The sequence below is a fragment of the Antedon mediterranea genome, chromosome 4, assembly GCF_964355755.1.
Source record: "Antedon mediterranea chromosome 4, ecAntMedi1.1, whole genome shotgun sequence".
NCBI lineage: Eukaryota > Metazoa > Echinodermata > Crinoidea > Comatulida > Antedonidae > Antedon > Antedon mediterranea.
In genome coordinates, this window is record NC_092673.1 from 11,188,010 (window position 1) to 11,309,905 (window position 121,896).

Below are 121,896 nucleotides of genomic sequence, written 5' to 3' on the forward strand. Positions count from 1 at the left end.
AACGAAAAAACGATTGGCACATCACAGTTTAGCAAACAAGTTGGCATAGATGAGCTCAGTGATCTGTCATACTTTATGCCGTATCCTATCACATCAAAAGTTAAAAATTCAGAATAATAATTCCGTGTCATTTATTTCGGTAAAACAATTAGGTGCATTTATACCAATTAAACCACATACAGTATGTTCACATAATTATATATATGTCAAAGGTTATAAATTGTATTTCCAGTCATTTTATGTGAAAATGTTTCATTACTACAAATATAAATGTCTCTATTCTGAACAAAATGACACCAAAATCGATTGAAAATGATCAGTAGTTACTGAGATATACAGATAAGAGGTCAAAGGTCAAACTGGAAGAAACATCATTTCCGGTCATTTTTGGACGAAACTTTTCATTAGAACAAATAGAAATATGTGGTTTGTGAACAATTTAACACCAGAATCAAGTCTCTACTGTTTGTAGTTGCCAAGATATGAACACTTTTTGTTTTTATGGTGGCCATTTTGAAATCAAGATGGCCGCCATACCGGACGTGGGACACTTGGCACCCCCCGATATTTTGAATCTATATACATCAAAGAAACTTTGTGGAAAGTTTCATGCTTTGGTAATAAAGTGCACAACTTGGCTATTTTTATGGCGTTAACTGCTCTACTATAATGCGTACTGTAATTTAATACAGTCGAGGATGACAATTTACCTTAACTAAAAATTCAATAAACTTGTTACCACACTGTGGTTAGACAGGAGTGAGTAACTAGCTAGGCCTACATTGCAGAGTAGTAGGCCTACACTATTTTTAATTAATTTAAGTATTAGTAGGTAATTAAATTAATTAGGGTTACATTTAGAGGTCAAATTTGCGTGTCAAAAGTGCGTCTTATACACCGAAATATACGGTAGGCCTACGTACACGTACCAATTTAACTCAGCACCATTTTTATTCAAGTTTAAACAGTGAAATTCTTTGGTTTAATGAAAAATATTTCCAGGAAAAAAATAAAAATCCCCAAAAAGATTGAACTGAACTGAACGTGATCTTGTGCGTTCCGAAAAGCCCGGCCGAAGCACGCGATTGGTCAGTCCATTTTTCTGTCATATTTAGTAACCATCATCTCTCAACAATCTCTCGATATCACGCTCAGCAGTGACTTTGACATCGGACAATCTGTATATTCGATCGATTTAAACATAGTCAATAGAAGTAAAATGACCAAAAAATCTGCTATAATTGATAATTAATTGCACGATTTTGGAAGTGGGGCCTTTGTTTTTCAAGGGGGGTTCGCTGGTAAAAGGGGGGTTCGCGCAAAAGGGGGGGTTCGCCCGAACCCCAAAAAAACCCCCTGGCTACGGGCCTGTAAGGCACCAGTAATAAAGGAGTAATGCGCAGAATTTTGGGTTTGTAACTGCTTTTTTGTGTGTTAAGACATAGAGATGTTTTGGCTATTTTGGTGCTATGACCATGCTAGTTAATGCCATGCTAGTTAATGCTAGTTGTTCCATTATTGGTCAAAATAGACAGTGGGACTGTTATGCTATTGAAGTCCAAGGGTTAAGTGTTACAGCTATAGCAGCTATAGCTCGGAAAGCAGTTGTGGTTGCTACTGATATGCTATTGAAGTGTTACTGCTATTAGAAAGCAGTGTGGTCGCTACTGATATCTCAAAGAATTCGATCCAACTCGGCCCTAAACCGTCTCGGCCAAAGTCAAGTCGGCCCCACGTCAATTAGTCGGCCCAAGTCAAGTCGGCCCCAAGTCAACACTGCCCCACGTCAACTCGGCCTCAAGTCAACTCGGCCTCAAGTCAACTCGGCCTCACGTCAACTCGGCCAGAAACTAATCCGTCAACTCGGCCTCTACAAACTATGGAACGCAAAAAGTGCTAATATAGTGGTTAATATTATAATGGCAAGATAAATAAAACATCACAGTACGGTTAGGACTAGGGCCTACATAATAGACGAAATAAAACGAAAAATTCAATATAAATTACACACACACACTGGGCCTGATCGTTTTTCGTTTTTGATAGGTAGTATTTATTTATATTGTTTGAAATAAATAAATAAATATTTCTTCACATTTTGTATACAGAAATAACTGTCGAAGAAGACATTTTAATGAATAGGCCTAAATATAGGCCGAATAAAATAACATTAAAATCATAACAAATCAAAAGGCAAGAATACAAATTGTATAAGCATTATGGGTATAGGTTAGATGCACACACACCCAAACATGAATGTGCATTATTTTCAATTAGGCGCGCCTTACGGGTTTTTTTTGTATGACATTTTTATTTTCATTTCGTTTCTACTTCATAATTAATACGGTACACCATGGGAAGAGAGAAATTTGCTTCTATGACAGTCCATGTTGTTATTTCTCTTAATTTTAAGGTACTGTTATTTCAAACATGATACTGACGTTTGTATATAACTGTTATTTGGCTAAATAACTGTATATTCTCATGACTAAAAGGCCTTTCACACCTGCTCCGGCACGGTTCCGGTCCGGCGACGGCAAATCCAATCGAACGTCAATGTTTCGTTTTTACGCGGCTACGCGCATATCGATTGGTGCTTGGCCGCGTGGAGCGTCGTGAAAACGAAACATTGGCGTTCGATTCGCCGGACCGGAACCGTGCCGGAACAGGTGTGAAAGGCCCTTTAAGGGGCATTCACACCTGTTCCGTTTCACGGAACGGAGAACGGCATCGTTTTGTTAGAAAATCGAAAAGCGTTAAAACAATAGCAGCGTTTACACCAAATCTGTTCCGTGAAAAATGAACGGCCGGTGAAAAACAACGGAATTGACAGATCTCTCATAACTTGTAGTTTATTATGTCAAGGGTCATGAAGTTAAAAAAGTGCGGCGGGAATTGGAGAGACATCTGATCACGAGGGGATGTGATTGTGATTTTAATGTATTAAATTATGGATTCATTGAATTTGTCATGGTGTGTGTTGTTACTATCATCGGGAATCTTGTGCCCCGTTTTGTAATATCATCTTTAATTAAACTGACAAGATGACCGTATTGGTGAAGCGTCATTCTAAAATAATTGAAGAATTCGTCTTCATTGGTCGCTAGTTACGTTTTACCAATGTTTCAAATTGACCAAACTTCTTTCTTTCGGAACAGACCTCGTTTACCCATTTTCTTTTCCTTCTTTTGGTTAAAATTATAGCGGAAAGAATAATTTCTTCCTCACTATCATCCGATGACCATCCAGAAACGGCTGCCATTTTAACCTTTGCCCGTTGTCAAGGAATACGTCACAAAACGGAACAGGTGTGAATGTTTGCAACGCAACGGCGAGCGGCGCGCGTCACGTTGAAAAAAACGGCGCCGTCTTCCGTTCCGCGAAACGGAACAGGACTGTGGGAATGCCCCTTATAGACAAGTTCTATTTCCTCTGAAATATGGTGCAAGAAGCATTTTTGGGTAGAAGCTGGGATCCACTTGATTTAGGATATTTCGACCACGAATATGGCGGATCCCAAGCGGAATTCGGCCATCTAAGCCCTTAATTTGCATAATTAAAAATGGCGGCCATTTTTTATAATTACCCTATATCTCGAGAACCACTAGTCACAGATAATTAATTTTGGTTTCAAAATGTTTTAAATATATGTTTTTATATTCACTTTAATGACACACTTTCTAAAAAAATGGATGCAAGTCTTATTTCTGACATTTTGACCTTTGACCTTTATTTATCGTATCTCAGTAACCAATAATCGGAGAGACACGAAATAGGGCTCAAATTGTTCAGAAACTATACATTCATATTTATTATAATGAAATGTTTTTACAAAAAATGGCCGATTCTACAACTATTGACCTTTGAACTATTAGTCAAATATAATAATATAATAATAATAATATAACTTTGAAAATTGTGGTCTTATGAATTTTTTTTCTTTTTAAATTGTTTAAAACATGTGTGTTTCTATCCAGTCTAATGGCACATTTTGTACAAGAATGGCCGATAGTATGGTTATTGACCTTTAAACTACAGCATAGGCCTACTGTATACTAAATATAATATAATTGCATAACTATGAAATTATTTATACACAATAATAATTAGTAAAATTATAAAATTCACTGCCATCAAATATGATGTGTTATGATTTATATAGATTTAAAAAAAAATTGAACACGCAAGTTACATTTGTTGAAATTTGAAATTTGAAATTACCTGCCATCAATATGATGGTGTATGATTATAGATTTTTTTAAATGTGAACATGTCAGCTACATTTGGAAATTACCTGCCATCAATATGATGGATTATGATTATAGATTTAAAAAAGAATTTAATCACGTAAGCTACATTTGAAAATTACCTGCCATCTCAATATGATGGATTATGATTATAGATTTAAAAAAGAATTTGAACACATAAGCTACATTTGGAAATTTGGAAATTACCTGCCATCAATATGATGGATTATGATTGTATAGTACCTGCCATCAATATGATGGATTATGATTATAGATTTAAAAAAGAATTTGAACACGTAAGCTACATTTGAAAATTACCTGCCATCAATATGATGGATTATGATTGTATAGATTTAAAAGAAAATGTAAACACGTAAGCTACATTTGGAATGAACATGTTAAGGGCATCAGTTTAAGATCATTCATGCAAAGGTTTCCGTCATCTTTAGCGTTGTTTACAGCGGCATAAAGCTGTACATGGTAGTTTTGACTTCTTGCACCTACATCTATTGGTTATGCATCGTGTCTTGCATCCACAATAAATCATCTCTAACGAAGCAGTAGGAATAGCTTCATTTTTCAGAAGCACTGGTTGAAGTTTACCATTAGATAGCTCCCAACCAAAATCTGTTGGTGATGGCAAATGCTGGATTGGCGATACAGCTTTTTTCCATACGAGTGCTTGGAAGTGTGCTCTTTTTATATGTTGGTGCACTGCATCGCTTGTTGGAGGTAATGCCTCTGTTTTTTTTGGTTTTTTTTAAAGCCTAACTCCATTGGTAATTTTAACTTGACCAACACCGTAAACGTAGCAAATGAATCCTTCCGATTTCATAATAACTTGGTCACTGATAGGTTTTCTCCCAGGTCTTTAATTAGTTCATAATTTTGTTTTAATACTTCCCATGCCGATGCCTTTGAGTGACCACTTAGATATGAACAGGGAAGAGTTAAATTACTGTATGTATGTATTAATGTAATTTAACTCTTCCCTGGATATGAGGTAGTATTGCTTCCACTAATAGTGTGGAATGGAATCAGTGCTTTTGCATAACCCCCGGGCAAGGCTTGAAAAATGTCTTTTATATTATAGATACTTTCTTTTTTTGGATGTCGCTGTCATCATCCATTTGGATACCATGCTTTGGTAGTGAGACACTAGAATCACTAGTACGCCTGTATCCCTAGAAGCAACTACAACTGTGTCGTATCGGACATTGGCAGCATGACAAGTCTCGTGTCCGATTCTTCATGATCTGCGACCAGAGACAACGTATTCGTGTAGACTTTTGATGATTTAACAACTGATTCTTTCATAAATCCACCAGCTGTGACAATTTCTTTGTCTATAGGAGCTTGACAAATCAACTCCTCTGATAGAAATCGTGCCAGATCTGCTTTATTATCTTGTAATGCCAAAAAGTTTGACCAGCAATTTGGCAGCGGTATTTCACCACTTTCTATAATTCGACGAATTGGTCTCTGTGTTTTGGTTCATCTTTGTCTAGTGGTGTCCTTTATCGACAGTTTTAAGTTAGGCATGCCATGTTAAAAAAAAAAAAAAAACCAGAGGCATTACCTCCAACAAGCGATGCAGTGCACCAGCATATAAAAAGAGCACACTTCCAAGCACTCGTATTGAAAAAAGCTGTATCGCCAATCCAGCATTTGCCATCACCAACAGATTTTGGTTGGGAGCTATCTAATGGTAAACTTCAACCAGTGCTTCTGAAAAATGAAGCTATTCCTACTGCTTCGTTAGAGATGATTTATTGTGGCTGCAAGACACGATGCATAACCATATAGATGTAGGTACAAGAAGTCAAAACTACCATGTACAGCTTTATGCTGCTGTAACAACGCTAACAAAGATGACGGAAACCTTTGCATGATGAATGATCTTAAACTGATGCCCTTAACATGTTCATTCCAAATGTAGCTTACGTGTTCACATTTTCTTTCAAACCTATACAATCATAATCCATCATATTGATGGCAGGTAATTTCCAAATTTCCAAATGTAGCTGACGTGTTCAAATTCTTTTTTAAATCTATAATCATAATCCATCATATTGATGGCAGGTAATTTTCAAATGTAGCTTACATGTTCAAATTCTTTTTTAAATCTATAATCATAATCCATCAAATTGTTAGCAGGTAATTTCCAAATGTAGCTGACATGTTCACATTTTTAAAAATCTATAATCATACTCCATCATATTGATGGCAGGTAATTTCAAATTTCAAATTTCAACAAATGTAACTTGCGTGTTCAAATTTTTTTTTAAATCTATATAAATCATAACACATCATATTTGATGGCAGTGAATTTGATAATTTTACTAATTATTATTGTGTATAAATAATTTCATAGTTATGCAATTATATTATATTTAGTATACAGTAGGCCTATGCTGTAAAGGTCAATAACCATACTATCGGCCATTCTTGTACAAAATGTGCCATTAGACTGGATAGAAACACACATGTTTTAAACAATTTAAAAAGAAAAAAAAATTCATAAGACCACAATTTTCAAAGTTATATTATTATTATATTATTATATTTGACTAATAGTTCAAAGGTCAATAGTTGTAGAATCGGCCATTTTTTGTAAAAACATTTCATTATAATAAATATGAATGTATAGTTTCTGAACAATTTGAGCCCTATTTCGTGTCTCTCCGATTATTGGTTACTGAGATACGATAAATAAAGGTCAAAGGTCAAAATGTCAGAAATAAGACTTGCATCCATTTTTTGAGAAAGTGTGTCATTAAAGTGAATATAAAAACATATATTTAAAACATTTTGAGACCAAAATTAATTATCTGTGACTAGTGGTTCTCGAGATATAGGGTAATTATAAAAAATGGCCGCCATTTTTAATTATGCAAATTAAGGGCTTAGATGGCCGAATTCCGCTTGGGATCCGCCATATTCGTAATCAGCGAGGTCGAAATATCCTAAATCAAGTGGATCCCAGCTTCTACCCAAAAATGCTTCTTGCACCATATTTCAGAGGAAATAGAACTTGTCTATACTGGTTGTATCACTATTTGAGACATAGTGAGCCGGAGGTTGCACCTACTGTACTAGACAGGTTCCATTTCTCAAAAAACGGCCTAGAAAACGAATCAAGAAGCATTTTTGGGTAGAAGCTGGGATCCACTTGATTTAGGATATTTCGACCTCGCTGATTACGAATATGGCGGATCCCAAGCGAAATTCGGCCATCTAAGCCCTTAATTTGCATAAATAAAAATGGCGGCCATTTTTAATAATTACCTTATATCTCGAGAACCACTAGTCACAGATAATTAATTTTGGTCTCAAAATGTTTTAAATATATGTTTTTATATTCACTTTAATGACACATTTTCTAAAAAAATGGATGCAAGTCTTATTTCTGACATTTTGACCTTTGACCTTGATTTATCGTATCTCAGTAACCAATAATCGGAGAGACACGAAATAGGGCTCAAATTGTTCAGAAACTATACATTCATATTTATTATAATGAAATGTTTTTACAAAAAATGGCCGATTCTACAACTATTGACCTTTGAACTATTAGTCAAATATAATAATATAACTTTGAAAATTGTGGTCTTATGAATTTTTTTTTCTTTTTAAATTGTTTAAAACATGTGTGTTTCTATCCTGTCTAATGGCACATTTTGTACAAGAATGGCCGATAGTATGGTTATTGACCTTTAAACTATAGCATAGGCCTACTGTATACTAAATAATATAATTGCATAACTATGAAATTATTTATACACAATAATAATTAGTAAAATTATAAAATTCATTGCCATCAAATATTATGTGTTATGATTTATATAGATTTAAAAAAAAATTGAACGCGCAAGTTACATTTGTTGAAATTTGAAATTTGAAATTACCTGCCATCAATATGATGGAGTATGATTATAGATTTTTTTAAATGTGAACATGTCAGCTACATTTGGAAATTAACTGCCATCAATATGATGGATTATGATTATAGATTTAAAAAAGAATTTGAACACATCAGCTACATTTGGAAATTTGGAAATTACCTGCCATCAATATGATGGATTATGATTGTATAGAGGCCTACCTGCCATCAATATGATGGATTATGATTATAGATTTAAAAAAGAATTTGAACACGTACTAAGCTACATTTGAAAATTACCTGCCATCAATATGATGGATTATGATTGTATAGATTTAAAAGAAAATGTGAACACGTAAGCTACATTTGGAATGAACATGTTAAGGGAATCAGTTTAAGATCATTCATGCAAAGGTTTCCGTCATCTTTAGCGTTGTTACAGCGGCATAAAGCTGTACATGGTAGTTTTGACTTCTTGCACCTACATCTATTGGTTATGCATCGTGTCTTGCATCCACAATAAATCATCTCTAACGAAGCAGTAGGAATAGTTTCATTTTTCAGAAGCACTGGTTGAAGTTTACCATTAGATAGCTCCCACCCAAAATCTGTTGGTGATGGCAAATGCTGGATTGGCGATACAGCTTTTTTCCATACGAGTGCTTGGAAGTGTGCTCTTTTTATATGTTGGTGCACTGCATCGCTTGTTGGAGGTAATGCCTCCGGTTTTGTTTTTTTTTTTAAAAGCCTAACTTCATTGGTACTTTTAACTTGACAAACACCGTAAACGTAGCAAATGAATCTTTCCGATTTCATAATAACTTGGTCACTGATAGGTTTTCTCCCAGGTCTTTAATTAGTTCATAATTTTTTGTAATACTTCCCATGCCGATGCCTTTGAGTGACCACTTAGATATGAACAGGGAAGAGTTAAATTACTGTATGTATGTATTAATGTAATTTAACTCTTCCCTGGATATGAGGTAGTATCGCATCCACTAATAGTGTGGAATGGAATCAGTGCTTTTGCATAACCCTCGGGCAAGGCTTGAAAAATGTCTTTTATAGATACTTTCTTTTTTTTGGATGTCCCTGTCATCATCCATTTGGATACCATTCTTTGGTAGTGAGACACTAGAATCACTAGTACGTCTGTATCCCTAGAAGCAACTACAACTGTGTCGTATCGGACATTGGCAGCATGACAAGTCTCGTGTCGATTCTTCATGATCTGCGACCAGAGACAACGTATTCGTGTAGACTTTTGATGATTTAAAAACTGATTCTTTCATAAATCCACCAGCTGTGACAATTTCTTTGTCTATAGGAGCTTGACGAATCAACTCCTCTGATAGAAATCGTGCCAGATCTGCTTTATTATCTTGTAATGCCAAAAAGTTTGACCAGCAATTTGGCAGCGGTATTTCACCACTTTCTATAATTCGACGAATTGGTCTCTGTGTTTTGGTTCATCTTTGTCTAGTGGTGCCCTTTATCGACAGTTTTAAGTTAGGCATGCCATGTTAAAAAAAAACAAAACCAGAGGCATTACCTCCAACAAGCGATGCAGTGCACCAACATATAAAAAGAGCACACTTCCAAGCACTCGTATGGAAAAAAGCTGTATCGCCAATCCAGCATTTGCCATCACCAACAGATTTTGGGTGGGAGCTATCTAATGGTAAACTTCAACCAGTGCTTATGAAAAATGAAGCTATTCCTGCTGCTTCGTTAGAGATGATTTACTGTGGATGCAAGACACGATGCATAACCAATAGATGTAGGTGCAAGAAGTCAAAACTACCATGTACAGCTTTATGCCGCTGTAACAACGCTAAAGATAACGGAAACCTTTGCATGAATGATCTTAAACTGATGCCCTTAACATGTTCATTCCAAATGTAGCTTACGTGTTCACATTTTCTTTTAAATCTATACAATCATAATCCATCATATTGATGGTAGGTAATTTTCAAATGTAGCTTAGTACGTGTTCAAATTCTTTTTTAAATCTATAATCATAATCCATCATATTGATGGCAGGTAGGCCTACTATACAATCATAATCCATCATATTGATGGCAGGTAATTTCCAAATTTCCAAATGTAGCTGATGTGTTCAAATTCTTTTTTAAATCTATAATCATAATCCATCATATTGATGGCAGGTAATTTTCAAATGTAGATTACGTGTTCAAATTCTTTTTTAAATCTATAATCATAATTCATCATATTGATGGCAGGTAATTTCCAAATGTAGCTGACATGTTCACATTTTAAAAAATCTATAATCATACTCCATCATATTGATGGCAGGTAATTTCAAATTTCAAATTTCAACAAATGTAACTTGCGTGTTCAAATTTTTTTTAAATCTATATAAATCATAACACATAATATTTGATGGCAGTGAATTTTATAATTTTACTAATTATTATTGTGTATAAATAATTTCATAGTTATGCAATTATATTATATTTAGTATACAGTAGGCCTATGCTATAGTTTAAAGGTCAATAACCATACTATCGGCCATTCTTGTACAAAATGTGCCATTAGACTGGATAGAAACACAAATGTTTTAAACAATTTAAAAAGAAAAAAAATTCATAAGACCACAATTTTCAAAGTTATATTATTATATTTGACTAATAGTTCAAAGGTCAATAGTTGTAGAATTGGCCATTTTTTGTAAAAACATTTCATTATAATAAATATGAATGTATAGTTTCTGAAAAATTTGAGCCCTATTTCGTGTCTCTCCGATTATTGGTTACTGAGATACGATAAATCAAGGTCAAAGGTCAAAATGTCAGAAATAAGACTTGCATCCATTTTTTGAGAAAATTTGTCATTAAAGTGAATATAAAAACATATATTTAAAACATTTTGAGACAAAAATTTATTATCTGTGACTAGTGGTTCTCGAGATATAGGGTAATTATAAAAAATGGCCGCCATTTTCAATTATGCAAATTAAGGGCTTAGATGGCCGAATTTCGCTTGGGATCCGCCATATTCGTAATCAGCGAGGTCAAAATATCCTAAATCAAGTGAATCCCAGCTTCTACCCAAAAATGCTTCTTACACCATATTTCAGAGGAAATAGAACTTGTCTATACTGGTTGTATCACTATTTGAGATAGCTGAGCCGGAGGTTGCACCTACTGGTTGTGTTACTGCTTGAGATACAGTTAGCCTGTGGTACACCCTGTGGTTGTGATACTGCTTTGCTGGTGGGTACACCTATTAGCCAGTGCAGTGGTTAAGACTACTGGTGGTTACCCTGTTAGAGGTTACACCTTAGTTGGTGGTTACGTGCAGTTGGAGGTTACACCATTGTGTTGGTGGTTACGTGCTGTGGAGGTTACACCATTGTTGGTGGTTACGTGCAGTTGGAGGTTACACCTTAGTTGGTGGTTACGTGCAGTTGGAGGTTACACCATAGTTGTTGGTTACGTGCAGTTGGAGGTTACACCATTGTGTTGGTGTACGTTGCTGTGGAGGTTACACCATTGTGTTGGTGGTTACGTGCTGTGGAGGTTACACCATTGTGTTGGTGGTTACGCGCTGTGGAGGTTACACCATTGTTGGTGGTTACGTGCAGTTGGAGGTTACACCATTGTGTTGGTGTGCGTTGCTGTGGAGGTTACGTGCGGGTGGTGGTTACGCTACTATTTCAAGTCCGGCGTAATAACAGAACTAATCAGATTAATTATTATAATAATCACTTGTACCAATAAATTAGAAATCATAGAAGAATAAAGGAGGCCACTCCAAAGATTGTAATTGATTTGTGTGTTTCGTTCATTCGTGGTACCGCAGACCTTTCCCCAAAAGGGAACGAACCCGAGGACGGATTTTCGTTACACTATTTATGGCTATATCAAGTATAGCAATTGCACAGCTATTTGTTTGCTATTTATGGCTATATCAAGTATAGTAATTACACAGCTATTTGTTTGCTATTTATGGCTATATCAAGTATATCAATCACACAGCTATTTGTTTGCTATTTATGGCTGTATGAAGTATAGCAATTACACAGCTATTTGTTTGCTAACTATGGCTATATGAAGTATAGAAATTAACAGCTATTTGTTTGCTATTTATGGCTATATCAAGTACAGTAATTGCAAGGTATTGGTAGGAACTATAGCACTTGGCTTGGCTTCATTCCTATCTTACTGGTCACTCCCAACAAATCCTCTTTGGTCAGACTCTATCTTCTTTTGAATGTTGCTCTACCAGTGTTCCTCATAGATCTACCCTAGGACCCCTTCTCTTCTCTATCTACATTAATTATGACCTCCCTTCTGTCCTTACTTCTTTTGATCAACGTATTAATGTTGATATGTATGCCGATCATACCATCATCTATTACACTAACTCCTTCTCTCAACTTATTGAACAGAAACTAAACTCTGCTCTTAAACTTCTCTCTAACTGGCTTAAGTCTAACTAGCTTACTCTTTATGTTAGCAAAACTAAATCTATGCTTCTAGGCTCTCCTTCTAAGCTGAGAGCTAACAACTCTATATACGGTAACCTCAGCCTTGATAACTCTTCTATCCAATCCGTTATTGCCTTGGCATTATGATTGATAATTCTCTTACCTGGAAATCCCATATCATCTCTCTGCAAAAACTAAATCCAATTACCTACTTACTTGCTCGTACCTCCAACTTTACTAATAGTTCCTCACTTCACCTCTTGTACAATTCTCTATTTCTCTCCAGGCTTGACTACTGTTGCTCTGTCTGGGGCTCCTACTTCTACAATTAAACTTTAAAAAATCCAAAAACAAGCTATTCGTATCCTTCTCCATCTTCCTCCTACTAATCATTTAACTTCTTTTCACTTCACCATTGCTAATACCCTTCCTCTTTATAACAGATTTCGATATCAACTTGGCTGTCTTACCTTTAAATCGCTCCATAATCTTGCTCCTCAATCTATCTCTCAATTACTTGCTAATGGCCACATGGCAAATCACTAACAGTGATCTCCTTATACCCAGACCATACTTGGAACTTTTCAAACAGTCTTTTAGCTTCTATGCTCCTACTTAATTCTCTTCCTTTAGATATCCGACTTGCTTCATCTTACTCTTCCTTCAAATTTCTGCTCAGAACCATCTTCTTGTTTAGTTCTTCCTTTTTCCTATCTTTTCTTCTGATGAGGGGGCCAATTTAATTTAATTTTGATTCTAAATTGGTTGTGCTTTATTTTATTTTTATAAATTATATTTATTTTAATTAAATTTTTATTGTTACATGTTTATGTCTTGTCATGATATGTTTCTGTGAGGGTCCCTAATGATCAGCTTCAGCTGGATCAGCTTCAGCTGGATGGACTAACCTCGTAAAATATTGTTGAATTAAAATAATTAAAAATAAATATAGTATAGCAATTTCAAGCTATTTATGCAATATTAAGTATAGCAATTGCACAGCTTTTCTACAGTATCTATTTGCTATTTATTGCTATTACCAATCCTGTGCCTTAGTGTAATAAAGGAACTGCCAAGCCCACACAGTATTAAACCTACTGTACCGTGCACCGTGGTCTCAATAACTAGACCCCGATAAAATCAAAGCCCAACAGACTTCCAGTGGCAAGGCTACACAAGCCTAAAACAACAACACAGTGTACTAGCTCGGCTACCGCCAAACCTCACTATAAAAACGCCTCTAAACCTAAAACCAGAGCATAGAATAAGCAACAAAAATTACCATCAGTTCGATCTGATATTGCGTATTATGTTTTATGTAGAGAAGGCTGTCTAATGAATGGGAAGACAATACAATTGTTTGTTATGTAACCTACAGTACAAACTCCAAGGAACAATACAGAACAAAAACTAGCAGCATATACTGTTTATAAGGCATGTTATTATTAGGTACTGTACTGTATTTAATGTCAAGATTTTGTAACAATATTACTATCTAATATACCTGATACATTTACATTTAATGTTAAATGTAACTAAATGAAACGATTGTAGATACAGAAACTAAATGGTAACACTAAACAGATTCATTGACGACATAATTATATGTAGACTCGGCTATAGTTGAACTTACAGTATAACAACAATTTGCTCTGTACCTTTCTGAGATTATTAGATTTACCAATTCTTGCTATGGCAACAATTTTCTTGAACTAAACATAAATAAAACGAAAGAAATAAGGATTGATTTTCAAAAACGTAATTGGTCTGACCATGGAAAAATAACTAATTTCTCCATGGCTGACAGTATGAACTCAGTATACATTAATTAAAGGAAAGGAAGTAGAGCTTGTTAACAACTAAAAGTATCGGGGAGTAGTGTTTATGTTGACCATATAGAAGTTAAATACAAACTCGGTTAGGATATGTGTTTGTTCAGTACTATAGAATGTTTTACTAATCAGTGATGTTCTATTTGGGAATATTGTATGTTGGGCTGGGAATATCAGTAAGGGGGATAAAGACCGAATTGAAAAGGTGCTGGGTAGAGCGGGGAAAGCATGGTTTGTCTATGCAAATGCTTGACTCGTTCTACAGCGAACGTCTTGCCGATGTCTTCCATGATGCTATAAGACACCAATTATCCTCTTCATGGCGACATTATCAGCTCCGTTTTGCATTCGTTATTCTAACGTTTTGATGCAAACATTGTTCAATTAGAATATGTATTTCTACACAAAAACGTTTTAAAACTTTTTTTAAACGAAAAAAAAACCAACTAAAAACACGCAATTTCAAATGTTTCAATTACGTTTAACACACGTTCTGTGTTTGTTTATGTGATAGATCTTATTAAAACTAATTTCTTTATATATACTTTCTGTATCTATAAATCTGTTAAAAATTATTCAATATCCACCTTCCACCTAATATCCATATTAGGGATAAAGAGCCATAATCACTGTATTAACTTAAAAACTGCAATTATTTCTGCAGCGGTCATGGCGTAATTGTTTCTGAAACAATGCACTAAACAAAAGCAGCAGTATTTTAACACATTAGCACACTAAATCAATAAATGGGACACCCGTATTTAAAAAAAATTAATGTCAGTAAAATTATAAAATGATCACCTATAATTCGTCAAAAGTGACAAATTCAATTCTAGTTTTCGATTTATTTTGGTACTTTTAAAAGTTCAATATGTTTGATTTTTCTTACACATATGAAATTCTAATAGATCTCCAATTTTAAAAATTGAAACAATAAATCATATTTAACATTAATTTTAAATTAATGATATTTTATGTCTAAATTTAATTTTGCGTCTTGATAAACTTCATGTTGACAATTAAATCTTGGCATCAATTTGCTCAATTACCAATTATTGTGTAGACTAATTTTAATGTTTTGTCTAATAACTTCTCATGTGTTACCGCAAATTACCTCATTGATTAATTTACAATTGAAAGTGGGTTGTATGTTATGAATAATTACAAAATATACTGTTTATAAGGCATGTTATTATTAGGTACTGTGTTTAATGTCAAGATTTTGTAACAATATTACTATCTAATATACCTGATACATTTACATTTAATGTTAAATGTAACTAAATGAAACGATTGTAGATACAGAAACTAAATGGTAACAGATTCATTGACGACATAATAATCCCTGGTGCAGTGTCTGTTAACCAAACATTTGAGGAAGCCAATTGGAGTGAACTGATCGTGCCGCAACCGCAGCATCCTCTTGTTAGATTGCCTTGTTCACAGTGGCTGTGTTACTGTAAAACAAATAATGAATGTTTTTTGTTTGTTTTTTTATTCGTGCAGTGTGGGAAAAAAATTACATTGCACGTATGAACATTAATTATTTGTATGCCTTGCTATTGACTTATGAAGGGTGGATTGAGATTGCGTGTTATGCGATAATAATAGGAGTTAGGTTGTAATTGATATACTGAATTGATACGTTTGAACATTGTGTTCTGCTAGTGGTACGCTCCTACCCAATTGTTACCCTGGAGCCTTAGTATGTCAGCACTGTGTAATGAGTAACCAACAAATAATGATGCCATTACATTTTTAAATGGTGCAAAAAATAGGTAAAGAAACACAATTTCGGTGTAAATTTAACACTGAATCCCATCCAATTCCGAGTTCCAGGTGACGTGTCAGACAAACATGTACAAGGTATTTTCATAAATAATTTAAAGTTCCGAATTTGACTTTGATTGAAAAAAATACTCACAATGTGTTGGTTCAGTAATCATTTTTAATATATATTTTAGTACTACTATGCGGAAAATTTCTTTCCAACAATAGGTTTGACGTTCACTACAACATATTACAGCAAAATCACATCCATTATTTACAAAAAGGTATATCTTATAAAGGTTATATTATAACAGTTGTCAATTATAATATTCCAAAGTATAGAAGAACTTAAACCTCTATTACGGTAATAGCACAAATAAATAGAATTTTGATAAAATCAGTCAATATTATACCACATACAAAATTCCTAGATCATAGAGCTTTACTTCAATTGTTTTCTGAAACTACTAAAGCCTCTACTTGTATCATTGGCATGCTGGTGGATATGCTTAATTGTATGCAGACAAAAATACCCATGCAAAATGCTCCTATTAATATTGTGCATTTTAAAAGAAAACTGTTACTTTCCAACAAGCCATGGTTGGAACAATAGTACAGCATTGTTAATTTTAATACTAGTAACGTTTTAGTAATTTGAACATAAGTATTATTATTATAATTATTGAATGGTGATGAATGATTAACACCATGTACAATGACTATAAATGAAATGAGAGCTTAATATAAATAGGTTTGTGATGGCAGTACTTGTGTGTTAACTGTATACAGCTATATTTATTTTTTGAAAATTAGTACACTATTACAATTTAACATACATATAAATACATTACAACATTGATGGATGAAGATAGAAAAGAGGGTAACACAAATATAAATGTATACAAAAAATATAAACACAGTACCAGGAGGCTATCAAGAAGCTGGTTAAAACCTGTTTTTCTAATTGTGAACCACTCTTGACCAATAAGGGAAAGATATTAGCCTAAATAAATAATGATAATAAACTTCCGATAAAGAAAGAACAAACGAAGAAAGCTAAGAATAAACAGTGGATATAAATTCTAACCAATTTAACACCTCCAATACCAATTCTAAAACTTTTTTGTTCATTAAAAAAATTTAAATCATTCACACATTCATGAACAAAACTACATTAGTAGATAAAATGGATAAATACTGGATAGAATAACATTCATGTAAATAAAAAATATATGCAAACCAAATCTCAGGTTTGTACATACTGTACAGTATATGATTTTTAAATACATCTTACTATAAGTGTCAATTATGCAAACAATCAGTACAGTGATGTGTGTTACTAGGTATCATTTGTCAATGTTACATATAACACAAGTTTTCTAAATTACTATAACTACTTTACAGAACTTTACAGTACAAATGAACACTATCAATTTGAAAACGATTTCAGTTTGCAGAGACTTTATGAGTAAAAATATGCAGTTATTTGATTATTATAAAATAATCAAGGCGCTTTTTTGACCTCATTAAATTTAAGCCCCGTCAATATATATACAGACACACAAAGTGTTACCTATCCCTTTGATCAAGTTAAGAAGTTTCTTCATAAAGAGCCCATTTATCAAATTTTAACCGACTGTATTATTGGTTTTTGTCACCTTAAATTTAACAATAAATTTTAAACCTGACTTGATTAAACACTAAGTTATGATTATTGGAAGTAAGTAATATTAGTAAGTCTTGAAACACTAAAATTTAATTATAAACCATTAGTTGTGGTTTTTAATACACGCTTACGCATATTGTATGGATGACTGTATTCCGTGGAGCCATTAGTTCTTTCTTGTAGCCACGATTCTACACCATTCATAGGTGATTTTAAAAAGGTAGATGTTTTTCTTGAGTTTTCAGGCTTTTTATCCTTAAAAAATAAAATAATAAAATTAAGCAAATATGAAGATACAATAACGATGATACCTGGCAGGCTCAAAACTACTCATGTTCATTGATTTGTTGTCAAGACAAAACTTATAAAAAATATTTACATGATATAAAAACAGCATAAATATATATGGTTCCACATAAGATACTGGCCATAGTTAATGACAGAAGACCTTCTTTCAATGTGGAAGAAGATGACTGAAATAATGGAAAAACTACAATTAATAATAATTTCATGACAAAAACAATTATTAGGGTCATTGGGAAAATATTTTTCCAAGCAATAAGAAAATTTATTTTCAAATATATATTCGGATGTTATATATTTCGGATCTTAGGTCTTTGGGGGTCTTAGTTTTCATGATCTTAGGTTTCGTGACACTTCCTCACTATGTCAGCCAAAATGTTAGTTTTTACTTGTAATGGCGGCAACTTTAAAACAACGATATTTATATATTGTTGTTGGTTTGTTGTTTGTTTGTTTGTTGGTTGTTGGTTTGTTGTTGGTGGTTGGTTGGTTGGTTGGTTGGTTTATTGGTTATTGGTTGGTTTGTTTGTTTTACAAAAGTGACCAGAACATGCATTTTTTGTGTATTAGCATTTGACCCGCTTTTCTCATCTAAATAACGAGATAGCGTAGAGAGTTGAAAATAGGCGCAAATTATTTATAATAATAGATCTTATATACTTATATGACATAGCCTATGTAACTACGCGAACGTGATTGGTTGAAACTGCATCACATGACTACCGCTGCGAGGATCGTAAATCATATATATCCTCGAGAACGATGATATTGACTGTGTAATTTTCGCGTAATTATCGTGTCCCCTGTCATTAAACATAAACATTCTCGAGTTCGATGATATTGACTGTGTAATTTTCGTGTGGAAACACTCGCGTTTGCCGATAAATAAACAAAAGTCATCTACTCAATCTTGAACTCGGGTGGAATTGTCACTCCATCGCAAGACAACGCTTCAACCGCTGCGCCACGGAAGTTGCTTGAAGAAATTAATCTTCTAAACTATTTAAACTATGCATACATAGCGCCCTCATTTGTTATTAGTCCACCCTAAATGTGATGAAACACAGTTTGTGATTGGTCAAGACTCACGGTAGTAACCTAGTAACTAGTACGCGCTGAACATCCGGTGATTCGGGTCCTCGAAGAGAGAAGGCGAATTGTTTATTCGGCCTACCTGATTATAATATTATTATTAATAGGCTTATTGATGGAAATTCTCCTGTTAATTTAAACGACCTAGGCCTAAGTAAATATTTTATTGCCAAGGAATCATTAATTAGTAATTATCTGTATATTATTCTTCGCAAGGTAAGATGTCTAGGCAGGCTTGTTTAAATACAATACAAATACTAGGCTAGTATAGGAGGCCTAGCCTAGCTTCACCCAACCCAGCAGACTTGTTCTTGGCTATATAATATAACAGATATTGCCTTTTATATCGGTAAAATATAAGATTTGACATCCCCAAGGGAATATTAAGTTCTCGGGGAATATATATTTCCCTCAGCTGGCGCTTCGGGAAATATATATTCCCTCGAACTTAATATCATTCCCTTGGGGATGTCAAATCTTATATTTAACCTCTAAACAGTCAATATCTGTATAATATTCACTCTAATGGATTATAATGTTTATAATCTCACATGCCATATGGGATACTAGCTCTGTATTGGAAATGGGTAAAACATTTGGTTCCAATAGGCTGGCCCATACAGAAAAAAGTTGCCTGTAAACACAGGATTCTAAAATAAACCATAAGGATTTGCTTGAATGAACCCTCTAAGGACCCTTTTGGATCTCTATTTAGTGTGCTACAAAAAGGCCCTCTATTAGAAATTAATTAATAAATATGCACCCTTGATCTTTAAAATGGACTTGAAATGGATTTTCGATTTTTTAGGTGATCATTTAGAATAAAATGATCACCTATTGTTATTGTATGAAATCTTTATTATTATTTTCTTTCTTTTTATTGTTTCTGTACACTATTTTGTGTAACAATTATCTCAATGAGCTTTCCAGCGTAATCACTCATCCGTGACGTCATTTATACGCCATTTTGTGAAATCACATTATCAATCATATCTCCATAATTCATTATGACATATTAATGAAGTTCACTACAGGTAAACTTCAGGTCAAGGGTAAAAATATTAGCAAATAAAAAGTTGCGCGTTTCAAGGTCATGCACGTGAAATCAGGTTTTGATCAATTTAGAGCATGAATTAGGCCATTTGCGCGTTTCAAAAAATTACTGCGCAAAAATGAGTTTTTGTGCGCACGATTCTTAAAATGCGTAAAAAATAAAATTTGATGTATAAATCACATTCTACTCACAATCCTTAGTACATTCACCAATTTTGAGTCCATTCCGACTTAAAATAACGCTATACGGGCACGTTAAAAAGGACAAAATGCGCACACTAATTGTACAAAAGTGCTAAAAATGGTAAAAAATAAGGACTTTTTAAAATGAATATAACTCTTCAGAATGGCAGATGACCCCAAATTTTTTTAACTTATTATGGAAGCCAATAAGATGTAGATACAAATGTATATAAACATTAGACGTACAAAATGGTATGACGTCATCAAATGGCCACTTGAATTTAAAAATTAGAAATTTTTTTCTTTTTGTGTGGGTTATCACATTCAATAGAGCGCATCTCCGTTATTTGAGCCCGATTTTTGCACAACTTTTAGTATGTTCTTGCTCAATTAATTATTCTTCTAATGAGTTGTCAACATTTTTATTTTGATGACGTCATCACGCGTAAAAACTTGAATAACCTAGGTCGTGTAATTTCAGCTACACCATACATTTGAATATCTTATAGCTCTTCAGAATTAAAGGTGACCTTGAAGATTATAACTTATTATGAAGCTGATGAAGTGTAGATATGAATTCATATTAAAATTAAGCCTATCGGATGTTGTGATGTTATCATATGGCCAGTTGAAGTTAAAAAGTAGTTTTTAAATTTCTTTAGTCAAAGTTATACAAATTTCAAAGACCGCGCATTGCGCTTCTACGTGTCAAATTTTCTTCCAATCCTTATATTTATTTGCTCAATTCATTATCTTTCGAAATTGTCATCTTCGAGTTTATTTTGATATATCCATCATACCAAAAAATTATAAGATGATGTGTGTCCCGTAATTTCACCTTATGCTACACTGTATATAGATATACAGTATATACTGTATATTGTATATGGCATATATACCGGTAATAGGCACAACTCAACACTATACATATAATAGGATGGAATGTAGCATCATTTTCCGATCGTATGATAACGTACGTGCATGTTTAAAACAAATTATTTTCAGTAATTAATTAATTAATGTCAATAAAATGATAAAAATGATCACCTATAATTCGTCAAAGTGACAAATTAAATTCTAGTTTCATTTTAGAATGATGTTTTTGGGGTTATTAGATGTTGCTAGAATGTATATTGTTACAAAATATAAATTGGCCCTTTTGGGGAAAGCCCCATTTGAAAATCAAAAAAATTTGCGGGTGACGTCACTTTGCGAATATATTCCTATCCCTCCAATGAACAATTTGCAGTTTTTTGGCTATAACTCTTTAAATCTATGGAGTATTTTCTAAAAAATGCTTGTGCATTTGCAGAAACGTATTTAGAATTTTTTTAGATAAAAATATTACCGTATAAATGGTTATTCATCGAGTAAATGACGATTTAAAATCTTCAAATAAACTTTTTTTTTCTGGCAATACCAAAGTTAGCCTGGCAACGTTGTCCGGGATACAGCGCCGTGTGCAATGATGTGTATCCATATTTTCTGTTCGTGTATTTTGTATATCGTTCATAATTTATACTGCTAAAATTTCTTTAGTTTTTAGTTTAGCAGAATTAAATTAGTAATATAAGATGATAGTTTATTTGTCATGAATCAGGCAGTTCGAAAATGAATTTTATTCATATTTTACTTTAACTTGACAATGAGTGCAGCAAGTTGTTGATATCGCTTTGGTCCTTGGATGCACATGAAACGGAGCCTCACCGCATGATGTGGATCGACTTCGCGCGCTGGATTGGGAGCCTAGGCCTAATAAAGGTTTGGGAGGTAGGCCTTCCAAATTCGGGTTTTAGAACAAACAAAGTAAATTTTAGGGACCTATATTTCAACAACATTAGATATTGAATAAATTATTATTAGTGTCAACGCTTCACGTATCTTTCCAGGCCGTCGATCATTCACTGACTATATGGCGGCATACACGCTTTTGATATCGTCGTGTGTATATGTGACGTCGTGAATATAGAGGCTTTCGACGGCCGTTGAAATAGAATATTGCAATAGCGTGAGTAATTTTCGCTAATTTATTAAGGTATCTTAAAATTTCGTTTTTTCTCAAAATACTATACATTTTGTTTTTATTTGTATGGCTTTGTGTTAATTTGATACATTTAAATAACATGTGTGAATTTCTTGAAAATCGAAAGTCCATTTCAGGTCCATTTTAAAGAACATTTATGGATTTTCCCAAATGAACCCAAGAGGCGATCCTTCATCGACCATTCGGGTTCTCATGTGGGGCTACAAGTAACCCATATGGATTTGCCCGAATGAACCCTTCAAGGACCCTTTTGGGCTCTCTATTTGGTGAAATATGGAATAAAACTTAATGTGCACCCTTGATCTTTAAACAACATTGATGGATTTGCTCAAATGAACCCAAGGGCCGATCCTTCATGGATGGACCTATAGGGTTCTCTATGTGGGGCTACAAGAGACCCTATATTGGAAATACTGTATGTGGGGTGAAAATAGGGGTCATAGAGATATGTCCATGGAGTAATAAATCTCACTGTGCACTCTCGATCCTTAAGGAACATTTATGGATTTGCCCAAATTTACCCAAGGGCCGGTCCTCCATGGACATTAAGCACCATAATGGAAATATAAAGGGTGGGTTCATATAGACAGTCCCATGGAATAAAGGTGTCTGTGCACTCTCGATCCTTAAGGAACCCATATAGATTTTGCCTAAAATGAAACAGCCCCTGTATCAGATCAATGCATTTCTACATAAGGCCCTGTATTAGAAATACATTGAGTAAATGAAACTGTCGGTTCCAAGATTAAGCCATGGGAAAAGCCTGTCTGTGCACCCTCGGATTTACCAAAATGAACCAAAGGTAACTTCTGGATTCTCTATGAGCCATACATGCCATTTATTGGAGATACATCGATACCATGCATTGACCATTCTGCTTCACTATTGCTTATCAAATTTTTCTGAAAGACATTGTACTGTATAATAGTAGTCACACAGTAATAGTATTCCCCTTCCACACCTCTTTGAATTAAAGCCACCCCGATAGACTCTTATGTACAGGATTTCAAAGGAATAATAATCACACTTGTATTTTTCAAACAGTCCATTAGATTGAATAAAAAATATCTATTATAAACAATTTGCGCTTAAAGATCTCTATGCCATGTCGTTATTTAGATGAGAAAAACAGGTAAACCATTAACATTACATAAAAAATGGGTGTTTCACTTTCAGTCACTTTTTGAAAAAATGTTGCATTATGGCAAGTATTATACAGATATTGCCTGTTTAGAAGTTAAATATAAGATTTGACATCCCCGAGGGAATGATATTTTGTTCGATGGAATATATTTCCCTTCGCGCTTTGGAAAATATATTCCATCGAACAAAATATCATTCCCAAGGGGTTGTAAAATCTTATATTTTACCGATATAAAAGGCGATATCAGTTATATTACATAGCCAACAACAAGTAGAATATCTGCTGGGTCGGGTAGCTATGCTAGGCCTCCTTTTTGTATTGTATGTAAACAAGCTGCCCAGACACCTTGCCTTGCAAAGAATAATATACAGATAATTACTAATTAATGATTCCTTGGCAATAAAATAAAATATTCACTAGCCTAGGTCGTTTAAATAATAACAGAAGAATTTCCATCAATAGCCTACATTAATAATAATAATAGTATTAGGTAGGCCGAATAAATAATAATTTGTCTTCTTTGAGCCGAATCACCGAATGTTTAGTGGGTCGCGCGCGTACCGGTTACTACTGTGAGTATTAACCAATCACAAACGGTCATTCATCACATCTAGGGAGGACTAATAACAAATGAGGGCGCTATGTATGCATAGTTTAAATAGTTTAGTTGATTAATTTCTTCAAGCAAGTTCTGTGGCGCAGTGCATGAAGCGTTGTCTTGCGTTGGAGTGACAATTTCATTGCAAGTTAAAGACCCAGTAGATGACTTTTGTTTATTTATCGCCAAACGCGAGTGTTGCCACACAAGAATTTGCTGGATTTAATGACAGGGACACGATAATTACACGAAAATTACTCAGTCAATATCGTCATACTCGAGGATAAATACAATTTACGATCCTCACAGCGGTAGTCATGTGATGCAGTTTCAACCAATCACGTTCACATATTTACATAGGTTATGTAATTTGACAATAAATTTGTAATAAAACAATTTGACACCAAAATTAGCTCCCTCCTATTAATTTATGTTATTATAATATAGAATAACCTTATTATTATTATTGACCACACTTCCAGTGATTTTCAAACAATATCATCTGTTAAACTGAATATAAATGTATATCTTGGAACAATTTGCTCCTAGTTTAAATTCTCTTCGACCTGCCGTTAGATATAGCAAAGAGAGGTCAAAGGTCCAAATTGCTAAAAATGGGGTTTCCGGTTAATTTTACAAACAAATTTCTGTTAGAGCTAATATAAACATATACTATACATTGTGAACAATTTGACACCAAAATTATCTCACCACATCAAGTATTTCCAGAGATATAGCATGTTTTATGAAAATAGCGGCCATTTTGTTTATGCTAATTATGCAAATTGCTCAATGCTGACAGCCGTCCAGTAAAAAAATTCTTCATTCGGATGGTATCGAGAATCAAAATCCATAGAAAAAAAAAATATAGAAACATTGCAAGGTTATGGAAAAAATAGCCATTTGGCTGCTGGACTATTAGGTTAGAATTAGACTATTCTATTACCATTATAATTTGTCTAAAGAGGGTTTATTTCTATGATGTGATTGTAATGATAGCATAAAGGCTATGATATTGTAAGCAGAGCCATATATATAAAGAGTTACGACATTGGATTGAAGCCACGTGATATGCAGATCAAATTGTGTCAAACTTGTCTGCGTTAATGCATGTAAAATATAGCAGCAACAAAATTCTTCCAACTTTTTCTTATATTTAAAAAAATGTAATTGCACATTTTACGGTGAAATATCGACGTGCACAGCGTACAGAAGTACTTGCGGCAAAGAATATTGCTCGCGCATGCGCTAGTACATTATAAAGTTTGATTGATTGATTTTGGAACGAAACATCCCATAACTATACGTCCTATTGATAACAATAACAATATTTTCAATTCATAATGCATGCTTTGATGACTAAATAAAATAATAAAGTGTCGTGGATATATTTGTTAATATGCTGAAAAGGGTATGAACAATATTAAAATAATAAAGGCAAATTATTACAAATGAAATGATGAACGAGTCTCTGAAAGTTTGTGTCAAAAACACACACAGAGCCATATACTATATAAAAAGAGGGGTGAATTTGTGTGTTTTTTGTATTGGTTCATGCTTTGATGTATCCTGACTTGCATGTAGGCCCTAGCATTTATTCTTTTGTTATTATGACATAATATATATATGTTACCAAATTAATACCATTAATAAAATTAATTACTAAAATAAAAACGGAATATAAGCGTTATTTCATAGACAAAAAAATCTAAAAATAATGCATGAACTACAGGAAAACGCTATACAAAATAGACGCACACGCCCTCAGCGTGCGAATTCTTTGACACAAACATGGCTTCTAATTTTCAATGTCGTAACTCTTTATATATATGGCTCTGATTGTAAGCAGAGCCATATATAGAGAGAGTTACGACTTTGTGTTCACAGATTTTAGAAAGTCACGTGGTGTGCACGCCGGCCATGTTTGTGTCCAACTATGCCTATGTAGCGTATGGAGTCGAGTCATTTGCTTAAAAATGTATAACATTCACAAGGCTTTAAATATCGAATTTAATATCAAAACAATCAATTTTTTTAAAGGTTTTTGTTAAGATAATAACGAAATCATAAAGTTACTGCGAACATGATTTTAAACAACAAAATGTAAAAAAAATGCATTACTATTAGAGAATCGCTGTACAAACTAAACGCGCACGCGTAGAGCGTGCATGGAGCGCACAACCAGAGCCGTTCCGAAATTGCTATTTTTGTTGTTTTAAATCATGTTCGCAGTAACTTTATAATTTTTTTATTATTTTAACAAAAACCTTTAATCAAATTGATTGTTTTGATATTAAATTCGATAATTAAAGCCTTTTGAACGTTATACATTTTCAAAACAAAAGACTCAACTCCATACGCTACATAGGAATAGTTGGACACAAACACGGCTTCTAATCCATTCAATGCCGTAACTCTCTCTATATATGGCTCTGATTGTAAGTATAGTTAGTGTACAGTTGAGTGAGCAATGCCTCATGGCATCACTTGATGTAGCAGAACCAAGATGGTAAAGATGTAATAAATGAAACACTAATCAAGTCACGACTACTACCTGTGTTATTATTAAAACAAGTAACATTACAGTGATGAGATTTTCAGTAAACAATTTTAGATTTTCTGGTGGTACATGGCCTTTCTTATCTACACATAATATACATACATACAATTACAGTACATAAATAAATGGCAAGCTATTATAAATTACTACTAACCTATTTCATCCAGTTGATTTTACTACCGTATTATTTAGTATTAAATATTTTCATTGATTTATTTAATAATTTTCTTGCTTCTTGTACTTTATCTAGCAATAGCATATTGCATTAGGTAATAAACAACTAGATTTGAACCATTCCATGTTTGAACTCGTCACTATACTATACTGTATATATACTACATACAGTACAGAATAGGTGAAAATAACGGGACCCGCCTTTTCATCCAATTTTTACCATGATGATGTCATCAAAATGAAACACGTAGATAGCAAATTTGGAAGGAAATTATCTGAGCAACACCATATCAACATGTTGAATAAATTTGGATACGTAGAATATGGAAGCGCACTCTTAAATGATACCCACAGCATTGTCATTTTTTTCAGTAATTTGCCTTTGGATTTATATATATTTATATATATATATATATAAAACAAAGAAGGAAAGAGCAGTCGCAAGCTCGCAGGGGAGAAAATTAAGAATTTAATAATTTTATGAAGTAGGGTATAGGGATATTAGTAAATCTGGATGTTTTAGACGGTAGCTGGGTAATTTTGTTTTTATTTTTTAAATTCCTACCATGACAGCTATGTCTGGTCGGTGGGATTAAATCAGCAGTTTGTTTAATTTTGGGGAGATACTTTGCGAACTTGCGACAAAGTCTCTAATTTAAGAAAATCAAGCGCACCAGAGTAAGAAAAATAATCGTTGCCATACGGCAAAAATGCTGTCACAATGTCTGGTTAGCCATATTGATTTATGATCCAATATCTACAACTCATCAACTTCCAGAATATGTAATTTTTAAAAAGTTCACCATGTAGTTTAGAATCTATGACTGTTTAAAAACAGGCAAAATTTTTGAACTTTTTCATCAAAAACGTGCGCAAATTGTCAAATTCGACGTGCTCGTATGACGTAATTTAAAGTCGTAATTGTTTAAAAGTTGGTAAAATTACTAGAAAAGGCTGGAAAAACATACAAACAATTCTTTTGTAAATTGATTCTGCCATCACCTGTCTCAATTTGTTCACCCTGTTTATGAAAATGGCTCTACTACCACAAGGACACCACATTCTTTTTTAATTTTTTAATAGAAACAGGCCATAAGTGTACTAATGTCAAGCATATGCTGTCTGTATGGTTTATAGGTCTACAGATAGATAAGAAGTAAAAGCTAGTTTTTTTCAAATTTATAAATGTAATTATCACAAATAAACTAATATTAGGTAATTTGAAAGTAAATTAATCTAATTTTGCATGGAGCACATTTACATTTAAAAAAAAATTAAATAAATAAAAGCCTATTAATTATTAGATTTTATATGATTACTTTACTCTTTGTACTGTTTAAATAGAAGCTATATTTCATTTCACAATAAATGCCAACCATTAAGATGCTTAATAATGTTATAGTGTACAAGCCATTTCTGGTATCATTATGCATCTTGATACAAAAAAATTTTGAACAATTAATGGTGGTCATATTGGATTTTTCATTGGTCGTTTAAAATATTTTGGAAAATAGTCCACAATTGATTTTCTCTATATATTAAATGTTATAATACAATAAAATCACCCATAAAGGCAATATATGGAGTAAATATGGCAGCCATTTTGAAAATCTAAAACACAACTGCTTTGTTCAAGTTTTTTTTTACAGCAAACTAATAGTACAGTAGAAGATTTTTCTTCACCAATTGTAATTGTAATATATCTTACAGCTTGCCGGATTAATATGTTTTGTCATTATGAAAAATAAATTGAAAGATGATTTGCAACTTGTGCTTATGGTGTAAATCATTATCATTATTTTTATGCAATTTGCGGTTGTGACAACTTTATGGTTTATATTTCAAATGAGAAACATTCTGCACTTTGCAAAGAAACAAAGAGATGAATTATTTCCGTAAGAAGCAGAGATCTTCTGTTCAGTCCAAAATAAACAAGACATTAGAAAAGCCAGTGAAGTAGACTTGCTGCGTGTATGGTAGAAAACTTTGGATATCTTGATCCCTTTGGTTTCCAAAAGTATTTTGATTGTGCCAACTAATATATTTTATGTGTATAGGTTTGACTTTGGATGGTAGCTGTGATCCAACTCCAAATTGAGGATGCAATATAAAGATTATATAGAAGATTTAGATAGAATATGAGAACCATCCATGAATAAATATATCAGATAAAACAAATTGAAATCACACTTTAAGATACTGTACTGTGATGGATTGATAATCCTATTATACTTATATTTACCCTGTTAATTAACTAGTGAACTGATATTATTTGTTGATTATTATGATTATTACATTAGGTATACTAGTTACAGAACGGAATGGGATGTTCCTGTTTTTTCTTTTCTTGTTGTAATTGTTTGTACTTTTGCCTATAGTACTTAATTTAAAAAGTAAATTTAAATCAAAGTTGACAAGATCATTGGAGATATGTTGCTAGAAAATCACTTACCGTATTTACCATTTGAGGCACGGCATAAAACCACTATCTCGTTAATTTTTTTAATTATTTTTTTTCTTTGATTCATTGTAATCATATTCTTAATAAGAGGTCACTCATTAAAATCTGACATATATAACTAAAATGTATAGCCTTATTTATACCCTTCAGGTAAACTGACTTTGTTCTCAAACAATTCTTTTTCCCTAGCAACGAACTACTTCCTGTTAATGAATTCTTTCAAAATTGTGCACATTAAATAAATACACAATAATCTATTAATTGTAAAAATTGTATTTAATTCCAAACTTTCCTTCATTCCCAAAAAACAAACAAAAAACAAATTAGGTTTGTGATGTTTTAATACCAATGAAAAGAAGCTCATTTACTGTATTATTATTAACTGTGTAATTATGTACAATATAATAACCACTGAGAAATGTAACTTTAATAATACCCATTCTACGATTTACTTCTTCTATTTGTGACACATACTTTCTAAACACCTTAATTCAGAGGTTGATAGTAGGCTAGTCCTCTCATCACTGTTTCGAACACCATTAGTCCTTTCGGGCAAAGGAATAATATGGTTGCTGCCATAGTTTTCAATGAACGTTGCCAGATTTCCTATAACCCAACATTTTACGTAGCTGTGATACACCTTCCATTTTGAAATGTTTGATGATGCCTGTGATTTGATGTACAGATATACTAAAAAAATAGTAAAACAATTTTCAATCTTCTAATCGAAGTGGTAGAGGTAAGAAGTGAAGGTATGGGGAATCACTAAAATCAAGTTCCAATGAATGGCAAGCAGCATACAAAATGTATGGAATTGATACAACCCAGGCTAGTCATTTATTTCTAGTACCATTATACTTTTTTTGGCCACAATTTATTTACATTTCATAAAGTTATCTGAATGTGCAAACAGTATTAATAGAAGCTTAAGTTCTTACCAATGAATAAACTCAAATGACTTTCAGCACACCTTCAATTCCTCTACACAGTATGTACAGCTGGTCTGCTTTCTCTCGCTCTCTGTCTTGAGGTCAGCTTCTGTTTGCGGATTTATCCAATCAAGAAGAAATTAATAAATAATTACAATTTTAGCTGTACACGCAATTTTTATTTGTGTGTGTAACTCCCGTACCATAGAGATAGAAGCAAGTTAAAAATAATTTAGAGTTAGGCAGGCACTGCCTCATAGTTATTACTACTTTAATATAAGACTATGATGAGTATTATACATATATATAGGCCTATGACAGTACATAAAAAACATTACAATGCCTAGTTTTCTAGCCTACGGCTTTATCTAGCTAGTTCGGTACTGTACTTACAGCAACTAGCTGTCGCCGGGATATCGTAAACTGTGAGGATTCAGAAACAGGAGCAATGCGTAAAACGGCTTCACATTTTTGTGCATTATGATCTTGTTTGTTTGGGTCGTTATTCTCAATATCATGATCTTTTTGAAATCATCACCACTGGCACTGCTGATGTCGGTGTCAGATTCATCGATACTTTCGTCAATTCTTTCACCAAAGAAGTTAGTGAAATAATCGGTTACTCTACTGTCTTCATCATTGAATCCATAATCACTACAGCAGTGTGTGCTTGCATGTGGAACTTTCGAGTTACGTAAATGTAAAGTCTGAATTGGCCAATGATGAAGCGTATATCATGGTTTGTTTACACGATAGCAACCAAAAAGCTTTACAAAATTACTTCTCATTGGCTGTACATATTTTTTTCCCAGTCAACAACTGAATATTCATAAGCTTTACACAAAGACAAAGCCAGCGATACCAAACACATGGGACTCGCGTCAATGCTGCTAATTGATAAAGCCCTTTAAAAATGGAAGTTAGTCGTTGGTTTTGTGAGTTTGTCAGCAATTTTGTTGTGGCCTTCAAAATTTTGTATTAATTACATCTTTCAAAATCATAATTTTATAATCAATGTATTCAAACATGATTTATAAATATAAGGTATTAATCATATATATATGGTACAATCTGAAAATAAATTTTTTTTTTTGTTCATTGTAAATCTCAAAACTGGCGTGTGCAACAAGATAGCGGTTTTGCCAAGACAGGCCTCATTTTTATTTTGGTAATGCAAATGCAGTTAGACTAAAGATTAAAATGTAGTGCTTTACCATATAACATGCATTAACTTTATCTTTTGGAAAATTAAGTCGAAAATAAAAAATTATTAGAATGTAAAGAAAAAGTTAAACATACTTCAGGTTGAAATTTTCTTGCATACAACACCATGAAATATAGACAAACCATTGTGATAAGCATCTAGATAAAAAGAAAATAATTTTAACACACAATTTGTATACAATACACATAATAATATGCATGAAACATATGCCATGTGCAGTTGCTATATAATTTTGTTGTGATAAGTTGCGATAATAGTGTTTCCATAGCAAGTGTAATAATAATAATAAATGAAAACTTATATAGCGCCGGTATCCTCCACCCATGTGGCGCTCATGGCGCTTTGTGCATTAACAACGTGCGAGAACATCAGCGAATAGCGACGTCTTTAGGTTGGTCTTGAAACTGTTTAGACTAGTTGAGCATTTAACTGTTGCTGGTAAGCTGTTCCATACACTTGCGGCCGCAACGTAAAAAGATCTCTGACCCCACTGATTTTTCGCTCTACGCTCTTGAAGAAGGTTTTGTGACAATGATCGTAGGCCTCTGCGGGATGATTCGTAACGATCCACAAGGTCAGATAAATAAGCAGGAGCACTGTTATTTAGGATCTTGAATACAAACAACGCAAGTTTGTACTTAATACGTTGTTGAACAGGCAACCAATGCAAATCCATCAGGACAGGAGTTATGTGAGCGTTTGATTTTGTATAAGTTACAATTCTAGCTGCCATATTTTGCAAGCGCTGCAAACGTTGTATTTGAGATTTTGGTATGCCAAACAACAAGGCATTACCAATGTCAATTTTAGAAGTGACAAATGAGTGTACAATCAATTCAGCTGTTTTCTTGTTAAGATTACCGCGAATACGACCAAGGTTCCTAATCGATATGCATGCTGCTTTGGATACAGTTGTTATTTGTGCTTCCATAGTGAGATTACTATCCAGCATGATTCCCAGATTCCGGACCACCGATGAGGGAGCGATGTTAGAGTTTCCGATTCTGATATGTGTGATGTTGATTTTGGAGATGTTACATTTAGACCCGACGATAATAAACTCTGTCTTTCCATCATTCAACTTTAGGTAATTTGTTGTCATCCAATTGCGAACATCTTCTATACAGGCTTCCATCTTACTGATTGCTGCAGCAACATCCCTTTGCACTGGATTTACTGACACATAAATCTGTGTATCATCTGCATAGAAATGGAAATGTAGACTGTGTTTGCGAATAATGTCACCAAGGGGAAGCGTATAAATGGAAAACTGGCCAGGCCCAATTACTGACCCCTGTGGTACACCATATTCCAGGCAAGCTTCATCTGAGAATGCATCATTGATACAGACTAGCTGACGTCTTCCTGTAAGATATGACTGGAACCAGTTAAGAGCAACACCATTTATGCCAATGCGATTTCTCAGACGGGTTATCAGTCTTTGGTGATCAACTGTATCAAACGCTGCTGACAAATCCAACAACACCAATAGCGTTATTTTCCCATCATTCATTCCTTGTAACAAATCATTCTGTACCTTTAAAAGGGAACTCTCCGTGCTATGACATGCACGATATGCCGACTGGTAATTCTCATTTAAATTATGCTTTTGAAGATATGGAGTAATGCGTGATGTCACTACACGCTCCAGAGTCTTTCCAAGAAAAGAAAGATTCGACACCGGGCGGTAATTTTTCAGCGTGTTATGATCCAAGTTTTGCTTTTTTATTAAAGGACGAACGTGAGCAATTTTCAGTTCATCTGGCACTATGCCGGTATTAAGAGAATGGTTAATGATTTCCGTTATTATTGGAACGACTGCGTCTATACACTTCTTCAGTATAGAAGTAGGAACTGGATCTAACCTGCATGATTTTGTTGGTGATTTCATCAGAATGTTGCGGATCTCATCTTGAGATGCTGGTGTAAATGTTGTGAGATGCTGATGAACAGCTGTCACAGGCTCATTAAATGACATGTCATCAATCTTGAAGTCGTCTCTGATGATCTTGATCTTGTCTGTGAAAAACTGACAGAACCTGTTCGCAAGATCTAAGTCAGAAAGACTATCTGGGAGAGGTGATACCTGGCGATGATGAAGGAGTTGGTTAACAATTTTAAAAAGTCCTTTCTGATCTGCTGCATGTTCTTCACACAAGCCAATGTAGTAGTTGGCCTTTGCCTTTCTTACCATGGAATTTACATTCCTCTTCTGTGCAATGTAAGCTTGACGATCTATTTCCAGATGAGAGATTCTCCATTTCTTTTCAAGCTTACGCTTTGTTCTTTTCTCAGCATAGATGTCACTGTTATACCAACTAGTGTTTGGTCGGACCTTTACTGTTCTCTTTTTCGGTGGTGCGTGTTTGTCAAGAAGTTCACTCAAAGTGGTGACATATAGTCGTACTTTACTTGATAAATCAAGATTTGAGAGCGAAGTTCCGAGATCAGACTGTGTGATATCTTTACATAATGTCTCAAAATTTATAGCATTCCAATGACGAGTTTCGATGGATTTAGTGATTACGGGTGGCTTCTTGATAAGGAGATTACATGTGATTGCATAGTGATCTGATATACCATCAATGACATTAAGGTTTGAGAAAACAGGAGGATCAGATGAACGAGTGATCAGCAAGTCTAATGTATGACCATGTCGGTGTGTAGGTGTAGACACATGCTGTTGAAGACTGCTTGCTACAAGTAGATTCCGAAAATGAATTGCATCTGCATCATTTGGCATATCCACATGGATGTTAAAGTCTCCAACGAATAGTATGGGAGCCGGCTTCAATACATAGTGATCAACCAAAGTTGAGAATTCTTCAGTGAAAGCATTTAGACTGCAACCCGTTGATTTGCTTTGAGGACGATATACTGCTACGAGGAAAACTGAGGATGCATTGCTGACTATTTCCACATTTAGCAGTTCAAATGATTTTGGTAATAATCCCGTGTCATAACATTTAACCGCTATGCTTTCCTTGTAAAGAAGTGCAACTCCACCACCTCTTTTAGTACCAGCACGGGGAGCATGTTTGAGAGAGTATCCGTTGGGTGTAATATTTCCTATAACTGATGTGTCTTCTGGTTTAAGCCACGTTTCCGAAAGGGCAACAACATCCAGATTATGTTCGATAACGAAATCCACAAATTCTGTTGTTTTGTTCCGAACGGATCTTGTATTAATACTGCAAAATTTAATATTGTTTTTAGATAAGAGAGAGTTTGATGATAAGTCCGGAAATGATAGATTGTTTTTAGTGTGTTTGTCACGCCCAGCTCTTGTACCACGCCTGGTTTTTCTTTTTGGCCTCCTTGGTAATAGGTGGATACTACAGCTACTGGAGTTCAACTTAAAAGATTGTATAATTAAGCACGATTCTTCAGGAAGTTCACAACTGTTATTGTTGTTGGTTACACAGCCCTGTAAACCATGAAGAAACTCAGAGCTATAGCTAATTAGCATGACAACAGCAGATCTTCAAGCATGAGGTGTACAAGGTCATTTACATAACAATATGCACAGTCAGATTGAAAGTACAGGGCTAGCTTCCCACTGATGCTAGCAGACCATTGTTCTTGGGCAGTGATGAGTTTGAATTAAAACAATAAAGGCACAAGCAGGGCCTAGCTGAACTTCAGGAAACAACAAGAAAAACAACTGCGATTTACTCCAAGATACGATTATTTCCACATAAGAAATTTGTGAATATATGGTGCTCAATTTGCTATTCCAGCATCCAGTAAAACTTATTTGATGAAAAAAACCATCTGCAAACAGATACGAAGTTGTTATGCACAGAGCAATATAGAGCCGCCACATGGGCGCTGCAACACTCCTCCTCCAAGTGTGTGAGAAATTAAACAAACCAATAGTGGTGTTGGTAGTCTATAAGTGATAGCTTACCAGGATAAACCGACATAGGTTTTTTCCCTTCGATGGGAGAACATAACTCGAAAGGTACAAACAATTAAAACCAATTTTTAAACTCCCCTCCAAGACAGTGGTATCGGTCGTGTACCGCGCCCTCAGGTGGGAGATACCAACCATACATACCTCACCCTTCCAAGAGATGCTTGTCAAATGGGGAGGAGGGAGGGTTGTTTATCCAGGTAAGCTATCACTCTTCTTCTTCCATTAGGAGCAAACTTCATAGTTGAAGGCTACTGCTCCACTGGCTAAAGCTGTTGCAATTACACTTAATTAGCTGGAATGAATACAGGTTCCAAACAATGTGGGAGTATTCAAGTGTATGCAAGGTTCTTTCAATTTTTTATTTCTAAAATTAATGTTTCTTTTCAGAAAGTTAAGAGTGTTGGTTGCCTACAGCATACAACATCAATTTGGGCATTTCATCTTAACTCATCAGTGATAGTAATGCCAAGATATTGAGTCTTCTTTACATTGGAGATTTTTTTTTTTTTATTGTGATTGAAATTACTTCACTCAGATCAGGATGGAACTGCATTATCCAGACATTGCTCAACTCCTCAAGTTTGTAAAGATATGATTGAAGGCTGTGGGTGTCATCATTTCCCACTATGGTGGAATATATCATTGTATCATCTGCAAGCAGACGGAGAGTTGAGTTAATTCTGTTATTGATGTCATTGATATAAAATAAAACCAAACAGGGGCCTATAACACTGGTGCTTTCTTTGATGAGATACTGTACCATTAATCACAACTATCTGTTGACAATACTCGAGAAAACCTCTAATCCAGCTGTTTACCTTCACTTATATACTACCAACACCACTATTGGTTTGTGTAGTCTATTTTGTGGCTAGCTTACCTGGATAAACCGACATAGGCCAGAGTAGCACCGGACTAGGCAACTAGTCGGTGGTGGGCGGACAAAAACAAATAGTCACTGGTGCAATGTTTAGGTCTTGGAGGTAAAATGATATGAATGTCTTGTGTGTCCACCACCACGCTGCTTGCAGGAAGTCTGCTAGCGAGACATCTGAGAAAAGGTCCCATGACGCTGCCATGCCCCATACCTGATCCATGTGTGTGGGTGGAGGTGTCCGTGACGCCTTGTAGCCTGCCTGAATCGTGGTGACAATCCACCAAGCGATAGTGATCTTCGATACTGGTCTGTAGGGCAGTACAATGATGCAGAACAGGTGAGAGATGTTTTCTCAAATGTTTGTCCTCCATGACAGATGAGGAGGCAGCAATGGTGGGGATAAATAACACGGCCGGTGGGTGCTTTAATGTCTTTGATTTAGGTAGAAAGGTTAAATAAAACACCCCATAGACACCCCCACGTTCGAACCTAATATCTAGTGATTAAGCGTGTTCATCTCGGTGTCTGCATGGTGCTGCAGCCACGAGGAACGCTGTTTTGAGGGTGAGATTATTAAGCGAGGCCTTCTGCTGAGGTTCAAACAGGACGCTGGTGAGCATAGACATAACATTAATGTCTCAACGCGGGAGAAGAACCTACAATGCATCAATCGCAAGAGGTGCATGAGACTGCGAGAATTTCAGATTGTTGATCCGTCCGGAAGCACCGGAAGGATGGTTGCAATGGCCGAACGGTAACCTGCAATGGCACAAGATTGGAGACCTGAATAGTACTGAAACGCACAGATCTTCCTCAGAGACGCTGACAAGGGGTCAGTGTCGACGGTGCACGACCAAAACTACAAACATTAACTTGGCCGCCAGGCCAACCAGAATGCCAGATTCTCTGAAGCGATCCCTGATAAGGGCCATACAGTCAGGCACAGTGACCGCATGTTAGTGTGATGGTGTGTGCGATGCACCAATGAAGTAATGCCCACACGTGGCACAGAGTGTTGGTGAGCATGTCGCCTTCTCGATTTATGTATGCCAACGGAGGTGCTGTCGGACCTGACAAAAATGTGATTTTTTTGCCATCGCTATGAGGGCCAATAGTGTTATGTGTTCTTGGGCCTCCTCGGGAGGCCGGAAGCGCTTTGCCTGACCTCCCCAGCCAATTTCTGAGGCATCAGTGGTAATGCGCACGTCCAGCGTAGACCTTATAAACGTTTGGTCTGCAGAGAGTCTCTCGGTATTTAGCCACCATAATACCACCTGAATATGTGTCACCACAAACATTGTGATCGCGTCTGACGCGGGTCGATAGTACGCTAGAAGATGGAGCTGCAACGCTCTTATTCTGAGTCAGTCAAACACCATTGGAGCCGAACTCACGAGCAGAACAGCCAGTGCTGTTTGTGCCAAGACCACCAGTGTTTCGGATGGGTGCGATACGCATGTGTTGAGATTGATCCGGGCTCCAAGGTATTGCAGGTACTCGTTGCGAGGATGACGAAATCTAAATCACGCATTGAATCTCTGGACTGAGCTACAACTAACCATCATCCAGGTACATGTGCAACCGGATGCAGTGTCGATGAAGCTGCTAGCGTCTGACTGATACAGGTGAAGACCCAAGTTGTACTAAGCTCCAGCTGCAGCAAACGATAGGAGTCGTCATGCCCCCTTCGTACAAAGGTCGTGGAAGCGGCGTAGTATCTTTATATGCATACTCTACTTCTTGATAGCGAAGGACCACAGAAACGACTCGGTTGACTAATGCCTGGAGACCCGTTGCTTCCGTGCTCTTGTCTACATCATATAAACATCGTCTGTCTTTGTTTTCCTAGAAACTACTTGAAGGAAGGCCAGAGAAGAGCAAATGGAAGGATAATAATCGCCAGGGCCATGGTCTTGGTCATTGGGATCGGAAGCAATGAAGTCTCTGTAGGAGGCGGCGAGGCAGACGCTTCTTCCCAATCTCAGCAGGATAAACACAGCTCATGGTGGTAGGACGCAAAAACAACAAAACAAGCAAACACTCCAAGAAGACTTCCTCCGGAATGTCACACAGGTGGGCTCTCAGCTAGCGTACTACTGTAGTCTTTCCACAGAACAAGGAATAATATTTTCTCTCGCTCTAATACTTAGCTTATCCCATTGTAAAGGTATTCTTGTTGAATAAACTTCGACTAGGAGGCACTTTAACAGTATAATAATCGATGAATTATAATCCAGAATAGTGATAGAAGTTCTCTATAGAGTATAGTTCTCTCTCGTGCGGAGAAACGTGTCAACATCTCAAAAAGAAATGGTGAGGTATTTATGGCCGTTGTTGCCCACCTGAGAACGCGGTACATGAACGATACCACTGTCTTGGAGAGAAGTATTTCAATTTTTTTTAATTTGTTGTACTTTTCGAAGAAGAAAGGTCTGTCGGTTTATCCAGGTAAGCTAGTCACGAAATAGACTACATTTTTATGCAATTACGATCAAGTTTAATTAACACAAAGGATCCAAATAATAGCAAACACAAACAGGGTGTTGCGTGAATACAGAAAATTGTTGGTCTTGAACTCAAGGTAACTTAAAAGTATAATACAAAGTCACTGATGTCCAATTCATTTTGACACAATTTTAACAATTTGACTTACCAGAACAGCCAGCCATAATAATATATTATAGATTACAGTGTTAGCAAATATATGCACTCCAAATTTAAAACACAATAGGGCCTCACTCAACGTTACAGCTCTAAAACAAAAAGAAAACAATGTACATGGTTTACCGCTTTAAAAAAAAAAAAATGCATGTGAGGCAAATAAAACAAAACACTGCTGATTCTGTGTTAAGAAAATAATACGTTTTCCACACAGAACACGCATGTTCACTTACCAACCAACTGGTTTCTTTTATTGAACTACTAACATCATTATATAAAATCATAATCGGTCTAAATAAAGGTAGCCTATGGCACAATTAATTAATTTAGAGGGTCCAGTTGCTTCAATTCATTCTTGCACTTTATTTTCTAGATTTCAAACCAGTTTGGTCACTCGAAGCCTCCTTGTCAAAACATGTGCTGATAATCTTTACAACTTTTCCGAACTCGCTTCCAATTAAATCTATTATTCTAAATACAAAATTCAAACAGTAAACATTTGTTTTAATTATCGTCACCGCTTGACCGCCAAAGACAGACATTATAGTGGTTCTTTTTTTTGTAGAATCTAATTATACCCCTTTCACACCAAAAGCAAAACTCCGGAGACACCCCGGAGTTGACGTCCCGCTGTTTGGTGTGAAAGGTAAAATCAAGCAACTCCGGAGTTTAAAACTGCGGGGTTGAACAGCTGAACATTCTCCGGAGAGCGAACTGCGGGGACACCCCGGTGTTTTGGTGTGAAAGGTACCAACATCAAACTCCGGAGTGTTTCGGGTCAAAAGGTTATCCTCACAATCAATTATTTATTTAGTTTTATTTTAAAACACTATAAATATTTGTAAAAAATATATAGCGGGTCTAGAAAATAATAAGTAGTATAAATAAAACATTATATTACTTCTGAGACTTTTGAAAGTAATTATTAAATTTAAAATATTATTAATTAAAATGATTCTAATGATTGTCGCTATGTAAACAAACAAAAGAGAGGGCGACATTTACAATTTTATTTTATAAACCCCGGTGTTGCTAGGTTGGTGTGAAAGGGGTATCTCCGGAGTTTCTCGACGTTTTGAATGGTCATAAACCCCGGGGTGTCTCCGGAGACACTCCGGAGTTTGGGTGTGAAAGGGGTATTAGTTCATTGAGTTAATAATAGTTCAATGGGCCTCTGTTCTAAAACATTTTCTCTGGTGTGGCATGAGATCGTAATAATTTGAATAGATATCGTAATAGCATAAATAACAAATACATTTGGCTCTTTCTTTTACATACACATGTAACAAGTTCCAAAATGACAACTGGGATAGAGGCTTCCAATTCATTAGGATACATACAGATCTCTGCCAAATATTCACCAAATGTCTGACACTACAGCCATGTTCACCGAATCCTTAGTGCATGACCATCGTGCTTTTAAATTTTATTCTGGAACATCTGTGGGTATTTCAACGATATCCATTAAGATATGTGAAGTCAGATTTGGCTAAAGAAAGACATTAAAATTGGGCTATGATCTACATATGAACTACAATGGTTGGTCAGCAGATTTTCTGGCAGCTTTTATTGTAAACTTTTTTTTTATATGCTTTATGGAAACAGTTGCCTTATAGAAATCTGCGAAGGTTTAGAGCGATGCTTTCTCGGTGGCTTATAAAATTCTACTGTTTTCTCTTAAATGTGAGCTCTTCCTCATTATCTGCTGGGTTGAAAAGATACTGTGTATTCTGTGTGATCAGTTTGACCCTGTCATGCAGAACCTATCACTGAATTAATAATTACTTATTTTATAAATTTTCTAGTTTGAATCTTTCATGTTTGATTCATACACTTATTGTTTAAAATATTTAGTTCTGATTGCTTTAAAAAGGAATTTCATATTTGTTATCCCCTTCATCCAAGATGATCATGCATTTAAATTGACCCAGGTTCTTCAACAAAAACTTGTTATTGCAATGTATCATTGAAAGATTAAAAAAAAAAAAATTCTCAATAATTACATTATAGGGGGAGGGGGGAGAGGTATCCCTTTTTTCGAGATTTCTCAAAAACAAAGTCTCCAATAAAAACTTCTCATTTTATTTATAGTAGTCTAGGTTTTCGAGAAATCTTAAAAACAGAGACCCCAACAACCTTAACATTAGCTCATATAGGGGTCTCTGTTTTCGAGACACCAACAAATTTTTCTCAATATTACATTATAAAGGTAATTTCAATAGTATAGCACATATGGCGTTTCATACATATAATACTTGGCCTATTTACATGACAAAAATCGAAACGCAGACTAGTGAACAAAGTAAAAAAAGACAAATTCGTAAGTCTATAAAACTGTCTGTACTTAACCGATGTAACAGATATGTTCTATTTAAATAATGTGAAAACAACATTTTGAGAAAATGACACTTATTGTACTTTTATGTATTTGGCCTCCCTACTAATAGCCTGACCGAACCCTCCCGTGATGAATTTCCGCATCTTCTGATGTTGCTATGAAGTGACGTCTTTCGGACTTACAAAATAATGTAATTTTCATAATAGTCCGGTGGCAGGAGGGGGGATATCACCACCCGAAAGGGACAAATTGCCATCCAACTTTTCTAGACCAGAATTTTCCGTAGATTACGAATATGGAAGGTAATCGATCAGGATAGGAAGCGTTTTCGAGATATAAGGGGTCAAAGTTCAAAATTGACCAATATAAAAACATGCTATATCTCTGGAAATTCTGGACGTAGTGAGATAATTTTGGTGTCAAATTGTTCACAATGTATATGTTTATATTAGCTCTAACAGAACTTTCTTTGAAAAATTGACCGGAAACCCCATTGTTAGCAATTTTGACCTTTGACCTCTTTTTGCTATATCCAAGTAACGGCAGGTCGGAGATAATTAAAAATAGGAGCAAATTGTTCCCAAGATATACATTTATATTCAGTATAACAGATGATATTGCTTGAAAATGACCGGAAGTGTGGTTATTAACCTTTGACATAATTGAATAAGGTTATAAAAGCATAAATTAATAAATATTTGTCGTAAGGAGCCAATTTTGGTGTCAAATTGTTCACAATATACATGTTTATACTTGCCATAATGCAACATTTTTTTCCAAAAAATGACTGAAACACCTATTTTTCTGTAATTTTAACCTTTGACCTGTTCTCATCTAAATAATGACATGGCATAGAGATTTCTAACGGCAAATTGTTTATAATAGATATTTTTAGTCAATCTAATAGATTATACTGTTTGAAAAATACAAGTGTGATTATTGCATTGAAATCCTGTACATAAGAGCCTATCAGGGCGGATTTAATTCAAAGAGGTGTGGAAGGGGAATAATACTATTACTATACAGTACAATGTCTTTCTTTTGAGCAATTTCAATCAGGTATCCATGTATCTCCAATAAACGGAATGTACGGCTCATAGAGAATTCAGAAGTTACCCTTGGTTCATTTTGGCAAATCCATATGGGTTCCTTTTAAAAGGATTGAGGGTGCACAGACAGGCTTTTCCCATGGCTTAATATTGGAACCTACAGTTTTAGTTACCCGATATATTTCTAACACAGTAACTTATGTAGCCAAATGCATTGATCCGATACAGGAGCCAAATGTAGAACTGAACATACAGTAGAGAACCACAGAAGGGTCTAAATAGATGACCTGCTGTTGTTTCATTTTAGGCAAAATCCAAATCGGTTCCTTAAGGATCGAGAGTGCACAGGCAGCTTTATTCCATGTGCCTGTCTATATAAACCCACATTGTCACCCCCTATATTTCCATTATGAGGCTTAATGTCCATGGATGACCGGCCCTTGGGTTAATTTGGGCAAATCCATAAGTGTTCCTTAAGGATCGAGAGTGCAAGGCAGCTTTATTCCATGGGCCCCGCCTGTCTATCATGAACCCGCAGTGTCACCCGTTATATGTCCATTATGGGGCTTAATGTCCATCCAGGGAGGACCGGCCTTTGGGGGTTAATTTGGGCAAATCCATAAGTGTTCCTTAAGGATCGAGAGTGCACAGGCAGCTTTATTCCATGTGCCTGTCTATATAAACCCACAGTGTCACCCATTATATTTCCATTATGGGGCTTAATGTCCATACATGGAGGACCGGCCCTTAGGTTAATTTGGGCAAATCCATAAGTGTTCCTTAAGGATCGAGAGTGCACAGGCAGCTTTATTCCATGGTTCTGCCTGTCTATATAAACCCACAGTGTCACCCATTATATTTCCATTATGGGACTTAATGTCCATGGAGGACCGGCCCTTGGGTTAATTTGGGCAAATCCATAAATTTTTCTTAAGGATCGAGAGTGCACAGCAGGCAGCTTAATTCATGGGCCACGCCTGTCTATATGAACTCACAGTGTCACCCCTTATATTTCCATTATGGAGCTTAATGTCCATCCATGGAGAACGACCGGCCCTTGGGTTACTTTGGGCAAATCCATAAAATGTTCCTTATGGATGATCGAGGGTGCACACAGGGATATGAACTCACATTTTCACTCCACATACATTATTTCCAATATAGGGTCTCTTGTAGTAGCCCCACATAGAGAACCCCGAAAGGTCCATGAAGGATCGGCCCTTGGGTTCATTGGGGAAAATCCATAAATGTTATTTAAAGATTGAGGGTGCACATTTAGTTTTATTCCATAGTTCATCTATGAACTATTTACCCCATACTAATTGCTAATACAGGGCCTTTAGTAGAAGCACACCACATAGAGATCCCAGGGTCCTTAGAGGGTTCATTCGGGCAAATCCATATGGGTTATTTTAGAATCCTTTGTATACAGGAAACTCTTTCCTGTATGGACCAAACTATATCAAAAGTGTGGTCTGTCTGTGTAGTGAGTTGTGGATTGAGTTTGGCCACCTGGATCTGCCTATGCCCTATCCTGTACGAATTGGTATTCTCTGGTTCTGATGAATAGTTTATTTTCCAAAAACGAATATTGTAGCCCTAATAAATGCAACTGTATAGTGGCAAATCATTGAAGGTCAGCGCAACATTTTAACATCATAACTAAACATTTTAATCGTCATACTATTAAATATATTATTTATTTTACAGTATTATATTAATACATTAAAAATAATGCGCACTAGAAAAAATATAAAAATACCATAACTTCACTGATCAAATAACGTGATTACATTTATGAACATCGATCTCATAGTTTGAATAACTTTGCATTATTTAGTATATCATTTGTTCAAATGTTGACCTTTGACCCATGTCAACTTGTGTAATGATAAATGTGCTCTTTTGATTGTGTATGATTGATAGATGTCTTAACAGAATGATAAAACATAACATTTTGTCTTAAATGTTAGTTTTTATTTGGTTTTAAATGCAAATTGTGTGATTGGTCAATATTGACATTTGACCTTTAATTGCAAAGTATTTGTTTTATAAGGCGACTGAATAACCCCATACAATACCTATAACCATACAAATGTATTAAAAGACCAAATTGAACTTTAATAAATTGGTTATAATATATATGTATATAATACATTGTTATAATTGGTCAATTTTGAACTTTGACCCCTTACCTCTTCCTATTCGCTTCCTATCCTGATCGAAGTCTGATTTGATTAAATACAGTATAATATTATAATGAAATAACATAACTTTACTAATCAAATAATTTGATTACTTGTAAAACCATCAATATCATAGTTTGGACAGCTTTGCATTTATTTGTTAACTAATACGCGTATTAAAATGTTGACCTTTGACCTTATGTCAAGTGATGAAATTGACCTTATGTCAACTGATGAAACGATGTATTCGCTCTTTTACATTGCGTATGATTGATTAACAGGATGAGAAAACCTCCAATTTTTATTAAATATTAGTTTTTATTTGGTTTTATAGGTACGTTCTATGATTGGTCAATATTGACATTTGACCCTTAATCACAAAGGATTTTTTTTTCATAAGGTGATTGAATAGACACTTATAATAATAAAAATGTAATAAAAGACCAAATTGTGCTTCAATAAATTTGTTATAATACATATACATAATACATTGTTGTAATTGGTCAATTTTGAACTTTGACCCCTTATATCTCAAAAACGCTTCCTAGCCTGATCGATTACCTTCCATATTCGTAATCTACGGAAAATTCTAGTCTAGAAAAGTTGGATGGCAATTTGTCCCCTTTCGGGTGGTGATTCCCCCTCCTGCCACCGGACTATAAGGTTAAAGACCCCTTCCCTGCAATTTTGGACGTTTTTTTGGAAAATAATACATATATATCACTTTAAAAACATTAAACCATGTCATTCCTTGTCTTAAATGTACGTTTTATGGTAAATTATGATAAAAAGTGAGAAACAATGCACTACCTAAGTAGCTCGCGGCGATCGACCTCTCGTGGACGGTCTTAGGCCTAGCCTAGCTAGGCTTAGTTTTGTAGGCCTAGCTGGTAAACATCGATAACGTACGAACATCGTACGCTAGCTATATACCTAGCCTGACGTTGTATATTTGCTGCATTAATTGTCTTTCTATTTTTACCAGACTCCGTTGATACAAATTGGGGAAAACCCGGTATTTTCGCTGAAAAGTTAGGAGTCTTCCATTTGTTTTGGCTTCACGATCGATCGAAAAGTGGGCGAATTACAGGTGAAAAACAAAAATATCAATCCGCGCGCAATGCATTTTGGGATTTATAGCGGGCCGCTATAATTATTAGAATCGATTTATTTTTCACATTTTTAACCGTATAAAGACGAAAAAAGTTATCGCAATAGGACCATATAGTATTATTTTTACATTAAATATAGTTTGTGATCTTAAATTAGATCTAAAAAACGTAGGGAATGGGGCTTTAATAAACATGATTTGCATTATTATATACAGCATAACACATACAAATGGATATCGAATTAAGCTCTAAAAATAGATATTTCAGTCTTAAATATCTGGCCAAAAACTCAATAACTGTTACCTTTTATAAACCTCGTTTAAAAAGCTTTTTAGATTTAGCCTGCCTCTTCCAGGACTAAAAAAACTGATAAAAATCCGTCTTGATAAAGTTTGGTTGAAGAATACAAGCATGAGTAATGTATATAAAATATAAGATTGACTTACGTAAAAACCCACAGCTGTGTTCCAACACGTTTACAAGCTGGGTCTGTTACAAAAGTATAATATTGCCTAAAAAATAAAATCATTTTTGCATGTGAATATATTTTGTTCAAGGTGGTTTATAGGCGGTAGGGGGAAAGGTTTATTCGAGGCATTTATTTTTTTGTGTGTACTATGATAACATGTGTAAACAATTAAATACCCCTATATATATGAAAAAATACAATGAAAACACAATTAATATCAAAATACAAAAATGGTGAATTGTAGATCATGGAATTATGTCAATGAAAACTACGACAATTTAGGAATATGTTATAATACAATATTGTATACTATAAGGTATGCATTTTTATATTTAAAAACCTATCAATTAAGATAATATTACAAATGATTACCTTAGAGTTGGTGTAACCATCAATACAATAAGTATGATACGGATAAGTGCAACAATATGATTGTCTGGGTACACAAAGATGTGGCGGAAGAAAAAGGTGTTTAGTTCAGCAACCTGAAGAACAAACAAACATTTTGGTTTATTTTATTGCTAAGGTCAAGTCTGGGGGTCACTTTATCAAGTCTACCGTATATTTTGGTGTATAAGTCGCACCTGTGTATAAGACGCACCCCCTAACTGAGAGTAAAATATCGGTATTTTTTATACAGTCGATGTATAAGACGCACTTTATATTTCATCAAAACAATGTTTTTCTAAATTGTAATCAATATTATTGTAATATATTTTGTTATTTTTTTTTTTTTTTTTTTTTCATTTCATTTATTTCAATATCATTATCGCAGCCTTAGCTGAATTACAAAGATATTTACATTTGTTCAATATTATATCTACAACTGCGTCCTTTATTTAGGTTTTTTCTTACCTAGGCTCGGTCGCGGCCCAGCCTCAACAAGAAGGGAAGTCCCACATTCCGTCAGTTCTTTCTAACTTGTTATTCATGAGTTTCGCACCCGCAACATCGAGTGCATGACAGTGTGTGTAACACGCACGTGTGTGGTGGACTAGCCTCGCTCGGTCATTTTGAGAGGGTGCACGTTTTCGGACAATCGTATTCGATTAGTATCTATGTATCCGAGAAGTGTGTACGCTAGGTCCATGCTTAATCAACTGGAGAATATACTAGTCGAATACCGTACACCATGTGGCCGCCAAGAAGGGCTTGTGCTGAGGGTACGGCAGTCGGCCGTATAATACTATTCCAATCGTAAACGTTTACAAATGAAATTTTATCGGAGTGCCTAAAACAGCTCCATAATGAAGAAATCTTTTCATCATATTTTTAGTATAACATCACGCTAAAAAACACGCTTGAAAACTAGGCAGAATTAGGTTGCCGTTACGTTAGTACACTGTAGCTAGGCCTAGCCTACTCAGGCCTAGCCAACGTCAACGAGGAGACAATAGTACAATCTGTGTGGTGAGGCAGTTATGTTCAGTGTATAAGACGCACCCTTAATTTAGAGGTCAAATTTGCATGTCAAAAGTGCGACTTGTACACCGAAATAAACGGTAGATACTTCAAGTGTAAAGTATCCTATTGCAAACAAAAACTGAATTATTATAATACTGGCCTATGTTTTAACAGCAAGAACAAATTGATTATTGAACAAGAATTTACAGATTACTGTCTACAGTACATGCATCATAATACTGTATTATCAGCAAATTTTTTCATAGACACTCTTCTCCCAGGCATGCTTTGGGATTTGTAATTTTAGCATGACCTGTCCTAGTTTACAAAAAACAAAAAACTTCGGCCTATAGAACTATAACTGCTGCTTGCGTTCAGTTTAATAAAATCCTAATTTTCAAAATACCATCGTACAATTTTCTCAATTTGTAAGCACATCTAACATTGTTAATTAACGGATCATGCTGATAGGGAGAAGTATGTACAATATTTAAAAAGAACTAGATTTGAACTCGCCACTTTCATTTGGTTTGGTTATCCGCGCAAACGCAACATGCACACATACGTTGTTAAAATATGAATGCCGACAATTATTATGCCATCCTATGAGTATGACATGAACTAAATATGTTTACAGTGCTGACACTGACAGCATATTACAGTATTTACAGAATACACTGTATGTTAAATACAGCGTACTGTAGCATAGATGAAATTACGAGACCTATATTTTAAATCCAATTTCTAATACGATGACATCATCAAATTGACATATAAAGATAACTATTTTTGAAGATAATTATCTAATGAAGAATTTTGGGCACGCAAAACTGAGATGCGTTTTATTTAAAACGCGATGAACTTTCACAAAAGAGATGAAAATCTGACTTTTTGAATTCAACTGGCCATATGATGACATAATGACATCAGATACACAACAATTTTATATGAATTCATATCTGCAACAGCTTCCATAATAAGTTTTAATCATGTGGGTCACTTTTCATTCTAATGAGCTGTAACAGATTAAAATATACTGTAAAGATGAAATTAAGTAATTTAGAGAATAGATTGAGAAAGAACGTATTAAAATCTAGGAGAAAACGGGAAACGCATTAGCGCGATGCGTTCTATTAAATTGGATTAACTAGTACAAAAGCAAAAACATTGTTATTTTTAAAATTTGAGTGGCCATATACTGTAATATGGTGATGTCAAAACAACCAGTAGGTACACATTTTATATGAATTGATATCTACAACTCATCAGCTTCCATAATAATTTTTTTTTAATGGGTGTAACCAGCCATCATGAGCAGCTATAACTGAATAATAGTTATATTTTGTAACAAATTTGCATTAAATTACCTATTCTTTAGCACACATGCATCATTAATTTCCAATAAAAGTCCATCAAAATGAATAAAATTTACTAAAGTATGTATGAAAAACAAAATGTTCAAAATGACCTGAAATGTACGCGAAATTGATTACAAATTAATTTTGAAATTTCAAATACGCGTACTCGCATAATTGTTTGCGTAGCACGTCATATTTATGTCAAAAGATGCTCCATAGTTTGAAATACACTTTCGTAAAATTTCATTGAAAAATACATTTTTGTTCAGAATTTATGAGCAACCAAAAAATGTCATAAAATCGGGCGAAATTCACGCTGCACGACTCTTAACGCCATATAACAAAGTTTCTTGCACATTTACAGCTACAGGTCAATCTCATGACAAAGTTATACAATCTGATGTTGACCAGATATGCTGCGAACAAAATTTGTGGAAAGAAAGAATATAGAAAAAAAAAAGGCAGTGACAACAAGGGTTTATCTGCCAAGTGCGGATAACCAATTACTCAAATTGTAGGATATATAATAGGTTTTGCCAATGCATAACACCATAACAGTGTATGCATAAAAGTGTCAACGGAATTAGAGTAATTTTATATCTCTGCTGCACAGGCTAAATATCATCATTATTACTTTCTGTGTTTACTTTACATCAACTGCAAGAATTTTTTTTTTTGACAAACAAAATGAACTATACTTTCATTCAAATAATTAATTGTATGCACCAACTTGCAAACTGTTTTGGATATGAAATTACCAGTTTAATTTTTCCACCAAAATTGAGCATGAAATATGATACATGAAAATTAAAAAAGTAGTCTTTATACAGTGTCATATTTTCAGTATATTAACCACAGATGGGTACATTAATTGGAAGACACAGGTATGATTGCCAAAAAAGATGAACATAATTTGGGGTGTGTAGAAAGCGACGACCTCGAATTGGACGACCCCAACGACCCGGGCGACCTCGAATTGAACGACCTCGAATTGAACGACCCATAACACGAAACCGACGACCCCTATAGCCTAGCCTAGGCCTAAGTGTGGTATAACATCCCGAAGCCGAACATAGCCAAAGATCTTTAAACTATACCTTATTATATAATACTCGCAAGCAGCAATTGATTGAAAAAATACAGAAATATCGCCATTTGATACTGATTGTGTCGACACGAACAAACGAAAAGATATGGAACGCCAAGAGTGCATCATTAAAACTGCATTCGACATATTAAAAATAAATTAAAAAGAAATAAATATTATACAATACATGGTTAAACCATGGACGTATAATTACATCTCGTCTTCTTATAACGAACACTATAGGCCTACCAAGCAGCGTAACATGTGCATGGCCATGGGGGGGGATATGACCGGTTGGGCCGCCGACAAGTAGTTGAGCCGCCGGTAATTTCTATGAAACGGCCAGTGTGTCTTTTACGACATTTCGCGTAGTGATAGAGTGGTGTCCTAGTAGGCCCTACATAAGTTCATGGTCTTTAGGTTTATTGTGTCATGAAAATAAATAATAATTACATACTACAATTTTGTTGGTTTGAAACAGCAAAGGAAAGTAGTCATATTTAATAATTTAATTGTTTTTAATCTTTCAAGGTAAAAATGCAGTGCACTCCATAATATTTTTCTCGTGTGTATGCCTACCACGTAAAATCACGTTGTCTCCCAGGACTAATGAGTATTGATATTCTTCGAATGAGGTTAAATAATTATTATTTTTTATTTACTATCTTTTAATATCATATTTTATTGAATTTTACAATGTTAATACACAAAATATTTTACTAAAAAACGGTGATTTTATGCAATTATTTTACTTTAACTGCCGCCTGAGGGGGCAACATGTTTACGTCATTTTTGGCTAAAAACGATCATTTTCGGTCATGTTTTAGGCCTTATATTTTGGAATCTACAAGTCAGATATTCGTAATTATTTCTCTTTAATTATAATATTTAATAATATATACTAAAAACCGTGATATATAAACTTTGGAATATACATCGTTATATCTAATAATTAATATGAATAGAACTTCTATTAAATAGAAACGAGCACCGGCGAAAGTAAGCATTTGGCGTTTCATAGAAAATAACGTTTTTCTGGCGGCGCCTCAACTTGTCGGCAGCTCAACTTGGCCTAATCCTGCATGGGGAGGGCCATAAAAGCTTTACATTTCACACATGCATTGTATACGGTCAAACCATGGAGGTATAAAAATATTTTTACCAAACCATGGAGCTGGTCAAACCATGGAGCTGGTCAAACCATGGAGGTAATACCTCCGTGGTCAAACCTTACCTGCCGCTGAAAAAGGGGCCTGGTTTGCCATGTTTATGATATTTCGTGTGCTAATCGAGTCGAATGCAGTTTTAATGATGCATTCTTGGCGTTCCATATCTGTTCGTTTGTTCGTGTCGACACATTCAGTATCAAATGGCGATATTTCTGTATTTTTTATCAATTGCTTGCTTGCGAGTATTATATAAGGTATGGTTTAAAGATCTTTGGTTATGTTCGGCTTCGTGATGTTATATCATACTTAGGGCTAGGCTAGGCTATTATAGGGGTCGTCGGTTTCGTGTTATGGGTCGTCCAAGTCGAGGTCGCCCGGGTCGTTGGGGTCGTCCAATTCGAGGTCGTCGCTTTCTACACACCCACATAATTTGATATCTGACAGTAGTGACACATACCATTGTTACCAGAACCAATATGTAGACAGCAATAATTCTCATGTAAGATGAATGAGGGTCAAGCCATCTCACATGGGTCCAACTTGCAGGAGTAAATTGTAAAACTGCACGTCGAATTTTACCAGAAGTTGATCGAATATCCCTGAAAGATTTTTCAAATATATTTCATTCTATAAGTCGCTAAGTAATGAACAATAATGTGCATGCAGATGATAGTTTAAAAAAGTATGTATGTGGTGAGGAGGCATCATTTGAGGCTTGCAGCCTCTTAGAAATTGTATTGATGATCTACGGTTCATCAAAAGGTATGTTCCAATCCTCTCAATTGTGTTCATTTCCTTTAAAAAATCCAGAACAAATCATGCCCACTTGACCCTATTCCAAAGGAATGCTGTGATCCAATTGCCCCAGTCATTACTTGTATCACCAACTGCTTGTATGTAAATGGAGAGTTCACATTTCATTTAACAGTGTCAGGATTTTTAGCACATTTCAATGTTATTACTAAGCTGGTTGAGACTATGGCTATGTTCAGACCCATGGCGTTAGACCGTTTTAGCGTACAACGTTACTAGCAAGGTCACATTACAAACCGCAGAGAAAAAAATGAGGTATTCAGACCCATAGCATACGATTATCGTATCATATCGTATTAACGGAAGTGCGTCATTCAGGTTGTTTCTAGTTGCATATTCATGTACTCTTACCCACGTGTTTTCATCATTATTTCCACTGTATAGGCCTAGATCTCGGCCCTACAATTATGACAAAATTTGCTGTAAATAAAACATACCTCAGCATTTATTTTACAAAAATATAGTAAAGCAAAATTTCTATTTCTATTGTTTTTATTTTGTAGTAAAAAACATTTTCCCCAGGCCTCGTGTTGTAAAGAAAATAAAGCAGGCCTCTAAAATGAAGATGGAGACTGTGTTAACCACATGGTTGAAAATAACCCTTAACTTGCTAATAAAAAAGACACAGCTTTCCTCTGGTTTGTTTACTGATTTTTTTTAGGAGTTAAACTTGTCCAGTCTAGTCTGCCTTGTATATATATGAATGAGTGACTTGATGTTCCGCGCTAGTTTTTAGCTGGAATGAAATGCGTGAATGGCTCTTAGCTAGGCCTAAAAAGGGACGGGATCGTAGTCACTATGTTTAAATAAAAGGTGCATTTATTTATGTCATTATTTGTTAGAAAATATAATGGTTAATCAGTTGATACATGTAGTTTGTAGCCTAGTTTATTTTAACAGTATTTGTGGCCTAGTTAGGCCTTATATATTCTGGCCTTTTTGTTGTTGAAATCCATCTCTCAAACATTGACGATACAAGATGTCAGCCTAGGTCAAACCTTGTTTCGCGTCATAACAGGAAATGTTCTGATTGAATACAACGTTGACTTACAGTAGCGTCGTACGCTAAAACGGTACTATCAACCGTTTTCCACTACAACGCTAAAACGGTCTAACGCCATGGGTCTGAACAGGGCCTATGTATGTGACAAGATTGATATGTAATAAAGACTAAAAGAACTATAAACATTTCATTTCATCTTTACACTGGGTGTCTCGAAAACAGAGACCTCGAAAACAGAGACCAGAGATCCAAGGTCTCTGTTTTCGAGATTTTCTCGAAAACAGAGACCCCAACTAAAACGTCTCAATATTACGTTATATAGGGGGTCTCTTTTTAACTTGAAAACAGAGACCCCCACTAAAACGTCTCAATATTACATTATATAGGGGGGTCTCTGTTTTCGAGTTTTTCTCGAAAACAGAGACCCCCACTAAAACGTCTCAATATTACGTAATATATGGGGTCTCTGTTTTCGAGTTTTTCTCGAAAACAGAGACCCCACTAAAACGTCTCAATATTAAGTCAATATTACGTTATATAAGGGGTCTCTGTTTTCGAGTTTTTCTCGAAAACAGAGACCCCACTAAAACGTCTCAATATTAAGTCAATATTACGTTATATAAGGGGTCTCTGTTTTCGAGTTTTTCTCGAAAACAGAGACCCCCACTAAAACGTCTCAATATTACGTAATATAGGGGGTATCTGTTTTCGAGTTCTCGAAAACAGAGACCCCACTAAAACGTCTCAATGTTACGTCAATATTACGTTATATAGGGGGTCCCCACTAAAACGTCTCAAAATCACAGAATGACGTATCAGTAATAAACGGTAACTGATGATCAAAGAACATGCCGCAACGATAAGAAGATTGATCAATTCTTGAACGCGTGTGAAAAGACTGTCATTTTGGAATACAAGGTCGACATCCTAGAAGTAAAATGTATAAGCTAAAAAGCGGGAGATTATTTCAAAAGCTGACACTAGTTTCGTAACATTTATTTACAAGCATAAAAGATAATAACGTACAATGCAATAACAAAATGATATGAGGTCAGACTTTGCGGCAGACTGGAGGATGAAGACAAATATATTGTGTTAGGCGAGCCTTAAAAAAGAAATGAATTTTTAAAAAATAAATAAATTGATAAATAAATAAACATAAATTTATGGTTTTTGCGATAAAAGTTGGGTTTTAATAATTTATGACCAAGCTTGTTGGTGGATATTTGCAACACTCTTAATAAACAGGGATTATTTTAGGGGGTCTCGGGAAATCTCGAAAAAAGAGACCCCCAATATAATGAGACGTTTTAGTGAGGGTCTCTGTTTTCGAGTTTTTCTCGAAAACAGAGACCCCTTATATAACGTAATATTGACTTAATATAGACGTTTTAGTGGGGTTTCTGTTTTGGAGAAAAACTCGAAAACAGAGACCCCCTATATAACCTATGCTCACGCTACCCATTCGCGTTTTTGCAAATTGCGATTGGAGTTGTCAATTTGCGGAAAAAAAAAATTATATCATTCGCAAAACTTGCGAAAATAATTTTTCCTTAAAAACTCAAACTTTGTCCGCTTAGTTAGGCTTCAAATGTTAAAGTTTTATGTAAACCACAACGACTTCGCCGCCGCCGCCAGCCTATAATACGTGACAGCGATGTAGCGTTACTTGCTATCAATGACGTTTTTTTCGCTTCACTCGAACAAATTAAAACGAGTTTCCCTTTAGGAGGCTTATTAATTGTACAGGCGAGTAGTTGTAAATCGCGTTATCTGTAAATGTACACGCGACCGACTAAGGAGAATTCATTTTATGAATATAATGCGCAGTAATTGTAATTACGAACAAACAAACAAACTGCGTATAGATGAAAATATCGCGCAATAACAAACATGCTGCATGGACATTCCGTCGACGTTGTGTAGTTCGTTTGTGGTGTGTTACGATGTTTTCGCGAGTGAATAAGAAGCATATAAAAGACAAACAAAAACTATATTATTTTATATTGTTTGTGATAAAAAACTTTATCCAGGCAGGCTGTATTGCCGATAATTGATAGAGGCCTGACGCCGATCATACATGACTCGGCTGTGGCATAGATAGTCAACCGTTGAATAGGCCTCCTATAGGCTATGGCCGTGGCGACTGGTATCACGTCAGGCCGGTTAGGCTGCAGTAGATAGGCCTAACATATTTTAATGCGGTCATGTTTTATTTGTATTTTAATCACAAATTTTGAATGAATAAAGATAAAAACAATACAAGACAACAATTATATATTTATTTGATGTATCTACAAACAAATTTAGCCATTTTCATGGTTTTTAAAATTTGCTAAAGAATTTTCACTTTTGCGAAAAAAAATCGGCGACCTTTCGCAAATTTTGCGAAAGAAAATTTGACCTTAGCGTGAACGTAGATAATGTAATATTTAGACGTTTTAGTGGGGTCTCTGTTTTCTCGAACTCGAAAACAGAGACCCCCTATATTACGTAATATTGAGACGTTTTAGTGGGGGTCTCTGTTTTCGAGAAAAACTCGAAAACAGAGACCCCCTATATTACGTAATATTGAGACGTTTTAGTGGGGGTCTCTGTTTTCGAGTTTTTCTCGAAAACAGAGACCCCTTATATAAACGTAATATTGACTTAATATTGAGACGTTTCAGTGGGGGTCTCTGTTTTCGAGATTTTCTCGAAAACAGAGACCCTGGGTCTCGGGTTTCGAGGTCTCTGTTTTCGAGACACCCTCTTTACACTGGTACCAAGAATCACAATATGTGAATTGAATCAGATATTATCAAATATTAATTCTTGTCTGTCGTCGTTTATTAATGATAGGGACTTTACGAAACACAACGGGAAGCCACAGGACGGTGCTCATGAATAATTTATGCATGAGCTTTAACAAAGTGGGCGAAGCTTAGCGTGAAATTCCATCGTCGTAACTTTTTTAGGACGATAAAGTTGCCATTTTCCCGTTTACGGAGAACAACTAGAAATAATGTAAAACCTTAAATATATAGTTCAAATTGCACTTAAACGTAGAATTTTCAAAACTCTAAATAATATTTGATCTTCCAAATTAATTGCCTTTAATGAAATAACATTTTTATTGGGTTAACCGATTCACCCCGATAAGCGCTTAAAGCGCTTATGAGGTTAAAACTCAAGGTCATTGTAAACAAATTGTCAACAAATAAAAAGTAAATCAAATTTATGTGCGCAGTTTGATGTGCATGAATCGTGACAAAAAATTATACAAAATAATCACAACATTTTAAACAAAAATATGCTTCTAAATATATATAAACAATTGGTGAAGTTTGAAAATAAATTCATAAATATAAACATGTTGAATGAATCTAGGCCTGAACATTCAACGTAAAATCGTCTAAAATCCATCTTTATTTGTAATAATCACTATTTTGAAGTTTGCATACAATAAATATATAATATTAACAAATAAAGATTATTTATCAGTTACAGTGTCTAAATCGTCATATTTCTATGTAAAAATGTGATTTTTCAATCTAATGATATACCCACCACAAATTGCAATACAGGGATGTAATTGTGCAGGGCGGAGCCAGGCGGGGCCGCCCTGCCTAAAAGCCTCCCGCCCAGTCTAAAGCTAATTTTAAGGCCTTCCGCCCAGCGTCAGACGTACCTGTCCGCCCACCCTAAATTCCTTTTTTTCCGCGAAATATCGGGCATATTCTAGCTAACACAAGCTAAACATCGCACAATGCAGCTAGCCTAGCACACCAAACACACAGCTTTGAAAATCAACCAAGCAGAACTGTCATGTACTTAATGCTGATTGGACGGTACGCCCAAGTTCCACTTGAGTGAACATCACAACCTAGCATGCAGCTTGCTAGCTTTGCATGCTGTGCGCGATTTTCTTATCTCTGTTACCTCCATGGTTGTATGAATGAATCATGGAGTTTAAAAATAGTAGTACTGTATTTAAATAATAAACGTATACCGGTAATTATAAATGTTAGCGTCAATATCCTGTTATAAAATAAAGATTAAATTTGTTGTAACTGATATTGATGTACACAAGACGCTATTGTTCCATTATTGTTATTAAAAGTACTTCTGTCTATCTGTCAATATTTTGTTTCACACTATTAATTCATCAGTAGTACCGCCGCATATATCTTCTGGCGGTGCCCTTTGTAGACTGATTTGCATAATCTTTTTTTCTTCTCAAATATTTTATTGATGGTTTAATCGGACAATGTGAAACCAGGGAGGAGTTAAATTACTTAATTAAGCCTTGTAAAACAATTCCCTAGTAGGCCCAATTTATTCTTCAAGATGTCGTCTAAGAAAGCAAAGCAATCTCAACAAGCAAAGAATATTTTTTCATATTTCTCAAAAAACGGTAAGTAAACGTACTTCTTTTTGAAACTTAAATTAAATACATATCACAATAAATATCTTGTTTGATCCATGGAGATAAATCCATGTTTGATTTACATTTAATAGACATTGTTACTTATAGACGGTGTCGTGCTTCGGGGATTACAATAAGTTAAATTAAGATGTTAATATTTTGAGTAGGGCCTGTATACTGGACATAAATAAGATCGATCATAAATGATTATGTATATTGTGAAAGATTTGTAGTTTAACCATTCATAAACGTATACGTTCATGGTTAAACCGTGTTGGCGTACGTATTTCTAGGTACCGTAGTTAACGCACGTTGTTTGGCGTCGCGGCACTTTTAACATACTCAAAAGTTATATATTATTGCGTTGCCAGCATGCCTTAGTATCGTATTTTATGAGCTAAAGACAATGTTACCGCAAGAATGGATGGAATTAAAGCAGTATATCGTCGACCACTATGCTGATAAAACAAGCACTGAAGTTGTGCGATTGCTAAGTACTAACCCAATGCGACAACTGTATCCAAACATTGCGGAACTAGCCGAGGTTTATCGAACCATCCCACCACATACTGCTGACGTAGAACGCGACTTTTCTCAAATGAAAACAATTAAAACATGTCTGCGCAATAGAATGACGGAAAAAACATTAGATGCAATTATGAGAATTGTCATTGAAGGCCCTACATTAAAAGAGTACCCATTCAAAAAAGCAGTAGAGGCATGGGCCATTAAAAAAAACCGGCGAATTAAACTGTAGGCTAATCAACCGTTCCACGCCGACTGCTTTGTGGAGTAACTTCCCGACTACGTGTATTTATTAAAAAAACATTGAATTGAAACATACTAATATCTTGTACTGTTATTATTTTTTATTTTGTGAATTACATCATTAGCGCGAGTATACTGTAGTATGGCTCGGATGATTATAAATACATTTGACAGAACGACGACGATTGATACACAGTGACTAATTGAACTAGCTAGGCCTAGCCTAGATCATTCATCGCCCAGGCCGCAGACCTGGCGAAATGTACGTTCGTTCATGTAAGTACATCGTGATGTTTTTCTACGTGGTTGCTGTGCGGCATGAATATCAATAAGAGGTTTTTATCTTGAAAAAATATTCTCGGCTAAATCGAACAAATTTATTTAATTCATGCAAGCTAGCTAGGCCTAGGCCTAGGCGTTCTTCAGGGGCAAGGTAACCACAAAGGCAGTTATGTTTAGGTCCAAATGGTAGGCCTACACTTACACTGTCAAAGCATGGAGGTACGTATAATTACGTCCATGGTAAAAGTAATGTTTTGCTTTATTAAAATCATTCACCTGAACAATGATAATATTATTAATAAAAAAAAATGTAAAAAATTACACATATAAACCATCATTAAAATGAGTCTTATAAAGGTCAATATAGCAAATTTTTTCAGGGGCCTTCGGCCACTGAACCCCGAGCGGGGGCCCTTGGCGGCCCCCTGGCCCCCAGCCTAAGTTGCTCGCTTCGCTCGCAAGCTTAGTAAAAACCACCCTCAAAATTTTTTTTCCACCCTCAACAATTCTTAGCTACAACCCTGCAATAGTAACAAAATAAGTATTTTTGAATTCCATATAAAGTGTAGAACGACATACTAAAAGTCACTGAAAATCCAAGCATTGGGTAAAAGGGTCAGAGGTCAATATAGGTCATTTTAAGTCAAAATTAATATGGACCATTAATTACATATATTACATAGCCTATGTAAATACGCGAACGTGATTGGTTGAGACTGCATCACATGACTACCGCTGCGAGGATCGTAAATCGTATATATCCTCGAGAACGATGATATTGACTGAGTATTTTTTGCGTAATTATCGTGTCCCCTGTCATTAATCATATAAATTCTCGAGTACGATGATATTGACTGTGTAAATTTCGTGTGGCACACTCGCGTTTGCCGATAAATAAACAAAAGTCATCTACTGGGTTTTGAACTCGCGATGAAATTGTCACTCCATCACAAGACAACGCTTCATGCGCTGCGCCACGGAACTTGCTTGAAGAAATTAATCATCTAAACTATTTAAACTATGCATACATAGCGCCCTCATTTATTTTTAGTCCTCCCTAGCCGTGATGAAACACCGTTTGTAATAACTGGTACGCGCGCGACGCACTGAACATCCGGTGATTCGGCTCGAAGTATGAAGACGAATTATTATTTATTCGGCCTAGGCCTACCTGATAATATTATTATTAATGTAGGCTTATTGATGGAAATTCTTCTGTTATTATTTAAACGACCTAGGCTAGTGAATATTTCATTGCCAAGGAATCATTAATTACCGTAGTAATTATCTGTAAATTATTCTTCGAAAGGTAAGGTGTCTGGGCATCTTGTTTACATACATACAATACAAAAAGGAGGCCTAGCCTAGCTACCCGACCCAGCAGATATTCTACTTGTTGTTGGCTATGTAATACCCCTTTCACACCAAAAGCAAAACTCCGGAGACACCCCGGAGTTGACGCCCCGCTGTTTGGTGTGAAAGGTAAAATCAAGCAACTCCGGAGTTTAAAACTGCGGGGTTGAACAGCTGAACATTCTCCGGAGAGCGAACTGCGGGGACACCCCGGTGTTTTGGTGTGAAAGGTACCAACATCAAACTCCGGAGTGTTTTGGGTCAAAAGGTCATCCTCACACGATCACTCATTGCTTTAGTTTTATTTAAATATATAGCGGGTTTAAAAAATAATAAGTAGTATCAATAAAATATTATATTACTTCTGAGACTTTTGAAAGTAATTATTAAATTAAAAATATTGTTAATTAAAATTATTCTAATGATCGTTGCGATGTAAACAAAAAAAATAGAGGGCGACATTTACAATTTTATTTTATAAACCCTGGTGTTGCTAGGTTGGTGTGAAAGGGGTATCTCCGGAGTTTCTCGACGTTTTGAATGGTCATAAACCCCGGGGTGTCTCCGGAGACACTCCGGAGTTTTGGTGTGAAAGGGGTATAATATAACAGATATCGCCTTTTATATCGGTAAAATATAAGAATAGACATCCCCTCGGGAATGATATTAAGTTCTTGGGAATTATATATTTCCCTCGGGGATGTCAAATCTTATATTTAACCTCTAAGCAGTCAATATCTGTATAATATTTAACCATTTGAAATACATTATATATAAATGTGTGATTTATGTCATTCGAAAGCTTATTAAATTTCCTATTCATTGATATGACTTATTGTCATAACATTTTATTTAGAATGTCATTTTTGTGGAAAAACACAACATAATGTGTCAATTTTGGCTAAAAATGTATTTAGGATCGGTTTTCTTTTTGCAAAGACATTGTGTACAGTCAATATCATGTATCTCAACATCCTCAGAAATCCTGGATGTGATTACATCAATTGCTATCGCATCGGTGTCCTCTTTAGGGTATCTTGACTCAGGGACACTGTGCAGAAGCAGACAGTTTTGTCTGCTGCATTGCTCCAGGTCGTCCAGTTTGTCCGCCAAAGCACGATTTTGTGCCTCGAATACATCCTTTCGTCTACGAATATTGTCAATATGGCCCGTAATGACCTCGTTGTCCATAGCAATACTACTGTAAACAATGTCGCTTACCTGATCAAAAACGGCTTCACTAATCGCAGATATAAGTACCTTGTTAGACATTATTGCTTTGAAAATTTTTTGTAATAACTCTGGAGACAATACATGGGTGCTGAAACTTGACGCTACAATTGAAACCAGTTCAGGGTCATCGGCTAAGATGTGTTGAATGGAGCTAGGCCCCTTCGAAGGTGATAATTCAGGCATCATTGTTGACGGTGTCAACAGACCTGGTGATTGAAAAGGTTCCTATGACAAGAGGTAGAGGAATGAGTACATCAAGACCAAATCTGCGCTGAAATGAATGTAATGCCTTGCAATAGTATTAGGGCGTTACTCCAGCAGTGACCAATATAAGACCTTACAGTATGGCCACACGCCAGGGACACGATGACAATTCAAAAATCCATTTGGTTACAACTCATACCATTTACACGGGCGTTACTGCAGGTGACTTGGTTGATATTGACAATGTGGTATTACGCATTGAATATTTTGGACGGATGTTAGGCCAGAAGGTCTTGCAATGTATTGAAGATCCTGGCAATAAAGTCATATGTACAGACCTTGATTTAAAAGGAGCGCCATGGCGCTGACGCTCCTTGGCGCTCCTGAAAACGATCAAAGGAGCGCCTAAAATAGCGCTCCCCAACCTGTTACAGTGCGTCATAAAAATATATATAATGATAAGAATATTAACCCCGAATACAACACACAGTCTATATATAGTCGCGCAAACGATCTTTGTTATGGCTACCCCCGATAGGCTAGGCGCGCCTACGATCTTTGATGAAAAATATCGTAGACAATTCATTCTAAATATAGTATCAGAACGTTCAATCGGTAGCTCAAAAAGACTGCCGTCAGAAGACCGTAATTATACAGACCTAGTTTTTGTGGTCACATGGCATGAAACGCGATACTCTCTGCTTTACCGCAACATCTCACATGTTTTTTTTTTAACTCAGTATGTGAGGGTGGCTGCCGACGATAAACAGTAATTAAGATCGTGTACCTGGATTTTGTGTCACATGACATGAAACATAATACTCTCTCTGATCTTATTAACTGCTCACATGTTTTCCCCTCCAAATTCTGGTCGGGCCTTTTCTTATACACATGTCGCCTTTATGTTAAATCTTATAGTAATTAATATGGAATATATATTTATTTTGCATATATTTTGTTGGTGTCCTAGCCTAGGTGTCGTTGTTTTTATAATTCGCTAACCCAAGGTAGGATTAAATAATTTATAGTGTAGGCCGCCGAAACTAGACTAGATAGATAGCCTCGACTCTCTCTAGCTCTCTCTGCGTGAGCTGAGAGGTCCACGGACCCGATGTCGTCTCGTCGGCGGATTTCCGTCCAAATTAGGATAACCGATGCGTAGGCCTAGCTAGGATGGCTACAAAAATTGACGTCTACTATCTTTAGATAGGATTTTAATTAGCAAACAATAGCAAAACAAGGCGATGACAATGGTGTTTACTAACCCTACAAACGAACCACCCTACGATCGACGCGTAGATAATTATCATAACAATACATCGTAGACTACGTTCAGAGAACAATGACCTACGATGAATTTTACGTGCGAGAGTACCATTTCCGGCCATCTAGAGGTGTCATTTATCAAAATTCGGCTCGTCACAGGCCCAACTATGGTGGGCCTGTGCCTCGAATACTTAATCAAAATAATGGCTCTCCTCAACATATTGAGGAGAGCCATTAGGAGCTCTCCTCTTATATTTATAAATCAAGGTCTGTATGTACATATAGGCAAATATGTGTGCATCGATCCTATAGTTTCAGCAGGGACTCATGGTGACAACAAGGAAGTTTTTGAACATGAACTTTGTTATTCACCAGCATTTTTTTAAACTACCAACTTAAAATACTTGCAGCTAATAAACCAACATGATGCCATGTGGAAACAACTTCTTATTCTTTCTGAATAGTCCAACACATCCAACTCACCGAATGATGTCCAGTAGGCCTAAATTCTAGGTGGTGGTGCACAAAATTCCATGGAATAGTGTAGAGACTTATGATGCGATCTGCAAACAAATATTGCTCTGCCATCATAGTCTTTGATGGTTATAAAAGCGGCTCATCTACTAAAGATGGCGCACATGGTAAGGCGGGTCATGTGGTAGTGTCCCTGAACATTTTACCAGTGACAATCATGATTTGTTCCACAAAAAAGGATCACTTTCTGTAACAAACAACACTTTATAAATCTTCTAGTATTTTGAACAACATAAGTGAACATGAACATGAGTGAATGCAGCTGCTGATGCAGATGTTCTTTTGGATAGTAGAAAAAACCACTGAATCAGAAAACCGGAAAACACTGTCATTATCTGATGACACGGATCTACTAGTGCTCCAATGGAGTCAAGCATTTAAAACATCTTGTGATATTCTTTAGACTGGAACTGAGATGCTGGATCAAACTGGTTCAAACAGTACTTTTGAGAGACATCTGTGATAAACTTCTGTTTGCTCATGTGACACTGGTGACATCCAGAGTTTTCAGAATTGGAATATACTTTCAAAATACAGTATATAATAATATAATATATATATAAGCATAACTTAGTGTTACGTTATTTTAAGAAAAATTGAGTTTTCGTAAAAGGTCAATGACCTCAGGGAACGAATAGTTAATGACCTCTATAGTAACATAACAACTGTTGTATCAATTAGTTTTAGAGTAAGAAATATATACAGATTTGTAGTTATTTAGATGTTACTGGCAGGCATAAATGTTACCAACTACTACACTACCTGTTGTTGATATCAATTTACCATTATTATAGGATTATTTTTTATTTAATAAGACGTTCTTTTACGTCGTCCTCCCCTAACCGTCGTATTTGGTAAAGTCCCTTGTATTCCGAGAGGCTGCTTAATTATCACAATCACAAAAATAATGTTTTTCATATAACACCAATTAAAAAGAAATATTAGTAAACATATAGAGGATATGTAAAGGTTATTGTTATATTTTTAGGTAATACTTACTTTATACTTTCCCAATGGAATTCTGTAATTTCCAGTTTCTTACATATTGACATGCCCGCCCATATTCCCAGAGCATTGCAGAGAAAAATGTCCAGAAGAATTGAATCCCACCAACATTCAGCAAAATTGGGCAACAGATGTGCAAAAAATACCTGATGAGAAAATGTATTATTATTATTTATTCAGGCAAAAGATACATTTTACAAAATATAATACAATCAACAAATTAAATGAAAGAACTCAGAAACTGAGTGAAGTACTTGGCAAAATATATCCACTGACTGACTCGGAGCATGTTGAAAGATACATTTTTTTGCTTTAGGTATTAGCTTTACATTGTTAAAATCCTGCTGGGGTTAATAATTTGTTTAAATAATTTTTTGATACAAACAATTCCGGCATTGCAACAATGACCTTTCTAAAATCAAGATTGACCAGAATAACGATCGAAGAGTGTCTTGAAGCTGTGCCGATTTGCGGCGCCTCTGCCTTAACCCATGTAGTAAGCTTAACCGCTTGACCAGTCGACTAATGTTTTGGTCCATATCAAAGAATATGTCCATGTTAAAAGAAGACAGAATGCGTGCTATTTAATATATCGTACGAAAGATAAGCTTTTGTGACAAACAATATATCAATTTACCTGAAAATCAAGAGGCATGTTCTGTAAGTATATACCTATGTACAGAAATAAGGAAGGACACACACTGGTACCAACAAAACTAATTATCAACTAACAATAGTTTAATTTGAATAACAATAGAACAGCAACGCCAAAAACAAACGGGTGAATTTGAAAAGAAATAGGTTTTTTAAAACTACTCGTATGAAAAAGCCGGTACATTGAATCAAATTTTGTTTTAAAATTACAAATCACAAATTATAACCCTTGCCTCTTGTCCAAAAATGATGTTTTTTGGACAAGTAGTTCTCGAGAAAATGTAATTTCAGTTTACGTGTTACTTTAAAACTGCTCACCGGCTTTTGAAAATTGTCTCCTATCTTTTAACACTAGCCGGTCTGAAAATAATATCATTTTTGTTATTTGTGAAGTTATCAATAAACCAATTTTGTTGATTTTCAATAGGCATGGTCTGAAAGTATATACCTATCTACACGCAAAAATTCAGAATGATAACTTGAAAACTGTAGGCGCTATCGTGCTAACAAACATACAAACATACAAACAAACAAACAAAGTAAATACTATACTTGGCAAAATTCTTTTTGCCAAGTAACAAACACAACGCAAGAAAAAAATATAAAATCAGTCACTAGCTGCCAGGAAAGCACAAAATCAGCCTAAGCCACTCTCACCAATTAGGTGTGTACATCCAACCAGTTACTAATTATTACAAATAATATAAATAATATAGATGATGATAAAGTTAATATCTTAAGATAACTTATTTGATATTAAGCCTATAGTTTATATATGTAAATGCTAAATTAAATTATAAATAAACAACTATAAAATAAAACTAGAATTATAGGTATTTTTATAATTTTACTGATATTTAACTTTTTTTTAAACATGCATGTACAGTACTACTTTTTAACTTCAAGCAACTAGCCATTTCATAACGTCACAACATCCGATAGGATTAATTTATCTCCGCCAAGGAGGTATATGTAATCGGTAGCGTGTGTTTGTTTGTTTGTTTGCAGGATTACTCAAAAAGTAATTACAAGATCTTTACCAAAATGAATATACGGATAGATATGTGGTCAAGGACCATCCCATTAAATTTCGGGACCATTTGGGACCATGGTCCCAATTCTGGACCACTTTTTCGGTATACTGTTCAGACCTGCTAGTGTTAAAAAATAGGACAGAATTTTCCAAAAGCTGGCGAGCAGTCTTATAGTAACAAATAAACTAAAATTGAATTTTCTCGAGAACTACTTGTCCAAAAAACTTCATTTTTGTGCAAGAGGTATAATTTGTGATTTGTAAATTTAAAACATAATTTGATTTAATGTGCACGTTTTTTTGATGCGAGTAGTTTAAAAAACCTATTTCTTTTCAAATTCACTCGTTTGATTTTCACGTTGCTATTCTATTGTTAGTCAACTGAAGCTATTGTTAATTGAAAGGGTTGTTACATAACCAAACTCGCATACACATGCTTGTAGTGAAATTAGCCTAAATCACAAACAGCATTAAGACACACACAAATATATATATATATTTCTTTGTTACCGGAGAAATCTTATGCAGGAGAATTTTACAGTAGGCGGAGGTATGCACTCTCGGAGTGTCTTTCTAGTTTTTATATGAATTCATATCTACATTTCATCAGCTTTTATAATAAATTTTAGTTATGCTTATTTTGAATCTATTATAGCTCCTCAGGATCAATGGTGACTCCCCAATTTTTTTTATTAATAATATTTTATTTTTTATTTATTTAGGTTTAAAAACACATACAAAACAGCAGCCATTGGGTGATAACGTTTGTTTACAATCAATATACATATATAATTTAAAGTAAAAGAGGCACAATTATAAACACTATAGAAAAAAATATATATATTATAAAACACAAAATACAATATTATTCGTTCATAAAATTAAGTACGTCATTATTATTATTATTATTTAAGATTATTATAAGTATATACATTATTAAAATTATTATATAAAAAGTCGAAAGGCATCGAGAAAGTGAGAAATAATCGTGGAAATCAACACATATCAGTTAGCATTAATAAACTTAACAATCGTAGGTATGGCAGACCTTTGATATTGTTAAGTTTTACACCTGGGGAGAAGGAGACTTCCGGTACTAGTTGTATTAGACCTAAGGGTTCTCTTCTGCATGTGGCAAGGAGGTAGCATGTCTCGAAAACAGTTGGGACTTGAGTATTCCCCCTGCCAAAGGACAACACAAGAGTGTCTCTCCTTGCCTCGAGAGAAGGTAACCCTGTAACCTCTAGGGCATTGTCATAGGAAATGTAGGTAGCACCTAACATTATTCGATATGTAAGCAAGATATGTTGTAGATATGAATTCATGCAGAATCTTTACCTCTCGGATGTTCTGACATCATCGTATGGCCACACGAATGTAAAATATAGGATTTTTGTCTGTTTCGTTATTTCTCATTACATTCAATAGAGCGCATCATGCTTATCCGTATTCCATTTTCCCCGAGATTTTGAAATTGTCTAGGTCAATCAACTATCTTTCGCAAGATTTACAAATATTTTAATTTTTATGACGTCATCATGTAAAAATATTTTAATAACATAGGTTACTTTATTTTGATCTTTACAGTCAATTTCAATCTGTTATAACTCGTCAGAATAAAAAGTGATAATTAATCATGATTAAAACGTTTTCTGTAGATGTGAATTCTGTTAACATTTTGCCAATCAGATGTTGTGACGTCATCATATGGCCAGTTGAGTAAAAAAATTTGTATTTTCATATTTTGCGTCATACTTCATCACATTTAAAAGAGCGCGCATTTATATTTTACGCATTCACATTTCTTCTACATGTTAATATGTTGTTGCTGAGATAATTTCCTTCCGAAATTGCTACCTTCACGTTTCATTTTGAAACCGTCAACATGTTAAAAATTGGAATAAATAGCGGGTTCCATAATTTCACCTACCGTATATTTCGGTGTATAAGTCGCACCTGTGTATAAGACGCACCCCCTACTGAGAGTAAAATATGGGTATTTTTTATATCGTCGATGTATAAGACGCACCTTATATTTCATCAAAACAATTTTTTTTTAAATTGTAATCAATATTATTGTAATACAGGGGCGGATCCAGGATTTTGTGAAAGGTGGGGCGCAACTGTAGGGAGTCCACACCAAGTCAGCCCGACCATGGTTGGGGCTGAGTTGAGGCGATTTTGAAAATGTAAAACCTCTAGATGGTCGGAAATGGCACTCTCACGTTAAATAAATGTATTAAAAATTGATATTTTAAATATGAAAACTGAGGTACTCTATTTTGAGTAAAGCGTCACAACAGGGCATTTCGCGCAAGTCAGCGTTTGCACGTACATGGCGGAAAAGGTGCTTTTCCAAGGCCGTCGACAGGACCTGTGGTGGTGAAGAGAACTTTGTTAAATGACGCCCCAGATGACCGGAAGAAATGGTACTCTCGCACATAAAATTCATGATAAATGGCACCTCTAATTTGCAGGAAAAGACACTCATAATAATGCAGCATGCTACCAATGAGCAAAACGATCATACTTTTTCCCTCCAATAAACACACGTGACTAATTACAGGACGATATAACATTTTGTTGCCGATTTCATTCACTCAGTATTTAGTTTTGATTGCGTTCAAGTTCCATGTGAACGTCCATCTAGGGGAAGCCCCGCAAATTTAATGCTTATTATGGCTCAATATTTATTTACATCAATTTGTTGAAGAAATTACACAAGCCAGAAATGGTGTTGGTAGTCTATATAAGTGCTAGCTTACCTGGATAAACCGACAAATGCCATATTTCTCCTCAAAGAGCGAGATATACTCGAAAGTAGAAAATTCATTGAACACCTCTTTCTCTAAATGGTACAGTCCACAAACCTCAAGTGGGAACATCCCTACAATTCACCATCATGGTGAATTGTAGGGATGTTCCTGTTCTGTCCTTAGACTGGGCCACGACCAACCAATTGTCGAGATACATCGATACTTATGCCATGTAAAAGAATGTCGACAGCATTCTTACTATGCGTGTAAACACGCAAGGGCCGTTGGTCGGCCGGACGGCAAAACTACGGATTGGTAAGTTGGTCATGGATTCTGAAACGCAACCAGCGTTGATCTGCCTCGGCGATAGGGACGTGAAAGTATGGGTCTTTCAGATCTATCAAGGCCGCCCAGTCTTCTCATCTTGGCCCCAACAGGATGGATGAGACTGTCTCCACCTAAACCTGTGGGCCGAAAGAACTGCTAGTCTAGACTCATAAGGTTCAGTATGGGTCGCCATCGCCTGTTTTTGTCTCAGTTAGGAAGACGGTAGACTCGTGTCCTGAGACAGCGCATTGTATGTCGACTTGTTCCACTGCCACTTTTTGGGCAAAAAAGGAAGACCGTGCAGATGCACACAACTCTTTTGTGGCTCTGGCGGTATCCTTGTCGAGCGAGCTTCGCGCTTACTAGGCTCGTACTGTTAATTAACATAATGCAATAGCTGTGTGTAATTGTGGAGAGAAACCACCTGCTCTCCAGCAAATCATCTTAGGCGAACCCCCCATTTGTCTGACCTTCGGAGGGTACAGACTCCACCAGCATGTCACCAGTACCTGCAATCTCTGTTACTTTGCAATCTTGGTGTTGAACGTGCAGCCCTGTCTGATCTGCCTCGTGCAGGATACAGATTGTGGGCGTGAAAAGTCTGAAATTTAGACAGACTTGTGGTGGCGGGCATGGGAGCGAGCACAGTGGCACCATCGGCGTGGGACCAAAAGCTATAATGGTTGCACTCTCTTTTTCTAGCAACCTCATCAGCAGCCAACAGGATACATGTGTACAAGGTGGCCTGCTGCTTCTGCTTAACTCATACCGTAAGCAGTGTAGCCTTGATTTGTAGGTCCATGTGTTCTCCTTCAAGCTATACACTACTAGGGTGAACCTAGGTGCGTCAACTAGTAGTGCTGTCTGTGAAATCATTGTGGTTGCATCAAAGGCATACCAGTAGCTCAACACTGTGCGTACCTGCATTACTCAACAGGTAAATGCAGAAGTGCAATCTTGTTAGAAGGAAGGCATAAAGGCTCGCGATCAAAAGATTAAGCCTGTTAACTGAATCGACAATCCAGGAGAATGACTGGATAAATTGGGGCCTTCCTGAGCGGTGTATGTACAGCAAGTGAACAACACAAGCAACGCAGGAATGATAATTATTATTCTAACCTGCAAAAACCTACCCGTCGCCCAGCAGAAGATAGGGTCGTCATTGTCGTAACCTGTAACAAGCCATGATCAATGACAAGGGAAGGCAATACCGATAAGTACGGCCTGAAGGGAGGAATATTTTGGAGAGGATAACGAGGCTTCAATTTGCCTCAAGAGAGCTCTCAACACTGTTGAAATGGCCTCTTTTTGCCCGATTTCTGTTTTCTTGACTTACTTTTCAACTCGAAATTACGTTATACGAGCACGTCAAAAGTGACAGGCTACGCACGTGTAAATTTTAAAAAAATAAATGTTTTTAAACATTTCAACATTTTTAAACATGTTCAGTAATTTCGGTCAGTTGGTAGGTTGGTCGGTCGGTCGGTAAACACTAATGAGCACGCGACTGCAGCCATCTATATGGCCTTGCATTATTCCCACCTCTGTGCATAGTATATATTTAAGAAAAACATATGGTTTTTTTATAAATTGCAAAAAAATACTAATTGAGATAATTGTGTAATTATTTTTGTGGTGGGTGATAAGTAAAGGGTTAGTCTACAGTTAGGTATAAAAAAAAAAAAATTTGCATATTGATGACGTCATGTGACGTCATTACAGGTATTTTGGATTTCGTGTTTTTTATCGAATCAATGATAAAAACTATATTTTCTATAAGAAATTCTTATTGAATACGTTTTTCCAACTGGATATTGATGAAGATACGTATAACAAATAAAAATATATTTAAAAAATGAATTATTTTTATTGTTTTATAAAAATTATGCACAAATCAAAGTTTTTGGGCAAAATCGTGAAAATAATGACATTTTCCAAAAATTCACTGTAGTACAAAAACTAACTATTGTTTCAATTTTTGTGTGTTGTGTGTGTTTGTGTTGTGATAAACATGATGTTGCCCTATTGGGGCGGATAAATTTGTGTTACTTTCAAAATGGCCGCCATGACGTTATTATGTGACATCATTACAGATATTTTGGTTTTCGTGTTTTTTATCGAATCAATGATAAAAACTATATTTTCTATAAGAAATTCTTATGAAATACGTTTTTCCAACTGGATATTGATGTCGATACGTATAACAAATAAAAATATAAAACAAATTGAATTATTTTCATTGTTTTATTCAAATTATGCACAAATCAAAGTTATTATGTGACATCATGGTTTTTTGGTTTTCTCTTACTCATCATCCTCTTTAGAATAGTCCAATTTTGGGTGGTAGGCCCTGAAACAATCTTTATCGGCATGCAAACCTGGGTTACTTGGGCAATCTTTGCAAATCCACACTGTCTTGATCTCTCTTCCAGCACTTGTGCGGTGACCACGAGCCCAGCACACCCGGCACATTTTGTCTTTCTTGTTTTTTGTGTTGCCGTCTTTACTTTCTCTTTTAACGGGAAAGTGCTTCCCAGTTAGCCTTTGTACTACTTCATGACGTGTTACATCTTTGTTCAATCTAGGGCGTGAACACACAAGTACTGTCAAAAGATCTTTGAAATCAGCCAAAAAATCTTTGGTAGATGGCATGAACTTCCGATGGAGTTTGTGGGCACTTAGAGCACACTGCATGAACATTCTGAGAGCTATTTTCTTATACCACTTGCAAGTTTTGCTTACAATGCTCACGCTGTGCAGCTGTTGGTCCACCATATCAACTCCTCCCATGTTGTGATTATACGCAATTATACATGATGGCTTGTGAATAAGATTGTTGTCTTTGTCACGTTTTGTAGTTGGGATCATAGCGGCCCTGCCTTCCGTGGTCAGCATGCACACTTCTTTTGGTTTATTGTTAGATTTGTTTTTTAGCGTTCGGAACTTTACCGCTAACATGTTTCCCGTTTGCGACTTCATAAAACATGATGTTCCCTTGTCAAGTGCCTTTGTCCCTAGATCACTGGGGTAACCGGAACGCTTTTGGTTGACAGTGCCACAAAGGTATGTATCGTGATCAAGAAGGTACGTAGCCAGAGCTGGAGATGTATAAAAATTATCAACATAAAGTGTGTGGCCTCGGTCGAGAAAAGGCTGCTCATGTTTAGGAATACGCTCAGTAACAAGCATTTGAGGATGAGGGTCTTGATGATCTCTGAAAATATTCTCAGCTGAATATACAATAAAATCAAGAGATACGCCATCGGATGTACATAGTTCATAAAACTTGATTGCAAAACGTGCACGTTTTGTTCGAATGCATTGCTTGAACAGCAGTCTCCCCTTGAACAAAAGCAAGGATTCATCTACGCAGATTTTTTTTTATGGCGAATAAACACGCTGCATTCGTTCTCGAACCATTCTGATGAGAGGCCTAATTTTGTAGAGCCTGTCCCTATTGACATCCGTGGGGTCATGTGCAGGGTCTTCATTGTTTGCAAAATGTAGAAATTTCATTATCAGAAAAAAACCTATCTCTGTTCATTATTTGGGCAAATATAGGTGTTTGTATCAAATCATCAGTGCTCCAATACATTTCTAGCCTAGACTTGTGAATAATACCCATCAGTCCAAACCTAAAAACGTCTTCATTTCAGGAACGGTAGTGGGAACCCATTGATGATTGATTTTCAGTTTATCACGGTTTGCATTGATGAACTGCTGAGCATATCGATTGGTCTCCTCTACAATATGCGAAAATATATCATCAGTAAAGTACTGAAAAAAGAACTCCTCAATTGAAGCATTATCACCCATTCTAACTTTGAGTCGTTCCCCATCAGAGAATGGAATTTGCTTTGGTTGAAAACTATCATTTGGATCAATTTCCCAATTTATCTTTGGGTTCTGATCTCTTGCAGGCCTGCGCCCCTGTCCTCTAGCACGAGGCCGGCCCCTCTGACCTCCTCTTCCACGTATACCTCCACGAACACGTGGCCCACGTCTGCCTCCTCTATTGCCACCGCGTACACCACGTAGATCTGTATTGCCATCAAGAACACGTGCACCACGTCTTACTCCACCACGAACACGTGCACCACATCTTCCTCTACCACGACCACGCACAACTGGCACTGGCACTGGCACATCATCATCTGATACTGATATACGATCAGAACTCACCGCTTCATCGTCACTGTCTACGCTCGCTTCACCGTCACTGTCCACAGACATATCTACAGTACATCCTGTGATCCATGGCCTACGTCAGGTTCATCCACATCTAACGAACAATCAGCACTCATCATAGAATCACTATCATCGGAACTATAGTCAGCAGACGGGAACGATTGAATTGAATCATTGACATCAAAGTCATCTTCACTGTCTGAATCAGCAAATATCTGATTCAAAGCTTCACTAACATCATATAGCCTTTGTTGCGCCATTTCGCTACTCTCAAAACAACTTTCCAAGATAGAAATAACTAGTCAAGCGAAAGAAAACTTTATAGAGGGCGCATGATTTTCAAGACGATAATACAACTATAGAGGGCCGTTTTTCTTGCTGGAAAATATTTTCAATGACTTGCAAAAATATTCCAATTCATCGAAAAAACATAGAGGGTGCTATATATTATAGGCAAATACGATTAAATCAATGTATTGCCCATACCCGGTATCACCGTGTATACGCATTTCAACGACGTTTGTTTATACCCGGTAGTACCGGTTATACGCAGTGAAAGGGTTAATGAAATAGATTGATATTTGTAGTCAACTGCTCTTAATATACCAATTATGAATTTTTTGTACTACACCTTGCCTTTAGCTCTTCTTGATTTGTGTTTATTTTGGTAATTTCCGCAAATAACGAATATCTCTCTCTCGAAGTGCAATATCAATAATCATGAAACTTTGGCGGTCATGTTGTGCCACAATTCTCTGTTTATTGCCATGTTCAGCAACATGTAACAACTCAGTCTTTGGTATTATTGCCTCTATTCCGAATCCATTCAGCTATGCTGGCCAACCAAGTGACTCTTTTACTCCCCCTGCTCCTTCTTCCTTCTATCTTTCCAGTTAATGCCACGTTCTCCAGACCTCTCTTCCTCAACACATGTCCCATGAATCTCATCTGTCTAATCCTAATATCCTTCAGTAGTTTCCTGCACACTCTAGCTCTTATCAATACATCTTCGTTACTAACTCTATCTGTCCATGGAATTCTCATCATTCTCCTTAGAAACCACATCTCACAGCTTTCCAATCTTTTTCTGAGGTCATTTGTGATTGACCAGGCCTCACTTCCATACTTCAGCACAGGATAGATGTAGCAGTTTAATACACGCAACCTGGTTTCCATACTCATCGCACAGTTCTTTAAGATATTCTTCATTTCTCCAAATTCGGATTTCGCAAGGACTATGTGTGTAGTCACTGCACTCCCAATCTACCCTCATGCATGCATGCATATACATCTGTATATTAAAAGACAATCTTGAAATAGAAAAGATCGCTAAATTCTTGTGTGAGTGTAATTGTGATTTATTGACCATGAATGATAGTCATAAGAAATTTCAAAGATGCGATGTGATGGTTATTGAAACAAACTATATTTTTATTATGATGGTTATGCCTGTGTTATGTCTTCAATTGACAGACTAGGAAAAGGCAGTCTAATTTTCACAGAGTGAATTATCAATTGATTTGCTTGAAAAATGTATACTGAAATTCGTGTCTGGATGGCCAAAAACTTTTTAAAACTAATGATGATAAGACTGAGTACATTCATTTTGGTTCGCAACAACAATTAGAGAAAATTCCATCTAGGAGGGTTTCCCTTGGTAACTTTTGTACTAAAAATACTACACAAGTTAGAAATCTTGGTGTAATTCTGGATGCTAATATGACCATGACGGCTCATATTTCTAAAATTACGTCTGCATCGTCATATCATTTAAGAAATATTCGAGGCATCAGAAAATACTTAAATTGTGCAGCTGCTGAGCAACTTGTACATGCATTTGTTAGTTCGCGTCTCGATATGTGTAACTTCTTGTTATTTGGTCTTCCACATAAACAACTGCATAGGCTTTAGCTTATACAAAATGCGGCTGCACAAGTTTCACCTTAAAAGAGTTACATTGGCTGCCTATTAAACATAGAATTGTTTAAAAAATATTGTTAATTGTTTTCAAAGTTATTAATGGAATTGCTCCAGAGTATGTGACTGATATACTGGGCTTATACTCTCCTAAATGTAATTTACGATCCAATAATAAGTTGCTTTTATTTCAACCGAAATCTCACCACTCGTTTGGAGATCGTGCTTTTTCTATTAATGCTCTGCATCTGTGGAATGACATTCCTGAATGGATTAGGCATTGCCACACAATTGTGACCCAATCTGGCAAAACCCTCTCTTTGTCGGCAATTCAAAATTCACGTGATCAGTCAAAATACGTCCAAATCGACTACCCTGGCAGTTTACATGTTTTTGCATTTTCAAAATATTTCACTATTTAAGAATACGTCTACCTGATTTAAACTCCCAAAATTTAATTAAAATTATGAAAAACTAGAGGGTGAGCTCGCTTCGCTCGCTCCCCCTCTAGGAAGTGTCGACGATGGTTCTCGGAATGATAAAAATGTTCTCCTTGTACGTTTTCTGTCGGTTACCATTATTGAAAATGCTTGACATTCGTAAAACTAAACTACTCTGTTTCACAGTGTTTTAGATGATTAATAACATTTTAAAGTATAGTGTTTATTGTTTTGTAGGGCCCTTTGGGGAGGCGGAATTCATTTGAGGAAGGTGCTTATTCGAGGGATATATGTTAATTTTTTTAGTTTTAATAATATGGTAACATTTACAATCAAATGAAATCCTCTAATAGATATGAAAAGTAGTAAAAAAGAATAACAAATGCTTGGTAAATTGTAGATAACAGTGCGATGAATTTTACTACAAATAGTATAATGATTATTATTCAAAGTGATGTTTTATTGGAGAGGCGTTTATTCAAATAAATACTATCCTAATAATTATTAATACATTAGGCCTATTTAATTTAAACATCTTTTGAAACTAACTGCCGTGACAGAGTGGGCCCAAGAAAGAAGACATTACGGCTTGCAACATGGGCAGACATCTCGGTCCTAACAGGACACAGATAGCCTACAGTTATTCCTGTCAGCTAATACTCAATCAACTATCGGGATTTCACACAAAATGTCTTATCAAATATCCCTATGTAATTTTATAATACTATTTCCTACAATATATTCCGATTCTTTATGGCGTATATTTAATTTGATCTTCATTAATTTGCAGTATAATTTTTATTTTGTAACTACTGTACCTTCACACACGCGCTGTCCGTTCCTAAAATAAACAAAAAACTGAAATGGCTATGCAATTTAAGTTCCAGTCCTACTATAGTATCAGTTTTTGTTCTTCCTTCTTCCAAAGGGACACTGTATTGATTGATGGAAAGTGCCTGTTTCCAGTTACCTTTAGGGTCAAATCTATTATTTTAACTGCTCCCTTGTGTAAGAGAGAAAATAGTTGAAACCAGGTTGTTGCAAGATGAACCTGGAAATTACTTTGACCCGGGAAGAATTGAAATTGAGTTGAAAATCTACTGTTGAAATCATAAATTGTGTTAAAAAACTCATTATATCTTCCTAAGATAGAAATATGGAAAAATAACGTCGATGTGAAAATTAATGTTATCAAATCTACGTTACGCGGTACATCTGAGATAGATAAGGTAGGTATCCAAGGCGGAGATTTGTACCAAAGTTTTTGCATTGTGCTCGCCTATGTCAGAATTAACCATAATTTATATATAGAAGAGAGTTTTAAAAACATGTATTTTCCTCAAGCCTAACAATTTATTCACGATCTACGCTAAAATTTTGCTTAAATTCAGTTGAAAGTTGCTGAGTTTGACGACATTTTGATCGCCAGTTCACTGCACAATGTTGAAAGGTCACACATCAAAATAAAGCTCATCCATTTGACATTCCAAATATGGAAGTTTTAGGGCGGAGTTTAAAGAAGAAGCCAATGAAAACTTTGATTTACTATGACATAATTTCAGAAAATTCGGTTCTTTAAAGTTTCTGCAACAGCGAACTGCGTGTGTTGCTATGGCGCATCATCGCAATAACAAACGTTATTGGTCAACGCGCTAGATGTTATACGCTCTACGCGCGGAAATAAAAAGTTGTTTACATTTTTGTGAGGTTATTTTCATTTTACACACATTATGTCGTAAATTGGAATAAAAACGATTTTAATATTCAAAGTAAAGTGTTCTGCAATAGCTGTAGCCTGTATTTCTTTATTCCATAGTAAAATAGAAAAGTCAAAAACAATTCACGTCATAAATTCAATTCAATTGTATTTTCTATATTTTTTTCGGCTAGGCCTTAATTTTAATATGGTTGTAGGCCTACTACTACTGGGCCTAGCTTTATTGTCAATAAATAGTTTTCTTTATACATTTTATATATCCAATCGGCTCTTAATTATTTATTTAATTTATTGTCCAGTCCTTTCATATTAAATGTTTTTTTTAAATCATTGGATTCAATTCCAAACATTACAGCGAATCTTCCACGTTATAAACAAGCACGAATGTGCAATACTCGGGGTACAGCGAGAGAAGCTGTAATGACGTCATAAGACCGGATGTAACGTCACATACACATCAATAACCGCGCTACCAAATACGGCTATACGATACCATCTTCGAGACGTCATATGGCTGCATCCGGTATGAAATTAAAAAATCCGGCTCTCTATAGCTTTGAGGACATGTCCCTGTAGTATGTTCATGCTAAATCCGAGCTCAATACTACAACGAATAAGGGAGGAGTAGTACTTTATAAATTGCACTTTTTGCTCAATAGTGTCCGGATGGAAGAAGAAGAGGAAAGGATGAGAGAGTCCTAGACTCAGGTACCCCGACTAATAAAACGATATATACTCTATATCATTTTACGTATACAGTATATTTCACCATAAAGTTAAAGAAAAATAGGTTTCGCCAGGGCTCGAACCGGGACCTTCTGCGAGTTAAGCAGACTTGACAACCACTACACTACGAAACCTCTTACACCAAAAATGTGGGTTACACAAAGTGTTTTAATCCATTTAAATTACAAATAAATTATTATGTAATAAGCACAAAGCAAGATAAACATGTGTAAAAGTGATAATTACCGATTACACAAAATAAATATTTTTTAAAATAATAAAAATAAGATTTACTGTATAACATATTACCTTATCAGTACTTTTTACCATAAAGTTGAAAAAAAAAGGTTTCGCCGGGCTCGAACCGGGGACCTTCTGCGTGTTAAGCAGACGTGATAACCACTACGCCAAGAAGCCGCATATAACTACATAACGCTGTGGTGTGTGTCACACATTGTGGTTTCTTAATTAAACAAATTAATTAACAAAAAAGCACGAATGTGCAATACTCGGGGTACAGAGAAAGAAGCTGTATACAGACGTATACAGTTAAAGTTAAAGAAAAATAGGTTTCGCCAGGGCTCTAACCGGGACCTTCTGCGTGTTAAGCAGACTTGACAATCACTACACTACGAAACCCACTTACACTAAAAATGTGGGTTACAGAAAGTTTTTTAATCCATTTAAATTACAAATAAATATGGTAATAAGCACAAATAAAAATAAACATGTGTAAAAGTGATAATTACCGATTACACAAAATAAGTATTTAAAAAAATAATAAAAATAAGATACACTGTGTATAATTATCATATTGCGTATACAGTACTTTTCACCATAAAGTTTAAAAAAAAAAGGTTTCGTTCGGGCTCGAACCAGGTACCTTCTGCGTGTTAAGCAAACGTGATAACCACTACGCCAAGAAGCCGCATATAACCATATAACTACATAACGCTGTGGTGTGTGTCACACATTGTGGCTTCTTAATTAAACAAATTAATTAACAAAAAATTAAAAATCCGGCTCTATAGCTTTGAGGACATGTCCCTGTAGTATATTCATGCCAAATCCCAGCTCAATACTACAACTAATAATGGAAGAGTAGTACTTTAAAAATCGCACTTTTTACTCAATAGTGTCCAGATGGTGGAGGAGAAAATGAGTAAGTCCTAGACTTGGGTACCCCGAGTAAAAAAACAAATGTATTAAATCGCCAATACAATGTTAGTAGCTAGCAAGCTGTGAATCTGCAAGGCGCCAAACTTGTCTAGGCTAATTTACTACGAACGCCAGCCCCACTGTCGATGCACCACTGCCATACACGGCCTGATGAACACCCATCAGTAGGTCTTACAGGCGATGACGGCGAAAATCTGAATAGGCCTAGGCATGCTTGGTTTTTCGCTGTTGATATCGTAAACACCTCCGAAACCAGTTAAAATAAGCTTGACGTTATAATGCTGCTTTTCAATAGTGCAAAATAGTTAATTCGAGTGACTAAATAGGTTAAAACGGCGTCTGAAATCAGTCAAATTGACTATGATGTGCACGCTGCTATAATATCGCACACACTCAGTGGCGGATCTAGGGGGGGTGAATAGGGTGGCTAGCCACCCCCCTTAATTCTCAAAAAAAAAAAGAAGAGCAACCTACTCGCGATTGACCATCGCTAGACGTGGATTAATCTTTTAATTAAGAAGAGTAGGCCTAGCTAGGCCCTACTAGAGCTAGGGTTAGCATTAATTGTGTACTGTAGATAGGTCTACACAGTGAAAGAGCTAAGAGTTTAATTACTATTATGAATTCAAGAGTTTAAAAAGAAAACACGATTTACAATCTTCGGAAAATACCCATTTTCAAAACACGCACTCCTAAAACTACAAGCATCACGTTGTCTAGCTCGCTCCTCGTGTGAATGATGACGTAATCACTCTCCGAAAATACACCATTTTCCATTGCAGTTAATTTCCGTCGCCCTGGTCCGTGTGTGCAAGCGTTAGCGTGGTATATTTACACCCCTGAGTGGAGTCTAATATCGGGAACTTTTTACTTTTTTCTCGCGCATGAAGGTTTTTTGTATAATATTATGGTATGCAGTATAAACGATAAAAATAAACAAGAAACATGGTGTTCTTTTATTATTTTATAGGCATAAAATAAACATGAAATGTCATGTACGTACGTACTGTATGTGGCGTATTTGGCGTTTTTTGATTTGTGTTATAGACACGGCGATTACTGCAATCATTGTATACCAAATTACATTGAGTTATTCACCCGGCTGTAGGGTATATATCTCTGAGGTTAACAGACCACCAAAACACGGCACGTACACAACACACCCGACAACACATGGACTATCAAGACATTTTCGGAGTACCGCATTACCAAATGTTCATTTTGTTTGAAAGTTTGTCGATCAAAGTTTATTATTAGTTCGTCGAAAAAGATCCGTACAGTATTTAGGAAGGATTTATTAAAATTTACATTTATATGTAATATTTGTTATTAAGTGTGATGGAAACAGTTTTTCTAGCCTATTAAACAGTGTGTAAGCATCTATTTTTTCAAAAATTTTCGGAGCCTCTGGAGGGGGACACCCCCTCCCAAACCCTCCCCCGCTCGGTACGCACCGAGCGGGGGAGAGTGGCCACCCCCTTCTTCAGATCCTAGATTCGCCACTGCACACTTCCTGGTATGACGTCATTGTGCCTTAGACCAAAATACCGCGTTGCTACGGAGTGAGTTTTCAGCGCGTATCAAAAAGAATTTCATTGCAAACTTCAAACGCGATTTTCTCGTAAATTAATTGAATGATTTGTAAGTTTTTAAAATGTAATAACTTTTTATTAAAATATTTACTCAATTTTTATAAAATAAACACCACTACAAAGCTTATGATTCAAATAATCCAAATATATAAAAAAATACAAAATGAATATTTCTGACAAAAGTAGGGTTTTGCCAGATCGGGTCACAATTAATTCTTTTAAAAAATCATTAAAATCATACCTTTTTGCTGAGGCATATAGTATTAATGAAGCATAAACAAACAGTGTTGTGATTAGCGCCTTGAGCACTTTTAGTGGAAATGTGCGCTATATAAATTGTTATATTATTATATTATATTATTATTAATCAGACATGAAAAAGCAATAACCCAAGAAAGCATTTTTTAGTTCTCAATCGCATAAAGCCGATTTTCCACTAGGCGAATTTGTTCGCGCGAATCGAAGGCGTCAGCTAATACGCATGCGTAAAGAAGGATTTGGAAGATGTAAACATGAATACACATGCGTACAAGCTGGCGCTTTCGATTCGCGCGAACAAATTCGCCTAGTGGAAAATCGGCTTTATGGCAAAGAAGACCAGAGTAAAGTTTAGTTAGAAACTTACCAAAGCATTTTTCTTAAACTTTTTCTAGTTCTAGTTGTCCCATGACCTAGATGATCGTAGGGGTGTAGCAGATGAGATACAGTAGTAGTACTCATCATGATACAATACATAGGCATAAGTTATATCTCCCAGTGGCATATCTTTTGTGGTGACAAGGACATCATTTTTTTAGGCACATTGGTTCCCCAATCCCTTTTTTTCGGACTGACACTTCCATTTCTTTACTTTTCTATAAAGTTTAAATTTCAACCAGCCTTTTTATTGGCAGAAAAATGAAATAGTCCAATCAGTAATTCTTTTGCATAGCAAACTAACTGGTAAGCAAATTAAAAATATCTAAATCCATTTGATGGATGGGCTTTCTATTCTAATATGATATAAAGGTCTACTTTGAGTGTATAAAACATAGTAATAATTGTGCTACTCTATCAAATATTTTACATTGCATAATTATATTCATACAAAGCAATTTTTACCTCTGTTATTTCCCATGTTACACTGATGACCCAGCATAGTCCGTAATGTCTTAACATCATGGCTTTCATGACCCATCCAAAGAAATGACAAACTACAAACCAGTCTATCTGATGATGTAGTCGATCTAAGCTAAAATCAGAGCAGTTGGTTGCATAATCCTAACAAAAAACAAACAAAACTTCATAATTATAAATTAAATATGAAATTATATTACAGTGGAATCTCCCAAAACCGACTGCCCAGAAATATTCAGCTCAGACTCACAGCGTTAAGGTAGAGTTATATAGCGGCTTACATATTTTGTGTCTGAACTAGGCCCCAGATTAGCGTTAGGCAGCGGCTGTTACGCCTCTTCAGTGGCATTAATAACCCTAGCACGAGACGGTAGACTTAATAACAGTAATCAAGTAATGCATCAGTGATTTTAACCTTAACCAATGAAAATACACCACCCCAATTAGCAGGCCAACAACATACCTTTACTATAGATAGACTGTATGTCAATATATTTTCAGGTTTTAAATATTAATGAACACTACAGTCTGCGTCGACGATATGAATTCAATCCATTTACTTGCGTACAATAGGTTTTAACTGTGCCCTCAACCATTCATGAAATGTACAACATTCCATGGTATGATCAAATAAGGTTGCCATGGAGGTGCTACACTGTGATTGACAAGTCAGTTTATCGTTAACCTGCGAGGCGACGATTGCTTTGTTGTGTATCTAAATGTGGTAGACTTTTTTAAACACTTGCTCGATCAAATCAAAACATGCGAGTCATTTCATTTTATTTCATTTCATTATTTATTTGGTCTATTAAAGTATATACAATACAAAACAAAAAAAACTGAAATTGGGGAGACCAGGGTCAACCTAAGTGAACTTAATCACTGTAGCTGAGCCGGTTGACCCAACCCCAAAGTCAGTTTACACATAAAAGACATAAAGACAAAATACAGTTACAGCGAATCAAAATGAATATGAACTTTTCTAATGAAGGCTGATGGGCTTTCTAGGACTGCAGCATCTGTCAACGGTCTGGGAAGCTGGTCCCAGACACGGGGTAACCTGATTGCTATAGAATGGAAAAAAGCCTGTGTCCTTGATGCTTGATGTCTGAAGCACAAGCGATCATTGTGATGAGTATTTATTAAAATACAGTCAGGAACTGTGCTGCAGTACAGAAACCCCACCAGAACCTTAAAACAAAATATAATAAGAAATTTATCTCTTCTAACAGACAAAGATGAAACTGAAAGCAAATTTAACCTCTCCTCATAGCACATCTGTCCGCGATGCTGTTTGAGAGCAAGACGAGTTGCTCTCCTATGGACCCCCTCAAGCTGATCTGACAAAGACTTCGTCCATGGAAACCAAGCAGGTTGCGCATACTCCAGACCTGGCAAAACAAGACTTTTGTACAAAGACAAAAATGCACTGGTCGAAGCATGTCCAGCCACACTCCAAACAAAGCCCAACATACGTTTAGCTTTGGAAACAATGACATGGACATGGTCATCCCAGGTCAATTTTGAGTTAAAAGTAACACCAAGGTATTTAAAAGATGTCACCGGACTAATATGAGAGCCAAACAAAACATGCAGGACATTCGTCTTCATAACATTGAAAGGCATGCGATTTGCTTGGCTCCACAGACCAAGTCGGTCCAGATCAGCTTGAAGGTTTAGAGAATCCTGAGGAGAGTTAATTGCATTATAAATAAGAGTATCATCGGCAAAAATAGCAGTTTTACATTTAAGTGAACAAATAATATCGTTAATAAAAAAGTTAAAAAGAATGGGACCGAGTACACTGCCTTGAGGTACCCCACTGGTTACCTCCACCCAGTCATGTCGAATTATGCAAAAGACAGTGTTGATTGTTGACAAATTGTAGTCACAAACAAACAGATGATAGAATGCAGATCCATGAACAATGGGCGGGAGTGAAATTAAGTGTCTCATGATAATGATGTGTTGTTTATAACACCTAAATAAATTCCTGTCATTTGATTGGATGAATGTGGGTCCCATGGAGTGCAATAGTACGCACTATTAAACGATCGTTTAATAGTACATTTTTTCGTGTACGGAAAAAAAAATCTTTTCGCGTTTGGACAATATTTTGTTTATACTATTGCTTTTGAAATACAACAGCGCCACCTATTTTGTACTTTCGCGAAGATTTAATGTTATGATGACTGGTTTTTTCGCGATGGAAGTACATTTCTGAAGAGATATATTATGTATTAATTTAGATCAAAAAGGCATTTAAATTAGCTTTAGATCGTGTGTAGGATTTTGATTAATTAATGGGAACATCTCTACAAGACATGGAAAACGTCACAACAAACTAGCGCGTACTTTACAGTACAATATTTTACTCACTACAATATTCACCGGATTATAATGGTTCAATCTTCAAAATTCTGAACGGGATTTACGCCTCATGCACCATTTTAAAATGTAGTTCGCACAATTACCATGCACAATACGTGTGTAATCTATGTTTTATCGATTTCAATGTAGATTTAGCTATAATTTAATACCAAAATCCATAAAATTTTTCCATAAACGGTGATTCAAAATTGGTTTTGTCACCAAAATTGATCTTTCGTTACGAAAAACCTATTTATAGAAGACGATTTTCACAGGAATCTATTTAGATGTTAAAACAAATAATGAATGTTTTATATTCGATAATAAATAAATAATAAATCAAATAATATACCCTTTCATCATTCACCTCGTGCCATTATTTGTACCATTACACTAATAAACATTCATTTTTTGTATATCAGGGCTAAAAAAAAATTTTTTTGTTTGCTGTCCATTTTTTTTTCGGTAGGTGGGGGCAGGTGGATTTTTTTTTTTTTTTTTTTTTTTTTTTAAATGTTAATTTCTCTGTTAATTGTACGCGAATTTGAGAGTAACAAAACACACTGAATAAAACAACGAGCTCAAACATCTATTCATAATTTGTTTCACACCTTAATTCTGTTTTGGGCGCGTTGGGCCCCGTGACTAAACTAGTCTAGGCTAGGCCTACTACACAGTAGGTCGTTGTTAGCAGGCCTAATTAAATATTTTAGAATTTAGTGTACCGTATATTTCGGTGTATAAGTCGCACCTGTGTATAAGACGCACCCCTAACTGAGAATAAAATATAGGTATTTTGTATATCGTCGATGTATAAGACGCACTTTATATTTCATCAAAACAATGTTTTTTCTCACCTATGCTCGCCCGCGCCCAGCCTCAACAAGAAGGGAAGTCCCCCATTCCGTCAGTTCTTTCTAACTTAATTCATGAGTTTCCCACCCGCAACATCGAGTGCATGACCGCACGTGTGTGTGGGCTAGCCTCGCTCGATCCTTTTATCGAGAGGGCGCACGTTTCACGGACAATCGTATTCGATTAGTATCTATGTATCCTAGAAGTGTGTTAGCTAGGTCTATGCTATAATCAACTGGAGAATATACTAGTCGAATACTGTTACACCATGTGTAACATGCGATCGTGCGTATAACTATAATACCATTCCAATCGTAAACGTTTACAAATGAAATTTTATCGGAGCACCTAAAACAGCTCCATAATGAACATTTTTTTTCATCATATTTAGTACAAAATCACGCTAACATGCATTGAAAACTAGCAGGTTGCTGTTACGTTAGTACACTGTAGCTAGGCTAGGCCTACTCTTTAGTACTAGGCCTTACCTTAAAAAGCCCAGGCTTAGCCAATGAGGTGGCGATATCTGTGTGGCGAGGCATTTATGTTCGGTGTACAAGACGCACCCTTAATTTAGAGGTTAAATTTGCGTGTCAAAAGTGCGATTATACACCGAAATAAACGGAACATTATTATTTTAATTGTTTCATCCTCGCACACTCGATTAACACCTTTTCAGCCAAAAAAACTCATAAAAAAACTTTTTTTTAAAGCGCCCTCAACGAAAAAAAAAACTTTTTTCTTATCTCCGCCCTAATTTTTGGCGAAATTAGGGGCGGCGGATGACAGCAAACAAACTATTTTCTTTTTTAGGCCTCATTATACTGGCACCAGTAAGAGGATCAGTTTAATGGAACCTGTGACAGTGTCATATAATATGTTCTATTAGAATAAATGTAAATATGTATATTTCAAAAAATTTGATACCAAATTTAAGTTACTACAACCAGTACTTTACAGAGATATGAAGATGCCCTGGTATGTGGGTCAAAGGTCAGAAATGGCATTTTAATCATTTTTTACTAAAATGCCCCATTAGACTGAATATGAATTCTGAACATTTTGAGACCAAAATTGACTTGCTGGAACCAGTGGTTGATCATATTACATAGGGAACTTTGAGAAAGCTACAAGTTTGTTAAAATAACGCATTGCGTATGATACTTAATTATCACGATATAATAGTGCATCAGCTATGTGTGTTTAGTTTTATCAGTCTTGGTTTATTATCCTTCAAAGGAAAACATCAGAAAATCTATTTATGGTTTCTCACTAAACCACTCAATAAATGCAAACTGCTGGGGATTTTTACTTCAAGAGATTTAATGTACACGTATTACCAGTTTGTGGTCAGTAAAATTGATGTTTTTAATCAAATATTCTACGAGAATGTCTTATGTGCGGGAAAGACTAGTTCAGAAAATGAAACAGTCTACTGTGGGTATCCAATCATTGATTAACACTTATACATGCACACGGTAATTTAGTAATATAAAGTGGAGAAATGAATTCCCCTTAGTAAGGAAAATGGTCAATTTTTTAATGTTGGTACGTCTTGTTGGCCTTTTTGCACGACTGCCACGCAAAGTCAAATAAAACAATGTGGTCTATCAAACAGAAATATAAATTAGCTTCAAACAATTGAATACTAAATAATCCAGATTTTAATAATAGGGATAACTCAAAAATTCAATTTTCAATGTACCGTATTTTCCGGAGTATAGGTCGACCCCAAGACTAGTATAAGTCGACCCCCAACTTTGGCCTAGAATATCGTTGATTTTGGTATGACCTGAATATAAGTCGACCCCCAAAATCGGCTAATAACACAACTTACTTTAAAGTTCAAAGAGGGCTAGAAATTCATGAAATGTGGTTGTTTGTTTATATTATTAAAGTGTAGGCCTAATCAATATCGGACGGACGTAATGACGACGACTTCGTCGCCGTCTTCACCAGCCTATAATAAATGACAGCGATGTAGCGTTACTTGCCATCAGCGATGTTTTTCGCGTCACTCGAATAAATTAAAACGAGTTTTCCGTTAGGAGGCTTATTAATTGTACAGGCGAGTAGTTGTAAATCACGTTATCTGTAAATGTACACGCGCCCGACTAAGTAGAATTTGTTTTATGATTAGAAGACATGCGCAGTAATTGTAATTACGAACAAACAAACAAACTGCGCATGTGTATAGATGAAAATATCGCGCAATAACAAACATGCTGCATGGACATTCCGACGTCTGTGGTGTGTTACGATGTTTTTGCGAGAGTGAATAAAGAAAACTATTTATTCTTAATTATCTTAAAAGCGTAATATTAACATCAAAATGAGTCATTGTGATATATTAATATTTTATTGACCAGTACTTGTTGGAGTTGTATTATTTTGTACAATGTAGGTATTAAATTGAAAACTTCTGTGAGTGATTGATGATAGGCCACTGACCTTGCTGGGCTGGGCCTTGACAGCAGCTGACGGCTTTTGAACATATTTTTTCGGCCTGATTTTTTTTTTTAAATCGCATGGTCGGAGTATAAGTCGACCCCCCGATTTTGCAATTAAAATTTTCCCATAAAGTCTCGACCTATAATCCGGAAAATACGGCATAATAATCAGGCCCGTAGCCAGGGGGGTTTTTTGGGGTTCGGGCGAACCCCCCCTTTTGCGCGAACCCCCCTTTTACCAGCGAACCCCCCTTGAAAAACAAAGGCCCCACTTCCAAAATCGTGCAATTAATTATCAATTATAGCAGATTTTTTGGTCATTTTACTTCTATTGACTATGTTTAAATCGATCGAATATACAGATTGTCCGATGTCAAAGTCACTGCTGAGCGTGAGATCGAGAGATTGTTGAGAGATGATGGTTATAAATATGACAGAAAAATGGACTGACCAATCGCGTGCTTCGGCCGGGCTTTTCGGAACGCACAAGATCACGTTCAGTTCAGTTCAATCTTTTTGGGGATTTTTATTTTTTTCCTGAAAATATTTTTCATTAAACCAAAGAATTTCACTGTTTAAACTTGAATAAAAATGGTGCTGAGTTAAATTGGTACGTGTACGTAGGCCTACCGTATATTTCGGTGTATAAGACGCACTTTTGACACGCAAATTTGACCTCTAAATGTAACCCTAATTAATTTAATTACCTACTAATACTTAAATTAATTAAAAATAGTGTAGGCCTACTACTCTGCAATGTAGGCCTAGCTAGTTACTCACTCCTGTCTAACCACAGTGTGGTAACAAGTTTATTGAATTTTTAGTTAAGGTAAATTGTCATCCTCGACTGTATTAATTAATATTACAGTACGCATTAGATATTCTACCCAGGCCTAGTAATACTCTCTGAACTCGCGGGTGTGTATTCTAGCAGCATGCAGCATCATCACAGCGCAATACATTTATGGAAGAGTCCATTAATTACGGTGGTGTCACATTTTATTTACACAATAACTATTTCCCTTGATCACGGTGGTTTATTTTTATTACATCTCTATGTCAACAATCACATAATTTTATAATCATGTTACAGTCAATAGTTCGTATGTCAAGCGATATCTAAAAGAGTGTGTTGTTATTGTGTTACGTAGCTTCCCCTAATCTTATAGTGTATATGGCCAACAGTGCTGGCCACCAGGCAAGGAGCACATGGTTAGTGCTCTCTCCTCATATTGCTGTAGGCCTAATGCATGCATGGAAATAGGAAAGATTTTCATATAGGCCTACCCAACATGATATTCCTGGTTCATTATCAGCCCAAAAAACTGAACATCATTTGGATTGATTTTATAATGGTCATACACACAATAAGAAGGTATATATTTAAATAATATGAAATTAAAGTTACTTAAATAGACATAGGCTAGCCCTACCCACACAGTGCATCGTAACTGAAACAATATGGGGATTTCCCTTTTCATTGAACGTTCAGTTGAAGTAGAGACTGATTACGATGTAATAAAGGCAATCAAACAAAATTATATCATTTGATTCTAATATGTCTCAAATATCGTTGTTTTATTATTAAAATACCATTGTTTTGATTGTAAAATGTTTAAATTTCGGCCTAGAAATAAGTGCGTCTTATGCATCGACTACATAAAAAATACTAATATTTCAGTCTCCTTTATGGGTGCGTCTTATACACAGGTGCGACTTGTACACCGAAATATACGGTACTATTTGTTTTTTATGTTTATAGGATAAGAAATTACTTAAGGGCCTAATATAATATACTTTTTTGCAACAATAAAGCTGTTATTCATGATCAGTACTACTAACTTCCATACTATACTATATAATTTCTCTGCATAACCCAGATTTTAGTAGGTAAAAAATGTCTCTGTAAGCTTATTAAAACAACCGAAATTGCTCTGAGAGCCAAAGCTTCCAGGGGGCTTCGCCCCCTGGACCCCGACCGGGGGCCCTTGGCGGCCCCCTGGCCCCCAGCCTACAGTTGCTCGCTGCGCTCGCAAAATACTTGGTGTCAAGAAAACCCCCTCTGATGCATTCTGGCTACGGGCCTGATAATAACTGAATCAAAATAAAGAGTATTTAAAGTATATAATAATTAATATGCAACAAAAATTATGTTTATAAAATTATATTTTTAACTTCAAAGATTTATTGAAATTTCATGAATGTGTTTGAATTGCGGTAACAAAAATCCGCTGGTACTTACTTTTTCAAATGGCTTGTATGTTTGTAGATCAGGAAAAACAAATCGAATCATTTTCATCACTGCAGTATAGTTTTGGAACAGCATGAAGACAAGTAGTAATAAATACATCACACTCACTCCTGTTGGCAAGCAAAAGAAGCAATTCAATTATTATTACTTCTATAAACTACCGTACTGTATCATTCTAACCGATAAAATAGAAAATGGTGAGAATAATTTTGATAGCACCTACATATACAGCTAAAGAAGCATTATGGAGATCTAGGTTGGTATACAATTGCTAGTTAAAAGTAAATACTATACAATCAATTAAAAAATGTTAGTGATGGTAGGTGGCCTCAGTTACTACTTGTTACACATACAGGATTACACTATAGTATTATACATACAGGATTACACTATAGTATTATACATACAGGATTACACTATAGTATTATACATACAGGATTACACTATAGTATTATACATACAGGATTACACTATAGTATTATACATACAGGATTACACTATAGTATTATACATACAGGATTACACTATAGTATTATACATACAGGATTACACTATAGTATTATACATACAGGATTACACTATAGTATTATACATACAGGATTACACTATAGTATTATACATACAGGATTACACTATAGTATTATACATACAGGATTACACTATAGTATTATACATAATGAAAATAAAATAAAATGGAAAATTTGTTTAAGCACAATTTAAACCATGAATTTTGTATTAATTATTCAAATGGTCTTTCTTCTGATATTAAACTACCATACCCATCTTGAGCACAGTGATAATAAATATTATTTAGTTTAGCACTTTAGTACTTGTAAACAATTAGTATTTTAAACATTACAATTGGACATACACAACAACAATATTTTAATTAGGCCAGCTTGAGTACAGCATCATAATGTTGAAGACAAGTCGATTTTCTTAAAAAATAATATTTTGATAGATTTATTTAATATATGTTTATAAAAACGTATTGCTTAGTGATAAATGGAACATTCCAATCTCTCTCCCACAAGTGTCTATTCTCTCAGGCGTCGTAATAACACAAAGGCAAGTACTGTATACTCATAACAGAAATTTGATCCATTTTTTTCAATCAAGCTGAAGCTGACATTTTTTAAATTTTGTAAACTCCGCCAGGTCATGCTCAAACCCTAAGGCAGTCTGGGAGAAGAGAGCCTATGAAAACATTTGCTGATAATACAATTGGTCGCAACCATTAGATCCTTGCAAATCGTCTGTTCCAGAAATCTTTAAACAATTTAACAACTTTGGAATTGACCCAAGCAAATCAAAGAAACGGAAAGTTGATGCCTCATTTTTGTCAGAAGGAAATTTGTGAGAATTTAGAACAGTTGGCTTAGACAGGTTCCATTTCCAAAAAACGGCCTAGAAAACGAATCAAGAAGCATTTTTGGGTAGAAGCTGGGATCCACTTGATTTAGGATATTTTGACCTCGCTGATTACGAATATGGCGGATCCAAGCGAAATTTGGCCATCTAAGCCCTTAATTTGCATAATTAAAAATGGCGGCCATTTTTTATAATTACCCTGTATCTTGAGAACCACTAGTCACAGATAATTAATTTTGGTCTCAAAATGTTTTAAATATATGTTTTTATATTCACTTTAATAACACATTTTCTAAAAAAATGGATGCAAGTCTTATTTCTGACATTTTGACCTTTGACCTTGATTTATCGTATCTCAGTCAATAATCGGAGAGACACGAAATAGGGCTCAAATTGTTCAGAAACTATACATTCATATTTATTATAATGAAATGTTTTTACAAAAAATGACCTTTGAACTATTAGTCAAATATAATAATATAATAATAATATAACTTTGAAAATTGTGGTCTTATGAATTTTTTTTTCTTTTTAAATTGTTTAAAACATGTGTGTTTCTATCCAGTCTAATGGCACATTTTGTACAAGAATGGCCGATAGTATGGTTATTGACCTTTAAACTACAGCATAGCAGAGGTCCCAACTTGGGAAAGTCCATTCGCAGGAGATTTTGTCGTGAACCACATTCAATTCGTCGGGGCGTCGAAAGTCAACGCGCGGGGAATCAAAAATCAACACGCGTGTCGTTTACGTCTCCTAATTAACTAAATATGTTACATATACAGTATATACCATATTTAGACATAAGTTGGTTTAATTTTTACATAGGTTTATCCATCATTCTTTTTACATTCTTATTTTTTTTATGGACATATCCTCAGTACAAAGAATTTAAAAAATATATACTGTATTTTAACTAAAATTCAGTATATAAAATAATTTAACTTAATTACATAATGTACAATATTTACACATGATAGTATTGCCCAATAGAATTTACTCATTTTGTTTAGGCACAGGCCTAGCATAGGGCTACTATACTAGGCCCTAGCTAGCTACCATTTTAAAACCCAAAAACAATCGAAATAAACTATTCCGAATCCGTCTTATGCTACATTACGCGAGTTAACATATTATTTAGTTTTATTTTATCCATACGTAATTACACTGGCATTAAAGATATAACATTAAAATGTAGGCCGTTTATGAGCTATTTCGCCGATTTCTTATCGCTGGGAAATTCCCCACCATCGACATCGATCGATCGAGGAGTAGGCCTAGGCTAGAATAGAATAGAGGCCTAGCGTGCATGCCGGAACGGGTGGATTATTGCAATATAAATAACAAGTTTGAACAAAAGAGCTTACGACAATCTTAGGTAAATTTTTATTAAACGTAGGCCTACTTGCTTGGCGAATCCATATGCCTTTTAAATCATTTGAACATGTTCGTATTATCGGATCGTACAGTAAAACCAAATAAAACACCCTCTCAACAACCTCGTGCGATGTGCGATCTGTTGTTCTTTGCAGCGGATCAACATTGGTAGAGTCCATTAATTATGAGGGTGTTTAAAAATGTAATAACTATTAAAAACGTGTCTCAACCACTGTGTAATCAAAGCGTTTAATTAGTTAAAACTTGAATCCTCCCAAAATTGATAATCGCGTATTCCGGTTACCACGTGATTGATTCACGGTTGGTTGCACGCTTCTTTTTTTTTCTACGTCCGGCGTGTAGTACCGTGCATGTTTATATTATTGTTACGGTTTAACAAAGGCGGTGCATACAAATAAAAATACAATAATAGACCACGGAGACTGCATGAATAGACATTGTTTCAACATCCTGCCTCACTTTTGTATTGACTATTGTTGACCTGGGCTGAGCCTGGGTGTAACCGTAAATCAATTTGGCCAAAAATATGGGGAAATTTGAAAATGCGGTAAAAAAATCAAAATGCGGTAGAAAACGTCGAGATAGCGGTAGCGCGGTAGATGGGTACTAAAAGCGGTAGACTACCGCGAGTAGCGGTAGACTTGGGACCCCTGGCATAGGCCTACTGTATACTAAATATAATATAATTGCATAACTATGAAATTATTTATACACAATAATAATTAGTAAAACTAGACATGAAACTCGTCACTTTGACGAGTTAGTTATCCGCTCGACAAACGCCACGTGCACGTCATACGTTAGAATATTGCACACAGAAAAATATTAAGGCATTATGACCTGAACTGAAGAATATGATATGTTATTTCTGAATTCTGTTATTTTGTGTCATATACATAGTATACACAGTACAATCTGTATACATATCACAAACAGTGTAAAATAGGTGAAATTACGGGACCCGTATTTTATTGTAATTTTTAACATCTTGACGGCTTCAAAATGAAATGCAAAAGTAGAAATTTCAGAATGAAATTATCTCAGCAACAACATATTAACGTGTAGAAGAAATTTGAATACGTGAAATATTGATGCGCGCTCTTTTAAATGTAATGAAATATAACGCAAAAGATGAAAATACGACTTTTTTTATATAACTGGCCATATGATGACATCACAACATTCGATTGGCACAATTTTCACATGATTTTGTATCTACAATACAATAGCTTCCTGAAAACGTTTTAATCGTGATTATCACATTTTATTCTTACGAGCTATAACAGATTAAAATTTACTGTAAAGATAAAATTAATGACCAAAGTAATTTAAATTTTTAGGCATGATGACGTTAAAAAAATTAAAAAATTTTAAATTCATGCAAAAGATAGTTAATTGACCTAGAATATATTAAAATCGGGGTGAAAATGGACAACGAATAAGTGGAGATGCGCTCTATTAAATGTGATGAGCTATGACGAAAGAGACAAAAATCCTATATTTTATATTCGCGTGGCCATACGATGACGTCACAATGTCCGGTTAGCCATATTAATGTATGATCCGATATCTACAACTCATCAACTTCCAGAATATGTAATTAAAAAAAAGTTCCCCATGTAGTTTAGAATCTATGAATGTTTAAAAATAGGCATAATTTTGACGAATTTTTGAACTTTTTCACCAAAAACGCGTGCAAATTATCTAATTCGACGTGCTCGTATGACGTAATTTTAAGTCGAAATTGTTTAAAATTTGGTAACGTTACTAGAAAAGGCTGAAAAAACATAAATCACGCGAAAAAAATATGTTTTTAACGCTACGTGTGCACCGCGTGCGTAAAAATTTTCGCGCGCGTGGGAATTTTTGACATGCTCAAAATGACATGAAACGCATAGAAAGTTGATTAGAAGTTGATTTTTCGCTTTCTAAAATTTTAAACGCGCGTGCGCGCGTAACTTCTTGTGCAACATGCTATTTTTAATCCATAGAAAGTTTGCGCTTGATATGACTTAAATTTTCACAAAGTGTCAAAACAAAATTATGTTTGGTTTTTAGTCTATGATCAATCATTGAAATTCATAAAATCGCGCGTAAGTCACGTTGCGCAACTCTGACGTCATTCAAAAATAGGAGGTGCACAAGTTCACGTAAATTTCGATATGTTGACAAAGTTACGATATGTTCTGTTTGCAAGTTTTAGAGAAACACGACGCACAAAAATGACAGAAAGAAAGAAGTATAATACAGGAAAAAAATTTGATGAAACAGGACGATTACAAGGAGTTATCCGCTACTAAGCGGATAACTAATTATAAAATTCACTGCCATCAAATATGATGTGTTATGATTTATATAGATTTAAAAAAAAATTTGAACACGCAAGTTACATTTGTTGAAATTTGAAATTACCTGCCATCAATATGATGGAGTATGATTATAGATTTTTTTTAATGTGAACATGTCAGCTACATTTGGAAATTACCTGCCATCAATATGATGGATTATGATTATAGATTTAATTATATGTATGTTGGAGTGCAAATAATAGAGGGTGGAATCATCAGCATAAAGATCAAGAGTGCCATGTTCTGGAACAGTGGCAAGATCATTGATGTAAATTGTGAATAACAAGGGTCCAAGAATGGACCCCTGAGGTATACCGTGTGTTATGGTTACAAAATTAGAATAAGTGTTTTTGAATTTAACTGTTTGAGTGCGGTTAGTTAGATATGATGTGAACCACTCGATGCCAGATGAGGATACACCACACCGAGTCAGTTTTCTAAGCATGATCTTGTGGTTGACCGTGTCAAAAGCTTTTCTTAAATCTATGAAAACTGACCCGGTGAGGCAACCCCCATTCATAGCATCGAGCCAGTTGTCACATGTGTTAGTAAGTGCTGTAGTGGAAGAGAAGTGTTTCCTAAAGCCTGATTGGTTATCTGAGAGAATGTTCTGTGCTGTAAGATAGTCATAGAGAGGATTGGTAAAACGGATATAGGTCGATAATTGTTGAGTTCGTCCTTGGCCCCACTTTTGTATATGGGAAAAACTTTGCAACTATGGCAATTTTTAGGTCATTTGGAAAAATACCAGATGAAAGTAAAAGATTACAGATATATGTCACAGAAGGCGTAATAACAGGGGCTGCCAACTTGAGCAATTTGATAGGGTAACTGCAAAAAACTGCAATTGCAAAATAACAACAGACGTGCATGTTAAACTTTAAGAATCGTAAATTAATTTAATTTATATTTTTAGCGGATGTTCTGACGTCACCATATGGCCACCTCAAATTTTAAAAATAGAATTGTTTTCGCTTTAAAGAAAGATTTTTGCAGATGTTTGGTCTCGTTGAGAACAAGGCTGTTTACGAGCAGCTTACCGAGCCTTAACAAGTTAGTATTGTAGAAATTACAAATAATCCACCTCTTGATTCAGATTGTCTTTCAATGATGTTAAGCCTAGCATGTGGATTGCATTATTCCAATGCATTTTATTAGCAATAGTTATACTTCGCACTTTTTAGGCTGATCATACACCTCAACTGTATATAACAGTTTTTTAAAGATATTTCAGGTACTGAAATCAGCTTCCATCAATTTATGCCTTGACATTTTCATATATTTTAATGTATCATTTATTTTGTAGACTTGAATAGTTTTATTATTAATAATATATACTGACTTTAAATGCAATAGTTTCATTATATGCATCTAAATACTTTAATACTGTATGGACATGTATAAAGATTGCATTTATTGGTGCCAACTACTGTTTTTTTTCAGTACATTTGGTGCTATAACCATCTTCACTAGACTTTACAATATCTTAAATTTTATATATTCTTTATTCAATTTAATCATATGCAATAATTACTACTTTATAGTTATCCAGTATGTAGAATGTATTTAGTATAATAAATGTTTTTCTTCTTAAAATATTGATGTGATTTATTTGAATTCCTGTCATATAGGTAAAACATGATATATTGTAGAGGAATACATGCATTATTGATGGTTAATTAATCATGGGGAAAATATCCCGTAACATTTTTTTGGGATATGACGCTAAACGTATAAAGTATAATTTTATATGTAGCATAGGATAAGTTTTCAATTTTATCAAATAAGGGAGCGTGCCCAAATGTTTTTACTCCGTTAATAGACTTTTAAATGCGATAATAATATGCAAAACGTTAATGAGTTGGGCGGTCTGTACTCAGCAGAGCGTATCATGGTTAATACTGTACAATGAAATTGAATTTACTATCTAACGCGTACAACGGAAGAACAACGTCCGTTGTTTTCGTCCGTTAAACGCCGACCTAACAGATCGTTTTTATATTCGTTAAACGCTCATTTAACGGACCCTTGTACTGACAATATCACACCACACATTACAGAGTTCTTCAATACAATAATATCTAATAATAATATGAAGATCGACGCCAATTGCTGTAGAAAGGGCCTTGAAACTGCAGATGATGTGGTAAACCGTCATTTCGACAGCAACAAAATGCTGTTAAAACAACCTTACCCAACATTAAATTATCAGCATCTACAATTCCACAATTTTTGTTGAACATTTTCAACTTATAGAACATTCCTATAATATACTAATTTTTTGTTTAGCATGCTTGACGTTAATTCTTTTTTTATTTTTTACCCCGTACACTTGACCAAAAAAAAAAATGGCGAAATTGTAAACACGGATAAAACCCCGACTGTCATATCGATAGTATCAGCATGTATAGCCTTTATGGACGATGGTATGGACCAAACAATATAGAAACCGGTCGCCGTCTATCTAGAGCTAAAACATTTACTGACTGTAGCTGCCGCGCGAGTTAAGTGTGTCCAAAAACAGAGGAGGAAACTTTGGGCGATATGACGTCACGTTATTAGCAAGCACATGGTTTTTTATCACCGCGAAGCGATGTACAACACGCACCACAGTGTTTTTGGCCAGCCTCCGTCATGCTGCTGCAAGGGTGTCATGTTTATTACAAAATACTAAAAAAACTGTGTACATTAACAATTATTGTATTACGTAAATAAATCATTACTTTAACTATCGCTGACCTCGAGTGTGTCCAAAAACAGAGGATGAAACTTTGGGCGATATCACGTCACGTTATTAGCAAGCACATGGTTTTTTATCACCGCGATGCGATGTACACACGCACCACGGTGTTTTTGGCAGCCTCCGTGATGCTGCTGCAAGGGTGTCATGTTTATTACAAAATACAAAAAAAAACTGTGTACATTAACAATCTATTTAGGCCTAAATGGTGTAATAGGCAAAACACTTACCGGTATACACAGTATATACTGTATATAAAATAAATATATAAAAACAATGTGCAATTGCCTTCTTGCAGTAGGGAGGCGTCGCAAAAAAGGGAATTCCCCTACTTGCTCTCAACCAAGCGCGAATTTCATATTCAGTGCGTTGTTCCGTTAAACGCCGAGTTAACGGACGATAGATGACAGATACTGTAGAGTATGCATCATTCGAATACCCATCATTCCCGGAGTTTACTGAGTTTTTGTGTCCGTTTAAACGCCGAGCTAACGGACGATAGTATTAAATGACAGCATAATATAGAGTATAGCATCATTCCACAGGTTACTGAGTTTTTGTGTCCGTTAATAAACGCCGAGCTAACGGACGATAGTATTAAATGACAGATAGAGTATAGCATCATTCCACAATTTACTGAGTTTTTGTGTCCGTTAAACACCGAGCTAACGGACGATAGTATTAAATGACAGATAGAGTATAGCATCATTCCACAATTTACTGAGTTTTTGTGTCCGTTAAACGCCGATCTAACGGACGATAGTATTGAATTACAGTAGAGTAGCATCATTCCACAATCTACTGAGTTTTTGTGTCCGTTAAACGCCGATCTAACGGACGATAGTATTGAATGACAGCATACAGATAGCATTATTCCACAGTTACTGAGTGTTTGTGTCCGTTAAACGCCGAGCTAACGGACGATAGTATTGAATGACAGTAGGCCTATATAGAGTAGCATCATTCCACAGTACTGAGGCTTTATGTCATATACAAATAACAATAAATCTGGGGAAAAGGCAGAATCCCAGAAAGATACAGGATCTTTGGTGGGTGTCACGAAACCTAAGACCACGAAAGCTAAGACCCCCTAAGACCTAAGATCACGAAAGCTAAGACCCAAGACCTAAGATTACAAATATTTATCTTTCGCACCTGCCTTGTATTTTAACTCCCAACATTTATTCTGAATACCACACCTTAGAATTGGCACTTTCATGAAAAAGAATCACATAAAAAGTAACAAATACATTTTTAAATTGATGATTTTACAGACGTTTTTCTCGCACACAAAATGACTAGCCTACAGTACAGTAGGCCTACCCCATGTTCAATGTTTTTGTTTCTATGGAACGTCAAAAGAGCAAAAATTATATAGAGGGCTGAAAACTCTGTGGAGTCCATCTACAGTGTGGATGGAACAATGTAAAATTAAAATTGTAATGATAATAGTATAATCATGCAAGTACGAGGAAATAAATACTGGCAAATAAATTTTAATTAAAAAATCATGATAAGTTTTTTTGTTTCGTTTTCTTTCTGTTTTTATACTTGTACTATTATTGTTGCTCTTTTGGCGCTCCATAGAAACAAAAACATTGAGCATGGGGAGCTCGAGGAGTTACATTACAGTATACACAGAAACACATCTGTAAAATCATAAATTTAAAGGATTTATTTATTTGTTATTATGTGTTTCTCCTTCTGAAAGTACTTAAAGTCCTAATTTTAAAGTGTGGTGTTCAGGATAAAGTTAGTCAACAAATTTGGAGTCAAAATACAAGAAAGGCAGGTGCGTAAGAAAAACATCTTCTGAACCAACACAATGGAGTAAATATACAAACAAACACCCCGTCAAGTTTGTTTGTTGTAAAGAAAAAATATACATTTACTCAAAGGGCGAAAATAATGTGAGTTTATCTATGTTTTGCGGTGGTATTAAATTATATTTATGGTAATAAATGAAACCTACTGTGTTTAAAATTATGTATGGATAAACAAGTATTGTTTTTAAGCTGTAGTATATCTTAGAATTTGTAATCTTAGGTCTTGGGTCTTAGCTTTCGTGATCTTAGGTCTTAGGGGGTCTTAGCTTTCGTGGTCTTAGGTTTCGTGACACCCGATCTTTGGTTGCTTATGCAGATTGCAATCAGCACATTTTTTTCCGTGAGAAGAATTCCTGGCGTTAAATAAAGTGTACCTTTCGAAATCCATGTTCTTCACAGTCTGAACTGATACAGTAAATTATTTTTAAAAATGTTGTCTGAAGTGCAAATCTATATTTGATTGTTTAATTAATGAAAAAGAGTTGAAACCGTCACAAAATGGCTCAGTCAAAGCAAAATTATTTAACAATTTTAACGAGAGGAGGAGCTTATCTTTCTAGGCTTTCTTTGTTATTAATTGTTTAATAGTATGTACAGTAATCTAAACAATAGCTACGCGATTGTCTGGCGGTGTACTTTTAACGAATCGTTCATTATGGAAAGCCAAACCCGCCAAAAATACATAATACATACCATCCACCAATAATTAATTCGTACAAAATTCAAACCATCCAATATTATCTCATGCAGTTCAATGAAAACTTAAACCATTCACCTAGTATCTACACCATCCAATACAATGTGTGACCATCTACCACTAGCCCAAACGACAGTACGCCGAACAAACTACCCATAACACAAACCATCTAAAGAATGTTGAGCCCAGGCAGCAATAATTGAATTAATCTAACGTTAATACAAGTATATATTAGCCAACTCATTTATCAACATTTCATGTTGTTCATGAACATTTCAAACAAAGCATCTTAATTATAGTTCATCGAATTCTAATTCTAATACATTGCCTGTTTTATACACCGTTCGTCTGTTCAACAGTTTAAACAACTGTTTTGCACACGATACGCCCGTTCGTGAGTTCAAACCATGATATTTGAAGCATCGACTTTCCAAACAGCGATTTTTCGCACCGAACGTATTTTCTTGAGTTAAAGTGGTTGCATTTCAATCACTTACTTTTGAAAAGGGGGTTTTTTTCCGTAGTGTGTAATATTAAATCAACCACAACCACAACCGTAAGATGAGAACATTTTAGGAACAATGGACATGTTAATTGTAACAGGCCCACAAGCTAAATTATATTATTTCATTCTGTTTTTTTTTTTCATTATTTAAGTTTGTGATAATGTGTGTAACCAGGGAGATGTAAAATAAATTTATAAATTAGTTTACATCTCCCTGTGTGTGTAACGTAGGCCTAGGCCTAAGTAAGTGTCATACAGTCGTAAAGTTGACATTCACCCCCCCGCCCCTCAATATTAAATCGGCGCCAACAGTTACAATTTAACAATAAAACAATAAATGTGCGAACAACTACCGTTTAAAACTTGTCGAGTGGAATATCTACACTTTACATGCGTAAATGCGAATGATGTACAAAACTGACTATGGAAAGTATGAAAATTAAAAAATAGTATATCAACTGACATATACGTAAGCAGAGCCAAAAACTAACGTTTGAAAAGTTGTCGAATGAAATGTTATCACATGAAATCACGAACAAGCGAACGGTGTGTAATACTGGCCAATCGAAAGTAGGTGATTGAAATGCAACCACTTTAACTCAAGAAAATACGTTCGGTGCGAAAAATCGCCGTTTGGAAAGTCGATGCTTCAAATATCATGGTTTGAACACGAACAAGCGAACGGTGTGTAATACTGGCCAATCGAAAGTAAGTGATTGAAATGCAACCACTTTAACTCAAGAAAATACGTTCGGTGCGAAAAATCGCCATTTGGAAAGTCGATGCTTCAAATATCATGGTTTGAACTCACGAACGGGCGTATCGTGTGCAAAACAGTTGTTTAAACTGTTGAACAGACGAACGGTGTATAAAACAGGCAATGTATTAGAATTAGAATTCGATGAACTATAATTAAGATGCTTTGTTTGAAATGTTCATGAACTACATGAAATGTTGATAAATGAGTTGGCTAATATATACTTGTATTAACGTTAGATTAATTCAATTATTGCTGCCTGGGCTCAACATTCTTTAGATGGTTTGTGTTATGGGTAGTTTGTTCGGCGTACTGTCGTTTGGGCTAGTGGTAGATGGTCACACATTGTATTGGATGGTGTAGATACTAGGTGAATGGTTTAAGTTTTCATTGAACTGCATGAGATAATATTGGATGGTTTGAATTTTATACGAATTATTGGTGGATGGTATGTATTATGTATTTTTGGCGGGTTTGGCTTTCCATAGTTCATGGCCTAGCTCTCTGTATTCGCGTCAATATCATGTTACATCCAGGGATAAAAAATGCGGTTTTTTTTTTCAGGTGAAAGTCGGCTATTAGAAATTTAGACACGTGTCGCCCGACGTACCAGGCTAAAAAATACCATGAATCGGATCGTAAATAGTATGCTTAGACCTATATATTTTTACTTTACCGTGTAGGCCTAGGCCTATATATATTTTTATTTTACGGTAGGCCTAGGATACAGTATAATACATGATTATTTTAATAAATATAATTATAACATAACACTAGATTTAATTCGTCACTATGACGAATTATAGGTTATATGCATTGATTTAAATAAAGATAATTGATTTTTAAAAGATATATTGATTGATTGATTTTCTCAGAATCTTTAATTATTTATAATATATGATAGGACCTTGCTAACGCGAACACCATAGCCGCTATCACAATCCGATCAAAGATCCATATGCGTATAATGTCAAAAACCACATTTGTTGTTACATAATAATAAAGACATAAGTTAATTTTTATCTAGATTTCATTATAAATCATGTGTATAATCTATACACTAAGAAATAAATTTGAACAAGCAATACGGATAATAAAAAAAAAATCTTATTTCGTTTCCCAAGGTGAGACTCGATCTCGGTACCTTGAATGCCATAGACACGAGCACAGACCATCGAGCCATACACAACTGACTAAACGTTGTAGAAAAATTCCTCCGTGTATTTACTATGCAGTAACCACTTTGGTGCAAATAGATTATTACATACCGCAATGAATTATAATTTTTTACTATGATGACATCTTTAAAATGTAAACAAATGAAGCACTGTCAAACTATATACTTTTAACTTTAATATATGAACTTTTGAAGGAAGAAAGTTAATGTTAAGTTTGTTATTTTGGCCTAAGAAAATGTCATAATTTGTTTGATTGTCGAAATTATTTTTTTTAAATTTAATATGCAATTAATGATGACTTAATCAACTTTAGAAAGATTGTAAAACAGAAATCGGGCAAAAAGAGTGCGCATTAACGTTTAACGCGCAGTGCGCATGCAAAAATCTGCGCACTCATGGCAATTTTTTAAACGCTTAAAATTGCCTGAAACGTACTCTAATTACAGCGAAAATAAATTTTGACAATTTTGAAAATTTTAAGCGCGCGTACGCAAGCGTTATATGCGCTACGCACGTAATTGTATTGCCATATGATGAAATGTGACCTGAAATTTATGAGTACCAAATTTTGTTTAATTGTGATTCATGCTTGTGAAGATATGATTACAAACGTGATTTCGTAAAATCGCGCGTAGACCGCGTAATTTTTGATTGCTCATCGTGAAAATATAACCACATCGATTCCTGGCCATAAGGAATATACTCTGAAAACTTGACTTAGCTAGATGAAACTGATGCCAAGATAATTCACGGACAAAATAGTGCTAAGGAAAGAATAAATAAACTAGACATGAAACTCGTCACTTTGACGAGTTAGTTATCCGCTCGACAAACGCCACGTGCACGTCATACGTTAGAATATTGCACACAGAAAAATATTAAGGCATTATGACCTGAACTGAAGAATATGATATGTTGTTATTTCTGAATTCTGTTATTTTGTGTCATATACATAGTATACACAGTACAATCTGTATACATATCACAAACAGTGTAAAATAGGTGAAATTACGGGACCCGTATTTTATTGTAATTTTTGACATCTTGACGGTTTCTAAATGAAATGCAAAAGTAGAAATTTCAGAATGAAATTATCTCAGCAACAACATATTAACGTGTAGAAGAAATTTGAATACGTGAAATATTGATGCGCGCTCTTTTAAATGTAATGAAATATAACGCAAAAGATGAAAATACGACTTTTTGTATTTAACTGGCCATATGATGACGTCACAACATTCGATTGGCAAAATTTTCACATGATTTTGTATCTACAATACAATAGCTTCCTGAAAACGTTTTAATCGTGATTATCACATTTTATTCTTACGAGCTATAACAGATTAAAATTTACTGTAAAGATGAAATTAATGACCAATGTAATTTAAATTTTTAGGCATGATGACGTTAAAAAAATTAAACAAAATTTAATTCATGCAAAAGATAGTTGATTGTCCTAGAATATATTAAAATCGGGGTGAAAATGGACAACGAATAAGTGGAGATGCGCTCTATTAAATGTGATGAGCTATGACGAAAGAGACAAAAATCCTATATTTTATATTCGCGTGGCCATACGATGATGGCACAATGTCCGGTTAGCCATATTAATGCATGATTCGATATCTACAACTCATCAACTTCCAGAATATGTAATTAAAAAAAAGTTCTCCATGTAGTTTAGAATCTATGACTGTTTAAAAATAGGCATAATTTTGACGAATTTTTGAACTTTTTCACCAGAAACGCGTGCAAATTATTTAATTCGACGTGCTCGTATGACGTAATTTTAAGTCGAAATTGTTTAAAAGTTGGTAACATTACTATAAAAGGCTGAAAAAACATAAATCACGCGAAAAAAATATGTTTTTAACGCTACGTGTGAACCGCGTGCGTAAAAAGTTTCGCGCGCGTGGGAATTTTTGACATGCTCAAAATGACATGAAACGCATAGAAAGTTGATTAGAAGTTGATTTTTCGCACTATAAAATTTTAAACGCGCGTGCGCGCGTAACTTTTTGTGAAACATGCTATTTTTAATCCATAGAAAGTTTGCGCTTGATGTGACTTAAATTTTCACAAAGTGTCAAAACAAAATTATGTTTCGTTTTTAGTCTATGATCAATCATTGAAATTCATAAAATCGCGCGTAAGTCACGTTGCGCAACTCTGACGTCATTCAAAAATAGGAGGTGCACAAGTTCACGTAAATGTCGATATGTTGACAAAGTTACGATATGTTCTGTTTACACGTTTTAGAGAAACGCGACGCACAAAAATGACAGAAGGAAAGAAGTATAATACAGAAAAAAAAAAAAAATATGATGAAACAGGACGATTACAAGGAGTTATCCGCTACTAAGCGGATAACTAATAAATAAAGATTCTGACAGAATCAAGAGGTTATATGCATGATAATGCATAAACCTAATAACATACGAGCCCAAAAAGCTATTAAACGAATTAACAATCGTGTTAACAACCCGTTGTAACAACAATGACCGGACTGCTAATAACCCGTTATTTTGAGTCATAGGATTTCACGCAACATACCATAACAAGGACTGTTAATAACGCGTTGGAATCATCGTTACGCAACACTGAACGGCATGCCCGGTCTCCCGTTAATTACGCGTTAAACAATGGAGTGATCACAACAGCATAGTAGCTAGTAAAGAAGGAGGGCTTGATATGCCTCAATGAACACGCCCAACCCCATGTAAATTAGCTTGCATATAACGGTAAATCGTTAAACTAGTTGCGTTACAACAAGTTAAACGGAGGAAAAACATTTGGGCACGCTCCCTAAAAGTCATAGAAATTGACGTAAATGACGGACCGTTGAAAAAATCTGCATTTAAAAAAAATTCCACCTAATTATATATGCGTAGACAAATTTGACACCTTTCCTGTCTTTTAAATGCGGGTCATTCCATGCCAACTCAACAAATGGGATGGCTGGGTACCCCTCAGATTTCCTTGAAACTCACATAATATGCAACTATATGTCTCACGAACACACCAAAAATTTCAGTTGCCAACTCCAAGTCGTTTAAAAGTTATGGCCATTTGAAAATGTGTCGTCGAATTTTTGGTCTTAATAAATTACCTTTTTGTAAAGTTGCATTTTTAATTAGCCATATTTTAAAAACTATTAAAGCTAATAAGCTGAATATTGATACACTGACATAATTTTGGTCATAGATTAAAAATATGAAAAAAAAATTGCTGTATCTCAATTAATTTTCGAGATTTTGATCCCTAGAAACCCCAATTTATTTTGTCGCAAACAGCTTCGGCAATTTTTACCCCATATTTAAATATGAAAATACATTTTTAAACTGATTTTTTCCTATACATTATTAATATATGGTGTTAAATGTATCAATACAAAAAAGTTCATCATTTTAAAAATTTATCCTAGGGGTACACTGCGCGTCAAAAACTCACTCGGGACACAAAATACAAAAAATCATTACTTTTTCATTTTGAACTTTGACCTTGTGGGCAATAATTCCCAAAATTGAAACTCATCATATAAGTTCATCAATGCATGATTCAGCTATGTACCAAATACCAGTTTGGTGTCTTTATTCCTTCATGTCTAAATATGACTATTAAATTTGTTTATTTTTGTTTTGCATTTTGTGTATATTTATAGCAATTTCAATGTAAAATGTGCTTTTCGGAAGATCATAATTTCAGTATTTTATCTCCTAGTGCTATCAATACATTCAATTTTAGACAATTTTAGTAGACTGCTGTGTAGTCATGGATACATGGTACATTCAAATCAAAACTATTTTTCAAGTGACCTACAGTATACAATGTAACAATGTAAGGGTTTCATATCATTGAACTAATTCAGATTGCTGAAATTAATTTATAATAACAATACAATAAATTAATAATAATAATAATAATAATATAATATATTTTTTATTTCCCTGCTCCAATTGAAGTTGTAAAGCATAGAAACACATTTACTTTAATAAGGTGATTCATAAACTACAAATCCCCCATAACCCTGCTCATTACCATACTATTGCAGTTGTGTGCTTTTTTACTTGCTTTGAATATTGTCAATATACAACGTTGTTAATTGAATAACAACATTTTAGGCAGTGAAAAAAGTTTCATAAATCCAGCCCCTGAGCTATTTGTACTATTTAAAGTAGTGTCTAGTAAAAATTAAGTCTGGGCTATAGTAACTATTTTAGCCAAACTAGACCATGGTCTAGCATATTATTTCAACTTTTTACAGCTCTACAATAAGTCATTGAGCTATCGCTGGATGCTCAGTGTACCATGTGCACCAGGTTACTACCGTAAGTATTGACCATTCAGAAACAGCCTTTCTATAGAGGGCGCATAAAAAACTGAGAGCTCTATGTGGGGTATTGCTAAACACTGCAAACCCCGCAAACCTCCAAAAAAACATAGCAAACCCCACCGAACCAACATAAAAGTGATTGAATCATGTAGTGTACAACCCACTGTGTATATTATTGTTTAAAAAAAATTAAATTTCTACTGTTAACAACTTATTTTTGGGGTAAAACAACATTTTTTTGGTCAAAAATGATTGCTAAACCCCGCAAACCTCCAAAAAACTATAGCAAACCCCACCGAACCAACATAAAAGTGATTAAATAATGTACTGTACGACCCAGTGGGTATATAAATTATTAAATTTCTACTGTTAACTACTTTTTGGGGGATAAAACATCATTTTTTGGTTAAAAATTAGCAATCATTTTTGACCAAAAAATGATGTTTTACCCCAAAAATAAGTAGTTAACAGTAGAAATTTAATATATTTTTTTTACATGGATATACCTAGTGAGTTGTACACTACATGATTCAATCACTTTTATGTTGGTTCAGTGGGGTTTGCTATATTTTTTTGGAGGTTTGCAGGGTTTAACAATCATTTTTTACCAAAAAAATGATGTTTCACCCCAAAAATAATTAGTTAACAGTAAAAATGTAATATTTTTTTACATGGATTTACCCAGTGGGTTGTACACTACATGATTCAATCACTTTTATGTTGGTTCGATGGGGTTTGCTATGTTTTTTGGAGGTTTGCGGGGTTTAGCAATACCCCTCTAGATACCCCTCTATGTGTGCATAGTTTAAATAGTTTTAGTTTTAAATATTTATTTCGAGTATATATAATATATTATTAAAATTCATGGAAGCTTACCAAATACAATTCTCCATATGGCCGGATGTGGTCTTGTAAATGGTCCTGAAAAAAAAAATGAAAATAACTAATTAATTTATTAACATTCATAAAATGTTTCTATTTTGTCCCATTGTTTTTGTCGGTATACATATTACATTTGTTTATAAAAATTTAATATTTAAAATAAATAATACTCACACACAGTTTACAATCTTTTGAATTACAGCTTGTAAACATTATACTGTTGTTATTTCTATGACAGAACCATAACCATTTACCTTTTATGAACCTATAAATTATATAGGTCCATCTATATATAAATTATGGTTAATTCTGACATAGGCGAGCACAATGCAAAAACTTCGGTATAAATCTCCACCTTGGATACCTACCTTATCTATACAGATGTACCGCGAAACGTAGATTTTATAACATTAGTTATTAAATTATTAATAATTATTAGGATGGTAGTTTTTTGTTTAGTTTAGAAACAAACCGCGCGCGCATGTGAAGGTACAGTACTTAAAAAATAAAAATTATTCTGCAAATTAATAAAGATCAAATTAAATATACGCCATAAAGAATCGGAATATATTGTGGGGAATAGTATTATAAAATTACATAGGGAGATTTGATGATAAGACATTTTGTTTAAAATCGAGTGACATCCCGATAGCTGAGTTTTATTGAGTAAGCTGGCAGGAATAACTGTAGGCTATCTGTGTCCCGTTAGGACCAAGATGTCTGCCCATGTTGCAAGCCGTAATGTCTTCTTTCTTGGGCCGAAACGGCCCACTCTGTCACGGCAGTTAGTTTCAAAAGATGTTTAAATTAAATAATGTATTAATAATTATTAGGATGGTATTTATTTGAATAAACGCCTCTCCAATAAAACATCACTTTGAATAATAATCCCCCCCTCCAACCCAACTATCTAATAAACGTCCATCCACATTTATAATAACACAATTATACTATTTGTAGTAGAATTCATCGCACTGTTATCTACAATTTACCAAGCATTTGTTATTCTTTTTTACCACTTTTCATATCTATTAGAGGATTTCATTTGATTATAAATGTTACCATATTATTAAAACTAAAAAATTTAACATCCCCTTGAATAAGCACCTCCCTCAAATGAACTCCGCCTCCCCACCTCCGCCTTATAAGGGCGCTACCAAACAATAAACACTATACTTTAAAATGTTGTTAATCATTTAAGACACTGTGAAACAAGAGTAGTTTAGTTGGGTTACGAATGTCAAGCATTTTCAATAATGGTAACCGACAGAAAACGTACAAGGAGAACATTATCATTCCGAGAACCATTGTCTACACTTCTTAGAGGGGGAGCAAGCGAAGCGAGCTCACCCTCTAGTGTAAGTAATTAAGTAAGTAATATTTATTGCTTGTACTACTTACCATTAGGAAATGTTAAGAGACTGATTAGCAGAAAGAAAAATGCCACACAACAAAGTCCATTCCAAATGTTCTGTTCTGAATTTTCTTCACTGGTTCTGTATAAAACAGTAAATCAATTGTTATTGATGTTATATCATACATAGGCTACACGTATTGTACCTTACATACTTAAGTCCAAGGTACAGCCATGAATTTTAAATATAATATAGATCTGGTTAAATGAACATTAACAAATATGTGTAACAGAAATTATGACCAACACAAATTTTCACTTAAAATTGCCAAAAACTACTACAGTATAAAATCTAGATATACTTTTTTCAGTAGTTTAACCAACTAGATGGTTCTCTAATAGTAATACTCAAATTCAAATGTACGCAATGCTTAGTTGGGTCTATAATATAGAAATAAATAGACTAAAATTAGCACCCTGAGAATTACTTCTGAAAGAGAAACTAGTCAAACATTAGGGTTGTTAATTTATATATAGATGCAGGATTTAAACAATTTTAAATTGTGAGGACTTTAATACGCAAATCAAAACAAAATTAATGAACAGGAAAATAATGTAGATGAAGTAGGTATATGAATATGGTATAATCCTTAAACGAATGTAAATGTTATGCATGATTTAAAATAGGGAAATTGCGCAATTTAATGACATTTCATTCTTTTACCTGCATTTTTTATATATGCATACAGATTTCAATGACCTTTGGTTTTATCAAATACTGAAAATACCATGCGTAATTTGAATAGTGATTCATTTTGACACAAAAATTTCAAATTGCATTTGCTCAAATCACATAACAGAAATACATTCAAATTTTCTGCGCAATTTGAATATCGCAGAAAATCCTCATCATTTTTTAAATTACATACATTCATACAAATCACACATAAAAGAAATAAATTTAATTAATTAAAATAATATAAAATCTAATAAACTCAGTTCATTCGGTTTTGTAAATTTACTGCACCAAGCTGATAATAATAATTGTCAGGAAAGGTCGGTATGACAGTGCAACTAACGCCATGCGATCTTTGCACTGGCTTCCAATGTCTTATAGATGTCAATTCAAAATAGTGTGTCTTGTATGGCGTTCGCTTAAAGGCTCCACTCCAAGTTACCCGAGAGATATTCTTACTGTGCGGAATGTTTCTCGCAGTACTCGTTCAAGCACCAGCATTGTTAACCTGACAATCCCACGAACTAAACGAAAGACATTTGCTGACCGTTCGTTTGCCGTAGCAGGACCCACAATTTGGAACAGATTACCAAGTCACATTAAACACTTAGACGACTATAATCAGTTTAAAAAACATTTAAAAGCACTATATTTCAAACAATGTTATGATACCGATTGATGTGAAGCACAGCTGATTATAATTAAATGTTGTATAAATGTGCGCTATACAAGAAATAATAATAATAATTTCTTTTGAAATAAGAGGACAACTATAAGAGACTTCAACAATTTCAACGGTATGGAAGTTACTATCTCCAGCAAGCAGCGACCACGTTTCAGTCCTGCATCCCCGCACATTATGGAAGTTACCATCTCCAGCAAGCAGCGACCACGTGTCAGTCCTGCATCCCCGCACATGATGATTGTGGTTTTTTTTCCCTCAAAAACAGATTATTTCAGTCTGTATTACAATATATGTAATGTTATATCTTCAAAAGATTTTTAGAAAACCATGTGACTATTTAGAATTAGGTTATCATTTTTAATAAAGGATTTATGATGATGATGATTTGCACATTTGTAGAATTTCATTTGCACATTTACGTAAAATATAATGGACTCATAAAATAGATTTTGCGATGCACCTGTGACGTCACAGCAAGCGCTGGCGGCGATATCCTTAATCTCCCTACATGTACATACAGGTTTTTATATGGCGCCTTGTAAATGTTATACAATTTTTAAGCAAATTACTCGACTCCATACTCTACATAGGCATAGTTGGACAGAAAGATGGCTGGTGTACACTCCATGTGACTGGGTAGTTGGGTTTGGAGGCTATAATTCTAGGCCTCTACTGCAGTTTCGCACCACACTGTTATATCTTCGATTTCTCATCTAAATTTTTTCCGACAGTCACACCCACATCATACAATTTTGGGCCATTATGTAACATGTTCACATGATTTAGCCACCATTAAAGTATCCTTTTCACAATAAAAAATGCCTTGAATACTTTGATCTAACTGGGGCCATTTCAGAATCAGAAAATTGCCAGAAATCAATGTATGTTTTATTTTCCGTCTTTATTTTAAACTATAGAGAGTGGTTTTAAAGAACCATATGCTGTACATATATCAAAACGGCGAGGAGATGAGTTCGTACATATAACATTTTATTTTTGTTAAACAATGCTGTTCACAATCATAAACCATATAGGCACATTTCAATTTATGGTGCGAGTTTTGAAAATTATTGACATTAATTAATTAATTAATTACTGTACGACAAATTTTATTTTTTTAAGCTTTCTAAGAATCGCGCGCGCAAAAACGTGTTTTTGCGCAGTAATTTTTTAAAACACGCAAACGGCCTAATTCATGCTCTAAATTGATCAAAACTTAATTTTGAGCTTTTTAAATTTTTAACGCGCGATTTCACACCCTACGTGCGTGTGCGTTTTTATTTGCTAATATTTTTACTCTTGATCTGAAGTTCAATTAATTTCATTAATTTGTGATAATGAATTATGGAGATATGATTGATAATGTGATTTCACAAAATGGCGTATAAATGACGTCACGGTTAAGTGATCACGCTGAAAAGCTTATTAGGATTAAGTTACAGTATTTGAAAGATATTGTGAAATTTTGGTAATCATTGACTTTAAACTTTTTGAGATAATTGTTACACAAAATAGTGTACAGAAACAATAATAACTTTAAAGATTTCATACAACAATAGGTGATCATTTTATTCTAAATGATCACCTAATAATAATAATCAATCGGGAGAAAAATGGCAAAGGGTTTCCTACTTTCTAGGATTTTTTATCAGATAATCTATATTGTTTTGACAACACTTGTAACATGACCACAGTCCTGATTTTGTCATTTTTCCTCTAACTGTAATATTATTAATAATAATAATTTATTGGAAACTTACTTTTACAACAGTGGTACACTTCGATTATAAAGGTGCATTAAAATATTAATAATTATTAATGAAATATTAATTTAACCTCTATTATATTACGCCAGTTGGAAAAACTGCCTTTCAAAATTAAAAATAAATATTTCTTTTTTCTTTATAGTTTCTACATTTTGGGGAAAATAAAGCATACATTCTGGCAATTAATTGTTAAAATATAAGATGGCAAATATTTTGCAGTCTAGGGGTGGATTGCTATAAAACAGTCTTAACTGATGGTCTTAACTCCCCGATTAAAGCCGGCTTTATCAGATAGACGGTCTTACTAAAGCCACCCCTGTTAGACTATTGCTATAAACAGTTTTAGATAAGACCGTGTAAAGTAACAAATTGAGGGCGTACTTTGCACGTAAAATACCAAATAAGGTAATGTTCGTCACACTTGTTCAATTCACAATCATAACAGTACTCTATCAGTAAATCTATTCTAGGCCTAAAATAATATTTTTTTTAAATGATAAATAATATGTAAAAGCAACAAAAAGAGAGGTTTCAGACTGTTTTTTAAGATTCCTTCGAGTAGGCTTTAATTTTAAAGACCGCTTACAGGTTAGACCGCGGTATAGCAATGGTCTATAACAAAGACTACTTGCTACGTCACGAATTATAGTCGGCTAAGCGCTAAGACCATTTATAGACCGCTTATAGCAATCCGCCCAAGTATGTTGACAGCAGAGAGATGTAATAAATCAACGGATGTGCTCCAGCCTACATATGTGACATCATTACTCCGTCAACCAACTCTTCGCTTCGTTCATCCAGCAGACTTCTTCTTAAACCTGGACCCCGTTCCAGAACTCGGTTTTACGGTGATCGTGCTTTCGCTGTCGCAGCCCCAAAACTCTGGAACACTCTACCCCTCGAAATACGCTCATCAAAATCTGTTATCACATTTAAAACTAAACTCAAAACTCATCTCTTCAGAGAAGCATAATCGCACGCTACTACTTGCACAGATCTTGGAAACACAGCGCTTTGAAACCTTTGTCTCTTGCGCTTTATAAATGTTATTTATTATTATTATTATTAATAAGCGGAAGGCTAGTGGGCGTACTCCAGACTGAAAAGTGATTCCAACAGAAGGGGGAACCAACAAGATGGCGGCCATAAATGTGTTCAAAAACATTATTTAATATAAAAAATAACAGGTAATACATTAAGACCACATAAATTACAACACATATTCTATCAAATTAAATATATTGTTAATCGCAATGGAATGAATAATTTCTTGGTAATAAATTTAGCATTTTTATATACGAGGATCATATAGAATGCGTACGCGTTTATACACTTAACACGATGCATATCGTTCTTTGCTCAACACAGGCGCATACTGTAGCAGCAGTGCGTATTGATTGCGCGCGTAGGGCATGTCTGATTGGTCCATTGCAGCCGCCATCTTGCTGGTTCCCTCTCCATGGAGAATCATCATTTGAACTGCAATAACATTATCGGCTATTATATCACTGGTTGACTGAAGTGACAGCGAGTTCAATTCAGTCATCGTTTAAAATGTTTAATAGAAAAGTATTGTTATTTAAAAAAATTTACTTCATAAGTGGTCCAATCGTAATAGACATGTTACATAATAATATTATGCTTTGAGTGTGAAAATTTTTAATTTAGGTGAGAAATCGAAGATATAACAGTGTGGTGCGAAACTGTAGTAGCGGCCCTCTTATGCTACTGTATTTTGCCTAGACTAGAGGGCCTAGCCTAGGGCCAGGCCTCTACAGTACCGTACGTACCGAGTAAATGCGAAAAACACAGTTGCGAAAAAAGCACCAAATAACAGAGTAAGCGTATGAGGCTTGTAAAAAAAGTCGAGAGTTATATCATCCACTTCTTGTTCATTTATAAGACGAAAATGATCACTAATCTCTGATGATGTTCGTCTGTGTCCCGTCCTAGATCGACCCATCCTGTTTTTTTTTTTAAAGAACGTTAATTAAACGTATAACACAAGAATCTCGTGTTCGTCCGATGCCGCCCATTCAACAAAGCCAGCTCTCACAATATCGCGATCGTACAGTAACGGTTTCTGCCATGCTGTAGTACAGGGTTAAAACCACAGAGGTGTTATAAAGCGAAGGCTAGAGGGCGTACTCCAGTTTGAATAGTCAGAGCCATAACATAAAGAGTTGCGACTTTTAATTAATTCCTATGTAGAGTAGGCCTATATGGGCAGTGAGTCCTTTGTTTTTAAAATGTATAACGTTCAAAAAGGCTTTAACTATCGAATTTAATATCAAAATAATCAATTTGTTTAAAGGTTTTTGTTAAAATAATAATAACATTATAAAATTACTGCAAACATGATTTAAAAAATATCTTTAAAAACAGCGCAATAAGTCCCATTTGACTGTCAATCTAGACCGATTTTATAATACTGAATTCGCTGTCATATAATCATTGAATTATTATTAAAACAGTCCATATAATAGAAAAGTTTTTGTTTGTAATACTAATAGGATACAATTTGTTCACACTTGAAGAATCTAGGCTTGATGAAGTGACCCCCGCCCCCAGACTTGACCTTAGCTATAAAATAAACTAAAGTGACAGAAATTGAGTCTGTTTAGTATAATAAAGTAATATTATTTAGACATCATTTTTATTTAAATTATTTAATAAGCACATCATCTTTTACAGATTTAGTATTTTTTATTTTTCAATTGCACAATTATGGCATATCAAAGTATGAATTCTTGTTGTATTTTACTTCAAAAATACAAAAGTTATTCACTTCTGTTTCAAAAAAATAATATTTATTCACGTATAAAAAGAGAAAAGAAACGTTTAATTACAACCCCAAAACCACTGTCTGACAGACAATTTAATTATTTTTTGCTTTAAAAATTACATTTTTTGATGTAAATAATTGTTTATTTCGTGAATAACTATTATGTGACAATAAAATGACACATTCAAAAACAAATTTGAAATAAAAAATATTTTTCAGGGGACAATATCCCTTTAAAACTGTTATGTCAACAAGCGAGCAGCGTTTTTTGTAAGAAATATTTCTTGTTTATTATATATACCGTAAATCTTCTAATTGTGACCCTGGGTTAGTAATCTTTGATTTTTTTTTTAGGGTGGGTTACTATTGTAACCCCAGAAGTTAAGGTCACGCTATAGAGGGCGTTCATAGAATGTAATATTAGCTCTGCTAACTTTTCTGGCTGTTTACTTTCTTTTTGATTTAGCTTTTCGCTTTTTTTTTGTATCTCCATTGAGATCCAGCAACTGATACCAACAGCATTGTCATTTTTTCAGTAATTTGCCTTTGGATTTATATATATATATAAAAAAAGCGAAAAGCTAAATCAAAACGATAAAGTAAACCGCCAGAAAAGTTAGCAGAGTTTCGGGCAACACTAGCCCTTCATGTGCAAGTGAGGGAATTTGGATAAAGTCATAGCATAAGAGTTGGCAAGTGCTGCCTGGGTGGACAGGAATAAAAGAAATATAACAATCAGCGCCATGAGCAATGAATGTTGGAATGGTGCTATATAAATCGAACGATTGATTGATTGATTGAAACAGCGTGTTAAATGGTAGGTGGAGACTGAATAAGAGTAGAAAACAAAGAAGGTAGGCCCCTATAGCTTGGTAGATATATAAACAATTTTGGAATGGAACTAAAAAAAGCTAAAATGGTGGTTAATATTGAAACTTAAATTTTGGTAGTCCCTGGTCAATGGAATAATTTTACCGATCTGGGAGTATTGTTCCTAATGTTAAGTCCAAAAGGTTTTGTGGGTTTAAGTAGTAATTCCCAGTGGTTTTCTTTGCCTTTGCGAGTTTTGTCGCTCCATTTGACATCGTGGTCTATTGCAATAACTCTGAAATTTGCAATAGAGTGACCAGCTGAATTAAAATGTTCGGCTACAGGTTCATCAAGCTTTAATGTTTCGATAGCTGATCTGTGTTGTGTCATTCTCATACGGAGAGTGTTTTTTGTTTCTCCGACGTACTGTTTGCCACAAATATTACAGTATATGAGATAAATGACGTTTTTGGTTAGACAATTAATTGATTGTCTTATCCGAAAAATGCGGCCAGTTTGGTTACTCTCAATTTTTTCAGTAGAATCAACCAATGAACAAGTTTTGCAAGATTTTCCGCAAAGGTGACTGCCCACATTTTGGCTGTCATGAGAGTTAATTTCACTCTTAAATTTGGATCTGACTAATATGTCACGAAGGTTGGAAGGTCTACGAAATGCAATAATGGGTGGTTCCGGAAAAACCGCCCTGAGACGTTCTGTGAACTGTAGAATGGGCATATGTTTCTCAATAATAGCCCGTAATGGAGGCAACCTAGGGTGATAGGTTGTGACCAATGGCACTCTGGTCGAATTTTTTGGCTGACGTGGTTTGTACGTCAGTGTTTGACATCGAGGAATATCTTTTGCTTTCTTTATAGCAGTTTCGATATATTCCTTCTTGTAATTTCTATTCCGGAGATGTCCGGTTAGTTCTTCGGTACGATTCTGAAAATCTAAATCTGAAGAACAGATACGTCTGATACGTAATGCTTGACTGTACGGTATGTTTTTAGTACAGTGTCGGGGGTGACAACTGCTAGGGAGCAGGTACATATTTTTATCCGTGGGTTTACGGAATAGGTCAGTTTTGAGTGTACCATTTTTTATGGTCACTATAGTGTCCAAAAAAATCAACGCTACTAGTGGAATTGGTAGCTGTAAATTTTATAGTTGGGTGGACTAAATTAATATTGAGAAGAAAAGATTCCAAATTATCTTCACCATGGGTCCAGATCATGAAGATGTCGTCAATGTATCTAAACCAAACTAGATTTAATTCGTCACTATGACGAATTATAGGTTATATGCATTGATAATTAAAATAAAGATAATTTATTTTTAAAAGATATTTTGATTCATTGATTTTCTCAGATTCTTTAAATAATATATAATATATGATAGGACCTTGCTAACGCGAATACAATAGCCGGTATCACAATCCGATCAAAGATCCCTCTGCGTATAATGTCATAAACCACATTTGCTGTTACATAATAATAAAGACATAAGTTATTTTTTATCTAGATTTCATTATAAATCATGTGTATAATATATACACTAAGAAATAAATTTGAACAAACAATACGGATAATAAAAAAAAAAATTTATTTCGTTTCCCAAGGTGAGACTCGATCTCGGTACCTTGAGTGCCATAGACACGAGCACACACCACCGAGCCATACACAACTGACTAAAAATCGTAGAAAAATTCCTCCGTGTATTTACTATGCAGTAACCACTTTGGTGCAGATAGATTATTACATACCGCAATGAATTATAATTTTTTACTATGATGACATCTCTAAAAATGTACAAAAATGATGCACTGTCAAACTATATACTTTTAACTTTAATATATGAACTTTTGAAGGAAGAAAGTTAATGTTAAGTTTGTTATTTTGGCCTAAGAAAATGTCATAATTTGTTTGATTGTCGAAATGAATTTTTTTTAATTTAATATGAAATTAATTATGGCTTAATCAACTTTTGTTCCCTTAGTTTAATAATAAATCATACATAAGATACATAAACTTCAAGAAAATTAAATAAAAAATATGTGTTCCCGAGCATTCTGACGATCTATATTAATTTTAAAATTTAGCATATTTTCACCATTTTGTTAACTTACACGTGCGTAGCCTGTCACTTTTGACGTGCTCGTATAAGGCAATTACGCGTTGAAAAGTGAATAAAATATGATGATATTATTAAAGAAAGGTTGTACAACCGAAATCGGACAAAAAGAGTGCGCATTAACGTATAACGCGCAGTGCGCGTGCAAAAATCTGCGCACTCATGGCAATTTTTTAAACGCTTAAAATTGCCTGAAACGTACTCTAATTTCATCGAAAATAAATTTTGACAATTTTGAACATTTTAAGCGCGCGTACGCAAGCGTTATATGCGCTACGCACGTAATTGTATTGCCATATGATGAAATATGACCTGAAATTTATGAGTACCAAATTTTGTTTAATTGTGATTCATGCTTGTGAAGATATGATTACAAACGTGATTTCGTAAAATCGCGCGTAGACCGCGTAATTTTTGATTACGCATCGTGAAAATATAACCACATCGATTCCTGGCCATAAGGAATATCCTCTGAAAAATTGACTTAGATAGATGAAACTGATATCAAGATAATTCACGGACAAAATAGTGCTAAGGAAAGAATAAATAAACTAGATTTAATTCGTCACTATGACGAATTATAGGTTATATGCATTGATTTAAATAAAGATAATTGATTTTTAAAAGATATATTGATTGATTGATTTTCTCAGAATCTTTAATTATTTATAATATATGATAGGACCTTGCTAACGCGAACACCATAGCCGGTATCACAATCCGATCAAAGATCCATATGCGTATAATGTCATAAACCACATTTGTTGTTACATAATAATAAAGACATAAGTTAATTTTTATCTAGATTTCATTATAAATCATGTGTATAATCTATACACTAAGAAATAAATTTGAACAAACAATACGGATAATAAAAAAAAAAAATCTTATTTCGTTTCCCAAGGTGAGACTCGATCTCGGTACCTTGAATGCCATAGACACGAGCACAGACCACCGAGCCGTACACAACTGACTAAAAGTTGTAGAAAAATTCCTCCGTGTATTTACTATGCAGTAACCACTTTGATGCAAATAGATTATTACATACCGAAATGAATTATAATTTTTTACTATGATGACATCTTTAAAATGTATACAAATGATGCACTGTCAAACTACATACTTTTAACTTTAATATATGAATTTTTGAAGGAAGAAAGTTAATGTTAAGTTTGTTATTTTGGCCTAAGAAAATGTCATAATTTGTTTGATTGTCGAAATTATGTTTTTTTAATTTAATATGCAATTAATGATGACTTAATCAACTTTTGTTCTCTTAATTTGATAATAAATCATACATATGATACATACACTTCAAGAAAATGAAATAAAAAATAGGTGTTCCCCTGCATTCTGACGATATATATTAATTTTAAAATTTAGCATATTTTCACCATTTTGTTAACTTATACGTGCGTAGCCCGTCACTTTTGACGTGCTCGTATAACGCAATTTCGAGTTGAAACCTGAATCAAATATGATGATATTATTAAAGAAAGGTTATACAACAGTAATCGGACACAAACAGTGTGCATTAACGTTTGATGCGCAGTGCGCGTGCAAAAATCTGCGCACTCATGGCAATTTTTTAAACGCCTAAAATTGCCTGAAACGTACTCTAATTTCATCGAAAATAAATTCTGACAATTTTCAACATTTTAAGCGCGCGTACGCATGCGTTATATGCGCTACGCACGTAATTGTATTGCCATATTATGAAATATGACCTGAAATTTATGAGTACCAAATTTTGTTTAATTGTGATTCATGCTTGTGAAGATATGATTACAAACGTGATTTCGTAAAATCGCGCGTAGACCGCGTAATTTTTGATTACGCATCGTGAAAATATAACCACATCGATTCCTGGCCATAAGGAATATACTCTGAAAACTTGACTTAGCTAGATAAAACTGATGCCAAGATAATGCATGGACAAAATAGTGCTAAGGAAAGAATAAATAAACTAGAACTTAAACTCGTCACTTGAGGACGAGTTTGGTTATCCGCCAGCAACAAAGCGTATCTTGCGTATTCAAGTACTTCCAAGTTATGACTTTTCCAAAAAAAGTAGGCTATTCAAAATTAAAACTGCCCTCTCAGTGTAATAACCAACTAAACCCTTTTAATTAATTGTTTTCCCGTGACGGGACTCGAACCCGGTACCTCTGATACCAAAGTCGGTTGCATTACACATCGAGCCATATGACCACCTGCTGACGAAAATCCGAAGAAAGAGTCCTCGTTCATTCGGTATGTCGTGAACCCCCTCGATGCAAGTTGATTATTACATATCAAACTTAAATCATAAATTTTACTATGATGAAATCTTCAAAAATTTTAAACGCTGATATTTTATGAAAGTACATACTTTCAAGTTTGATATATTAACATGTAAAGAAAAAAGATAAATGTTATGTTTATTGTTTTGCTCTTTGAATAAGTTTATGTTTGTTTGATGATAAATATTTCAAAAATTATATTTAATATGCAAATAATGTAGCCATCAAACACGTTTTAGCATTCAACACTATAATAAATCAGACCTATGATTCATACACTGCAAGTAATTAAAATAAAAAATGGGGGTAACCTTGCATTCTGATGAACTGTGTCATTTTTAAAAGTAGACATATTTTGGAACATTTTCACAATTTGTTGACGTTTTCGTGCGCAACCTGTCATGTTTAACGTGCTCGTAGAACGCCATTTCAAGTTGAAAAGTGAATAAAATAACGTAAAATTGTTAACAGAAGATTTAAAAACACAAATCGTGTAAAAGAAATGCTCATACCTGTTCCCTGCGCCGTGCGCGCGTAAAAATGTGCGCACCAGTGGCAATTTTTTAAACGCTTAAAATGACCTGAATCGTGCTCTAATTTAATCAGAAATTGATTTGAAGCATTTTAAAATTTCAAACGCCATTTACGCGCGCACTTTCTAATGTTACAAATTGCGATAGCGTTAAAAAAGTTAACTATTGATGTGAAGCAAACGTGGCTGAAAATGACGTTAAAAAATATTCATTTGTTTCGAAGTTATAATCAATTTAAGATTTTCAGAAAATCACGCGTAACTTACGCTAAGCGGCTCTGACATCGTCAAAAAGCTTGGCTGGACAACTTCAGTAAAATGTCTATATGTTGAACAAGTTACAAAATGTTATGTTAACGCGTTACAGAGAAACAGCGTGCACAAATTAGGAGCATTTTAAAATTTCAAACGCAGTTTACGCGCAGACTTTCTAGTGTTCAAAAATTTGCTGAAGAGCGAAAAAGTTAGCCATTGATGTGAAGAAAACGTGGCTGAAAATTTCGTTAAAAAATATTTATCGGTTTCGAAGTTATGACCGATTTAAGATTTTCAGAAAATCGCGCGTAACTTACGCTACGCGGATCTGACATTGTCAAAAAGCTTCGCAGTACATCTTCAGTTAATTGTCTATATGTTGACCAAGTTACAAAATGTTATGTTAACACGTTCAAGAGAAAACGCGTACACAAAATCTGAGAAAGAAAGAAGAATAATAAAAAAAAAAAGTAACACTACAATAACAAAGGTTATCCGCTTGAGGCGGATAACCAATAAATAAATAAATAAATAAAGATTTTGACAGAATCAAGAGGTTATATGCATATCATGCATATAACCTAACTAGACATGTAACTCGTCACTTTGACGAGTTTGGTTATCCGCCGCGCAAGTGGTGCAACATTAACATTAAGGGGATAGGTTGAGGACAAAAGGAAGTGTTCACGTTGGCATTATGACCTGAACTGAAGAATATGATATGTTGTTATTGCTGAATTTTATTATTTAAATTCATATATAGTATATACACAGTATATAATCTGTATCCATATCACATACAGTGTAGAATAGGTGAAATTACGGGACCCGCTATTT

At 35.0% G+C, this 121,896-nt stretch overlaps 1 protein-coding gene and 1 pseudogene across 7 annotated transcripts; both read right to left on the reverse strand.

Annotated features, from left to right (window-relative positions):
- Positions 1-16,301: 16,301 nt before the first annotated feature.
- Positions 16,302-114,302, reverse strand: LOC140046644 (phosphatidylserine synthase-like). 7 transcript variants are annotated; one of them, XM_072091345.1, is made up of 13 exons: positions 114,053-114,302; positions 109,123-109,217; positions 107,716-107,760; positions 89,678-89,796; positions 81,746-81,904; positions 64,110-64,261; positions 51,704-51,845; positions 46,601-46,713; positions 46,206-46,271; positions 39,067-39,166; positions 31,692-31,754; positions 18,231-18,324; positions 18,022-18,106 (listed from the first exon to the last, which is right to left on the reverse strand). In XM_072091345.1, coding segments are annotated over exons 1-13 (1,323 nt in total). In that variant the 5' UTR covers positions 114,226-114,302; the 3' UTR covers positions 18,022-18,104. The 7 variants fall into 7 exon arrangements, 5 of the variants coding, with proteins under 5 accessions (XP_071947447.1, XP_071947445.1, XP_071947448.1 ...); XR_011844818.1 differs by lacking the exon at positions 18,231-18,324 and adding an exon at positions 24,980-25,118 and having other exon boundaries at positions 18,066-18,106; XM_072091344.1 differs by lacking the exon at positions 18,231-18,324 and having other exon boundaries at positions 16,303-18,106.
- LOC140046582 (piggyBac transposable element-derived protein 4-like) lies at positions 70,871-73,118 on the reverse strand (annotated as a pseudogene).
- Positions 114,303-121,896: the final 7,594 nt, after the last annotated feature.

Bases quoted from the DNA above. Each gene is read 5' to 3' on its own strand.
- LOC140046644 (XM_072091344.1), bottom strand. From the start codon at position 114,225: ATGGGTCGATCTAGGACGGGACACAGACGAACATCATCAGAGATTAGT. The intron at 39,167-46,205 runs GTAAGTCAATCT...TTTTTGTTTTAG, and splicing joins ACACAGCTGTGGGTTTTTAC to AGCTGTAACGTTGAGTGAGG. The intron at 18,107-31,691 runs GTATGTTTAACT...TTATTTTTTAAG, and splicing joins CAAGAAAATTTCAACCTGAA to GATAAAAAGCCTGAAAACTC.